Here is a 127,073-nt window from a genome sequence, read left to right as displayed (position 1 = left end):
GTTATACATTGCAATATAAACACAAAAAGGTTCAAATCCAAACATTATAAGATACTGTATATTTGCTTGAAAACAATGTTTTCCTTTTAAAATATACGAACTTGAGAAGAGAGCCATCACTGATACTGTCTGGGTCTACACTGAGGACTGCCAGCATGTACCAGAGCCCAGTGGACCAGCATTGATAGGGATCATGTTCTAGAAGCAAGTGACTGTGCAGTGTTTCACTGGAGTACCTGCTGGTTGGCTGTCATACAGGTTTTGCCTTATTTTATATGTATTTGCAGTTATACTGTTCTTGTACTATATCCTTATGGTTTCTTGTTGTAACAATACTTGATAAAATTGTTCCATACAAAATATGTAGAACCAGTTTGTGCAGTAATGCAAAATAAGGTTTATGGGCTGTTTATATCATGGTTTTGCTATAAATTTGATTTGTCTGAAATACATTGAACTATATTGGTTGACATTCCCATAGACTTTAATTGGTGCATCCTTTTGACTTTGTTTTGCCTTCTTCTTTATACTTTTTCTTGTTTTCTGTCGTTTTTTAACTTAAGAGTCAATAAGAGACTTCAGGCCCTATTCCACGGGCCGACAGTGAGGAGCAAACGAGCGCTATTAGCGCTCATTTTCTCCTCGTTCCCCGCTCGCTGCTGCCGCTATTCCACGCGGCAGCAGCGAGCGGGTGAGAGAGGGAGGGGCCGCGGGGAGCTGTGGGGGGGGGGGGGCTGCCTGGGTGATGACTGATCCTCCAGGCAGCCCATAGAGGATAGTGGTGGTCTTCTGCCACCGCTCCTACTCCAGAGCGATGGCAGCAGATCGCTGCTATTCTGGTCGTTTATCTTGAAAGGCAAACGACGCAATGATTAGCCAACATGAACGATGTTGGCTGATCGTTGCTCTCTATTCCATGGGACGATTATCGGCCGTAACGGCCGATATCGGCCGGATACGGACGATAATCGTTCTGTGTTATAGTGGCTTTAGAGACTGTAAAACCTAACGTTTTTTTTTTCTTCAGTAAAAGGGTTAAAAATGAATTCTGTAACTTTATTCATAAGTTCTGGTTAAACAGGAAAAACATTTTAATGTAAAAAAAGTACAAAAAGTATACAAAAATATACTTATTCATTTAACATCATATATATATATATTTTATATTTATGTTCATAAAGTTGCATACATTTTTTATGTATGTCTTTTATGTATACGCTAAACATACAATAAACATTGTTATAAACACTATTTCTATAATATATACCTATATAATGAATACACTGCAGAACTTCAACTAAAATGTAGGTCTTTTACTTTGCCAGCAGGTGTCTCTGTTTCACACAAAACACCTTTTTCATGACAATTGAGAAAACTCTCATTTATTCGATGGTTTATCTGTGTAAAGCAATGTTCACACAACGTCGGAGAAAGGCATCCGCTTTTTGTTTTTAAAAGACGTCCATCAATTTAAGTGGCTTTAATAAAATGCATTGAAGTCTATGGAATAACGGACGTCTTCTTCCTTTTTTTAACGTTATGTAAACATAGCCTAAGGGGACTATTACATGTTTAGGTTTTGAGATGATGTTTTTAAAGCTAAAGCCAAGAGTAGGCTCACCAAAGAGAAGTAGTATTTGCATTTTATATTAATTCCTTCATTAGGATTCACACCTGGCGTTGGCTTCAAAACAGCATTTGAAATCCTGAACAAAATGTGATCAAAGCCTGAACATGTAAGAGCACTCCAAGTATGTGTTCACACATTCAGGTTTTTAATTCCAGTTACTTGATGTAAATCCAGGAATGGCTATGAAAGGAGGAGAGTTCAATTGAAATACCTAAACCCATGGCTGCAGGTAGACCCGGGTCACGCCCCTGACCAACACTTGATGGACTTCATCTCCCCGATCTCACTGTGGTCCTACTTGGAGGCATCTTCCTGCCCCCGAGTACAGGCCCTACCAGCCCACAAAGTAGGCCGTAAGGTCTGGATAGCAGCTGGGAACAAATTGCAGTTTCGGGGGACCCCCTTGGAGGCTCCACTATGGAATAACCACTCTCTCTCGCATCTATTATCTCTCCCTGAGCAGAACTATTGGGTTCAGGTAGGGGTCCTATATGTGAGCGACATGTATGTAGACCAAGCCATACGTACCTTTGACTCCCTCAGGGACTCTTTTGGCATCCCACGTGCCTCCTTCTTTAGGTACCTCCAACTGCGCCATGCCCTGAACGCGCAGTTCCCAACCCCAACGACTTCATTGTCCTCGCACCCCTTAATAGGTGTAATTAGATCCCAAGGCCCAGGAGGCCTAGTCTCTACTCTCTACTCCTACCTGATCACTGCGGTGGTGGCGTCCAGCCCTCTTCCGGCATTAGACAGGTGGAAAGCATATATTCCTACTATGGATGAGGAGGACTGTGAGGCCCTATTAGAGTCTCACAGATTTGTATCCCCAGCAGCAAATAACAAACTTATCCAATTGTATTTTATTCACCAGGCATATTTAACACCCCAGCGCTTATTTCGCATGGGCCGCATTCCAGCCCCCATATGCCCCAAGTGCCAAACTGGTCAAGCAGACTTCTGGCACATGGTGTGGATATGCCCGTCCATTGCCTCTTTCTGGAGTGCAGTGATCCAGCTATTGTCCTCGGTCCTCTCAATGCCACTTCCACTGTCGCCGTCAGTATGCCTGTTTGGCTTGTTGGAGGAGGAGGTCTGGACGCCCCACCAGCGCACTTTTTTAAGGGAGACGTTGTTTCTCGCTCGTAAATCCATTGCCATCAGATGGATGGACCCTCGCCCCCCTAACCTCCACATGTGGAAAAAACAGGTTAACATAGTAATGATGTATGATAAAATTGTTTATTTGCACCGTAAATGTCCCAAAAAATTTGCTAAAGTATGGGGAGCGTGGAAAGATTCCCACCTGACAATATCTCCCCCTGATAGGACTTAATTATGTTGTTTATGTAATTGAATCACCTCTGTTATGTGAGTTTGTAACAAGTTGTTTTGGGCTGTAATTTGCCTTTACGCAGTGCCTTCTGTTATACTTACCACCTAATGAACATGCTAGAACTGTCCATGTTATTCTTCCATTGGCGATACATGTGCTCTTTCTCTTTTGTACTGCTCTTTTCTACACTTTTAATAAAACTGAGTTTAAAAAAAAAGAAAGGAGGAGAGTTCTCAGTCAATCCCTTATATGTTTCTGCCATAAACTGTTATCATCTGTTTGTATATAGTAATAGCAATTAAACCTGACCATACACAAGTAGGTATCAAAGGGATTGTTCACCCAAAAAATGTTTTCTTTCAAATCAACTGGTGCCAGAAAGTGCCAGAGATTTGTTACTTCCAGTACTTATCAGCTGCTGTATGTCCTGCAGGGAGTGGTGTATTCTCTCAAGTCTGACACAGTGCTCTCCGCTGCCACCTCTGTCCATGTCAGGAACTGTCCAGAACAGTAGAAAATCCCCATAGAAAACCTCTCCTGCTCTCTAGACTGGAAAGAATACCAATTCAGTACTGAAAGATGTGACATTTTTAAATTAATAATAATAAAAATATATTTATTTGTATAGCACCAACAGATTCCACAGCGCTTTTTTCTATGCATATAGTACAGAGGTACATAATACACAGTTAAAAAATAATAAGAATAAATAAAAAAATAACAAAAATACAAAGTATAAACGAGACCCGCACGTTGGAGCTTACAGACTACAACTTGGGTTGACACCAGACATAAGTGCTTTATTTGTCCATGGTCCAGCCATTGTACGTAGTTAGAAATACTGGATGAGCCAGTAACAACGTCAATGTTTGATGCAAGTAAACATATCGGGGGACATGTATTAAGATGCGTACCGGCAGAAAGTGCCGATTTGCGTATTATTTTATTCGCAAATGGCCGATTTGCGAATAAAATATTCGCATATCGGCACTTTCCGCCAGGTACGCGTGCGGGGGGGGGGGCGTGGCGGGGGGCGCAAAAGATACGGCGAAAACCTACTCCACCTTTCAGGTGGCGTAGGTTTTCTGCCGTGCGCACCGACGCGCACGGGATTTATGTAGAGGCAGTCCGCCGCTACATGAATCTCTGTAGCGCCGGAGATGCGGGGACATTTTTAAGTCTGGCGTAAAAAACGTCGGACTTAATAAATGTCCCCCATAGAGTGCAGGAACCGTCAGAGATATAGAGTGAGGGAAATAACAGAATGGGGAAACAAGTTTTAGGGAGTGTTATAAGCGAGCCTGAAGAGATGAGTCTTCAGGGCACGCTTGAAACTGTGAGTGTTGGGTATGAGTCTGAGCTCTTTGGGTAGGGCGTTTCAGAGAACTGGTGCAGCACGAGAGAAGTCTTGGAGGCGGGAATGAGAAGTTCTGATTATGGAAGATGTTAGTGTAAGGTCATTAGCAGAGCGCAGAGCACGGGAAGGATGATAGGTGGAGATGAGGGAGGAGATGTATGGAGGGGCAGAGTTGTGGAGAGCTTTATGGGTGGGGGGGGGAGCTTGAAGTGGATTCTGGATTTAATGGGTAACCAGTGCAGTGACTGGCACAGAGGGGAGACGTCGGTATAGCGGCTGGAGAGGAAGAGGAGCCTGGCTGCTACATTCAGGATAGACTGGAAAGGGAAGAGCTTAGAGAGAGGAAGACCGATTAGTAGGGAGTTACAGTAGTCAACATGAGAATGGATCAGAGCGACAGAAAGTGTCTGAGCTGTGTCAGTGGTGAGAAATGGATGGATTCTGGAGATGTTTTTGAGATTTAGGTGACAGAAGCGTGCAAGAGCTTGGATATAGGGAGTGAAGGATAGATCAGAGTCTAGCATGACCCCCAGACATCAAGCTTGATGCACAGGAGTGATGCTAGTACCACCGACTTAGAGGGAGATGTGTTTAGGTTTGTTAGAGGGAGAGGATACAAGAAGTTCAGTTTTAGAGAGATTAAGTTTGAGAAATGGCAAATCTCTGGCACTTTTTGGCACCAGTTGATTTGAAAGATTTTTTTTTGTCTGGGTTAACTGGGTTAACAGTGGCATGGCTGTATTGGGGTGGGGGGGGGGCACTTATGGGTGCAGCAATCAGAGATGAGACTTTACTTTTGACAATCAACTCATCATCCTCTCATCTTCTAAATTATTGCATGATGCATAATGTAAAAATAAGTATGACAGTTCCCTCTGAAACTTTATCAAAAAATTTCTACCAGATAGCCCCTGTCCAAATGCTAACATAACGTGGCAAGCAAAGAGCTATGTCAGGACCTCTACTTTCCAGCCAATCATGCTGTCACACCACTATATGTATGAGCCCAGATTTATTTTTTCTGTAAGATTTTGCAATTTATTGTAGATCAGTATAAATATTTGTTAAGTAGAAAGTTTAGAATCCCATCTTGTTAGTTGTTGTCTATATTGTGTACCATATGTACCACTGGTTTTTCTAGTCTGACACTTGTCGCAAAAGCCTTGTACTCTAAAGTGGAATGGTGATGAGGTTGTATATGAGTTTCGCCACCAGATGTCACTATGTATAACTTTATGTGTAGCACAGCTGTTGTTACTAAAGGGTTACTGTTCTGTTTTTTGACTCTGTGAACCAATGGGAGATGCTCTTTCTCTTCTACCTATCCCCCATCTTCTGCACACTCTCTTCTCCACCACTCAGAGAGATTCTTACACAGGAAGTAGTCACTTGGGGAGCGGAAGTGTAGCGTCACTTAGTCAGTTTCCCTCTGATTCTCTGAGAAGTAGGACACACACAGATCAGGCATTCCTGCTGAACTTAGCCACTGCATACATTATGCAGTGCTAAGCAACTAAAAGAGGACAAGTCAGAGATCACCCCAGCCCACGTCGAGAACCTCTCTTAACAGAGCAGGGTGGTATCCTAGACAGAGGAACTGGCCCGGACAGAGCAAAGCACCCGCAGGTAACACTGGATAATTTCGGACACTTAGCTACTCTCAGGTAACCAGGACTGGGGCTTGTGTCACCCTCGTAGGACGGGTAACCCAACACTGCAGGGCAGAAGGTGGTTCTAGTGACAGTAAGGTCGAAACACGGGAACAAGTATCTTCTTCTCAAGTATTCTTCAAGTATTTCTTCTCTCAAGTTTCAGCAGAGCACATTACTACTTTGGGCTGGGGCTCTCCCAACAAACTCCTCTCACCTCCTCTAAACTCTTCTACTATTCTCAACGCTAAACCAAACAACACTGCTGCTCTACCTCAGCACTTAAGTATCTCTCAGCACAGATTCAGTGAGCTCAAGTCTGTATTATAGAAGTAACCTATTGAACAGCTATTCTGTATTGCAAGAGACTTTCAGTAAAACCACTTTAGTTATTCTACTGGGATTCAGTGATAATTGCATCAGCACCTACACACACCGATTACACCATCCTTGGGTCATGTTCCCCTTTCTGTGGGTGGCGGTCTTGACAGTCAGGAGGGCCAACTTCCCACTCTTGGCCAGCGATAAGAGCCCAAGGGACCCATCACAACCCAGCAGTTCACTGACCATTGGGGATCAATATCGGCAGCCGCTACAAAAAGCAGGTATACCACCACACCTGTGTGTTGAACTAGGACTGCCGTCACCACAGGACTATCACTGGCTGAGCTATATTCCAACCACTGACATAAGATCATCCTGGCAGTTGGGTACTACAGAACAAACGCAAACCACACATACATCAGGCTAAATGATGTTTGAAAGCTATACTGTCTGGTCCTATCCCAGAATGTAAATAAGATACATATGTTAACTTTTGAATCTTTATTTTATATTTCAATTAGAAGCATAGAAGATTGTCGGCAGAAGGAGACCACTGGGTCCATCTAGTCTGCCCTTTTAGTATTTCCTTTCTTATAATCTTAGGATAGATGTATGTTTATCCCAGGCAGGTTTAAATTCTGTTATAGAAGATTTACCAATCACATCTGCTGGAAGTTTGTTTCAGGTATCTACTACTCTTTCAGTAAAATAATATTTTCTCACGTTGCTTCTGATCTTTCCCCCAGATAACCTCTCACTGTGTCCTGATTTACTTCTTACAAGTAATTCTGTACTGCAGGTTCTCTCTGCTGCCACATGCTCTCTGCTGCCCCCTTTGGCCATGTCAGTTCAGAGAGGCAGCAGAGCTTGCCAGAGCTCACCTATACGTGTAATTCATTACTAGGGGACAGGGGATGAGTTCGGCACACAGAGGCTCTGCTACGCTCTGCCAATACCCCGTGACACGCAGTGACCCCCTGCTCTCTGCTGTGGATCGCTGTGTGTGCGCTAACACAGAGATAGTAATGAACTACACATTTATGTGAGAGCACACACTGAAATGGCCAGAGGGGGCAGCAGAGAGCATGTGTCAGAGCTCTCTGCAGTACAGAGCTTTCTGTAGTAGGCAAAAATATAAAAAACAAATAAAAATAATAAAAAAGTTAATACATACTTAATTTTGTAACCTTTTTGCTAATTGTTTCTCTTTGGAATACATCTTTAATGCAGCAAATGATAGAAACGTATTATAAGTCATCAGTGTATTACAGCTTACTAACTATAGGGCTGCATTGCCCCAGACTGCTCAATGCCCATGCTGACCCTTGTCCACTGCAGATAGAACCTGGGATGGTCATATGGGCATCAGTACTGGAGCAAATAACAGTAAAAGCTGGTGGCCTGGTGTGATGAATCACATTCTCTTTTACATCTTATGGCTGGCTGGGTGTGCATGCATCACTTACTTGGGAAAGTCATGGCACCAGAATGTACTATAGTAAGACGCAAGCAGATAGAGGCAGTGTAATGCACTGGCCAGTGTTCTGCTAGGAAATGCTGGCTCCTTATTTTAATTAATAACATTATTTTTTAACATCAAGGAGAAAAGAAATTCAGAGAATTATGAACAGGTAAATCCTTATTAGTAATTTGCTGCTCTTCCTTGGGCTCCACTGCATTGTGAATAGCTATGATTTGTCAGCAGCACAGACTATTATGAGTCAGTACATTAAAAATATCTAATAAATTAAAGGGATAGTGCGGTGTTAGAAAATTATTCACTAAATAACACACATTACAAAGTTATACAAAGTTATAGTGAATGGCCCCCTTCCCCGTGTCCCCTCCCCCCCGGAAGTGTAGTGCACTATACATACCTGATTCGTGTCGACACCAGCCGCCATCTTGGGGACAATGACGTTGTCTTCGGGAGGCTGGCCGGACCACACCAGCCCTCCTTCATGCCGGCCCCCCTCTGCCGCATCATCAGCTGTTCAGCCGCGATTGGCTGAGCATAACTAAGCTCAGCCAATCGCAGCTGAGCAACTGATGGCGCGTCCCTCATGCCGGCCCCCCTCTGTCGCATCATCAGCTGCTCAGCCGCGATTGGCCAATTGCGGCTGAGCAGCTGATGACGCGGCAGAGGGGGGCCAGCATGAGGGACGGCTGCAGCAGTTCGGCTGGCCTCCTGAAGATTACATCATTCTCACAAGATGGCAGCCGGGGGTCGACGCGAATGAGGTGAGTATAATGCACCACACACCGCCAGGTTTAGCGTGGGGGGGGGGGAACAGGGGGAAGGGGGCCATTCACATACATAACATACATTACAAAGTTGTATTACTTTGTAATGTGTGTTTTTTTGTGAATAATTGCTTAGCGCCGCACTACCCCTTTAAGAAAATGATTACAGTGTACCTTTCTTCACTGTAATCATTTTTTTTGTAATTGGGAGTACGCTAAGTGAGTGGTAAAGCATACATTGCTGTATTTGCAGCTCAGAGAGCCCAAGGAATCCCTGTCCCTAGGGAGAGAAGTCTAAGTACCCTCTAGGTCTTCACTATTCATCACGCTCTAGAATGCAAAAGCTTGACTTCTGCTCCTAAAGGACACAAGGTTGCTCAACAAATGTGGTCTCGGTATGGGTAGCGACTGGTCCTGAGGAGCAGACAGTATTGGAGAAACAGGCAGTACATACGTAGTCAGCAGTCCGATTATCAGCAGGTGAATCAAAATGGTACCAGGGATGAGGTACTGTAGCAGCATAGTCATTTAGGTAGAGGATCAGGTGGCTTCACATTGGTATAGAAGGTGTCAGGCAAGAAAGCCACAGATCAGGATACACAGAATTGCAGACACAAGAACAATACCTTTGCTCAGGAACACAAAGAACAAACAATGCTCAGGCAAGATGGATGGATAGGTCAGCCAGTAGGTTTTAAGTAGAGGAATATGAGGCAGGATAGGTGGAGGAACAATTGGAAAAGACCAGAGAGTTGTCTGAGGCTTTAAATCTAGGGGAGTGTTCTGGATTCAAATAGAGGCTCTAAGCACAGACAGAGAGGAACAAGGATGCTGGTAAGCCCCTGCTGCCATGGACCGCATAGGGACCACTGGAGAAGTGGAATCAGGACCGGACTGCCAGTGGTGAGAAGCAAGATGGAGGACAGAAGCCAGGTCCAAGCCAGCAGTAAGCCAGCCCAGCAACATTACAATAACTATACCAATACTTACTAAAATTATACACATTTGACTTTAACCATCTATATTTTGTCAAATGAATAATTAAAAAAAAATGGAACTACAATAGCTGAATGTAAACCTGCCTGGGATAAACATATATCTACTGTGAGATGATAAGTAAGGGAATACTAAAAGGGCAGCCTAGATGGACCAGGTGGTCTCTTTCTGCCAACAATCTTCTATGTTTCTATAATATTTCCCATAAAATATTCCATTACAAAGTGATGCTGAGAGTAAATCAGCCACACAGAGTAATGGCATTATTTTTATTTCTTCATTATAAAAGTGAAATGAGTTGCTGGAAAGCTGATAGTCATAATATTCCCTGCTCAACTAGAAGAAACTATTTACAAAAAAAAGAAGAAAAAACATATTAAAGAGTAAACATGAGATTCACAGATTTGTCCTACCAACCTTGGGTTAAAGTTACAGTAAATATCAACATATTATAAGGTAATAATGCACTTATCAAGGTGCATATATGGTACGTAACTCCTATGTGCTGTTATTAAATATGACCTATTTATACATGGATTACACCTGCACAGCCTATTGTGTACAGAAGTAAATACTGCCCATATCCTCCAGGTCATTAAGAAGAGGTGGAATTACCTGAAATACAAAGCCATGTCTGACTGCAAATGAGGTCACCAAGTACAGGGGTATTCTATGCACCTGTAAACAAGATGGATTTCCGCACCATAGACAGGCCAGTTCTCACTAACATCCCCTCCCATGAGATGAATACACTCATTTCAGAGTTGAGAGTGAATAAAGAAACTACCCTGGATGAGAGTAGGAGGAATCTGTATGAGATACCCTAACCCTCCCCAAGATGCAGTAAAATGGTACAATGGTACACACACAATGAAATAAGAAATAAAAATCGGATCAAAATAACAAAGGATGGCAGCAGGTATAGGTAAGAACCACCCATTATGATGAAATGCATTTTGTGACTATTACCCTACCTAATAGCTGTATGTCTGACATGCTGATTGCATTATGCAAGGTGTTTTTACTGTTTGTTTTGTTTTATTTACTATTAGGCTATGTTCACACAACTGAACGGCCGGTCTCAGCCCGGATCATCCCCCCCGGTACTTAAGTACCGGCCGGGTGATCTTTCCAGGTGCGCCCGCATCAGAGTTTCCCATAGCCCACAGTGAAGCAAGCAGCCAAAGCCGCTTGCTTCCCTGTGTAAACTGACAGGGCTTCAATGAATTCCAGCCGCAGAAAACTGACATGTCATTTTTTTCCGGCGCCGCATGGGATCCCGATGCGTGCGTGTATGCTCTGGCCGGGATCCCATTGAAAATAAGGCTATGTTCCACCCCTCAAAACTACGGCCGTAGTTCTGCGGCGAGAACTACGGCCGTAGTTTTACGTAGTGTGAACATAGCCTTAGGGTGTACGTTGGTTAGTAAATCCCTATCCAGATGCACAATGCAAAGTCATTTTCAGCTCAGATTTTTTTGTGTGTGGCTTGTGCCAAATATAATGTCAGAAAGTAGACTTTTTCAGCATACCCCCTTTGTGCTGTTCTCCATTGATTGATATAATTGTTTTCCTATGGATTTACAATAAATTGAAACGTGGACACATGACGGCAAGTGTGCTGTGAGTAAATGATTGATGCAGTGCAGCAATTGTGGAATCTATTGCGCTAAAATCCCTTTTTTTAAATATATTCTTCCATTTCCCCCATAACTTTACTGAATATACAGTCATTTTTAATAAGCAGTGTCTCATAAAGTTCTATATTATATTATATATCTCATAAAATGATTATACAAGGGAAACCACAATCTGAATAGATTGGCACTAGGCCCCCCAAGACTGTCCCTGCCTACTTGCCAGCCCTACACCGGGACGGCCAGAGTCCTGGTCCAGAGTGTGATTGGACCGTCCCTCTGACATCCAGACCACACAGAACACAGACTGACAGGTAAATGAGAAGAGTGACAAAGGAACCTGTCCATCACTATCTGCAGCCCAGCACAAGGCTAGGAGAAGAAATCAGATGGGTGTGGTGGAACCTGTCAATCACCACACATGGTATGAAACATGCAATTCTGACACTGAATCATGGCCAAAAGCTCAGTCTCAGCCGTACTTAAGGGCGGAAGAGGTCTGAACAGGCTCAGACATAACAATAAACAATGTCAGTCTGAGTATATCTAATTTACCATACTCATGGATGTAAATGCAGTAGTCACCCCTGCTTCCCTCTAAAGCAATAAACCTTCTTTCCCCTAGTTGTAACAACAGTACCTCCTCCTCCAGTGATTGAAATAAAACCAATAGAGATAAGTGTAACTTGAGCATGCTCGGGTCCATCCAAACCTGAGTGTGCAGCATTTTATTACCGGTGGCTGACAAAGTTGAATGCAGCCCTAAGGCTGTCCTAAAAAACATGGATACAGCCATAGGCAATGTTCACACTACGTATATTTTCGTAAAACTATGATTATTACAAAAATATACGTTACATTGCCATCTATGAAATCCCGGCTGGAGTGTATACACATAGTATACACTCCGGCCGGGATCCATAGCGGCGCCGTAGAAAACTGACATGTCCATTTTCTGCAGCCGCTATTCATTGAATAGTGGCCGCAGAAAACCCTGTCAGTGCATACAGTGGAGCGAGCGGCTCCGGCGACCGACTTGCTCCATAGTGTGCAGTGGGGAGTACTGATGCGGGCGCACGCTGTTGTGCCTGCATCAGAACTCTGTGGCTCTAAAGATCATTCAGCCAGTACTGCAGTACCAGCCGGGATGATCTTTTCAGAGGCCGGTCTCTTACAGTGTATGAACATGACCATAGGCTGCATCCAACTTTGTCAGCCACCAGTAATCAAGTGCTGCAGGCTCGAGTTTGAATGGACCCGAGCATGCTTGAGCTGCACTCATGTCTAAAGACCACAGTTCCAGTGATGTGGCTAGGACCATAAGGGATGGGATCAGAAGCCACAACCCCAGTGCGTATGTATCAAATCCTTCCTTTACACACCACAAAGAGAAATTTTACATGCTAGACTCCCTGTCCCTACATGGATAATACTAGAGCACCTGCTGAAGAATACAGAAATGATCAGACAGAATACACAACTATGGCATTTAGTGACTAACAATTAATATATCCTCCATCTTCTCCATTTGGTCCAAACCAACATGATGCCTCTTTCAGCTGTGATTCCTCTCAGCAGTTGGCTGTCTATACACATCTTCTTTAAAGTAGCCCCCTATTGCTTTAATGACAGCTTTGCATGTTATTGGCATTCTCTCAGTCAGCTTCATGAGTGGATGGTTTCCGCATGAAGTATGGAAGAGAAGTTGTGATAGTGTGGTGATGCTTTGCTGGCGACTCTGTTAGTGATTTATTCAGAATTCAAGGCCAACTTAAGGGGAATGTACCATCAGGCCCAGGCTGAAGAACTGGAGGCGGACCGACCCACCACCAGTGGGAGGAAACCACCGCCCCTCTATTATACAGCTCCCACTGGTGGTGGGTTGGTCCACCTCCAGTGCTTCAGCCTGGGCCTGATGGTACATTCCCTTTAACCAGCATGGCTACCTTAGCATTGTGCAGCAACATGACATCCGGTCTTGTTTGTGCTTTGTTGGACCATCATTTGTTTTTCAACAAGAAGATGACCACAAACACACATCCAAGCTACGTAGGGGCTCTTTCATCAAGACGAACAGTGATGGACTGCTCCGTCAGTTGATATGGCTTTCACAATCACCCGGCCTAAACCCAACTAAGAGGGTTTGGGATGAGTTGGACTACAAAGAGAAGGAAAAGAAGCCAACAAGTGCTCAGCATCTCTGGGAACCCCTTCAAGACCATTCTAAGTGACAGAATAAGAAAAGGGGTAATGAAAAGGTGTATCCAAAGTATTGACTGGTAGTGTACATAAAAGGAACAATTTAGCAAGAATAAGGAGCATAACAAAGGGACAACTTATAATCCTCTATACATCACAGGCCGAGACATTATTATTCAAAGTCATGCACCAGGTGACTGTATATTAATACAAAGGAAAGCCCTATCCTGCACACCAAGCCAGCTCCAAACTTAATACCCAAGTGTAACCCAATCCCCAGCTACACATCAATGAGGACCGGGTCCAATGCAGCCATTGAATTGTGTAATCCTAATACATCCTCTACTGAGCTCTCACCCTGCTACTCTCTGAAAGCTGCCTTATAACTATGTCACCTGACATCAGTGTAGGCAGATTCATGGATATCCTATGATTTGCCTAGGAGCCCAAACCCTGGGTATCAGCTCAGCCAAACAGAGAAAATAGTCAACTTTGGCATCTACCGGCCCATCTGGATATGTACCACACAATATTAACTGAATAATATCCCCCTCAGAAATTCACCCAGCTCTGCAAGTTGCAAAGATCTTCCATCCTGTAGCCTAAGTGGTCTGCAAGACAACATGGTCAGGCACAATGGTGTCATTGCACCTGCCTGGAAGCAGAATGCTCCATACATTGTGTAGTGGTTGTGCTGTGTTACTGCAGCTCAGCTCCCATTCACCTTAACCTATTTAATCGATAACAATTTAAGAACAAAGATAATTTCTTGCTTAAAGTAAAAATAGATACATCTGTGTTCCCCTTAACTAACATGTACCCACTAAAGGTATGACATGTAAGGTAGGGGCAGGAAGCCATTCTAAACTATACCCATAGCTCACCACCACTGCTCACAACTATGCATAGTATAAATCACATTCTCTAAACCAATATAGCAAACTTATTTTGATCGGTATAAAGATGATACAATAAAAAATAATCCTATATGTTACAGAACAAAATAATTATGCTACAGTAGTAAACCAGCAAGATAGGAAACATTATTGCTTAAGCATTGAGAAGCAAAACACTCTGGTGGTTAATGGGCTATATATATATTATATTTCTGAGCATCCACACTCTATCTATCTAGTTCCAAAGATTCCGACAGCACTCCCCATAAGTTTGCATGAAGTGGGATATTATTCGAATAAATATCACACTTCATGCAAGCTTATCAGGAGTGCTGTTGGAATCTTTGTAATTATTTAGCCTGATTGATGTCAAAAATCTATCCAACCACTGCTTTTAGAGCAGAGCTGTGGTCCATAACATAGACAAGGAGCTGTCAACAATTGGGTGGGGGGTAGCACATCAGGAGGCAACTTTGCTAAATGAATATACAGTGGTGCCTTGGATTACGAGCATAATTCGTTCCGGGGCCGTGCTTGTAATCCAAATCCACTCTTAAACCAAAGCAAATTTTCCCATAAGAAATCATAAAATGCGGACATTGGTTCCTCACCCCAAAAACAATCATTTATTATTCTGAATAACATGTAAAACAAATGAAACAAACATTCAGAAACAGCAGAATATGTGATATTATAAGTTACTGTACAGGGAAACACAAGGGCGGACAGAGACTGCAGGGAGCATGAAGGAATGAGCAGGACATATGTGGGCACATGTATGCAGCACTGTCTGTCCGGGGAGAGAGGGGTTACAGCTATGCAGAGATTACCTCCACAGTCCTGTCCCCTGATTCAGGGGCATAGCTAGGATTCAAGGGGCCCCGTAGCAAGAAAAGCTGTAAGGGCCCCCCTCCCCTACGCACAACACGAAGAACAGCATATAGGAGGCTCTTATCAACCGCCTACCCTGTCTCTATCGCAGATCTTCCCAGCAGGTTATCTAAGCACAACAGGCAGCAGGTCATAGATGGAGGATGCGAGCTGCTCCTCTGAGACACCGTCGCAGGGTGGGGTAGGGAAAAGATTATATTGTATATTGTAGTTATTGTAGTTATCCCCCCAATAGTACCCTATATACTATAGCTTTTAATCCTCTCATTAGTGCCCAATATGGTAACTAACTCCTTATAGTAGTTACTCCCCCAATAGTGCCCCATATAGTTGTAAGGCCCCCTATAGTGCCTCATATGGTAGCCAATCCCCGCCATAGCACTCCATACAGTAGCCAATCCCCCCAATAGTGCCCCATACATTATCCAATCCCCCCAATAGGGCCCCAGATAGTATCCAATCCCCCAATAGTGCCCCATATAGTATGCAATCCGCCCATATAGTGCCCAAATAGTATCCAATCCCCCCAATATAGTGCCCTATATAGTATCCAATCCCCCCAATAGTGCCCCATATAGTATCCAATCCCCTCCAATAGTGCCCCATATAGTATGCAATCCGCCCATATAGTGCCCATATAGTATCCAATCCCCCCAATAGTGCCCATATAGTATGCAATCTGCCCATATAGTGCCCATATAGTATCCAATCCCCAAAATAGTGCCCCATATAGTATCCAATCCCCTCCAATAGTGCCCCATATAGTATGCAATCCGCCCATATAGTGCCCATATAGAATGCAATCCGCCCATATAGTGCCCATAAAATATCCAATCCCCTTCAATAGTGCCCCATATAGTATGCAATCCGCCCATATAGTGCCCATATAGTATCCAATCCCCCCAATAGTGCCCATTTATTATGCAATCCGGCCATATAGTACCCATATAGTATCCAATCCCCCATAAATAGTGCCCATATAGTATCCAATCCCCCCAATAGTGCCCATATATTATGCAATCCGGCCATATAGTGCCCATATAGTATGCAATCGGCCCATATAGTGCCCACATAGTATGCAATCCGCCCATATAGTATGCAACCCCCCCAATAGGTCCCCATATAGCATCCAATGCCCCCACCAGTGACACCCGCCCATCTCCCCATCCCCCGCACTTCCCCCAGCAGAAAAAGAAAATAAAAAACAGTAACTCACCTGTCCCCGGTCCCAGCAGCTCCTCTTCTGGCAGAGCGCGCACTCTTGTCATCCTCCGGTGCGGGCATGAATTATAGAGGCTGCAGGGGCACCCAGCACAGTCAGTGTCTCTGTCACCCGCTGCCCGCACCGGAGGATGACAAGAGTGCGCGCTCTGCCGGGAGAGGAGCTGCTGGGACTGGGGACAGGTGATTTGCTATTTTTTATTTTCCCCCAGGCTGGGAGAGAAGAGGAGAATTATTAGCAGACACAGCGCTGCCAGGCGTCGGGGATCGTCGGGGGTCGCCCTGACACAGTACACAGTACAAGGGGGGGGGGGGGATTTGCCGACGGATCGCACTGTGACAGTTCGGGGGTGCTAGCACATCGCACTGTCACACTCAGCACTCGCCATTAGGACACTTGTTTTCCCGAGGGGGCCCGGGCCCCCTGCACCCAAGGGCCCCATAGCGACTGCATACCCTGCCCCCATGGTAGCTACGCCAGTGCCCTGATGCAAGCCCCAGCCTGAAGTGGATCTGCTATGATTTGGAAAGTGAGGGAGACTTCCTGGGTCAGAGTACAGTGCTGTAGACCCCGCTATGCAGACCATGTCCCTCCTTCACTTGCATTCCCACCCAGTACAGGGAGCTCTTAAACCAAAGCAATGCTCTTAAACCAAGTCACAATTTTGAAAAACTGTGAGCTCTTAAACCAAAACGCTCTTAAACCAAGGTACCACTGTATTTGCAAAAATATTTTCCTTGATGGTTTCTACAAGTATACTATATTAGCTGAGATGGAAATACTCATTTAAGGCGTTAAGAGAACATTGAAGAAGAGTATTAGGATAATGTGTAGGTTTATTGCACAAAGCTGAACAAAGTGACACCTAAAAAACTAGATTATACAAATGAATTGGCATTTCCTAGTTAGATTTCTACAGTATTTAGTGTGTTTCTCAATGCTGCTGCTTGTAATGTCAGATGAGTGTCCCCTCCTTATTGTGTGTGATCTCTCCCTCCTCCTCCCCGCCTTCCTCACGCCTCCCCTGGGCTGCTCTCTCCAGTTCCCCTGCAGCTGGCTGTCAGTGCTTGCCATGTCTCGGCCGGGGGAAGAGCTGAGTGGGACCCTGTCTTACCGGACGGAGCCCAGGAAAAGCCCCCGACTCAGCCTCTTCCACCTGAAGCTGACAGACTCTGCTCTCCGCTGCCTGCAGGACTTCCAGAAGGGACAGGTAAGACACTCACAAGGAGCTGCCCTTATGGAGTCTCACTTCTTTACTGATCTACACAATAGTACAGTGGTTTGCGAATCAAGTCTCTCCAGCTGTTGTGCAACTACAACTCCCAGCATGTCACGACAGAAGCCAGGAGTCATGGAATGTTGGGAGTTGTAGTTCCACACCAGTTATATGGCCACTGGTTGCAGACCATTGTAATAACATATACTGTCCCGATGTTATATGACATAAGCGCTTTACTTTGCTACACATCTGCCTTGCCATGCCGCCACATCTCTATCTCTCTATCTGTCCATCGCTGCTTATTCACTATCAATAATCCTGGTAGCTATTACATGTATCTAGCCTGGTGGTTATGTATAGTTTATATGGGCGCAATCATTTTACAGCATAATAAACCACATTTTATATCCTATTTTATCTCATTTACAGGGTTAATTACGGTAATAATGGTTCATATTAGCCCATGGATCATTTATTGTTGCTTTAAGCCGCCTATAACTCTTAGCCCTGTAGCTTCCTTCCTATGTTTTTTTGGTCTGATCCTTCCACTGGTCTCTGTGTTTTCCTTATCACATCTGTTTTATTTCTTTCCATCATGTGCCCTGTGTACTTTACTGCTGACATATGGGTAAAATATAATACCGTCTGCTCTGCCCTAGAGAAAGCCTTTTATGCCCTTGATATGTTATCTTTGATATTTACACTCTACCACCTGTTGGCATATGTTCCATGTTCTCTACCATAGACGCACATTAGGTTAACCTTCCAGCCTTCCAGTGTCCTTTTCTCTATTATTTGCCACCCACCGCCATTGTGGTATCAACAACCTCACTATGCCAGTTACCCTTTTGGATTCTGCCCCATGTGCACAATGCAGTCATCGGCCTGACCGTATTTATAATACATTATATATACATCTATAAAGACGTCCCAAACCTCCTAGTAGGAGTGAAGCGATAGCAGGTGTGGCATGTTAATTTATTCTGAATAGGGTCCAATCAGTATTTAGTTTTGAGGTATTAATCTGGTTTCATGAGCTCCAGTCTATGGTCAGGCTGTGATATATTGCAGAATTTAAATGGAAATATTCTCATCAAATCTGCTTGTTTTGGGAACTGCCATTCTTCCTATTATTGTCACTATCATGATATTGAGTCAGTAATAGGTAAGCCCAGCCCATCTGTTCCATTTAAACTTTATGATCTTTCTTCTTCTTGTATCGGTTCTGTGTAGAAATTCTACTTTGAGCCATAGAGTTCCCTGGCATGTAAATGGTTAATCCCAGATGACATCTGAGCTTTACGAGAGCTGCATTTCCTGACACTCTTAATTTGATCATATGTCCACTATGCCTTCCAGTCACCTGAATGGTGTGTTTCTAGTTTACCAGCAGACAGCACAGCATGTCTTAAAGTGTCAGCTCACATCTTATGAGGCATATCATTGAAGCAGCTTTGGCAAGTTACAATGCATTTAACAATCTTTCTGACACTTCTGTTTCTCTAGGTGAGTGTGGTTAGTACGCTGCTACAATTACCACCTATCAATGCCTTATGTTACTCTGCGTTCACTAGCAGATGTTGTATATATTAATGCATGAATAGATACTGAATGCAGATGCACTATAGGTATCACTTGCAGCATTAAACATGACTTACACTACTGGTACATGAGGCCCATATGTGCTCTCAGTCTATAGGTAGTTTGGCTATTGGGGGACATTATGACTGTCTGTAGTTTTGTACCTGCACCTGTGACCAAGCTGCAGATGTGTGGCGCTTCTGTGCAAAGTCTCAGTTTCTGAAATAAGATTAAAATGGCAACTTTCAGTCTCATAATATGTAATGGGTTTATCTTTGAACCATGTTACCTGTTTAACTTCTTAGTTTAGGCGACAATACCGTAGATCATTTATTGTTGCACAATCAAACTGTATTCTGGAATTATATGTGTGTACCCTATAAAGACAAGGTACAGTAAGAAAACTTCAGATATCAGACTGCATTAAAGCTAGCAGTGTACATAAGTCATGTAATTTAAAAAAGAACTCTCCTATGCCAATGCCAGAAAGCACTGAAGATAGCAGTGTACAGAAGTGTTAGTACCATGTATAGTGTTCCCTTAGTATAGATTACTGATGCTCTGTTCTCCCACACACATAATCACCACTAGGGGGTTCTAACCAGAATTGCTTGTGTATCATACTATTCAGCATTGCAAACAGTAGAAAAGTGACTTTCAGATCACACAGAAAAATGCAGAACAGGACACCAAACCTACAAAAATAGTCCAACTTTTCAGCAGATTTCACTCTTTCTAATGATATGGTTAAAATCACTATGAAAGGGATTTGGAAATCTTCAGAATGTTTCTAAATTTGCATGTCCTTTGTAAAAGTTGGTGATTATGCTCTTAAAGGAGAAGTCTGATGGGGGGTGGGTGTAAAAATCCTTACGGGCAGGGCAGGGCAGGGCCGGCGTCAGCACCCGGCTTACTTGGGCAAGTGCCGGGGCCCACAGCATCTCAAGGGGCCCCCGGCATTTGCTTTCCCTGAGATGCAGGGCCACTGAACACCCCTGGAGTGATACCAGCCGCTGCCTTCCCCACCCCACCAAGCCCCGCCCCCATCGCGACAAGCCCCATCCCCTGCACTGAAGACTTCACTGATCCTCACAGTTATATTTGCCACTTTACATGGATGAGCTGAGTATTTTTTAACCTGCAGTCCATGAATTATATGTAATCAATTTGATCATGAGGTTTATACCCCACTAAGTCCACATTGCAGATTAATTGGCAATAGTATAGTAGGCAGTATGATGGCGGTCACCCAGCTTTCCCAGCATCTTGTATAGTAGTCAGTATAATGAAGGTCACCCAGCTTTCCCAGCATCCTGTAGTCAGTATATAAAAAAGTAATAACCTTCTTTCTGAAGTAGTCCAGTCTTAACAATGATGCCACATGATTTGCTATAGAAAGGGGGCCGCTGAGCCTCTATCGCCCTGGGGCAGGGGGTGGGGGGAAATAAAAAAGTTATAGTGACCTGTGTCAGTATCCATGCAGAACCGCATCCCGCTCCTGGAGACCGCCGGCTGTCTTCTGAGATCCCCTCCGGCTACGTCATAACCCGGCGGATGGATATCCTACACAGCCAGTCAGTGACTGGAACGGGGCACTGCTGCAGTCACCAATTGGCTGAGCAGACTAAATCTGACCTGTCTGTGATGTCAAACCCAGGTCGTGACAAACCTGAAACCTGGGAGAAGATGACGGCCAACGGGGTCTATTTAACACCTCCCCCAACCACCACCGGACTTTTCCTTTAAAGAAGTCCCCATGCTCCTACAGCACAGTGCAACTGTTTCACTGTCTGTGTCCAGGCTCCTGACTCTCTCCCAGTCTCTCTCTCCTGTTTCATCGAACTACCTGCTTAGTCAGTCAGTGACTGCAGAGATGTCTCACTTCAGTCACTGATTGGTTGAGCGGGTATTTCTGAGCAGTGCCGTGAAGTCACAGAATGTGATGGGAGACACATTAAAGCTGTAAATGGGCTGTACAGAACACCATGACATCATATCTGGATAATACATCATCATCATCAGTAGTTACATAGACCACCTGTAGTATTGGGCTTAACAGTATTCCCTAAATGACACTTACTAAATTCTTATTATTAGAGCTATATGTAAAATGTATTACCAGCTGCTCCCATCCAAACAATTAATGTGTAATAAAAGGGCACAGAAAATAATTGCATTTTGAAGTATTAGAGGCATTTAAAATGTAAAGGAATACATATGTTTACATAGCAGCCTCCTCTGTCCCTGCAATATTATTGATAAAGCTGCCCAAAGCCAAAAACTACAAAATTGCATTATTTCTAAGTAACTTAACTGCATGGGGTTAATGCTGACTATACCCCAATGCCAAAAATATTGGGGCAGGGCGCAGCGATGCTGGGCTGAATCTGCCCTGGTGACGTCTGTGATTTTAGAGGGAGAAAGATGCTGTAAAAAGAATATGTACCCACTCCCAAGGTCCCGGCCACCACTTATAGAGTGGACAGCCGGGGGTCAGTAACCTAGGCAACAAGCTGTAAACAATAGGCTAAGAGGATTGTAAATAGTAAAAGTTAAAGGGGTGTTTCACTCAAACACAACTTTTCATATGTTGCTGCCCAATATGACACTAACAATTCATTCCATACTTTCTGCTGCTGCTTTCCCCTGAAGACACGGAAAACTGTGTGTTAGCTTTTCTCTTTGTCTGCCCCTCCTCCCCCTCCCTTCCAAGATAGCTGATGTAAACAAGCAGCAACTGCAACTTTGTAGCTACTTTATAAGGCTGGGAGGATTAATCACAGTGACTTCATCAGCAACTTGACCTCAGATTTACCCTCCCAGCATTACAAAGAAGCTACAAAGTTGCATGTACAGCCTGCCAGGGATTTGTTTACATCAGCTGTCTCAGAAGGGAGGGGGAGACAGAGAGAAAAGCTCACACATAGTGTTTTGTGTCTCCAGCAGAAAGCAGAAGCTCGGAACTGTTGGAAGGAGACTGTAGAGATAATACCAAGTATGGAAGGAATTGTTAGGGCCCTATTCCACCGGACGATTATCGTTCAGATTATCGTTCAAATCTAAACGATAATCGTTCGGTTAAAATGCAGTTTCAACGACTAATGATTGACGACCGAACGAGAAATCGTTGATCGCTTTATAAGACCTGGACCTATTTTTATCGTTGCTCGTTCGCAAAACGTTCACAAATAGTTTGCATTGAATAAGACATCGTTCGGTTGTTCACAATAGATACGAACGCAATAGCGAATAAATAGCAAAGAAAAAACTATCGCAATTACAATCATAGGTAACGATTATCGTTCCATGGAAATGAGTGAACGTTTTCAGGTCTTTTGCAATAGAGATCGTTAATCGTTAATGATTATGCAAACGATAATCGTCCGGTGGAATAGGGCCCTTAGTCTCACCATGGGCAGCAACATATGAAAAGATATGTTTGAGCGGAATACCACTTTGATATTTCACTTGATTTAAGGATAATAATCCATTATTTACCTGGAAATATGGCACCTGGAAAAATGTTTTAAAGGCCTCTGTACATCCTGCCATAATGCTACCAGTAAACATATATATACCAATACTTGTGAAATTGCATTGCAGTGAAAGTTAATAGTGCTATAACACATAAAATTAGAACAGGCTTCATTCTTATAAACCTTGGATCACACTAACAAGTAAAGCATTGCAGTTTGCAGGACAATGGACTGTATTTTTGTCTATCTATGGTCGCTTACCGTTTTGCATGTATTCAAACCCAATATGGCATTTATGCTTGGCCACCTTTAAGAGGAAAGTACAATGATAAGGAACAGATAAGACCAGAGAAGTCGTTGTAAATGTCATATTAAAATGTTTATACTGATAATGAAGTGAATATTATTTGAATAATTATATTTCCAAATTTAAACACTGCAAAACACAAAATGATTAGTCACCATAATTAGCATTCATAGAAACCAATGAAAAGTACTTAAAACATTAGTAAGGAATTGTCACTTTTCTTTTTATGCATAACCCTTGTAATTTACAGTATGTAATAATAGAAAGGATTAACCTTTGTATTGTCATATATTGTCTCAGACTGACTCTGGATCTGTACACATATGTCTGGGGATCCATAACTGTCCCAGATGGGAATATCAGATGCAACAAGCTGGATTTGTTGCACCATAGTGTGGTATGGCATCAGACTTATAGATCCTCCAATATAATTGTCCTCTGGCACTATACTATACTAGCTCTCCCCTGCAAACTGCCTTTATGTGCTTCCCTCCCTATGTACAGCCTGTGTGAAGATGCCCTCCATGTATGCTTTACCAACTCTTCACACTTTGAGCTCCTGAATATAACCTGATCCCCTGCTGCTATTGAGAAAGCAGAAAACTTATTATCTGTCTTTGCATCAAAATAGTAGGATTTTTTAAAACAAAAACGAGTGTTGAGTGGACCTATCAAACTGTTCGAGTTCTGCAATGTTCTCAGAACCCAAACAGTTTGACAGGTCTGCGGAACACTATGAAGACTATTTGTTCTTTCATTTTGAATTCAGGAAATAAATAAATTAATAATATATTTTTTTTAAATCAGTGCAAAGGTGTCCATAGCATTTAAAGAGGACCTGTCAGCTTCTTTTTCATGTCTAAACTAAAGGCAGCGTACAGTAGGGCTTTATATCCTGAATCCAAAGATTTCCCTCTTATTGCAATGCAGAGCTCCAGCGCTAAGATATAAGCCTTAGAAATGATATGCAAATTATGGGATAAAGCCAACAGGGCATTTTCATTGGCCCCTTCACTGTAAACTAATGCCCCCAAGCCTGCCCCTATACAACCCACAGATGATACACTGATAGACAGAAGCCTGCCCAGCCAGGTGCAAGGGGTTGTGGTGACATTGGTACGCCACCATATGCTCGGACCTACGATCCTCCTGGGGACCTCATACTGTTATCTGCACTTTGCTTAGTGCAGGTCATCACTAGAGGCAGCCAGGAAAACTGGCTCTGCACAAGATTCCTCCTTCCTAAGCAAAGTGTGTAAGCACTGATCACAGTTTGAGACCACTGGAAGAAAAGCAAATCAGAGCGCTTGTGCCGCTGGTGACATCACAAGTGTCTAATGTCTGAGGATGTATAGTAGTGGTGCTGTTGTGTGTGTGTTAGAGCAAAGGTCCTGAACTGTGCTGGGCTTTTACAGCCCAGTGAAACGTGGTCTTTATTTCCTAATTTGCACAATATTTTGAATACCTGTATCTCAGCGCTGGAGCTATGGATTGCAATAAGAGTGACATTTATGGATTCAGGAGAAACGGGAAAACCCTGCTATTGAAAGACAATAGATAAAAATGTATATCAGGCTGCTATAAAGATTGATTAATATAAAATGGACGAGGGCTGGTTCTGTTTAAACACAAGTGACTTAAATATCTAATCTCTGTGTTTATCTTTACTGCTGCTTTTGCAAACATGTACATGGACATGTTCCCTTGTGTCGGCCAATATCTTAGTACATTGTGACCTTGGAATAACCAAGATGGCTTGAATGTTAGTAAAATATGACATGAGATTATTGCTGCCAGTAGTTATCCATTCATGCCCATAGTTTTTTAGCCAGTTAAACCCAGTGGCCATAAAAGAGGGCACCCATTCCAGCTGTATGCCAAGAAAGTGGTCATTGATCAACTTGCACTGAATAGTGAGTGTAGGACTGTGCTGGTAGTAGCAGGTGAGTGGGACAATCTTCTGGCTATGTGTCCAAGGATTGGAATACAGAATTGGGAAACGTGACCAAAAGAAGATTGACATGTTTAGTATGCAATGCCATCATTAAAAACACAGATGGGAACCAGAAAGGAAAAATAGGATAACCAAGGCAATGACGCAAGAGCAAAGGCGGAAGTATTAGTAGTGGGATAGTTCCAAGATCCAAGAAACAATGGCAGGCGATGAACTGAAGAGTCAATGCCAGAACACAAGCAACAGTATTCAACTTGGAACTAGAAACAGAACAATAACAGAGTCATGGACAACAACAAGGTGATGGGAAGTTCATAAAAGGACATTGACATCACCAGTCTTCACATTGTAGGGTTTATGATTGGACTGAAAATAGGTAGTTTGTGAAACGAATGAAAGGAGAGCCCGCCACAGCCTACAACACAGCTGCCAGCAAGGGTTCTAAACATGATGAACACTTTTGTGTTGTTTTTACAACATTCTAAAAAAAAAAGATTTACTGGAAGTAATTGTAGCCTGGGTTCAGGTCATCTTTAGTGCCAGGCTAAACATTTTTAGCAATAAAGTGTATTTACAACTATTTGGTGTAGAAAGCATGACTATGCACAGTGTTTATATGGTTAGTGATTAGTCCGTAAGAGTGACCGCAGTCATTTAAGAAACTGGTAGAACTAGAAGTCGGAAAGCACATACTGATATTCTTACAGAATGTACACTTGTCCTATCCTATGTTTTCCAAAGCAACTTTACGCGTGAACAATAATAAAACCAACCAATCATGAGTTCTTCTGTTTCCAGACACATATATATAGAGAGATCTGATAAGATTCTGAAGGTTATTTACCCATGTGAAGAGTCTGGCTCGTAAAGCACTCTTCTCATATTTGTCATGATGCTATCAGTTATTTTACTACATGACAGCCAGAAACTCATTTCTTTCTTGAAATGTATTGGGTTCATCGCTGTGCTGAATACCTAACAGCAATGTTTCAGCTGATAAGAAGAAGTTGGCACTGAATGACAATGGTGATGAGCTACAAGCTGATGGCGTCACTACAACAATGGAATTCATATAGCATATTTCGTGGGCCAACCTCGTCCATTGGCTTCCAAAAATGTTGATTCAAAATCCACTTAGATCCCTAAGTGTTTGACCAATGTAAATATCATTTGTAGCTAAGTGCTCAATTCATGCTTTACTGTATCGTACATATAAGCCATTGATGAAGACTATGGAGAAATAAAAAGTGGATTCTGTAATTAAGCTATTTAAATTCCTTTTATCCAAAATGGAGATAATAACAGTTCTCTGTCTATAAATTTTGTAAGTGAAACACACCCAGTGGATATACAGAAGTAGTTAGAAAGGTCAAGCACATGTATTCAATCAGGACACGTATCTTGGATTACTCTTTGGCTCCATTTAATGAAAGTGTTGAAATGTTTGCAAGGCTTTGTTCACATCCATTTGCCATATCTTTGACCCCTTTTACCCGTCAGTTTAGAAAAGTGCTATATTGTCATTTTCCTGGGTGGTGTCTATCAGTGTTTGCATTTTGCTTCTGAAGGCAGACCTCTTCATCAGATCCGTAACTTGAATCTGAAAGGCCCCAATGCAAAACCAGACTTCAACTATAATGCTTGATTTATAGTACTGGCCTCCTAATAAGCGGAAAGAGAGACTTTATGGGCCACCCCCTAAAGCAGTGACCCTGCCCTGCACTACTCCATATGGCAAGATCCAGCAAAAAAGTATACAATGCAGTGCTCTTCCTTAAAGGGGTACTCCAGTGAAAATGTTTTTCTTCCCAATCAACTGGTGTCAGAAAGTTATATAGATTTTTAATTTACTTCTATATAAAAATCTCAAACCTTCCAGTACTTATCAGATACTGTATGTCCTGCAGAAAGTGGTGTACTCTGTTCAGTCTGACACAGTGCTCTCTGCTGCCACCTCTGTCTGTGACAGGAACTGTCCAGACCAGGAGAGGTTTTCTATGGGGATTTGTTACGGATCTGGACAGTTCCTGTCACGGGCAGAGGTGGCAGCAGAGAGCCCCGTATCAGACTTTAAAGAATAGAACATTTCCTGTAGGACATACACCAGCTGATAAGTACTGGAAGACTTGAGATTTTTAAACAGAAGTAAATTACTATTCTGTATAACTTTCTAAAACCAGTTGATTTGAAAGAAAAAAAAGTCACAGGAGCACCCCTCTAACCATGGGTTTCTTAGTACCACAGATGCCACAAAGCATCTACAGTATATAGCTGTGTGAGGGAAGTATCGTACTCTAACCAGACACCACTTAAACCTGTAGAAATAACAGTCAAAAAGAATAGTAATATTAAAATGGCAGATGACAGATACTAAACCCAACTATAGCTGACATCTTATATCAGACATAGATGCCCACTAGGCAGCAAGGTAGTATTGGCATAAAAAAATCTATAGTTATATACAGTATACACATTAACAGTTTAAATCTTCATATCATTATATTTATTTCACTAACACTTCTTAAACATAAATTTTAAACCAATGAGTCAGATAATATATTCATACTATGGCTTCACTAACAATTACTTAATAACCAGGTTTTATTGGACAGCTCCTACTTCTTGTTATTACTCTTTTTTATATATGGGAGTAGCAGAGAGGAGAACCTGCTGCTAGTACCATACAGTATTGGTACTGTATATATGGGCACTGCTATAATCAGAGAGTCTGCTGCTGCAGCAACCTCTATCTATTCTTTATTATAATCTGACATGTTCCTAGCAGCTGTTTGTATGAATCATCCTTATGACGTAATAAAAGGAAAAAAAAATAGTAACAGAGGCTACTTGATAATAGAAACCACACTGCAGCAAGCCGGGATAATACGATTGCTTGTGAAGTTCTCATTTTGAAATGTCAAGGAGGGCTATTTGTGATATTGTTTTATAGTTTATTTATAAACCTAATGAAAAGAACAGTAGACTTTAATGGCTTTTTATAGGTTTATATATTAATAATTTCATTTGTCAAACCTTGGGTTTACATATATAAACACAAATTATTTTATGACGGTACAGTGAAAAGTACAGATTATAACGGGAAGAGGGGGTGTAGCAAGAAAGTAAAAATACCTTTGAAATCAGGGCATATAAGAAGACAAAATTATATAACGTGAGCTCAGGTGCTTATTTAACTTGGTGCATGGTATATATACAGCTTGACCACCTATTCATACAAGTCTTCCTCATTTGTTATGTGCTGTTTAGGGTGCGTTCACCAGTACAGGATCCAAAGCAGATCTGCAGCAGATTTGAAGTTGCAGATTTGCTTCAAATCTAATCTGAGCCATCAAATCTGCTGTGGATCCTGTACGTGTGAACGCACCCTAAAGAATATTGGGTGTCCACCATATTGTTGAGTCCCAAAAGTGTTAGCTTCACATAGGAGATAAATACTGGTAAGAGACATAACCCCTTTAAATGTATAGAAGAATATCACTCTAAATGGCAACATGGTCCACTGAAACCGCAATGGAGAGGAGGAACACTATAGTGAGGACCAGCCCATGCAGTAAGAGAGTATTTGAAGCTTTAGTCATTCTGTGACTAAATTTTGCTTTGTTCTCCTCAGGGAAAAGCTGTATACTGGACAAGGGATGGGCAATATATACAAAAGACTGAAGCAGCACATGTGGCTGAGTCAGATGGTAGCCATAGTGTTTGTGGTTGCTATGTCTGGTGTCCTTCTGGTCAGAATAAATAAGGTGGCGGCTGGTTTAGCACCAGTCCTCTCTCCACCTACGCAGACCCCATAGCAAAATATAGTACAGTATTATGCTGTTTCTGGGAAGAAGCCATCACTGTGATTCACCTGTGCTCTGTGAGACATACTTATATTTAGATACAATAAAACATGGAAGTTGTAATTAAAAATCCTGCAGAGAAGGAGCTGATAATTACAGAGTGCGGCTGGCACGACTGGATGGCTGGGTCACCTTTGTGTACAAACTGTATCTCTCTACCTTCCAATCAATCAGCCGAAGAGACAGAGCCTAGGATTGCTCAAGAGAGCGCTATATTGCACTTCTATGTGCCATTGTTTAGGGGGTCTCCATACTCAGTAGGTAGATACCTGCCGCTAATGACCGACATAAGTGATCACACTGATGTTAGACATATAACCCTCTAAATGCTGCAGGCAATAGTAATTGTGATATTTAAAAGGGAAAATCCTGTGCTTTTTTAGGTCTCTATACCGGCTGTTAGAATTTAACTGATCAGTGCAATATAATAGCATTTTGTTGATCAAAATAAGTTCCCTAGGTAATCTGAAAAAGTGTATAAAACAATTAAACTTAATATATATATATATATAGATATTGTATGTATGTATGTATATATATATATATATATATATATATATATATACACACACACACACACACACACAGTGGTACCTTGGTTTAAGAGTAACTTGGTTTAAGAGCATTTTGGTTTAAGAGGTCACAGTTTTTCAAAATTGTGACTTGGTTTAAGAGCATTGCTTTGGTTCAACAGCTCCCTGTACTGGGTGGGAGCGCGAGTGGAGGAGGGGCATGGCCTGCATAGCGTGGTCTACAGCACTGTATTCTGACCCAGGAAGTCTCCCTCACCTTCCAAATCATAGCAGATCCACTTCAGGCTGGGGCTCACATCAGGGGACAGGACTGTGGAGGTAATCTCTTCATAGCTGTAACCTCTTTCTCCCCAGACAGAGAGTGCTGCATGTATGTGTCCACATCTGCCCTGCTCATTCCTTCATACTCCCTGCAGTCTCTGTCAGCCCTTGTGCTTCCCATCCTCTCCATTACTGTACAGTAACTTATAATATCACATATTCTATTGTTTCTGAATGTTTGTTTCATTTGCTTTACATGGTATTCAGAATAATAAATCATTATTTTTGGGTGTATTTCTATGATTTCTTATGGGAAAATGTGCTTGGGTTTAAAAATACATATATACATATATATATATATATATATATATATATATATATATATATATATTTCAAATCACCCCCATTTCCATTAAAATATCAGGTTTCACCACTCGTGGAATTATCTGCACTAATAAACTATAATGTTGTACCCATGGCTTATACATGACTTTGTAGTTAGCATTTTTATGTGAATAAATTGTAGTTAGCAGTTGTATGTGAAAAATTTCAACAAAATATTATTTATATAATGCACCGTAAACTATGTAAATGAAAAAAAAGCTAAATAACAAAATGATAGAACAGAAAAAGTTAATAAAAAGCGCTCAAAAAGCATCAGTCTGAGAATCCCAGAACTGGCCTGAACAATTTTTACGGTTAACTCATAGTCTTGGATAGACGAATGACATATAGATCAATTTATTACATTGATAATGTGGCTAAAGACAGATATTAGATATATAGATAGATAATAGACAGATCATATGTGTCTCCATAGTAACAGACTACAAACAAACCCTGTGTGTCGTCTGATCTTGTAATAATGTGTTAACCCATTCGTTCTGTCTTCCTTTCTTGCTGTACTGACTCATCTGGCAGCAGGTTAACAAAAAGAGAAAGCAAATGGGAGAGAGTAATATAATAAAGTAATAATGTAGCACTAGTAACCATGGGGAGTTGGTTTACAAGCTTTAAGGAAGTACACTATAATGTTTTGACTATGTTGGATTTATAAAATTCTGTTCAGAACAGACAATCATTCTAGAGTTGGAGACCTACTCTACTAACCCAATTTGAGTTTATACGGCTCCCTACGTAACAATGCCGCAGTGCCACTTTTATTATGGACGTGATCACCTATACAGTCTTTTATTACTTGTATGCTGACAGCTCGGTTCAGTGACTTATGTCTTCTCTTTTATGAAGGGTTCAGGAGCCTCATTGCCACAGCCTGTAATCACATTCCAGGAAAACCAGGGGGTGAGTAACCTTTCTCATGATACAATGATTAACATGGAGATTCTAAGGACAAGATTTCCGCTGCAGAAAACCATTACTTACAAGAAATACTCCTTAATGATGAAAAAAATTAGAGCTAGAAATGTAAACCCAATGCTCAGAAACATAGTAGCTTTCAAAGTATCATAGTAACAAATTACTGTATTATAATTTTCATTTTTTACAGCAAAAGAGTTGCCACTATTCACTGCTGCTTATAGTTGTATGTTGCACTGAAAAATGTGATGAATTATTCAGCAATATTTGGTGTTTAAAAAAAAAAATTAAAAAAAAAAATGGTGCCAATAAAACCAAGACAAACAAAAAAACAAACAAACAATTGTGGCATGCCCTTTTTGGCTCAGAAACACTGATTTTAGCTGAGAGTCAATGGGGAAATATGAAACACAATACTCCCATGATGTTTTGGAGTATGTTGTTTTTCCAGGGTATTAAGACATTTTCCTGCTCTTTTGCAGTTTTACTAAACCACAGCAAGCTGTGCATTGTAGTGTAATTTTTCAACTAATATGGGGGGTAAAAATGTCAGGAAAACTGCCAAAAAACAGAAAAAAAACCTGCTGTTTTTTTTTTGTTTGTTTGTTTTTTCAGCCCAAAAAAATACATGTAAAGTTTGTGTCTGAGGGAAACCTGAAACCTGTTAGGAGAAGGTGCCCTCATAGTAAAGATCAATGTTTAAGAAAGATGGACCTGTTTTTTGTTCATCCGCACCTAATTCATGAAACTTGTTTGCCAGTGCTTGGCCCTTTTTCTCCAAGGGCCCGTGAAGAAATGCATAGGCCACATCTATGGTATTTATGCCTTTTCAAGTAAAGTTTTCTATATCACTGGGCTATTTGTCAGTAGAGTGTGTTAGGAATCTTTGGGGCGTTGGATTCAGGGGCAAGCAGAAAACTGTAGATTATGCTCCCATAGGACAGGTTGCAAGTTTATAGTACTATACAAATAAAAACATTGCACTCTATTTTATTTTCACTTTAAATATCCTACACTGGTGTAGTCTTCAAACACCAGATGAAGATGAATCATATGTTCCTTGTGTGGATGGAATAAACAGCGCTACCTTGGTTTAAGAGTAACTTGGTTTAAGAGTGTTTTTAAAGAAGAGCTCACAGTTTTTCAGAACTGAGACTTGGTTTAAGAGCATTGCTTTGGTTTAAGAGCTCCCTGTACTGGATGGGAGGGGGAGTGGGGGAGGGGTATGGTCTGCATAGTGTGGTCTACACTACAGCACTGTACTCTGACCCAGGAAGTCTCCCTCACCTTCCAAATCATAGCAGATCCACTTCAGGCTGGGGCTTGCATCAGGGGACAGGACTATGGAGGTAATCTCTTCATTGCTGTAACCCCTCTCTCCCCAGACAGAGAGTGCTGCATTTATGTGCCCACATATGCCCTACTCATTCCTTCATGCTCCCTGCAGTCTCTGTCAGTCCTGATTGGTCTATCCTGAACACACACCCCTTCCTCATTTCTGTCATGTGACCACACAGACCTCTGACCTCAGCCCTGATTCTCTATTCTAGCCTGTTGTACTACGCTACTGCATTATGGGGATCTGCATCTCCATTCTGTATCTACAAACTGCGGCTGTTCTTCAGGTTTATGCAGTTACTATACATTATACTCCACATGCTGATTGCTATACTGTACAGTAACTTATAATATGACATATTCATACATGTTATTCAGAATATAAAATCATTAGGCAGGCAGGCGGGGTAGGTGGTAAAAGTGAACTCTTTTATCATCTGCTGATTGTGTTCTTTAGCTCCGCTTACAACGCCACCGTTGGCCCCACCACTCGATGGTCATGGGAACAGGCCAGCCTAAAGGTTTAGGCCTATGCACCAATGACGTCATGGGGGCAGGGCCATTGGTGGTGTTGCAGGCGGGTCGACCATGAAGCCCCACCCAGATAGCACAATCCGCAGATGATAAAAGATGACTTTTTACTGGAACAAGCACCATAACGTATGATATAAAATAAGTTATGAAAACTGCTAAATTTATCCTTTATACCTGTGTAGAGAGGTCAGAATGCAAAAGTGTCACTTTAACTTTCTCCTACCAGCATTATAGTGCAGTGTGTCAGTTCTGTAACACTTGCACCTGCATAAGCACCAGGCTCTTCTAGGATGTGCATTGACATGTCGGCAGGGAGGGATACTGCCATCCATGCTACACAGAGACTCTACCCGTACTGTATTCTGCCACCCTCTCGTTATTCAGTACCCAAGGTTCTTGTGCAGTGCATTTGTGGTGCAATTGTGCAAACCCCCCACATATGACTTCTGTCACATTCACATTGGGGGAGATTTATCAAACATGGTGTAAAGTAAAATTGTCTTAGTTGCCCCTAGCAACCAATCAGATTCCACCTTTTCATTTTCCAAAGAATCTGTGAGGTGAGAAAAGTGGAATCTGACTGGTTGCCGGGGGCAACTAAGACAATTCTACTTTACACCAGTTTGATAAATCTCCCCCTATGTGTTTTGGACACTTTTTGTACCACTTTGATAGAAAGGAGCATGGATTTGGTAAAAAGGGATTTGGCTTTAGGTGTGCCAAAAATTGCACCAAATGTGGGTGCAGATTGTAGTGCACATTTAAGCCAACTAAGGGTATGTTCACACTGAGTAAATCAGGCAGAATTCCACAGCAGAACTTTCTGCCTTAAAATCCTGCCTGCCTTAGCGTGCCATAGCCTGTCAATGGAAGAGCGCGCGCTCCTCTGTTGCCGCTGCTCTCCACTCTCCACGCACACTCTCCCATAGAGAAGCATTGTCACACTGAAGCAGGCAGGATTCTGCAGCGGAGAGTTCCGCCACAGAATTCCACCTAATTTACCCTGTGTGAACATAGCCTAATAATTGGTCTAAACTAAGGCTGCATTGACATGTTGTACGTTTGCTTCATGAAGCATGGACGACACAAATAGGGAATCTCTGTACTGGAGTGTTTCCCTGCATTGCATAGTTACATAGTTAGTTCGGTTGAAAAAAGAAATGTTCGTCAAGTTCAACCAATCAGGGGATGGATGGAGGGAAGGGGGAGGGATGATAGGTAGATTCATGGGCATGATGTATTAATATCATGGCGGGAGTAGGTAACTGTTTTTGGATATTTTAACACACATTACAAAGTTATATAACTTTGTAATGTTTTTAAATAACCGGTCTGTCCCCCTTCCGCCGCTTTCGGAGACATTGCTCGACGGCGGCAAAATGTGACGAAGACGCGGACGACGGGCGAATCGAGTGTCGATCGTTAACGGTGGGATGGTGAGTATGATGTCTGTTTTTTTTTTTTTTTAGGGTCCCATGGGAGTTGTCCTTTAAACCGCGCTATTGTACTGACACAGCCTAAGGCCACATTCACACAATGTATGACACCGGCCGTTCTGTGACCCGGCCGTGTTACAGTCAGTGAAGTTTGTAAACTTTTTTTCTATTAAATTGGCATGGGGGCGCATCCGTGTGCACCTGCATCACAATTCACCATTGAACACAATGGACAGTGCGGCCGGAGCCTCTCCATTGTGTGCACTGTCAGGGTTGTGCGGCCAGGGATCCTGGACGGAGTGTATACTATGTGTATACACTCCGGCTGCGATTCCATAGACTGCAGCACAATATAAATTTTTTATTAATCATGGCTGTTGTTGCAAATCGTTGTGAATAATAGAAAATTTGCGTTGTGGGAACTTGACCTGAGTCTGATGTAGCAGACTTCCAATTGGCTTCATTGGGAGGTAGATTGCTCAAGGATAACATGTGGGTATGGGCACGGGAGTTAGCAGACAGCAGAAAGCAGATAACAGAGGATTACAGGCACAGAGCTGGGTGACAGCTGTAATCAGAGCTCAGAGAGGTCAGTGGTGACTGTCAGAGGAGATAAAGGGTGAGGTGTTTGTAGATTAACTCTTTGTTGTCCTGTTTTGGTCTTTTATTTAGCTCTCTCCATAGCAGAACAATGAAGACAGGGGGGAGAGCTTTAAACTGCTTTTTCATTATAAAAATGCATTTTTTGGCTAATAAACCCAATTACAAGTTTCTTAAAATCACCTGGACTATTGATTTCTGCAAAACAAATATTCACGACAGTGACACTTTAAGAGTACAACCACAAGCTGTATGTTAAGGTAGTTTCTATATTTTGTGCTGATCTTTAGAACCTGTTACTGTAACAATCTATACTGTGAACCATTCAATGGATTGGTATTTGCATAGACTTTCTCAGCTGACTGAGATGGGGTTAAATTGTATTTCGTTTTAACACTTTCAAATAATAATTTCAATATGTATGCAAACTGCATTCATACACAATGAACGTTAACACTGTAAACTATAAAATGCATAAATTGCACAATTTGAAAAATGCACTAGACTATATAACAAACAAAAAAAGGAAGTGTAGAACGAAGACATCACACGGATCAGTGCTTCCATCTGCTATTATCATGGTGATTTGGTTGTGTGAGCAGGGCAAATTTAGTTAATATATATCAGATTTGACCAACTCTCTCAGTTTCCCAGAAAGTCTAAATGTTATACACTCTATACTGGCCTGGGTCCTGTAGGTTGAAGGCCAGTGTTAACAGGCCACGTCATAGGGTCCACATAATGGCTGCAGTAGTTGTACTGAACCAAACCAAACACTATGGTGATCTACCATTCAGTTGAGCAGAACCACATGGGTTATGCATGACACCATTCTGAAACTGGCCTTTCAGTAATATGTAGAATTGAATCAGTAATCAAAGCAAATTAGTTAAACCCCTTAAAGTGATACTGCCACCCCAGTTTTCCTATGTGGTTTTATCATTGTTGGACAAAGTCACTAAGGTGGGGCTTAGCATCTGTTGAACCTTGTGCCTCATCATAGGTGCAGCATGTATAACAGTTCTGGCCAGGACCAAGGTAGGGTCGGGAGAGGGTTCAAGGGATACTAGGCTTTGCCTTAGTTACACAGTCAGATAATAAAAGCACACAGAAAACTTGGGTGACACTATCACTTTTACACAAAATCATGAACATGTATGTCATCAGTGTAGGCCATTTGCACACAGTGTTGTATTTTCTAATAGCCTGTTGTCACTAATATTAAACCTGGCTGCAGATTTTCATAGATTTTGAGTTATCTAGCGATGATGCTTCAGAGTCATTTACAATGACCAGTGAATGCATTGTTTAGGCATAAGTATACTGTATGTTTGTTGAGTTGATGTTATTTACAGCGGGTTTTATTGTATTAGATCTTGTGTAATGCCGTGACCAACTTCCTTAGAATACCTTGGTTACCTAGCATCTTTATTTACACACCACAACTATTCACTGTTGCACAGTTATTATCTTCTAATGCACAGCAAGTAACACCATACCTCCCAACCATCTTAGATCCAGAGGGATAGTCCTGGATTTTAGGAACCATCTGGTCGTCCTAGTTGGCCTTCAGCATGTCCTGCTGTACCCCCTCTTGCCCTAACACTGTGCTATCATTATTAGCAGAGCGCTTATTGTCAGCTGCCACTTCCACCTACTTTACAAATCAGTGGGGTGTGTTTTACGGGGGGTTACAAGGTAGATTTCCCATGCATTCTAGGAGATAGAACCATTGTGTTAGACACAGTACAAAGGTTTTTTCAGGTTACACCTAATTTCTGGCGCTGCTAAGGAGACAGGAAGCTGGTGGTAGAAGGTGGCAGGGAGAATGGAGATATCTACGCAACCAGTAGTACTCTGTGTGGTAGCATCCATTCCTTTATGATCAACATATTTATTTTCTGTCATTGCTTAATATGTTATAATCTATAAAAGACTGGAAAAACATTTAAGTAAAGCCAATGTACCAACAGGTACATTCGCTTTAAGTTTTGCCCCTGGATAGAACGGTACCAGTGTGGGGAAGCCTGTGCTGGGGTCCCTTTTTGGAACCGCGGCCGGGTCCCACGTATGGTGGGAGTAAACCCCCGCCACTCTGTGATGCGGCTCCATTGATTCTAATGGTACATTCGCTTTATTATTCTGAAGACTTTTTAGGGCAACATTATTCACACAGAGAAACAGCCAAAACACACAGCGGGGCACTAATATAATGTTGTAGGTTCCAATTCTCCCATCCGGAAAACTTAACAGACAGAATATTAAACTACTAAGCTGATGGGGTTGTGCTATATAGTAGGCACAACTCCATTATAGGCAGATATTATCAGAATACCGCAGCCCAGCTTGTGATCACAAGTAACCAAAATCCAGCATGATGGGATCATTCTTCGTTAGTCTCAAATAGAGATGAGCGAACCTGGAGCATGCTCGAGTCGATCCGAACCCGAACTTTCGGCATTTGATTAGCGGTGGCTGCTGAAGTTGGATAAAGCCCTAAGGCTATGGGGAAATCATGGATATAGTCATTGGCTGTATCCATGTTTTCCAGACAACCTTAGAGCTTTATCCAAGTTCAGCAGCCCCAGCTAATCAAATACCGAACGTTCGGGTTCGGATCAACTCGAACCCGAACCCGTTTCGCTTATCTCTAGTCTTAAAGTATTATACGCACAGATAAGACTTTGTATGTAGCTCCCCTTTCAATCCCCGGCTTCTGGGGAAGGGACAATACAACATTCTTTCCTGGAGACTATAGTAATCTATCACATCACTAGACTTCTATTTATTGCAGCTGCCATAAATCATGCAACCTGTTGTGCTGTATACAGGAAGTGCAGGAAAGAAGTGTGTGCATCCAGTATGGTTGCCTCCAGGGATGGTTATTTTAAATAAATTTAAAAAAAGACCAACCACATTATATATTATCTATATAGTTATATCTATCCAATAAAGCTAAATTAAAATGCACAGTATTTTCCCTTTAAGGTTTATTTAAGCTTTCAACTTCTAAAGTGACATGTCAGAAAATGTGATGGGTCCAACTGCTGAGATCCCCACAGATTGCTAGAATGAAGCACCCAGCTGAGTGCTGTGTTCCTTTTCTTCTGCGTGGCTTTCCACAGAAAGCCAAGCACTTGGGGGGACATTTATGAATGCTGCGCCCCTAGCGTATGCCAGGGATAAGGCACAGAAGGCCCCAGATTTTCTCCCTGAAGTATGCCAGCCATATCCCCAGTTCACCCGAAGGGTGTGCGCAGAGCATGGCTAGGTGGGAAAAAGGCGCAGCCTTCTCCCGCAACTGATTTACCATGATTTTTGCCTGCTTGTGTGGTGTCCCACCACAGTTGTTTTTGTCTATCCTATGCACCTGTCCAAAAGCCTTTTCTCTCAGGTTAAAATGGTGATCAGGTATTCTGAAGTTTCACCACTAGGTGTCAGTATTTTCTATGTCCTTACTTATCTGCACATCTGAAGTCAGTATTAAGTTAATGTTTTATACAGATGTAGCCTGCGTTAACTTGATCACAATGACGCATTTAACTCGACACTCTAATTGACTTAACACAGCTCCCTGACACAATTGTTGCGTCAGGGATCATGTTAACCCTGACTACATCTGTATGTGCCATGAGTTTCTTATTGACCAATAGGAAGTACTCTTTACTCTTAACCTATCTCTTTGCTCCTTTCTCCTGCACACACTCATCCCCACCACTCACAGGTGGACAGAGGCCCCTGTAAGAGGAGTTACATGGTGGAGGAAGTGCAGTTTAGTCTTATCCAAATTCTCAGAGAGGGAAGAAGCAAAAACAGCTGTTCCTGCAGTAGTTAAGCCAGGGCCTGGCTAAAGCCAGGATCCCTGTCGGGAACAAGCAGTGCAGTCTAGTTTAGACACCCAAATGTATAGATGCAGCCAGAGACAACCAGTTCTTTCAGTATTTCTTCTACGTTTAGTATGCATTGCTTTAAAGGGAGAGGAGTCAAGGAACACCCTAGCCCACGCCGAGAACACGTCTACAAAGAGCAGGACAGTATCTTGAGCACAAGTTAAACTAGCCTGGATAGGACAAAGTTACCGTAAAGAAGGTCTACATATCCTATCTTGCAGAGCAGGTAACTGGGACACCCCCGGACACTTAGCTACGCCCAGATAACCACGGCTGGGTCTTGTAGTACTCTGACAGGACGGGTAGCTCGACACTGTAGGGCAGAAGGTGGTTGGACCAAAGTCAAAACACAACTACAAGTAAAGTATCTCACTATTAAGTATTTCTTCCAGTTCCGGCAGAGTACACCACTACATTGGGTTAGGGGTCCTCTGACAAACTCCTCTCCTCTACTCTTCAAACACCACTACAACTACCTCTCTTCTATTCCACTATTCAAGCACCTCCTTAAGTACACCAAGTTTAAGCACTAAGGGGGAGATTTATCAAAGGGTGTAAAATTTAGACTGGTAAAAACTGCTCACAGCAACCAATCACAGCTCAGCTTTAGGCAGTGCTGAAAGGAAAGCTGAGCTGTGATTGGTTGCTGTGGGCAGTTTGCACCAGTCTCAATTATACACCCTTTGATAAATCTCCCCCTAAGAGTCTGTGTCAAAGATTTATCTATTCTGCAATAGTGTACTGTATTATTGAAGAACCATACATTAAAGCTGTTCTATTTTTACATCACTGGGACTCTGTCATATTCTGTACGCACCAGCACCCATACACACAAAACGCACACCTTGGGTTATTTTTTCCCCTTTCTGTGGGTAGGGGTACTGATAGTCCGCACAGCCAGCCACACAAACAAGCAGGTAACAGCATCACACCTGTGTGCTGGACAAGCACTGGCGTCACGACAATACCACCTTTTACTGAGCTGACACAACCACAAGTAATAACATGGCCCGGTGGAGCACCACACTTGCAGGCGTAAATCATGGCAGAAATCTACATCTGCACAATCTACACGGCAGGCACAGGTCAGGCCAGGCTCTGACGGCCGCAAGAAAATGCCGAACACTGCTAAGCAACGACCGTTGTTATAATTTGTGTGAACATAGCCCTACAGTAGTGAGTGCTGACAGATATGATAGTATAAGCATGCCAGTTTAGTGCTTGAAAAGTAACAATGGTAATAGTGGAACTTATTAAAATTTGATTTATGAATATAATTTCTCTAGAATTTCTAAGTCAATACCTGCAAAGCTATGTGCTCTGTTAGTCTTGTTCTTGTTTAATCCTGAGTGCACTTCCTGCAGCGTACAAACAATATACTCTTCAGGTGAGCACATCGGCACACACTTCCTGGTAATCTTAGACAAAAGATAAAGATAAAAAATAGACCAAGTAGAATACACTCCGCTCACCATCTAAAAGCACTGCCATCTTTATTTGTGCTTCATAGCACGTAAAAACCTAGGCATTAATACATGGATATCAGCCAGTGGCCGCTTCACATCCTCTGATTCTTACTCAAGGCCTGATGGAGGAATGCGCCAACAACGTTGACATTTCCTGACATGCTGACATGCGGGCGAATTAGCGCAAAAGGCAACAATGCAGGGTCAAAAATCTCAGAACAGCCTTTTATTTTAGAAATGAAAGGGAAAATTACACATCTAAATACCTCAGCAAGCAATGGGTTAGGCGGCCTATCTTTTAGGCTATGTCTGCAACATGGCGGCCATATTGAAAGCTGCGATATTGAACCAAGGCAAGTTTTCCCAGTGGGAAGGTGGTCATCAATGAAAATTATCTCAGAAATCAATCGCTGCCATCAGATATTGCAGTAACTCTTGTGGTTCAAAAGTTATCAACACAGATAGTTGCTTTGTGTTCAGCTTGAACTCTGTGTTCAGCACACTGAACACGTCAAATAGCTGTGTATCACAGGGAATGTTCCTGGTTGTTGTTGCAATCTTCTGTGTTGATAACTTTTAAATCACAAGAGGTATTGCAATATGTTACATAACCACCTTCCCACTTTAAAAAAAACTGTCCTTGATCCAATATGACGGATTTCAAGATGGTGGCCAGGTTCTGTATATAGACTAAAAAATAGTCCCCTTTACCTATTACTCTTGTTTCTGAAATAAAAGTCCTGAGACTTTTGACTGTACAAAAGACATACAAGACAAACATCTATTTACACTACATTATAATAAATTATAAAAAGATGATGTGATTTAACCCTAAAAGTCCCAGTATTCCAAACTGTACAAGCCAAGTTGTCTTACACTGTAATAATTTGGCCCAATAGACTACATAGACTACTCCAGTTTCAGGCAACTTGAAAATACAGCTCTGGTTATTGCTACCCCTAAGTCATCATGGCAACACTTCCTGCCTGGCTTTTGGCCTTGTTCAGTCTTGTAATGGAGACATTGGGGCAGATTTATATTTGTCGCAGCTGTAAAACTGGAGTAAAAGTGATCTGCAAACAAGTCACAGGAGACTCCATATTTATCATACAGCTGAGTCACTTGTGTGTGGGTGTAAGACTTAGTGTTAATCGATGTCGCTCTAAAGGCAGAATTGTTCTTACAAATAAGGTGCAAAGTTAGTTTTTACACCTATAGCAAGTGATGGCAAAGCATAAGAAACCAGCACCCCCACTAAGATCCACGTTAAGGTTCCATCAATATTAGTAGATTGCAAGGGTTCATAGAAGAGGACCTTCATGTACATGTATTATCTAATAAAAACTCCTATATGAATGACAATGATCTTCTGCTTGAGGCATTCGGGACAATCAGGAAATGTATTACTTCTCTGTAAATAATCCCAGGGAGCAAACAGAATAAAAATGACCCAGTGAATTGTCTATATCGGCTGTTAGATATTCCATGTTGTAAATATCATGATACTAAAGTATGAATGGAATGAATGAATGGAGAATGAATGGAGCTGCAGGTGATGCACAGACCTGTGGCTCCATTCAAAACAAAGGAGCTGGAGGACTTATCTAAAGATCCCCGGGTTGGCCCAGAGGTTGGAATGAACCTCCCCCCCCCCCCCCCCCCCCCCCCCCAATTTTATGCTTTCCTTTATCCTTTGGAAAGGGGACAACTAATATTAAATGAAATAACCCTTTTAGTTTATCAAAGCTGGGGGTCTCATCTATCAAAGGGTTGGTTATACTAACGTAATAAAAAAAAACAGCTTGGAACCAAGTGACATTGGTGGTGGTGGTGGAGGTCCAACTATTCTATTGATCAAGAGGGAAAGAAAGGCTGATAAAGTTGCTGATTGGGAAAGTTTAAACCAACACCTTAGCAGTGATGCCATATGCACCTGGTGAAGGCTATAGGGCATTGGACAGTAGCTAGAGGTAGGTTTGCAGGATTATAGCATAGAAGAGTAAGATATGGTTATAAGGAATCTGTCACTAGATTTATACATGCGTTATATATATATATATATATATATATATATATATATATATATATATATATATATATATATGCGTTAAATGGGGGCAGCACAAACTAGTGACAGAAATGCTGAATTGAATTGTGTTGTTTTACTTCCATCTTTCTGTTCAGCCCTTCTCCTGATATGCATTTCCATCTATCTGTTATAAGCCTGTCTTGTGGTCCAATGGGAGATAAGTGGCAAATTAACAGTAACTATATTGGGAAGTGCAAAACCTCCCCATAACACGCCAGCCATCACTCTACCATTTAGCCAGACAACTTTTAGGAAAGAAGTATGGATACAATGTTCCTCTTGTTTTAGCATTGCTCTATTATAGAACATGACTGAATTCTATCGTTGTAGTTTTTTGACCAGACAACTCTCCTATTTGTTAGGGCCCTATTACACCAAAAGGTGTCTGACAGATTATCTAACAGATTTTTTCAGCCAATTTCAGGAACGGACAATAAACAGAGAACAGGTCGTAAAGATAAGATTTTTCCACTGTCCATTGGCTCCCTTACTTGTTCATAGTGAATATAGTCAATTTAAAGGACACCTTTTAAAAGCTTTGACATTGCAAACATAAAGTCAGGCAGATTTAATGCTTGGATAAGATTTATGGCTGCATCAGCTGTTTCCTGTTCTGTCTCAATAACTGTCAGTGCTGAGTATAGTCCAAACTGAGCTGGATGTCCGAACCATGCTGTGTCCTTTGTCGGGGCACCTACCCTACTGCTGCCCTTCATCTGTGTGTACAGAGTGCTGCAGGGGAGACCAGATCCTCAAAGTGGCACTTATTGTGTTACTTTGGCAGCGGCACACTTTAGTACTTTTAATGTATTTACATGAGTGCGAGAGGGAAAGCATTTCAACACTTTTAATAGTGTGTACCTAAGACTAACATTAGATTCCCTGTCACTCTTGGCACTTTAATGTGTTTTCACAGGAAAGTCTAGCTGTGGCAATTGTTTAACCCGTATATCTGGGTGCCAGGTTTAGGCAAAAAAAATAAACCAGGGGTTTCAAGCAAGTGGTCCCTAAACGGACTATTACACAGATGTGCTGTTAGGTCCTGCTGCTATACCACAACCTAGACTATTGTACACCAGTGTGTATGAGCAAAGGGGGGATGCCAGCGGAGTCTTGTCTTATTTACATATCAGGTACAGTCACACAATTATATAGAATAGGTCTTGTAACTTTCCTTTCCAAGAAGGCAGGGGTTTTCTTAGGTCAATCCTCCTTTCCTATGGCAATGTAAAAGTTTCTACTAAATCACAGAGACATTGGCAACAATTTTGTGGAAATAGCCAGAAGGTGAAGCTATGTCTTTTATGAGAAAGTGGGTTGCGATAGCACAAACTATAGGAAGCAATCCTATTTTACAATTTTGTAAATTTTGTGCCCCCCTATGCTCAATGTTACGGGTAGGAAACCTTGGCTCTTCAGCTGTTGCAAAACTACAACTCCCATCATGCTGGGACAGCCAAAGCTAAAGCTTTGGCCGTCCAAGCATGATGGGAGTTGTAGCTTTGCAACAGCTGGAGAGCCAAAGTTCCCTATCCCTGCTCTATGTGGACTATTTAATGTGACCTTGTTCACATTTTCATCCTGATTTCCATTGTTCCCCGCTGTCCTAGAAGAAGAATAACACTTTCAGGTTTCATGCATGGTCTCTAGATGTTACCTAACTAAATTGTGGTGCTTGCAGTAATATTTTGCTTGGGATTTTAAATCAAACAATCTCTATTAAAGATTATTGACCCTGACGGATACTTGTCAAACAGATGGAAATGGAGATTTATTACCATGTTGGAAGATTATTGGAAACCAATGGAAATCAAACCATCAAAAAGGATAAGAAGATATTCAATGCACTCTGATGCGAACGTATGACGATCCTAAATACCTAATAACATGAACCTATAGTATGCATAAAGGCAAATATTCTCTGAAGACTGAATGCTAATAATATATAATAGATGAGCAATACATACAGCTGCAATTTATGTAGTAGGTCCTAACATCAGTTTTAGATCTAGAGATTTACTATGGCTATAAACTGCATTTCCTCCCATATATGTTATCGCTCTATCAAGGTATTTTACACATTCTTAACAGCATGTGTATGTCCGCTTGCAATTTGAGAAGCATAATTTCGGAGAGATTATAACACGGGTTCATCTGAAGCACATAGAGACTATGTTACAGTAAGGCAGAAATGGATTTGCAGATACTTGTCTCCTCCTGTAGTGCTTTAAATCCAATGTTTACCTTCATACATACTAGGTCTACTTCCTGGATACATAAATGATGCAGAGTTGTAGAACTGCTTCATACTCTGTATGGAAAAGAGGACAGAAAGGAGGGGCGCCTCCTAGTGTAGTGTGAACAGTGCTCTGTGAGTGGGGCCCAATTAAAATGCACTCACCTTGTAGGGTTGTCTTAGGCACAACAGTGTGACATGCTATATACATAGATCCATGCAGGCCATGGAGGAACACCAGCAAAAGTTTCTGAGGCATGAAACTGTAGAACAAAGTCGACCCGATTGTCCTTGATATTCCGCCTGTGTAAAAGGGCCAGCGATCATCAGACAATGAATGAGAAATGCTTATTCATTAGCTGATCGCATCTTTTGTGTGACCAATCACATTAGGGTTATGGGGTTTTTCCTGTAGCCGAGTTATGTAGCTGTAGTGTTGCACTTTTCTTCTGCAAAGAGTTTCGTTGCGGAATTCCGCCAGTTTTATCTATGTGAACTGGCCCTTAGTGTGTGCATATAATAACTGTTTACTGGGTTCAGTTGAGTCGGTGGGCTAAAGTAACCATTTTGTGCACATTTGAGCCTTACATTGAGCCTTCCACCAGGAAAAGCTCATATGAATGATTCGAATATGACACCCCGGAGGCCCCTTTACTATGATCCCTTGTACTGGTGACCTAGGCCCCCTGTGATGAAGCATTGCATGTTTTCTTATTTCTTATTTTTAGCCCTACCTGTATTACTTTGTCAGTGAGACAGTAGAACGCATGCTAAGCTATGAGTAGAATCCATAATCCATTTTCTTAAATGAACAATCCACTTCAATGAAATCATTTTACATTATTGTCCATACTCTCATACATACTGCATGACTATAAAAACTATCATATAATGATCCTGGGATCCTGTTGTATCCAGAATGAAGGAAACGCTGTTGTGTTTTGCGTGCTTCATCAGCTTTTGCAGATTACAGGGTATTTTACTTGGGCATGAAGGAAGAACGTGCAACCCTGGTTATTAGAAGATAATGTAGAGATGACAGCTCAATCTGATTAGGAGGGCTTAAGTAAGGCCTACTAAGGAAATGTTTGCTCCTCCAGTAACCCACTATACTGAAAGTTTACCTATACATTAAAGACATGGCAGATGACCATGGGAGATAAGCATGGAAGATTAGTTGTTCATGATATAAAGTGTGCTTAGTAAGGTGAGCAGACATCTTTGGAAAGTGGTAGGTAAAAGGCTCCATAGGGCGTGCGGGCTATGTGTAAGCTGTCAGCGGGCTCTGTCAGATAAGATGAGCAGAGTCAGCCACTTAGAAGAAAAGCCACTTAAGAAGCTGAGTGTATTCTGTGTCAAGCCCAGGTCTGATGGGAGAGAGACAATTACTCAAACACCTGTACTCAGACCTGCATTTCAAGACCAGCCATCTTCTCCTGTCTTCCAGGAGTGCGAGTTGCAGCTTGAATGCTAGCGCTAATGCTTAGGACAGTGTAGGAGCCCCGAGCTGGAGACGTGTAGAGGCCTGAATACAGGGAAGCTGAGATGCATGGCCGCTCTGACATGTCATATGCTCTGGTTTCGGGATTAACCATGTCCTGTCTGCAAGTGTCTGCATCACTACCACTCATTTGTTCTGTGCGTGGATCATGTTTTCAAGGCAAATGGGTTTTAATCCCTCAGAGCATAATACACATCCATGTAAAATAGTCGGACTAAGCAAAGTATATGGAAATAAATTCTAAACCGTAGGATTTAGCGGGAGTTGTTTTTGGGGACACTTTGCTTTTGCACAAGCCTGGGAGAATGGTTTCAGTCATTTGGAATTAAAGCTTCTTGCTAAGGTTTTTTCGTTTCTTGCTTCATGGGGTTTATGGGTATATGCAACTATTTTCCTCCATACAGTAATATGAAATCTGTCTATGTCATTGAATTGCCAAGCAGATCTGGTCTAAAATAGTGACTTTTTAGTGCTGATTTTAAGCACTGTTTTGTGCACTCCCCATTGAAGTCAATGGAAGATGAAAACATAGTATTCTGAGGCGTATTTGTTTGGCTTGTTTGTATTTGTTTGGCTTGTTTGTTTTTTGTTTTTTTTTTGTCTGTGTGAACGCCAGGTTCACACTGTGTTATTTCACTACATCGGAGGGATATATATATATATATATATATATATATATATATATATATACATACAGTAACATACTGCAACCACATACATTCTTTTATTTATCTTTTATTCTTATTTTATTGAGAATCTTATCACAATGAACAATATACACAGGCCCATCCTTTTAAATGGCCCAAACATATTCACCTAGGGACTACATTCACTCCCCCCCACCCCCCACCCCCTACTATACACTAATTCAACAGAATGCAATAACATGTTCTGTTGTGCTATTGTGTCCTGTTAAATTAGCATACAGCGTCAGCAAGCCGTGTTAATGTAACTACTAAATGGGCAATTTAAATCAATGGGGCCTGCTGGAGTGGCCTGCCACAGTATATCTTGGCATCCCTTTTTGCAAATGGATACCTGTGACTACTATAATGCACTGTGAACCTAGCTAACAAATTAACGATAGACTAAATATAGGGGGAGATTTATCAAACATGGTGTAAAGTGAGACTGGCTCAGTTGCCCCTAGCAACCAATCAGATTACACTTTTCATTCCTCACAGACTTTTTGGAAAATAAAAGGTGGAATCTGATTGGTTGCTAGGGGCAACAGAGCCAGTTTCACTTTACACCTTGTTTGATAAATCTCCCCCATAGTGTTTAATTTTTGCATGGATTTCCACCACAGATAGTGAGACCAGGGCATCCTTTTAATCTGGCAAGGCCCCCAAGAAACCTTTGACAATCCTTGGTATATACCAAGAGATTTTATCTATTTATCTGCTATGATCAATGAAAAAGGTTAGCTACAAATCCAGTTAAAGAGAATGTGTAATCAGAAAATGACATATTGTTTAAAGGGGTACTCCGGTGAAAATGTTTTTCTTTCAAATCAACTGGTGTCAAAAAGTTATACAGATTTGTAATGTACTCCTATTTAAAAATGTCATGTTTTTCAGTACTTATCGGCTGCTGTATGTCCTGCAGGAAGTGGTTTATTCTTTCCAGTCTGACACAGTGCTCTCTGTTGCCTCCTCTGTTTGTTACAGGAACTGTCCAAAACAGGAGGGGTTTTCTATTGGGATTTCCTACTGCTCTGGGCAGTTCCTGTCACAGACAGAGGTGGCAGTAGATAGCACTGTGTCAGCACTGTGTCAGACTGGAAAGAAGACACCACTTCCTGCAAGACATACAGCAGCTGATAAGTACTAGAGGACTTTTTAAAACAGAAGTAAATGATAAATCTATATAACTTTCTAACACCATTTCATTTGAAAGAAGAAAAATTTCGCTGGAGTACCCCTTTAAATCAAGTTTTTATGGTAAACGAATTTTTTAAGAATGTCGGCATTGGAAAGCATATATATATACCTACACATTAATCTATATACTATTTAGTTTGCATAGAGATTAACTATATTGATGAGACAGTTCTTTGAAGTTACTATCAGTGGCCTTTAATAATGTTAATAGAGAGGAGCCAAAATTCTATTTCAAGAAAATATTTGTCATAATGTAAAAAAACAACAACAATAGTGTCTAATGAAGACGCTATGAAGCGTCCGCTTGCAGAGACCTTGCACTGTTATGGTCTATCCAATTCCTCCATTCCTGACGCATTGGGCATCTGTCAACTAGGATTAGCTGTCTCATCCATTACAAAATCAGGTAGAACTTTATTGTGTAGAAGTCAGAGGAGGTGAGGATCTGCTCTGTATGTAATGTGTATAACGTCTTCACTGATACCACTGACGTCTAGATGAGCTAGAAGAGAAGCACAAACTCATAAATTGTGCGGTGTCTTAGCGATCTAGATCTCTGTTGAGCCCTGATGGCTTCCTGAACATGAATTTAGTTCCCCCAGGCTGACAGTTCACTGGCCGTGATTCATAGTATGGGAGGGGGGCTTAGACTGTGCCTGGAGCCCACTAGCAGAAAACGGCATCAAGATAGATTTTGTATCTGTATCTTAAGAAGATGGAGCAGTGCTTTAAGAAAAAAAGTACTTTTTTGTTACACAGTGGGCCATAGACTCAGTGATGGATTATCTTTACCATAGGCCCTGGGCTGTTTACCAAGCCTGGGCCCCCCACCCCACTGTAACTATGGCAGAGCTAGCGTGGTGTTCATAGCGCGGGATAGATAATGTCATAATGCCCTGCAAAGTTGTGGTTAAAAAGTTGAGATTTTTTGCAAATCATAGCAGAACTGTAGCCAGGTGACAGTACACCACTTAAAGTTTAAGTTTTTTTGGGTGGTCATGGGCCCCCCAGAAGCTCAGGGTCCCGGGCTACCGCCCGAAAAGGACCTATTGTAATCCGCTACTGCATAGACTTATTTATTTCTCTTCACATTACATAGGGATTATATAATTATGTTTACAATTGTAGACCATGCTTAGAGCTGAAGGGTCAAAGAGGCGGTACATACCTTCTCCCTCCCCCACCCCACTCATTTTAATTGAAGTGCATTGTTCACTGCTGGAACGTGAGCATGTGCAGTTTCCCTTTAAGCAGTTGTAAATCAAGACCATGTTGATAGTTATACATGTAATGTATAGTAAAGCAGGCATAATATTCTTATATTTGGAATAATGCATCCCAATTATAAATTACAAGAATATTAAAAGGTATCAAGGATATTTATATAGGCCAAGAACTCAGAGGTGACTTCTATTCTATATCATTTATAGTAGAGGAAACATTATTCCTTATAATACACTTCAGGTGCCTCACCTCTTTCTAAAGATTATGGAGGAGCTTCCTATCCCCCATTTGTTAATAAGAAGCTTATTCATCATGTTATCCTTTTGCCTGTGGCATCTGAGGTGTGTTCTTATGTTTCAGGCAAGGTACACATTATGATTGTGCCTGATATCTGAGCCACAGATATGTTGGCATCCTGTCAAAATTGAGTGCTAATATATCTGAGCGCAGACTTGGCACAGGCCACTTTTACTTCTATGGCCCATGGCTGACTATGTACGGGTCATAGCAGTAAATGGGGTTAATACCAGGTTGTGCACATATACATCAGCACCAGATTTTGACAGAGTGCCAACCGGGGTGTGAACGGCCCCTTCGATATACTGCAGCCGAAGAATTTTTTTTTTTTTTTATAAAGGAAATCTTCTACGATTCTTGTTGCAAACTGTTGACACTGTTAGATAGCTTTTAGGTCAAGGAGACACCTGATACCTTTCATAAATCTGTCTGTGCTTCTAGAATATAGAAAAATATTTTTATAATATAGTACAAAGAGTTAAAGAGGCTTTCCTAAGCTCCTGAAGTGCAGCAAGCTGTAACACCTCTTTACTCCCCTTCCCAGACCTGGCCCTGCTTGGGACTCAGAAACTCAGAAAAGCATTTTTAACTCTTTGTATGAGAGAATAAAGGCATATTTGTACATTCTGAAAGCACAGACAGATATATGAAAGGTACCATGTGTCTCCTTGACCTAACAGCTGTCTGTCTAACAGTGTCAGCAGTTTAGAATGTGAATTACAGCTGATATATTCCCTTTAGAAAATGAGAGATTACATGTCAGTCAATGACTATGTTCAGACTGGGTAAAAAAGAAAAGGGGCCACTTTTTGTTTTTAAAATTCCGTCAGTTATTACGGAAATGTAATTGATGTTTGTGGAATGCATTGACATCAATGGAATGATGGACGACTAATGCTCATAGTATATTAAATAACGGACGTTGTTTACGTGGATGTTAAAATAATGTTCATGACAATCATTTTTGGACGTTATTTTGCAAACAACGGACCCTATTTTTAGTTGTTCACACACAATTAACCATGATTAAGTGCCAAGGCGCGAAACGCGTTGGTTTTAGAGCACGATTTTAACTGCATGAATTAAAAGTTATGTTTTAGAAACAAATATTTCTACACGCCTTGGAGTGCTGGACCGCACACTTTACTTTTTTGTATTCACTTGAGAACCCACGCTCGGCCACGTCAGAGATCCGTGCACCCACCCACTTCCCTAACCAATCAGGGAACCAGCTGTCCACTACCTCAAGGTGAGCTGATCCAACCCTTTACTCCTCCACAGTATTATCATGTGAACATAGCCAATCAGTTGTTGACGCCAGAGGAAGAACTTGCATTACGCCACTTCTGTATAAGGGGTTGAGTAGAGCTTATAGTATGAAGCCATGTAGCCATACTGCTCTTCTCTGTATAATAAGTAGCGACTTTAGAATGGGATGTTCAGAATGTGATTTACTGACACATTGATGGGAAATGACCAGTATTCCTATATAATATAGTAACATAATGGGAAAAAGTAAAGACACATATGGCAGGGATATGTCTCTCCATTGCTGTATACTTTTCATGCCTGTATACTGGGTCACATAAAATAGCATGTGTCTTCTGCACTATTTATCATCCCCAGTGGTAAGCTTAGTATGGCCTTCCAGCTGGTTTCAGAAACTTGTAAAGTAAGGAAATCAGAACTTTCCAGTAAAACCTAGCATTTACTTATATCTTTGTAAACACTTACATATGGTGGTATACCACTGGTCAAGCCTGGAGACCAAGTGTTTGTGTTGGCTGGCTCTTTTAAATTAGTTGGAAAAGCATCTTTTTGGACATAGAAACATAGAAGATTGTCGGCGAAAAAATACCACTTGATCCATCTAGTCTGCCCTAGTTTTTCCTTTTGTATTATCTTACTATAGATATACATTTATCCTAGGCATGTTTAAATTCAGGATAATTCTTTTAAAGGTCAGGAATCAGCTTAGATCTACGTGGGAGGACCTGGTCAAAGGCCCGAAGAGAGCTTGGGCTAAAATCTCAAAGATTACCGATAGTAACACACTACTCTGTCGTGGATTAAAAATCCTGCAGGGCACACAAGGTCCCCCTGCCCAAACCAACACACGTCCAGACCAGTTTGAAATTCACCAATGACTACCTGGATGATCCAGAGGAGGCATTGGAGAAGGTCATGTGGTCAGCTGAGACCAAAATACAACCTTTTGGTATCAACTACACTCTGAGTTGGAAGAAGGAAAAAGAAGAGTACAACCCCAAAAGCACAGGCCCAACGTGAAGCAGGGGGGTGGAAACATTATACATTAGGGGTTGCTTTTCTGCAAAGGGGAAAGGACGACTGCGCCGTATTAAAGGGAGAAATGGATTGGGGCCATGTATAGCATGATTTTGGCCAACAACCTCCTTCCTTCAGTAAGAGCATTGAAGATGAGTCCTGGCTGGGTCTTCTAGCATGACAATAACCCGAAACACACACCTAGAGCAACTAAAGGGCCTTTTACATGGTCCAATTATTGCTAACAAACCTTATTAGAAAGACTCCTGCAGCCGATAATCGGCACATGATCAGCTGAGGGTGGGAAAAACACCCGATCCTTGGCTGATCAGGTCTTTACAGCAGGCTTTAAAATGTATTATTGTCGGGGGCGCGCATCATCTATGTAAACAGGGTCATGTGAGCCCAGTAACCATAGAAGAAAACTGACAGCACTGATATGTATATATTGGAATCTGGGATCTGTGCTGTCATTTTAATGATCACAAGCAGCAGTCTATCCTTACATCCACTCTGCTAATGATCCGGCTTGTTTCCTCCAGTCCTCCAGCTTTTATTTTACTAGACATTGTTAAGATATAAAATCTTAGCTGTGATTAGTTGCTGACTACACCAGGTTTTGTTTATACAGATTGATAAATCTATTCCATTGTATTCATTTATATCATTTATAGAGTCCGGTGAACTTTATTCTTTAGTATCAGAATCTGAAGAAAAGGAGCTCAAATCCCATAAGTTTGTATCATAAACCATTACACTTAGGGTTGGTTCAAATTACAGAATCATCGTGTAATTTCAAGCAGAGTCAGTACCGTGGACTCCACTTGAAGTTCTGCCTGCCTACCATTCATTTAATAGGATATCTCAGGTGGACTCCACCATCCACTGACATGTTAATTCTTCTGGTGGATGGTGGAGTGTGCGTGAGATATCCTATTAAATCATTGGGACAGATAGAACTTCAAGTGGAGTCCACGGTGTGGACTCTGCTTGAAATTTCATGGGAATTCCATAGTGTGATCGGACCCTACGGATAAGTTTATACACACAGTAAAAAAAAACTAAATACTGCCATATTTCAATGTGAGTTGATTGAAAACTGGCCAGCAGTGTGCATCATTTATGCAAAATGAAATAATGCAGTTAAACTGTTTACACACTGTTTATTTTCTACTCCAAATTACAGCATATTTTGGTATTATTGTACTGAGTGTGAACATAGCCTAAGAGTGAAGTAAATAACACTGACTGTCACAGTTTAGGATATACAAAACCGTTGTTTTAAAATAACAGCACATATTTGCCATTAAATGACGGCCATCCACTTAATTACAACATTATGTGAACAGAGCCTTTCTGTGTTTTCAATCCACTCCTTGTTTTGGTTGCTATACAGCCTCAAATATACGAAGTGTGAACATAGCCTATATATTGTATGAAAGTAGATGACCAATCAGTTGATATGTTGGTAGAGGGAACAATGGACAAGAGTAATCTATTCTTGTGACATTGACAAGTGCCAAATAGTGATGGTTACATGACTGGGTCAGAGCATCTCCAATATGGAAGATCTTGTGGAGTATGTAGTGGTGTGTACCAACCAAACGTGATATAAGGAAGGACAATTGGAGATCCATTAAAAGACCAATGAGTCTCCAGGGTTCATTCCTGTTGCTGAGGGGCAAAGATTAGCCCATTTTGTCAGATCCCACAGAAGAGCTATTGTGGTGCAACTTGCTGAAATACTAATGATGGCTATTATAGAAAGGGGCCAGAACACACAGTGCATTACAGTTTGATGCATATTGGCTACATAGCCATAAACAAATCAAAGTGTTCATGCTCACATTACCGCCATTGCTACTGCTCTGGACAGTTCTTGACATGGACAGGGGTGGCAGTAGAGAGCACTGAGTCACATTGGAGAGAATATACCACTTCCTGCAGCATACACACAACAGCTGATAAGTGCTGGAAGACTTTTTTAAGATTTTTTACTAGAAGTAAATTACAAACCTCTGGTACTTTCTGGCACCAGTTGATTTGAAAGAAAAAAAATTTGGTGATCAATTCCTTTAAGGCATTCACCTGACTTCCAAAATCATCAGCTCAATGTGATGGATTGATGTGGGATGTGCTGAAGCACTACAGCACCTGGCAATTTAGAGGACTTAAAAGATTTTGCTTTTTAAATAAACAAAAAGTAGCCAAATTACTTAAAACATTTCACAACAATGCTGAGTACAGTGACAATGCACTTACATCACGTCACCCACACATTACAACAAAGAGCCAACATCTCTAGGATAGTGAATTGTAGATATGGGGAGACTTCATAAGCAAATCCACTATTCAGGTAAATAGACAAACTGTTAGTAGAGTACAAAATCTAGACTCTAACAATTTGGAAGTAACAAGAAAAGTGTAAAGGAAGTGAAGGAAGATAACGGGAGAGAGATGATTTATGATCTCATGCTAAGGTCTCGCTGTCAGATACCATAGACACCTTGGTGGGTCTTGCAGAGTCCATGCCTCAATGAGATGCTTTAATAGCTCACTTGGGAGCCACACATTTTAATGGTTGTGGCTGATCAGCGTAAATGACCAGGGATGCATTTGTGAACTTATTTTCCCTTGTGTCCACTTAACACATAAGCTCATATATTTACCATCACACACCACATCTTACAATGAACTTGTCTGTTTTCACACTTTATGCACTTTTAGTTGTGTAAATACGCCTCAATAATTTTCTCACATTCTCGGTTTACATAGCTGGAAATATTTGCATTGCACATCATTATTGTTCTGCATCTCCAATAACATATATCAACTATGTGGCTTCACTACCTAAATAACAGCACAAGTGATTTCTACATAACCAAGCAAAATAGAGGCACGCTTAACAACTGTTGCCAAACCGTGGCTAGCAGAAGCCGCTACATATTGAAACGGCAAGTAGATGGAGCACAAAACCTTACATGTGTAGACAAAGGTTGACTTTTCATTGAAAATTTATTTTAGTATTTATATGTTGTCAGTTACAATGGTTTAAAAGATTTGTGTTTGATTTGGGTGTAATTTGACCTTCTCCACCCTCTCATGTAATGTCCCTGTTGTATGTGTACCTCCGGCCTAATGGTTGGGGCTTAAAGGGGCACTCCAGCGGGGGGGGGGGACTTTTTTGCTGGGACCGGGGAGGAGGTGGCTGAGGGAAAAGACGTCCACTCACCTCCCCGGTTCCCGGACACTTCCTGGTGTCTTACGCGGGCCCAAGACGATACGTCTCAGCCAGTCAGTGACAGAGGCGGGATCTGAGCGGACTTGAAACGGATCTCGCCTCCTTCACTGACTGACTGAGCGGACCTGAGACGTCACGTCTCGGGCCTGCGGCAGACACCAGGAAGCGGCCAGGAATCGGGCACCGGAGCGCCGCAATGCGGGACCCGCCGCTGGAACCGGGGAGGTAAGTGGACGTCTTTTCTCTCAGCCACCTCCTCCCCGGTCCCAGCAAAAAAGTCCCGCCCCAACCCCCCCCCCCCCACCGGTGGAGTATCCCTTTAAAGGAGAAGTCCGGCCAAGTCCTTTTTTTTTTGTAAAGGCAGGGGCAGGGTGGCAACATAAAACATCTCAACTCACCTCTCCCCATGCCTCTTAAGCACCAGATCGCTGCTCTGGGACCCCCGCTGGGCTCGGGGATCTCAACCAGAACCGACATCACGACCTGGTTGATTGACTAACCGAGCAGGCGAGATGCTGCTCCAGTCACTGATTGGCTGAGTGGTCAGTCAGTCTTCAGAATTGTGAAGACTGAGTAGTCAATCTTCACAATTCAGAGGAAAATGCCTTCCAACTCTGGCGCTCCATACCAGTCACCAGACGTGACGTATTGCTGTCATTGTAGCTGGGAGTTGTTATAGTAACAAAGATGCTAACTTATTGCTGCAGATCTGCACAGAGGCAACAAGAAAGTAGAGAGATGTAAGTATAGTATAGATAGAACAGCTGACTTTCTATATTGTACTTACATCTCTCTACTCTCTTGCCGCCTTAGTTCTGACACTATCTCCCTACTGCCAGCTTACATCGATAAATTGTCTCTGTTACCATGACAACTTCCGACTCTCGTCGTTGACAGTGACATGCCACTTCGGTGACTGGTCTGCAACGCCGGATTTCCTGCCTGTGCCCCATCATCTATTCATAATTCACTTATGATTTCTCCTAAATGATACCCCTCTTTACCTAGGGGCTTTAAATAGTATAAAATTGTACTTTTATTCATTGAGCTAAAACATGTGCACTGTGAATCATTAAAATACAGTAACTGCCGCAAGTATTAACCCACTGGCCATGAAACATGTTAGGGGAAGGCATGGAATAGATCAGTCATGTCAATCTCTGGCCCGTGGTGCCACTATTTTTGGCCCACCAGGCAATTTAGAGTTTGAATTACATCTGGCCCGCCATGGCTACTATATAAGAGACTATAGGGGAGGACTGGCTATTATATAAGAGACTATGGAGGGCTGGCTACTATATAAGAAATTATTGGGGGGCTGGCTACTATATAAGAAATTATTGGAGGGCTGGCTACTATTTAAGAGACTATGGGGGGCTGGCTACTATATAAGAGACTATGGGGGAAGGCTGGCTACTATATAAGAGACTATGGGGGAGGGCTGGCTCCTATATAAGAGACTATTGGGGAGAGCAGACTACTATATAAGAGACTATTGTGGAGGGCAGGCTACTATATGAGACTACTGGAGAGGGCTGGATACTATATGAGACTATTGGGGAGGGCTGGCTACTATATGAGACTATTGGGGAGGGCTGGCTAGTATATAAGAGACTATGGGGGGCTGACTAATACATAAGAGACTATGGGGAGGGCTGGCTACTATATGAGACTACAGGGGAGGGCTGGCTAATACATAAGAGACTATGGGGAGGGCTGGCTACTATATGAGACTACAGGGGAGGGCTGGCTACTATATGAGACTATGGGGAAGGGCTAGCTACTATATGAGACTACATGGGAGGGCTGACTACTGTATAAGACTATGGGGGAGGGCTGGCTACTATATGAGACTATAGGGGAGAACTGGCTACTATATGAGACTATTGGGGAGGGCTGGCTACTATATGGGAATATGGGGGAGGGCTGACTACTATATGAGACTATAGGGGAGGGCTGGCTACTATAGGAGACTATTTTGGAGGGCTGGCTACTATATGGGACACTTAGGGGGCTGGCTACTACTTGGACACTACTGGGAGGGCTGGATAATATGTTGGTCAATTTTGGTTGGGTTGGCTACTACATATGGGGGGTTGTCTATTACATGGGTTGGGGTTTAATCATATCATAGCAATTTATCATGTCATTTATCATAGTGCACAGTGCCAGGAACAACGCACGCTGCTCTGACATCGCCGCATTCGCGCTTCAATAATCATCAAGATTGGCCCGCGACTTTGTACAATTTTTTAATTTTGGCCCACTGTGTATTTCAGTTTGACACCCCTGGAATAGATAGTAAATTACAGTTACTGCTGTCAGTTGAAGACAGCCTGCAGCGTATTCTAAAGTATACTATAGAAGGCAATAAGGAGATACCTAGCAAAGGAGCATGTCTTTAGCTTCATCGCTCCTCTGCATATAAAGGTCAGTGGATTGCAAGAGGTACCCCATCTGGGGGGACCCCCCTTCCTGATCTTGGTATCTATTTGTGATACAGCTCCAGTGAGTTAATACTATGGGCAGTATCTCTATTTTAATCACATGATTCACAGTGCAAATTTTAGTTAAATTTTATACTATGTAAAGCCACTGGGGAAAGAGGGGTATCATTAAGGAGAAATCCTCATAAGTCAATTATAGTTAAGCAACACCTCCCAGTAGGGCAAGGGTCTAATACCTGAAACTATGATCTATTCAGGCTCTCACATAACCATTGGGCAAGATGTATTAGATGCACTGGGTAAGCTTGTGGATTTCATATTACATGAGTACGTGTTCAGATGTTATTTATAGGCAATGTTCTAAGGATGCCTGCTACCTGTGTAGCCTAATGATTGCTGATGTCCCTGTGGGTTTACTTGTAATTGGTGGCATGCTCTCTGTGCCCACATTTATACTGCCTCACTAACACTGTATATGCGTACTTGAAAAAGACCATTGCTGGTGGAAAGGTTGTATGGCACTTGGCTGAATAAAGCTGGATTTCTTTCACCATGGATGCTGTTGGACTCTAGATTTTCTTGATGTTATGGTTCATCCTTATGGGATTGTGAACCCTTGACGTGCATCCTCCTGATGTAGCTAAATACCTACCCATCTATTGGTGCTGCTGGACACCCCCACCCCCCAATTGCCTAATAGGTAGAAGACGTCATCATTTTACTTACAATGTTTATGTGTCTCTCTCTAATCATATTCGCCAGTCCTAGTGGACCCTTTTGCGTAAAACATCAGTGTTTCCTGCTGATTCCCTAAGCTTTAAAAAAAAATTGAATGAACCATGAAGGATTTGTATTAGTAGAGGAGGTTAAGGTGTATAAAATGATAGGAGATTCACTTGCATATATTATATTAGTCAGTTGGTTGGTGAAATGAATTTTTATGGTAGACTGTAAAATCCAGTAGAACATGACTATTTTGTTTCAACGGCTTCTATTCAAGATTTTATATTACTTCTTCAATAACACACTGGCAAATTCTTGCATCTACAGCGCATGATTTTCTCATTCATGTCACTCACTCCCAAGGCTCTTGTCTTTCCAATTGTGATCTCCCTTGTGCCTATCTGTTTACAGATTGAGGGCCCCAGTGAATTGGTTGCCTAATTGTTGGGTTATCCAAGGTAGCATCTGGAGAAGCCCCCAAAGGAGATTCATAGACGTTTTAAACACCTCACAGCAGGTTCATTTAAGCAAATACTCTTTCCAATCTAATGCTGACTTCCCACCAAAGAGCAAGGACGTGCTCTCCTTATAGAAAAATGTTATTGCCCTTCATGGTTAAAAGTGTTGTCCAGGATCTACATAGCTGCCTTTTTTCAGCCTTCTAATCATAGATAACTCTTGTAACGCAAATGATTATATATATATATGTCCTGGTTAAGGACCTGTCTACATCATGGCTCTCCTGTTGAAACATCCGCTTGTTTTTTTAATTTTTTTTAACAGATCTATTGGTTTTTAATGGGGCTTCCATTATGGTATAAAGTCTCCATTTGTTTTTCAACAGGATAGACAAATCTGTCCTGTCAAAATACACAAGATGGATGGAACAAACATTATACACACAAAACAACAAAAGTCAAGTAAAAGAAAATAAATCATTTTGTAAAATTGAAAGTCTTGCATGATTTGGTTATTAATATTACTTATTCTTATTATTTTCTGTTTACATATATTTCCTTGGATTAATAGCACATCCACCTTTTTACTTTATCTTCACCTAGTTTAGTTAGTATCTGTGAAGGTTGATAAAAAGTGACAAAAAAGTGATACATTTTTTGTCAGCATGATCGTGCAAGGAAATGCCCTTTCTTGTCAATGTTATTCCTTTAACAAACAAATAAGTATGGGTATGTATTTCTCTTTTGTAGTTAGCATACTGTATATAGCATGCCTGAGACTAGCAATATTTTCCACATGACATTGGACATTTCCATATCTCATCCACTTTGCTGGTAATGTAAATGCTGTGCATTTTCTGCATGGAAAATTCTTGGTGGAAAATCCATGGCTTCTGTGTGGCCGTACCCTGAGAATTTCTGAAATAAATATAAGATGCGTTAAGTCTTCTGCAATTTAACAAGATTTTTTTTTTTTTTTATAATCAACAGTACATCAAGATTCCTTCTCCCATCTCTGGTTCAGATGACAGAGTTCGGGTCTTTGCCTTCTACCTCTCTAGAGAGATTAAAGATAAACCTCAGTCAAGTTTCGAGTGCATTAGACAGGGAACCTCATGGTGAGAACAATTGTGTTTTTTTTTTGTAACTTTTTCCTATTTAGTTACAATGCTCTATTTGCTTTCTGGAAAATATTGAGTAGAGTAAACTGCATCGCTTCGGGCTATGGTCTATAGATACATGCCTTGTTCATACACTGCATGATCCTGAAAACTGACCAAGTAAATGTCATATATTTGAAGGGTCAGATGAATTGATTTTGAAAGACTTTATATTTTAAGACGTAAAAATACTATTATTGAAGGAGATGTCTTATAAAGACCACCCTATTGGAGAAATTGAAATCACGTAGAAGTCCCACCCCCTCGGGACCTCACTCTACTAACCAGTGAGGACCAGTGCGTTCCTGACTGACTAATCCCTGCCAGCCTCTTAGGCACCTATATGTTTTAATGAACATTTCACATTTCACATGTCTTATTATTAGTTACAGCTGCATGGGAAATATATGTCATGTTGCAGTTTCCACCTTTGATATTAGTTATTTAAAAGGGATTTAGAAGCCTGACTCACATTGTCAGCTGGTTGCCAGACTTGCTTTATTTAATAAAAGAGTAGTTGCAGACAACTCCTTTAGGCTTTATGAAAAGAACGGCTGTTGTTTTTAGTTTACACATTGGCCGTTCTTTTCAGAATGAAATGATTTGCATTGAAGTCAATGCAAACAACGGCCGTTGTTCACACAACTTACTTTTTAGGAAAAGAATGGACGTTGTTTTAAATTTACACAACGGACGTTCTTTTCATAATGAAATGATTTGCACTGAACAACGGCCGTCAATGTAATGATCATGTCAATTACTTCCGGCCATTGTACATAGACTTCAGTGCAATTTGCATTTAAAACAATGTTTGATACTCAAAACAACGGCCATTGTTTTGAGTGCTAAATAACGTCCGTTGTTTATACAGCGTATGAACATAGCCTTAATATAGTTAGTGCCCTGTTACACGGAGCAATATATAATCTGCAGAATCAGTCCAATTCGGCAAATTTTGGCTCTGTGTAATAAAGACAACGCTCAACCGATAGCAACGATAATCGGCTGATCGTGACCAACAGCTAATGAGAGTAAAGAAAATGATAAAGTCCATACAGTCCTCTCTACGCACCCCAGTGCTTCTGCCCTCTCCCTGGTATCTTTCTGGCTTTTGCCCGCTGTCTGCAGCCGCCGCTGGAACTTCAGAGTCGGTCTTTGACGAGACAGGCCACTCAGCCAATTACTGTCCGTGGCCGGTGATTGGCTGAGCAGCCTATCACTTCAGAGGCTGGCTGAGCCGTACTTGTGATGGCTGTGGGATAGGGCAGAAACCAAGAAGATACCACGGAGAGGGCAGAAGCACTGGAGAGCATGTAGAGGAATGTATGGACTTTATTATTTATGTATGGACTTATTTTACGCTAATGGCAAGGGCTGCACATACATCACTAACTATATATATATATATATATATATATATATATATATACAGCCCTTGCTGCATGATAGCCGAGCCGTGTAATAGGCTCAGTAAATGATCACCAATGTAGATCGAAGTGTGTTTATATTACTGATCAGGCCGTGTAATAGGGCCCTTACCTTCTAATTCTGTTTTTCATATACCTTATTGCTAAATGCCTAAACCAATAATAAAGGTGAGGAGCAGGAGCTAGAACTAGTGACCAAGAAGGTGGGCTGCAAGAGGGAGTTACATGAAATAGTATGGTTGTTGGCAGTGTCCCATAGTTACATAATCCACAAGGCTAAAAAAAGACATAAGTCCATTCTGTTCTGCTTATTACCCTATAATGTTGATTCAGAAAAAAAACCCCCTATGAGGTAGAAGCCAATTTCCCCAATTTTAGGTACGAAAGAAAAACAACACAGAGAGGAAACATCCTGTAGCGCCTTTCCTTTAAACAATCTTATAATTACAAACAGTTGAGCTCTATATTCTAGTTTTGCAATCTATAGCATTAGTACATTGCTTAGACAGCCTAGGCTATACCATATCTGTACTATATTCACAGGGACTTTGAACAAATCAATGCTACTCTGTTGGCTGTGTTTTAGCTGGGCAGGGCTTAGGGGCATAGCTATAGGGGTTGTAGACGTAGCAGACGCCAAGGGCTCTAGTGCCTGAGCAGACCTAAGGCTCCTCTGCCTCATAAGAAGATATCAGTACTAGGACTGGCACATGTTAGGTTGAAGCCCTGTTAAGTTTCCTGGGCCCTGGAGCACCAAGTTACCCTTTTTTTTTTTTGTAGTCCTGGATTTGTTAAAGATGGCCTATGTGGCCTAGAATTTTAGAGTAGTCTGTCATTGTTTGCAACATTGTACAGAATTTTGTATTGTTTTTTCATTAAACAACACCTAAAGTTTCTTGCAAATTTTTTTTTAATTTAGTTTCTCAAAACTCATAACGGTCTACTGAGTTTAATGCTATATACATTATTAAGATACTTAATAGTTCTTCAATGTCTGCTCTAGGAATGGAGAGAAACAGCTGACTTGCATTGGCACTATACAGGATAAGATCACCGTATGTGCTACTGACGAATCCTACCAGTTAACACGTGACCGCATGTCTCAGGTAGAGAAGGAAACATGGAGCAGGACTGCCATTGAGATCAAGCCTGAAGCATCTCATCGAAGTATGTATAGATGGAAATCAGGGCGGTGGGGCTGAGTACATTTCAACTTTTTATTCTCTAATTTAGTTATTTGTAATAGGAACGTATAAGGCAAAAGATTCCCTTCAAGTAGATGTTGTGACCTGTTATGTAGTACTGAAGTTTCTCATACAAGGGCTGTCATGATTTTAAGCGCTTGGCTGGATCAACTACCAAAGTTCAGTTGCTTGGGTTGCAAGTAGCACTAAAACAGCATGGGACAGGACAAGCGATGACTTCTAAGCATGTGTTTGTAGCTCACAGGTTTCCGTGTTTTACCTGGGCCTAAAACTGAATTGGAGGAATTTATCATGTTTGGATGCCATTTTTCTGGCATAATAAAAGACTCAACATTTTTGCACAAACGTTGCAACTTTTGGCCTTTCTGTACCACTTATGCCACTTAGGCCAGAAATAAAAATGTGTGGGGATTAGTGGATGGGAGTGTGGTCTCTCATGGCCCAGTATCATAACATATGCCAAAATGTATGAAATTGGTGTAAATTGGTGTTAGAAATCTGAATCATGGATTTATAAGTTGCAACAAATTTAAGCGGCTTGTGCCACTTAATCTGGTGAATCTGAAACCAGCCTTGATTTACTTAAGAATGATGTCTTAGATGCTGATCTTAATAAATTCCCCCTAATATTAAATTAGATTAAATTAGAAGCGGAGAAAAAAATGGCTTTTTTATGCCTTAAAGGGATCCAGTCAGCCCAATTGGGCTGATTTAGTTTCCTGGAACACTGTACAAAGCTAGCTGTGTAGAAAATGAAGCGGAGAAAATGAAGTATTAATCTGGTAGCACAAGGCAGGCAGAGGCTAGTCACTGCTCTCTGCCTGTCAGAACACTCGAAGGGGATGAGTGACAGGCAGAGGCACCAGTAAAGGGCGGGGAGCCGCCCACACGACTACCTCCCACCCATCCCCCTGCCGCATGCCAGTGGTTTAAACTTAATTTTCTCCGGTATCAAACTTCTGCTGCAGTCGCCGCCGGTACATGCTGCAAGCTGCACAGAAGCTTTATACTGTGCTCCAGGGAACCATATCAGCCCAATGGGGCTGATTGATTTCCTTAAAAGGGGTTCCCTTTGGAAAATCCTGGCTTAGGGAAAATTAGGCATTACATTCCTATTCATATTAAGAATTTTCTGTGTAACACAGTACAGGACAGGTTCTCAAAAGAAAGATGCACACTTTCTAACTGCTCAGTACCCTGGACTTTTCCAAAGCAGAGAACCCTTTAAATAACTTTGAGGCTATGTTCCCACACAGTATTTTTGCTCAGTATTTTAGTCAGTATTTTGCAACCAAAACCAGGAGTGAATTGAAAACACAGAAAGGTTATGTTCACACACTGTTGAAATTGAATGGATTGGCCGTCACTTAATGGCAAATAACGGCTGTTATTTCAAAACAGTGGTCGTTGTTTTAAAATAACAACAATTATTTGCTATTAAATGACGGCCATCCACTCAATTTCAACAGTGTGTGAACATAACCTTTCTGTGTTTTCAATTCACTCCTGGTTTTGGTTGCAAAATACTGACCAAAATCCTGACTGAAATATACTGTGTGTAAACAAAGTCTGATAGCGATCTAATATAGTACGCTAAAAGCAAAAAATGACTTCACACTAAATTGTAATCTTTACAAACAGAGATGCTATTGGGTTTAGGGGCTTGATACTCTTACTAGTAAGCTTTTTGTCTCCGGTGTACTGTATAGCTGGTCAATAGAGTCAAGAAAGCAGCTATGTGTGTATGTCTATTTACAATTCCTAGTATGAAGGCTAATCCTTCCTTGTATTGATCCTTGCTTGTAATCCTTCCTTTTACAAAACAATGCTGGTTCTCATAACTGAGTATTGCACATATGAATACCTTTTATTGTAAGGAGACTTTCACTGCACCCTGCTGATCGACTCCTTAATGAATACTATTCTCTTAAAGGGGTTATTCAGGCTAAGAAAAACATGTCAGTTTTCTTCCAAAAGCAACATGACTCTTGTCTCCAGTTTGGGTGGGGTTTTGCAAGTGGGTGTAGCCTATTTGCAGACTAACATCCCAAACTGGAGAGAAGAGTGGTGCTCTTTTTGGAAGAAAAAAGACATGTTTTTCTAATCTTGGAAACCCCTCTTAACACATCTCTACAATGATAAAGTTTTATTTTCCAGACAGTCTATTCTTTACGAATAGATCGATCACATTGAACAAGCAGTCTGATCAGAATTTGCTGAGAAGTTTGATGTAAAGTTTTGTAATCTATGTATCCTGCAGATTCGGGGTACAAGTGTCCATTGGGTGGTCTTACCCAGTAATTGACAGTTATCTCTGCATACACACCCATACAGGGAAAGCTATCAATCATTGATAAGACCGCCCACTGGACTCCAGAGACCAAAATGAGCAAAGATATTAGATTAATAGATAACAAATCTCGCAAATCTTTATATCAATCTGCTCAGCAACTCCTGCTCTATTACACAATGCTGGCAGATCAGACTGCTTGTTCAATGTGATGGGTTCCCTCCAATGTTTCTTAAACCCTTTTACAAGGGCTGACAGGCTGCAGCAAGTAAGTGGCTGTGCCTTCACAAGACGCAATTAATCGTTTGGCCCATTCAAATTATCACTGTCAGCCATACATCATCGGTTCACACAGGCCAACAACGATGCATGAAATGGGCCACACAAAAGATCCAATAAGCGCTTTCTCATTTATCAGATGATTGCCAAAGATTGTCATCAGTGAGTCTTCCAAGAACGCTCATTTGCTCAATGATCGGACACAATTAAATTTTTTCTGCCGTATACTAATCCACTGTACCACTTTTCATACATGAGCCAACAGGCTGCTGGATATACTACATTAACTTGCGTCTTTAATAGAAAAACTTCTAGAACTAAAAAAAACTTTGTTTAAAAGTATTAAAAATCTTCCTGTCTGTACTAATTTCTTGAGGGAACATTCTTAGAAACTTTAGTACCTCCTGTATAATATTGTACTTATCTATTTTTATCAACTTTATAGGAGGTAAGGCAACCCTTGGCAGTGGTTATTCTTGGTTTTACAGGTAGGACTGTCACACCTGATAAACACAGCAACATATGTTCTTTATATTTAAAGGAGAAGTCTGGCAAAAAATTTTTTATTAAAGTATTGCCCCCAAAAGTTATACAAATCCCCAATATGCACTTATTATGGGAAATCCTCTGCAGCAGCCACAGCCCGCACAGCTCTGGGAGTCGGGTCGTGACATCACCATTTTATCCAGTAACTGACATCACCATGTTATCCAGGAAGTGAAGCCTTGATGCAGTAGTAAGTGCAGGGAAAAAGCACTTTATGTGCATTTCCTGTAATAAGTGTATATTAATGATTTGTATAACTTTTGGGGGGCAATTCAATACTTTAATAAAAAAATTTGCTGTACTTCTCCTTTAAAGCGGTATTTCCTTCTCAACGAATATAGTTATACTTATAGTCATATATTTTTGCAAATACATTAATTTACCAAACTTGTCTCCTTCTCCTGATATGCTGCTCCTTCCCTCCCATTGTCGACAGCTCATTGTCTAAGTCAGCGCTTCTCAAACTGTGAGGCGCTGCTCGCAGTCTGGTGAGGCGCAGGGTCCCGGTCTGTGCCCGACATCGGCACACAGCAGGGACTCCAGGATTTGTGGCCAGCGTTCCTGATGCGCGGCCGCTCAGCTGACAGGGAGGCCCCGCGTTCTTCCTCCAGCCGCCCGCTCAGCCCCTTTAGCAGCTTTTCTTTTTTTTTAAATTTGCTGCACTGAGGCTCCGTACGTACCTGTCAATCACCGCCGGGCTCTCCCCCTGGGTTCCGAGTGCAGTCTGCTGCCGTCCCAGTTTGCTTCCCGGCCTCCTGCTTACTGGTGCAGCAGGCTGTGTGCAGCTGCTGCTGCTGTCCCCGTCTGCTCCCCCGGAATCCCACACACACACACACGGCGCCCCCCCCCCCCCCCCCGACCTCAGTTTAGTGGTCCCCGCCTCACCCAGCAGCACCCGCCCGGCCCCCTCACACGGCAGCACCATCCCCCCCCTACCCTGACCTCTGATTTGCAGCCCCGCCCAGACCCCTCACTCGGCAGCAGCCCGCAGCACCCCTGTATCCTCACCCTCCAGATGAGAAGACCAGGAACCGGCGGGACAGGTGAGATCACTCCTCCCCCCTCCTAGAAGTAAAACTCCCACCATGTCATGTTGGGAGTTGTACTTCTGCAGCATGTGGCCATCCAGGTTGCAGAATTACAACTCCCATCATGACCTGCAACCTGGATGGCCACAGACTGCAGAAGTACAACTCCCATCATGACCTGTCAGCCAGGTATGATGGGAGTTGTAGTTCTGCAAGCTGTGACCATCCAGTTTGCAGAACTACATCTCCCACCATGTAATATTTTTTCTTCTGATCAGGAAATCCTGAAGGTTTTTCCTGATGTTTTCCTGAGGGTAAAAACGGATTACTGTCAGGAAATCCTGATACTTTCCCGATGACATTTGAGGCCTCCTGATCAGGATTTCCTGACAGTAAAAACTGACACGGATGTGTGAATGGGGCCTCATCGTGATAGGAGGATAGGAGCCGGACGGGCGCCTGCGGCTGCAAACAGGGGCAGATCCTGTTGGAACAGGACAGCACAGAACCTGGAGGGAGCGGAGATCAGTTGCTTGCTTGCAGCCGCAGGCGCCCGTCCGGCTCCTATTCTCCTGTCACTGTGACTGTTCTTCACTCTGAACCCAGGGGGAGAGCGCAGCGCCGGCGGTACAGAGCCTCAGTGCACCAGATTTAAAAAAAAAAAAAATAGCTGCGCCATGAGGGGGGCTGAGCGGGCGGCTGGAGGAAGTGCGCTGGGCCTCCCTGTCAACTGAGCGGCCGAAGGTTAGGGGACATGTGTGTGGAAAACGGGGAGGGGGACATATGTATGGAAACCAGGGGGAGTGGGGGACATATGGAAACCAGGGGGAGAGGGGGACATATGGAAACCAGGGGGAGAGGGTCAGGTGGGGATGAGGGCCAGGTGGGGGAGTGTGTGTGTGTGTAGGGGGGTCAGGTGGGGTAGTGTGTGAGTGGTGATGGAGGTCAAGTGGGGTGGTGTGTGTGTGTGTGTGTCGGGGGTCAGGTGGGGGAGTGTGTGTGGGGGGGTCAGGTGGGGTAGTTAGTGTGTAGAGGGGTCAGGTTGATTGCAGGCAGAGAGGGGAACTTAACTGGTGGATACAGCAGGTGCATTATCACTATGTAGGGGGGCACAGCACTGGACATTATTATTATTATATGGGGGCACAGCAGGGGGCATTATTACTATATTTGGGGGCACAGCAGGGGGCATTATTACTATATGGGGCATGGGTCACCAAACTGCTGCCCTCCAGCTGTTGCAAAACTACATTTCCCATCATGCCTGGACAGCCAAATCCAAAGCTGTCCAGGCATGATGGGAGTTGTGGTTTCCCAAAAGCTGGAGGGCCGCAGTTTGGAGACCCATGATATGGGGGCACAGCAGGGGACATTATTACTATATGGGGACACAGCAAGAGACATTATTACTATATGGGGGCACAGCAGGGGACATTATTACTATATGGGGACACAGCGAGAGACATTATTACTATATAGGGGCACAGTAGAGGGCATTATTACTATATGGGGGCACAACAGGGAGCATTATTACTATATGGAGACACAGCAAGAGACATTATTACTATATGGGGGCACAGCAGGGAGCATTATTACTATATGGAGACACAGCAAGAGACATTATTACTAAATGGGGGCACAGCAGCGAGCATTATTACTATATGGGGACACAGCAGGAGACATTATTACTATATGGAGGCACATCAGGAGGCATTAATATTGTATGAGGGTCACAGTCGGGGCATTATTACTATATGGGGAAAAGCAGGGGATCTTACGCACAGGGGGAAACCCACATACCTAATCTGGGGGATTTAACTGTTTGCGGTGCACTACAGGGGATTTAACTATTTGTGGGACACTAATGTGTCACTATTGGGGGAATTAACTATTTGTAGGTCACTAGTGGGGTTATTAACTGTTTGTGGGGCACTAGTGGGGTTATTAACTGTTTGTGGGGCACTATTGAAGGTATTAACTACTATATGGGAGCTATTATGGGAATACCTACTACTTTGACAGTGCCAGGAACACTGCACATCACTCTGACAGTGTCAGTGACACTGCACATCACTCTGACAGTGCCAGGAACACTGCACATTACTCTGACAGTGCCAGGAACACTGCACATCACTCTGACAGTGCCAGGAACAATGCACATCACTCTGACAGTGCCAGGATCAATGCACATCACTCTGACAGTGACAGGAACACTGCACATCACTCTGACAGTGCCAGGAACAATGCACATCACTCTGACAGTGCCAGGATCAATGCACATCACTCTGACAGTGACAGGAATGCCAAATGTACACAAATGGAGTAATGAGGGGAAAGGCAGCTACCACAGGAAGAGGAGGTTAAGAGTAGAATCAATCTAGTGTGTGTGTGTGTGGGGGGGGGGGGGGTGTCGGACTGGGGTATCTGGGGCCCACCAGAGGAAATGATCCTGGGGGCCCACCAATGAAGAACCAGTGAAAAACTACATGTCAGTCAGTGTTTCTGCAGGTTCTAAAGCTGGGGGCCCACCGGAGGATTCTCTGGTCCTCCGGTGGGCCAGTCCGACACTGTGTGTGTGTGTGTGTGTGTGTGTAAGCTGCCAGGTGGGTTATGGAGAAAGAAATGCTGCACTGTGGGACTGGTATACAGGTGGAGCAGTATGTGGTAATGGGTTACTGCAGGTGGAGCAGTATGTATTTTCTGCACTGTTGGTGGTTTACTAAAGGTGAAGCAACATTTATTTCTGCATTTTGGTGTTGTTTTGACGCTGCTCTGGGATATTATGTGCACTACATGGTAGTATCTGGCTTTTTATAGTTGTATAAGTTTGTTGGTGAGGCCCGAGCATCAACATGGATTGCCGGGTGAGGCCCGAGAACAAAAAGTTTGAGAAGCACTGGTCTAAGTTACCGACCACCAATCTGCTCTAAAATCAGAGTTCTGGCTGGTGTATATATAGCTGTTGTGTACATATTTATATATTATACAGTATATATACACACTATATATATCTAAACATCTACATTATAACTATATATACACCAGCCAAACCACTTAGAGCAGAGTGGTGGTCTGTAACCTAGACAACGAGCTACTGATAATGGGAGAAGAAGAGCAGTATATCAAGAGAAGTTTGCTAAATTAATGTATTTCTCAAAATAATTAACTTGACTCCCTACAAGTATAACTGTATTGGTTGAGATGGCAATATCCCTTTGAGACACCATTGTGACATCGCTCTAGAATTCTTGTAGTATCTTTCTGGTAGTCCTTACCAACAATTCCAGCTGTAACATTATCTGTTGATTAGGATACAGTAGACACTTTATTTCACATGAAAGAATATTAAAATCCTATTTTACATTACTAAATGAATACTTGTGCATATCCAGAGAAAGGAGGTGCTACTATTACAGGACAGATGTACTGTGATAAAGTGGTGTTTGCTATAGGGGCAGGGAATTTATAGTCCATATGGTATACGGCTGTTCACCCGTCAGTGCATTCATGCCTTTAACTGATGATTCATTTATGAGTGGGAAATCAAGACATATGTTTTCCGTACAGTTTAGGTGCCAATATTAGCACAGCCTTCACCTTCTATGAAGGATTTACTGTCATTCTGTTAAGCTAAAAATTCATACAGTTAGCTTCAGTGGATTAGGTACAAGCTGTGATGAACATAGACACACATAGGATTTACCAGCTGATATGAAGGATTTCTGAGAACCGTGTTCTACAAGCTTAGATAGAGGCTTTTTACTGAGTGATGGATGCATGTAATGAAGGCTGAGTGACGCATGCCTTGTACATTTCATTTTATTATATAGCCTCTCACCCATCTATCAAGGCCCGACAGACTTGGAAAAGCAAACACCAGCACTGTTATTTTATTTGTACTAAATAGGCAAAGTAGAAGAAAATGTTCTATCTGTAGCACTGGGGTGGCTATAATACTACACTTAGAAGATAAGCAAGAGGTAGCTAAGTATAGGCGACCTATATCCGTTTTGCAGGATAATCTTGCCATGCATTGCTTACTATTTGCAGTCACTATGTGAGGAAATCTCTTCAGGTGCAGACATTTCTTCTGCACAAAATCTGGTGCATGTGAATATACCACAATGCCTTGCAGAAAATCTACCCTTGCACAGGTCTTTAGTATGTAAATGTACTTTAGCCTCAGATGAACACTGAAACATTTGGCAATTCACTCAATGGTTTTTAGATGGTGTTTGCCAGTATATAGTATATATAGTATAGAGAAGCTTGTAGAAAGGTTGTTGAAGCCGGCACTCCAGGACTTAATGGCAACTAAACTTAACTTTTATTTGTGCATTAAAAACTAGAAGAATGCATGACTGTACCTACAAGCTTCTCTCTGCATTCAGTGTTTGGCCAGTGCCCAGGAGCTTATGCACCCTCCGCTTGCTACTTTTTGTTGCTACTTAAGACTCTTCTAATGATGAGCTGTATCTCCTTTATATTTTTCTCTATTTTTGCAATTATATATAGTATATGTGAATATCATTGTACCATGTTGTGCATATGGCAAATGGTTGTTCAAAACAATGGTTACTAGAGATGAACGCAACTCGGAAATGCTTGAGTCGGATTGGTTGGCATTTGAATACTGGTGGCTGAAGAAGTTGGATGCAGCCTTAAGGCTGCCTGGAAAACATGGATACAGCCATAGGCCATGTTCAGACCTCATAAGAGACCCGGCCGGGTCACGGAATGGCCGGTCTCAGAAAAGATCATTCCGGCCGGTACTGCAGTACCGGCCGGATGATCTTTAGCGCCGCAGGGTTCTTATCCGAACTCCCCACTGCACACTATAGAGTGTGTGACCGGAGCCACTCGCTCCATAGTGTGCACTGACAGAGTTTTCTGTGGCCGCTATTCACTGAATAGCGGCTGCAGAAAACTGACATGTCAGTTTCTCATGGCGCTGCTAGGGATCCCGGCCGGAGTGTATACCAGTGTATACACTTCAGCCGAGATTCCATAGACGGCAACGAAATGTATATTTTCGTATTATTCATGGCCGTTGTTGCAATCAGCAACAACGGCCGTAGTTTTACGAAAATATACATAGTGTGAACATAGCCATAGGCTGTATCCATATTTCCCTGGGCTCCCTAGGGCTGCAGCATACTTCTTAAGTCAATGGTAATCAATTGCCGAGACGTCTGGCAGATGTACTTCAGCATGCCAGAGTTATGCTTTAATGGTTACTCAATTGCTATAGATGTGAAAAAAGACTTGTATAGGGTTTATTTAATCTGACCCCTATTGAACATTGCTGTAAGGTTCCTTACATGGAATCAGAGCTTACTTTTACCAGAGCTCGATAACATATGAAAGCTGAGCTGTGATTGGTTACTATGAGCTAATTACACTAGTAAGTGTTACACACAGTTGAATAAATCAGGGCTTTAAAGTTTTCTATCTACAAAAGGTGAAGTGATTTTCTTTGTAATTATTTTCCTTTTTTATATGTGGGAGTTTCTGTGTGAGCAGTGGCTAATTTTTATCCCAATTCAGATGACTGATTTTTCGTTATCTATTAAACGCACCAACAGACAGCATTGCCAGTCACCTATAGTACATGCTCTAAGTTAGGGTTAAGAGTCTCTCCGTCACTGCCATCCTCAGTGGGGCATTTCACCTGGGCGACATTGGGGGTTTAGCCGAGCGCACCTGCTTTCTGAGAATTCGCTAACAAGCCTCTAGCTAGCTCCGTCTGCTCCCACCTCCACTTGTACACTAATTACTCTTTTCAGCGCCCAATTAGTGTGTTTGTCTTTATTGATATTCTTTCCCTGCATGAATAGCCTAGCAACCTGATATGTAAGAATTGAAGAGCTATGAAAGCAGCCACTTCTGCCTTTGAAGTCAACATATACCTGGAAAATTGTCTTGGAGAAAGGTGATCAGTGTTGTTCCCTTTACTTCAATACTTGGACAGATGAAAATGTATCAAATGTAATCTATTCCCTATATGCTGTAATGACGTTTTGCAATATTAAGTCAGTATCTAAATGCTGAGAGTCCCATCCTACAGGCCTCCATACATATTAGAAAAAGTTATCCAAACCCAACAATGTTGGCCAATGGTCTAATGTGCATGGTGGTTTCCCAGCTCTCCTCTGACAGATGATGGTGAGATTTCAATTGGGTTAGATTTGTGATTGGGAAAGGTATGATCTGCGGTATATTACAGTGCTAGAGATGGTAATGAGATTTTATAAAATTAGCACAGAAACTTGGCAGAATCCATGGCATTATGATGCATGTAAATTTAAAGCCATGTAGATGTTAAAAGCCATTTTACAAAGGCCGGTTATTGGTCAAATGAGAGTATGAGATAGCTAGACAGATGTTAAGATTGACAGATAGATAGCAAACCAACCAGACAAATAGATGCATAGATAGGAAAGTCGGAACAACTCTGTAGTTCTCTCATTCTTCATAAAGTACAGTTGATATGAGGGCTCAATGGTTACGTACTACAGAAAGGAGGTACTTGACCATGAGAAACGGGTTCCGCTGGTCTGAATAGTTCCTGTGAAGACAGAATAGAGCAGACTTGAAATAGATCAGGGAAAGCAAGTGCAATCTAGTCTACCTTTTCATACAATTGTGGAACAGTAGCTGTTAAAGTATTGGGAAGTGACCTAGGGCATAGTCACCTGAAATAAAAATAAAAAAGTTAGAAAACAATGGACAATTAAGAGGTAGAAAAAACCCTACATCAGAAAATCTTAATCTATATAAATTCCCAGAGACATATTTGGTTTCACTATATTGTAGAAGATTAACAATGTCGGGTGTATATTGCATATTACTAAAGATTTAATCTTTTTTTTCCCAGGTAAATGTGTCAAGATGCCTAGTAAGAACAATATGGAGTCTGTAACAGAGAGCTGCTCACCTAGCCATCGCCCTCCAGTATTCTTAACACCAGCAGCCAAAAAATGCAACCGAGTTAGCGGAGAGCGAAGACCACTTCAAGAGTGGCTTATTCATCTTCTAGCCTTAAAGCCGTGCCGGAAACATGAACTCATACAGCGCTTAGAAAAATCGAACATGTTTGCCAGAGATCACACAGAGTTACTGTCTGCACTGGATGAGGTATGAACAGAATGCCGTCATCACAATTTGTATCTTTAACAATTAGATAATTAGTTACTAGGAAACAAAAAATGATGTCTGGGTCTATTTCAGGTACTGTACCTATAACAAAGGTCTATTTTAGGGTAAAGCACCTCCTAAATGTATCGCTATTAACCCCTTCACGTCAGTCATACATATATATACACTACCGTTCAAAAGTTTGGGGTCCCTCAAACAATTTTGTGTTTTCCATGAAAAGTCACACTTATTCACCACCATACGTTGTGAAATGAATAGAAAATAGAGTCAAGACATTGACAAGGTTAGAAATAATGATTTGTATTTGAAATAACATTGTTTTGACATCAAACTTTGCTTTTGTCAAAGAATCCACCTTTTGCAGCAATTACAGCATTGCACACCTTTGGCATTCTAGCTATTAATCTGTTGAGGTAAGCTGGAGAAATTGCACCCCACGCTTCTAGAAGCAGCTACCACAAGTTTGTTTGGTTGGATAGGCACTTCTGGCGTACCATACGGTCAAGCTGCTCCCACAACAGCTCAATGGGGTTCAGATCTGGTGACTGCGCTGGCCACTCCATTACCGATAGAATACCAGCTGCCTGCTTCTGCTGTAAATAGTTCTTGCACAACTTGGAGATGTGTTTAGGGTCATTGTCCTGTTGTAGGATGAAATTGGCTCCAATCAAGCGCTGTCCACTGGGTATGGCATGGCGTTGCAAAATTGAGTGATAGCCTTCCTTATTCAGAATCCCTTTTACCCTGTACAAATCTCCCACCTTACCAGCACCAAAGCAACCCCAGACCATCACATTACCTCCACCATGCTTAACAGATGGCGTCACGCATTCTTCCAGCATCTTTTCATTTGTTCTGCGTCTCACAAACGTTCTTCTTTGTGATCCAAACACCTCAAACTTGGATTCATCCGTCCACAACACTTTTTTCCAGTCTTCCTCTGTCCAATATCTGTGTTCTTTTGCCCATCTTAATCTTTTTCTTTTATTGGCCAGTCTCAGATATTGCTTTTTCTTTGCCACTCTGCCCTGAAGCCCAAAATCCCACAGCCGCCTCTTCACTGTAGATGTTGACACTGGTGTTTTGCGGGTACTATTTAATGAAGATGCCAGTTGGGGACCTGTGAGGCGTCTGTTTCTCAAACTAGAGACTCTAATGTGATTATCTTCTTGCTTAGTTGTGCAACACGGCCTCCTACTTCTTTTTCTACTCTGGTTAGAGCCTGTTTGTGCTGTCCTCTGAAGGGAGTAGTACACACAGTTGTAGGAAATCTTCAATTTCTAAGCAATTTCTCGCATGGAATAGCCTTCATTTCTAAGAACAAGAATAGACTGTCGAGTTTCAGATGAAAGTTCTCTTTTTCTGGCCATTTTGAGCGTTTAATTGACCCCACAAATGTGATGCTCCAGAAACACAATCTGCTCAAAGGAAGGTCAGTTTTGTAGCTTCTGTAACGAGCTAGACTGTTTTCAGATGTGTGAACATGATTGCACAAGGGTTTTCTAATCATCAATTAGCCTTCTGAGCCAATGAGCAAACACATTGTACCATTAGAACACTGGAGTGATAGTTGCTGGAAATGGGCCTCTATACACCTATGTAGATATTGCACCAAAAACCAGACATTTGCAGCTAGAATAGTTATTTACCACATTAGCAATGTATAGAGTGTATTTGTTTAAAGTTAGGACTAGTTTAAAGTTATCTTCATTGAAAAGTACAGTGCTTTTCCTTAAAAAAAAAAAAGGACATTTCAATGTGACCCCAAACTTTTGAATGGTAGTGTATATACGTCAACTGATGTTAAGGGTGAATGGCGTGGGCTCAGAAGCTGAGCCCACTTCATAGACACCGAGGTCAGTCGACCCACAGAGTACAAATAACCTGTGACTTTTACTGTAATTTGCACAGTATAAGAACAAAATCCCCCAAATTCTGCTAACGTGCTTTTTGTTTGTTTTTTCAATTTCACCCCACAATATGCACAAAACAAGTCCCATATTGCTCTGTATATAGAAAAATAAAGGCATTATGGATTTTAGAAGGCTAGGAGGAAAAAATAAAACCGGAAAAGTAAAAGTAAAGACAGACACGAAGGGGTTAATAACAATACTGATCACAGTGATAGAGGGGATGACTAATTAGGAAATCTGATAAAACTGCTTAAAATCTATGTTTTCTGGTTCTCAGTTATGGTCCCTGAGCCTTCATAAGGTCCAGTTATACTCCATAGCTATTGCCACAATACAAAAAGTGAGTTAAATGTGGATTTATAGCTATGCTCATTCTTTTAGCTGACTATGGTATTAGTATAGTTATATAGGGATTATGTAATATAGTTTATATGGGAATATATTTTGCTGGGAAAACACCAGTTACAAGCTTGAGCAATCCTGCCAATATGCAAATCTGATTGTGGACAGATACACCCTCCAATTTAAAGATTAACCTGTTTGTGCCTCCTGATGTGTATTGTGAGATGATAGCTGCTGAAATCATTTCATTTTATGGAATGATTTAACTTGAGCCGCTTAATCTGAGCTCAGTGACCTTCTATTCATTTAAGGCCTTGATAAGAACAGCTTGAATGAGGACTGAGGTATAAGGTTTCAGACTTTCCTGACCTGATATAGAAATAACAAGGCTGGGTGTATTATAATCTCTCTTATCAGAGGCTGCCGTTTGAACTTGATTCTTATATCTTTTCCATCCTTTCCATAATTTAAGAGGTTCTTAGCTTTACATCTAAAATCAGTTCATTTTTCTATATCGCAGGTAGGATGCTTAAGTCCAAAGGATGGCAAGTACTGCCTGAGAGAGGAGCTGTACAGCCAGGTACAGAGGGACTGGATGGGCTACACCCCTGAGGAGAGGCAGCACATGTCAAGTCATTTTTCAAGGTATCAGGAGTTATTATGTAACATGTTAACTCTTGTGTTCAACTATTGAGAATCTATGTGGATTTAGCTGGAAAATGTTGAATTCAATTGGATATTTTAGGCAGTGTCTAAATTTTAGTCTGTGAGTTGCCGATTGAGTTCATGAAGGAGCAGCACTAGGAAAGTCTTGTCTTTAACTGTGACAAAGTCTTGTTTCAGTTACCAGCAGGTAGTTGGTAAAGGATGGTTTTTATTAAATACCTATTACTTTAACCCTTTGAGGACCAGGCCCAAAATGACCCAGTGGACCACGCAAATTTGGATCTTTGCACTTTCGTTTTTCCCTCCTCCCCTTCTAAGAGCTCTAGCACTTTCAGTTTTTATTATCTACAAGGCCATGTAATGGCTTGTTTGTTACAGGAATAGTTGTACTTTGTAATGGCGTCTTTCTTTTTACCATAAAATGTATGACGGAATTCCAAATATATTTTTTATGAAGATATAAATGGGTGAAATCCTAAAAAAGAATGCAATATGGTAACGTTTGGGGGGTTCCTGTGTCTACGTAATGCACTATATGGTAAAAGCGACATGATACCATTATTCTATAGGTCAGTCCGAACACAACCACATGCAGGTTACACAGATTCTCTAATGTTATATATATTTTTTTTAATGAAATCCCTTTTTTGGCAATTAAATATTAATAAAATGGGCCTATTGTGGCGCTTATAACAGTTTTATTTTTTCACCTACGGGGCTGTATGGGGTGTCATTTTTTCCGCCATGATCTCTAGTTTTTATTAATACCATATTTGTGAAGATCGGACGTTTTGATCACTTTTAATTAATTTTTTTTATATATAATGTAACATAAAATCGGTAATCCGCACACTTTTTTCCCTCTTTTCGTGTACGCCGTTCACAATGACGCTTGTTATATTTTAATAGATTGGATAATTACGCACGCTATATTATATGTTTATTTATTTATCTTTATATGTTTTATTTATATAGTGGGAAAGGGGGGTGATTTAGACTTTTATTGGGGGAGGGGTTTTGGGGCAGTGTGTTAGTGATTTTTAACTTTTTTTTTTTTTTACACATTTTAAGTCCCTTTGGGGGACTTGTACATACATAACTTTGATTTTTACACTGATCACTGCTATGCCATAGGCATAGCATTGATCAGTGTTATCAGCGCTCTGCTCATTGAGCCTGCCTGTGCAGGCTCAGTGACCAGAGCGCCGATCGGACCGAACGGAGGCAGGTGAGAGACCTCCGGCGGTCCGTTTTAACGATCAGGACCCCCGCAGTGTGACTCCCCCTGTCACTTACACTTAAACGCTGCGGCCGCGTCGCGATCCCGGCGTTTAAGGAGTTAATGGCACACTGCAGAACGACCGCTGCGTGTCATTAACGGTGAGGTGCCCGGCTGCTGATTGCAGCCGGCCCCCACCTGCTATGAAGCGCGCTCCGCTCCGGAGCGCGCTTCATAGATCAGGGCGTACCGATACGTCCAGGGTCGTCTGGGGACAGACTTCCAGGATGTACCGGTACGTCCTAGGTCGCCTAGGGGTTAAAGAAGGAATGTAATGGCATTTGTACATATAATTTCCAATATGATCACTGTGTCATCTATATATTGTTAGGTTAAGAGAAGAAAAATACTTTAAGTGTATGTTCACACATAGTATTTCCATCAGTATTTTTTCAATCAAAATCAGGAGTGGAGCTCACAGGGCAAAATTATAATAGAAAGATTTGCACAGCTTCTGTGTTTTCAGTGTAAGCCATAGAAAATATCTGAAAAGACTTTAAGAGGTTGGCCACTTTATAGTAAAATAGTTCAGTGTACAGTATTAGTAACTGTACTCACTGAATATACTGACAGCAGCTCCCTGTGTACCTCATAGAGCTAAAATCAGACTCCCCTCCTCCAGGCTGTGCTGCCCTGCTCTGTGGTTATTCTGTACATAAGATGGCTGACATAGAGGAGCATGTGTCCATGCCCCGCCCCCTGTGTCCATGCCCCTGGGGATGGTGCATGGACACATGCTCCTCCATGCCAGCCATATTATGGACAAAAACACCACAGAGTATAGCATCACAGGCTGGAGGAGAGAAGTCTGATTTTAGCTCTATGTTATACACAGGGAGCTGCTGTCAGTATACACAGAGGGTACACTTACTAATACTGAAACTGAACTATTTTACTATAAAGTGGGCAACCCCTTTTAGGATTTGAATCTGTATAGTCTGGGGAAAAGAAAGTAAAGGGGGGCCATGGTTGAAACCTTTAAATATGTTAAAGTGTACCTGTCATTATAACTTTCAAAATCTAAATCAACAGTAGATGTGATATAAAGCAAGTTTGCAATTAACATTCATTATTTTTTTAATGTCATGCTGTAAAACCAAGCTGTACCTGCCAGAAATCCAGGTCCAGTCTCCTGAAGGCAAATTTTGTGCTGGTTGAAAAAAAAAAAAAAGAGACTAAACACATTACGTCTGACCTGTACAGAAAGTCACAGCTCAATGTGTATGTCAATGTGTCTGGAAATAAAAAAAGGTCTAAATACAGGAAGTGACAGGTTTTCCCTGACAACTAAAAAAAATGTAAATTGTGAACTTGCTTTATATCACATCTACTGTTGATTTAGATTTTGAAAGTTATAACGACAGGTACACTTTAAAAGACTAAATGGGGTTCAAGAGGGGAGTGCTTTTAATTAAAAAAAAAGTCAAGAGGACACAGTCAAAGGTTAGTTGGGGACAGATCAGAAGCAACATGAGAAAATATTACTTTACAGAAAGAGTAGTAGATGCTTGGAACAAACTTCCAGCAGATGTGGTTGGTAAATCTACAATAACTGAATGTAAACCTGCCTGGGATACACATATATCCATCCTAACATAAGAAGAAGGGAAATACTAAAAGGGCAGACTAGATGGACCAGGCGGTCTTTTTCTGCCGACAATCTTCTATGTTTCTTCTATGCTATAGGCTGTATCCCATTTTTCCAGGCGGTCCTCCCGCTGGATCCGCCCTCTGCACGGAGCGGGCAGACAGCGGGAATCCGATGCCGAGAGTTCGGGTTCTTCCGAACCCGAACCTCAGCGGGTTCGGACCATCCCTATTTCTATTGTGATTTATTTTATGTAGCAGAAGTATAGTAGTTCTGCTTTACAAGTGCTCCTGTTTGCTACAAGGGACTGGTATGTCTTTTCCAGAGAATCAAAGCACTTGCAAAGCAAAACTTCTTTTTCTAGATAAAATACTTGAGATTTGGAATTGGCAACTTCCTATTCAGGAGACATTCTCTCTAAGCTCATTCTGAACTTTGCATGTATGTTATTACTTTCTTATGCTTGGCTTCTAGGAAATTTGCTACTACTATGACACTTTTCTGTTCGGTACCTGAAATATAGAGCTTATTAATACTGTGACAACCTGTCCTTTCTCTTCACCTATGCTCATATATAAGACTTTGGCTGGGGCTGATCTGTAGCTGTGGCTTCCATGCATTCAGTATGGTTAGGAAGGGAAGGTTATCACAGAGACGTTTTGCCTACTTGACTAATAGAGTATTTCATCTGGAAATATGTGTATTGCATCTTGTAGCCTTCTATTTGTCATGCAAGTTGAAGCTCTATTAATCACAGGAAGGTTAGTGTGAAAACAAAATATTGCTCAACCCTTCCTCACATCCTGCTTATTATGTGGCACACATACGCATTAATTGCATTTATCTTTACTGCAATTATTTAATCAGATCCACCCATCTTCTCTTAGCCTTACAGTTGTTTTTTATCCCATCTCACATCATTGTAGGAAACATCCAAACATTTCTTCATCACAGAATTACCAGACAAGTGCTGAGAGAGAAAGAACACACCACGGCCTGTCATCTACACATTCCAGTGCCCGACATAGGCATCCTGAGGCTGTAAGTCATGGTTTCTTTTGCAGAACTCCCTATAGGTTCTAACTTGACATATTAAAAAACAATCATATTTATGAAAATATTTTAATCTATGTCTTCTTGAATCTCCACCTATCATAAGTATTATCTGCTTTCCAAAAATACACACACATGCACATTGCTGTGTCCATTTCTCCCCTTTTTTTTGTGCATGGAAATTTTGTTGCAGATTTTCCTCCATTGACTCCTTGGGATGAAACATTAAGGCCATGAAAATTGACCCAATCTTAAACACATTAGGGGACATCTATTAAGGCTCGTATGCCGGTCTTAAATAAAGCCCCACCCCCATTCAGCCCGCCAGATTTACTGAGGCACATGCCTTTTAGTAAATCTGGCTGGACCTGCACCTGTTGCAGGGTGGGCGCAGAAATGTATACCTGCTCCAGAGCAGGTGTAGATTTCTATCATGATAAATTAGCCGCAGGAGTAGGTCATGCCTCCTCCCCACATTGCTGCGCCCCCCAACAGGTGAGAGAGCCATATGCCATAGAAATTTTGTGCAAATTATGTGGTTTGGTCCAAAATCTTAGCTTTTTCTGTGGCTTACGCCAGATGATAAATTTGCCCCATTGGTCTGTATATTTCATAGGTTCTTTTGTGTTGATTTTTAGAAACGTCAGACAGATGGAGATATCCCAGAGAACAAGCACTATAAAAAAATAAAATCCTCACAACTGGACAGTCATTTGCATCAACGACACTCTACTTCTCTATCCACTTCAGACTCCTCAAACGCTAGACACCATCTAGGTTCACAATCTGGAAAAAGCGCAGAACCAGTGTCTGAAAACCACAGCATTGTTTCTCAGCAAAGTCACAAAAAACAGAAAACACATCGAACATTGCATAAAAGTCATCATAGTGACGCAAACAAAAGGACAAAGCCTTGTGATGAGTCAGGAAATGGGAAAGTTAGATTCAGACAGGAGACAAGCCCTGTATCTCATCTGGATGGTAGTTCTGGCTGGCACAAAAATGAAAAGAGGGATTGTGAATCCAGTGAAGAGGGAGAAGAAGAAGATGACTGGGAAGAAGAAGCTCTCATGTTGGAAAGATGCCTCACATCTCCTGAAGGTAAGCACAGGCTTCAAGTTTTCTCAGCTGGGACCAAAAATGGTGCTGTAGTATTAGTCTGTGACCCCAAATGTCATGATAACATTCTAAAACCATATATATATATATATATATATATATATATATATATATATATATATCCAAATGTATGCCATTATTCTGCAAGCCCAAATGCAAGGGTGGCATTATAAAGATAATAAGATAATATGCCTTATTCATAAAAGACATACCCCAAAATGCCAGTGAACTACTATTTATAGGCCTTAATATACCAGCATTGCCCTGATTGTCACTATGTGCTATCGTTATTAGAACCTAAATGCTAAATAATGGCTGCATACCATTAATCTGAATGCCCTGATGCCTGGGTCCATTATTCTGAATGCCAAGATACTTGGGGTCTATTATTCTGAATGCCCAGATGCCTGGGTCCATTATTCTGAATGCCCAGATGCCTGGGTCCATTATTCTGAATGCCCAGAAGCCTGGATCCATTATTCTGAAAGCCCAGATGCCTGGGTCCATTATTCTGAATGCCCAGATGCCTGGGTCCATTATTCCAAATGCCCAGATGCCTGGGTCCATTATTCTGAATGCCCAGATACCCATAGTGCATTATTCTGAATGCCCAGATGCCTGGGTCCATTATTCTGAATGCTCTGATGCATAGGTTCATTATTCTTAATGCCCAGATACCCGTAGTCCATTATTCTGAATGCCCAGATGCCTGGAGACCATTATTCTGAATGCCCAGATACCCGTAGTCCATTTTTCTGAATGCCCAGATGTCTGGGTCCATTATTCTGAATGCCCAGATACCTATAGTCCATTATTCTGAATGCCCAGATGCCTGGGTCCATTATTCTGAATGCCCAGATAACTATAGTTCATTATTCTGAATTCCCTGATGCATAGGTCCATTATTCTGAATGCCCAGATACCCGTAGTCCATTATTCTGAATGCCCAGATGTCTGGGTCCATTATTTTGAATGCCCAGATCCCCTCAGTCCATTATTCTGAATGCCCAGATGCCTGGGTCCATTATTCTGAATGCCCAGATGCCTGGGTCCATTATTCTGAATGCCCAGATGCCTGGGTCCATTATTCTGAATGCCCAGATGCCTGGGTCCATTATTCTGAATGCCCAGATACCTGGGTCCATTATTCTGAATGCCCAGATGCCTGGGGTCCATTTTTCTGAATGCCCAGATGCCTGTGTCCATTATCCTAATTGCCTAGATATGTCAGTATGCCAGTATTTAGTATTTCCATGTTATGCACAATGTAAAGTGAATAATGAAAGCGTAGAGGGGGAAGTTTATCATGTATACATAGAATTTTTCCTGTATGACACGGTCTGGCTAATCTAGGTCTGCTTGCAGGTGAGTCACTCGGATTGATTGAGTTACGTCTGAGTCATCTCTGGTTAGGCATGAATATCAAACAGAAGGACAATACAAGGAGTCCTTCAGTGAAGTCTTATATAGCTAAATGGCAAAATGATGCACATTGTTACATGTCTGCTACAAAATAGCCACATCACCATGGCATTATGAGTTTGCAGAATTTACATGATTATACTATACATCTCCTGTTTGAGCTATGGATAATAAAGTCAGCAGGAAAAAAAAAAGTGTGTATGTAACAGAACAAACAAACTACCATGCATTCAGGTTCACTAAGACGCCCTTCACACAGACCTTGGTGGTCTTGGTCCCCTGGACAGTACTTTATAGTTGTGAATTAAGCTACATTAACTTGTTTACTGGACAATCTTATAGAAGCAACAGTGCTATCTGGGTGCTGTATGATAATGTTATTTAGGCACACTATAGTTGTATTATTTAGGCAGTTTATGGTAAATGACAATGGGGGACATCAACAAGTATCACTCTAGAGATGAGCGCAACTCTGCAAGTCCAATCATTGGCATTTAAATAGCAGTGAATGAAGTTAGGGAGTCCTGGAAAACATAGATACCATCTATGGCCAATGTTCTCCTTAGGTCTGCAACCAGCTTCTTCAGCCACCAGAATATAAATGACGGACAATCAGACTTGAGCATGCTCAAGTTTCGCTCATCTCTACTCAGCTACAACAACAATATACAAATGGGTGGCCCATCCAATAAGTGTCTGTATCCTCATAAATGTAAACAAAAGTATATCTTTATTAGTACATAAAGCTACAAGTGCAAGACAAACACGAACACCAGTACCACAGTGAACATGGAACATGGTACCAGAACACACCGACAGGTACCAATGTAACACCCCCTCCTAATGGCCCCAATGACAAATATGCAACAAGAATGTATAAGTGTATGTATAAGAGTATCAAGGTACATGATCTGTGTAGAAATGGACACAAAACTGGGAGTACCAGAAAGTAGATAGGATCAGGGTGAAAACCAAAAAAGTAAGAGTAGATATCACCATAGGAGGGAGTCTATGTCGGGGTCCAGGAAAACCCACGCGTTCCGTCTCTACTACAAGACTTTCTCAAGACCCTTGAGAAATAGGTTCAAGACACTTGAGATAGGATCAGGTCAAAACCAAAAAAGCAAGAGTAGATATCACCATAGGAGGGAGTCCATGTCGGGGTCCAGGAAAACCCACGCGTTCCATCTCTAACACGAGACTTCCTCAAGACACTTGAGAAAGTCTCGTGGTAGAGACGGAACGCATGGGCTTTCCTGGACCCCGACATGGACTCCCTCTTAAAGATGGTCCGAACCTGCCGAGGTTCGGGTTCGTATGAACCCGAACGCTCGGCATCAGATTCCCGCTGTCTGGCCGCTTCATGCAGCGGGTGGATACAGCGGGAGGACCGCCTGGAAAACTGGGATACAGCCTATGGCTATATCCCAGTTTTCCAGGCGGTCCCCCCGCTGTATCCACCCTCTCCACGGAGGAGGAAGACAGCGGGAATCATTGCCGAGAGTTCGGGTTCGTACGAACCCGAGCCTCGGAAGGTTCGGACCATTCCTACTCCCTCCTATGGTGATATCTACTCTTACCTTTGGTTTTCACCTGATCCTATCTACTTTCTGGTACTCGCAGTTTTGTGTCCATTTCTACACAGATCATGCAGTCACATGTACCTTGATACTCTTATACATACACTTATACATTCTTGCTGCATATTTGTCATTGGGGCCATTAGGAGGGGGTGTTACATTGGTACCTGTCGGTGTGTTCTGGTGCCGTGTTCATCTGACACGGTCCTTAGTTTGTGTTTATGTTTTTAGATGATTTTATAGTGTTTGTCTTGCACTTGTAGCTTTATGTACTAATAAAGATATACTTTTGTTTACATTTATAAGGATACAGACTCTTATTTTGGATGTGCCACCCATTTGTATATGACATACTTTTTCTTGTCATATTGGGTTGAGCACCCTCCATTAGTAAGGTTATTTATTGCATTTGAGTAGTGCCTTCTCTTTACTTTGTATGAAGTCATCTCTACTCAGGGCACCAATCAACCCAATGTCAGCCATGATCACAGCAATCCCTCAACAACAACTCTTTTATGACCTAGCAGATAGAGTCAGTTCCCAAAACATTGTTCTATTAAAGGGGTTTTCCCATACCTACCCCCAGGTTGTTGTGTGAGTAACACACAGTTCCATTTGCTTCAATGGAACTGGGCTGCACTGCCACACATAAACTGAGGACAAGTATAACACTGTTTGTGGGGGGGGAAGCATCTATTTTTTTCTTCTTTCTAGACAAACCTTTTAATGGCAATTTACTATATTAATTTAGTTCTTCTTCGTACTTTATGCTTCAACCCCAATTAGTCAACCACTCTACAATGGTCTATTATCATAGACCATTGGGCATCCAAATTATAGACAGGGCAGGTCTGGATATCAGAAGTCACATGGCTATGGTAAACTGGCAGTAGGTAATCAGCTCTGTCTCTTATCTCCTCAGACAGTCCCTTGTTCCTTCTGTCTGATGATGATGGATGTTTCAGGTTGGCATGCTGTTTCATCTCTCTTGGTCGTCACCATGCTCCTTTTAATTGTAGTTCTGGCCTATAGAGGTCATGCATGTATCCTCGCTCAGCAATGACTATTAGAGAGTGTTTCACCCAGCATTCTGTGCCTGAGTGTTGCTAGTTTCTAGAGAAAATGTGCTATCCTGATCCTGCTGCTCCATCCACCCATGCCCATCCACTATGCCTTTTCCTGGTTTCCAATGTCTGACCTCTTCTGTACTGTAGTGAATTTTCTGTTGCTGACCTGGATTGGTAATCTGAACCTGTGCTGCCTGCCCTGACCTCCTGTCTGTACTTGACTACATGTGTCTCTCATCCATAGATGTCATTCTTACTCTCCTGTATAAAGAAAAAGCAACAGGATTCCTTCAGCTCATAAAATCTTAAATTTTATTGTAGAAATTTTCATTAAAAGAAACAGCCGACGCTTTTCGAGCCAGCCTGGCTCTTAGTCATGGCATCTGGATTTGGAATATATCTAGGGGAAAAATGCATCCCATCATGGCCCAGGGAAACAGGGCATAGTAGCGCCGCTATGGGGAGCGGGGTCCATAATGTATGACTACGCCTACCTGTTTGACCTACTGGTGCCACGCAATTATACCATCTGGTCCACCAGGCCACCTTCTACCCATGCCGGCACCATGCAAGCTTGGTACCCTCAAGGAGCAGAAGGAACAGGATAAAAACCTAGAGGGTACTTAGACTCCACTCCCAGGTGTGGCCCACAGCTGGTTCAGTAGCACAGAGGGTTACACATACGTATATAGATACATATTTTACATTTCCACGCCTGGCCCTCTCGTAGTTTAGACATCTGTCTTCTGTATACTTTACTTGTGTGCTTAGAGATGTCACAGTGTAAGAGTTGTATGATGGACGGGTGAATACAAACTATTCATCTACCACACTTGCCTTAGGCAAACACACAACAGTGACACTTGCTTCCAGTTCAGCCTGTGTGGTTACATTTTAAAATGGCAAATTGAAGCCTGAAATGATTCTGTAAGAGGCATTGACTGCAGCCAGCTATTGTATCCTGCGGTGAGCTCTGCCATTGTGACTGCATGTACAGTATGGACCTGGCCTACACACCTGTACTGCACTTTGTTCCAAAGCAAATATGAGCTGATGGTTAGATGATAAAAATGTGCAGGTTGCTTCACAGTGTCTAAAAAGCGTCATCGGTGGTAATCCAAGAGCTATTGGAAATTAACCCTTTAGGTGAAGGAGAAGCATTAAGGTGGCATGGAGGTGACATGGAATCATTAAAGACAGATACCCTAACTTACTTTAACCCTTTAAGGACGGAGACAGTTTTCATTTTTTGCGCTTTTGTTTTTTCCTCCTCATGTTTAATATGCTTGCATATTTTCCCCTACAGACCCACATGAGCCCCTTTTTTTTTTTGCGACACCAATTATACTTTGCAAATACAGACTTAATGTTTCTATAAAATATGCAGAAAAACCAGAAATAAATTATATGTGCAGTGAAATTTGATAAAAAGGTGCAATTCCTTTTATTTTGAGAGGTTTTGTATTTACGCCGTTCGCCTAATGGTAAAACTGACATGTTATCTATGTTCCACAAGTCAGTACGATTACAACGATATGTAACTTGTATAACTTTTATATTATTTGATGGCTTTTAAGAAATTTTAACCTTTTAAAGAAAACTAAATGTGTTTAAAATCGCTCTATTCCCATCCTTATAACGCTTTTATTGTTTGGTCTATGGGGCTGTGTGAGGTGTCATTTTTAGGGCTGCGATCTGTTATTTCTTTTGGTACCTTGTTTGCGTATATGCGACTTTTTTTGATCACTTATAATTAAAAAATTTTCTGGATTTAATGTAAACAAAAATACGCAATTTTGCACTTTGGCAGGTTTTTGCGATTACGCCATTTACTGTACGAGATCAGGAATGTAATCATTTAATAGTTCAGGTGATTATGCACGTGGCAATACCAAATATGTTTATTTTTTTATTTTTTTATTTTTATTTATTTATAAAATGGGAAAAGGGGGGTGATTTAAACTTTTATTAGGGGAGGGGATTTTTTTTTATTAATAAAAACACTTTATTTTTTTTCACATACACTAATTAGAAGCCCCCTGGGGGACTTCTATATACACAGCACTGATCTCCCGTTGAGATGCTGTGTATATAATAGAGCAATGATCCATCAGATCGGTGCTCTATTATAATGGTCTGCTGCAGACCATCTACATGGATTGCCGATCCGGGATCAGCGTCATTCCGACGCGGAGCCCCGGACGGCTCATTACAACGGATCTCCCACTAGACACCAGGGACAGGGGGCACATATACTATCCAAACGAAGCTGTCAGCTTTGACAGCTGCATTTGAATAGTTAATTAGCCGTCCGCGGCGATCGGTCCACGCCGGCTAGTACTTGCGGTCCCTGGCTACACATAGCAACCGGGCACCGCAGGCTGCAGAGAGGGCTCACGTCGGGAGCCCTCTCTGATCCCCCTTAAAGGCCGCATGACGGGTATACTTGTCATGCGTCGTTAAGGGGTTAAAGGAGACTTACAATAAAAAGACTCATAGGGGAAGATTTATCAAACATGGTGTAAAGTGAAAATGACTCAGTTGCCCCTAGCAAACAATCAGATTCCACCTTTCATTCCTTACAGATTCTTTGGAAAATGAAAGGTGGAATCTGGTTGCTAGGGGCAACTGAGCCAGTTTCACTTTACACCAGTTTAATAAATCTCCCACAAGTGTACATTAAAAAGCAATATAATTAAAAAAATTATAATATGCAGAATATTTTAAGCCTGGGGCTGTTGTCCTGCAGTAATCTCATGACAACACTTCCTGTCATGATTTCTTTCAACTTCAGTGTTGCTATAGAGTAATTATGAGGATTCAGATCACCATTACCATCAATAACCGCACGTAACTATTCACCTTGGTTAGGATGTAAATCTTGATGTGGATGATCATTTAGAGTCGCACAGTGTTCCTGTCCCTGTTGGGGAAGTCTAAACATGAATCTCAGAAGGATCTGCCTAGAATTCAGCTTCAGGCTGCGTTCACACTACGTATATTTCAGTCAGTATTGTGGTCCTCATATTGCAACCAAAACCAGGAGTGGATTAAAAACACAGAAAGGATCTGTTCACACAATGGTGAAATTGAGTGGATGGCCGCCATATAACAGTAAATAACTGCCATTATTTCAATATAACAGCTGTTGTTCTAAAATAACAGCAAATATTTGCCATTAAATGGCGGCCATCCACTCAATTTAACCATTGTGTGAACAGAGCCTTTCTGTGTTTTTAATATACTCCTGGTTTTGGTTGCAATACTGACTGAAATATACATATACTGACTGACTGGTAGCTTCACATGCACAGATTTCGCAGATTTTATAGAGTTTTGGGGTACAAACACACACACCGTATACGCCGCGTATTTACTGCTGCGATACGCAGCAAATACGCAGCAGATTAGATCAAAATAACTGAACACAGCATCAAATCTGCTGCAGATCTGCTGCGTATCTGCTGCATATACGGTGTGTGTGTTTGTACCCTCAGGGTGCGTTCACACCTACAGGATCTGCAGCAGATTTGATGCTGTGTTCAGTTATTTAAATGAAATCTGCTGCAGAAAATCAGCTGCAGATCCTGTAGGTGTGAACGCACCATTAAGCAGATTTTTTACAACACATCTTCTGCGATATTCATTGCTATTAGAGTCTATAGCTCTGCATTCTCTTAGTGGATCTTAATTCAGCTGTGAGAATGTAGTTTTCGTTAACTACGTCTATGCTGGGCTGGTGAAAAATAATAAGACACCATGCTTTTCCGCTCCTGTTCCTCTGGCGCACTGCTGTCTGCTTCTTCGGCTGCCGGTACACTGACAGTCCGCTCAGCCAATCAGTGCTTGTGGTGAGGCAGCACACTGATTGGCTTAGCAGGCCGCCAGTGACCCAGGAACTGAAGAAGCAGGCAGGAGCGCGGGCAGTTAAAGCAATATCATGTTTAAGACCCAGCAGCTAATTAAGTGGGCAGTGGCTGCATTGTCACAGTGGAATGAAAATCCACTTCAAGAATTCAGTCATAGTTTACAAAGACAGATTTATCTGACAGATTTTTGAAGGCAAAGCCAGAAACAGACCATATGAACAGGCTATAAAGAAAAGACTGAGATTTCTCCTCTTTTAAAATCCATTCCTGGTTTTGGAATAAAAAAATCTGTCAGATAAATCTGTCTGTGTAGATGCACCATAACAGTACCAAGTATTGCAGAGAATTTTGCCGCAAAACTTGCAGCGTGAAATCCGCTGCAAACTCAGTACATGTGAATTTACCCTCAGGAATAGTACCTTGACCAAAGTTTAAAGGAGTTATCCAGCGCTTCAAAAACATGGCCCCTTTCTTCCAGAGACAGCCCCACTCTTGTTTCCAGCTTGGGCAGGTTTTGTTGCTCAGTTCCTTTGAAGTGAATGGAGCTTAATTGCAAACCGCACCTGAACTGGAGACAAGAGTCGTGTTGTCTCTGAAAGAAAGTGGCCATGTTTTTGTAGCACTGGATAACCCCTTTAAAGGGCACGTGTCACCTAGATTTTCTTTAACTGATTAGAGTCAGATTAGAATAAAAGAATTTTTTTTTTCTTTTTACTCTGTTTCTATTTTCTGACTTATATTTTTTTTTTCACTTTTTGTACATTGTCATGGGCATTGCCTGAGCTGTTTTTAACAGCATTTAGTCACATGCTTTACAGCAAGATTCATGGACATAGACAGACTCTGTCCCTTTGGGATGAATGTGAAACATCACTGAGCACCCTGTGTGACCTTTGATGAGGTGATACCACGGGGAGCACCTATTGTCTCCTCTATTTACTGGTGTCACTTGTAGCTGCAATACTGTACAGATTACTTTACAGCAGCCTCTTCTTATTACCACAGACACAACAGGAAGTCTCAGCTTAGTTTTCGCCCCAGTAGTGAGAATGAAAACTGCAAGATTCCCGGATTATTTTATAATATAGATAGAAAATGGAAAATTAGAATGTCACAGAAAAATTCTGATGATACATTCCCTTTAAGTGATGGATAAGGTAATTACCTGGACATACAGTACAGTGTGTACTGCAGCTAAAGCAGCTCTATGAGAAAGCTCCACCAAAAACAGCTTACTGGACCCTTCAAATGCTGGATCTAATGGCTGGATTTGTTGTGGCATTTTTTATTGTCCAAACTGCTGCAGTTCAGTTTAAAAGATGATGCCATTTCAAACAACTTAATGTCATTTGATGTTATTATTTATTACATTTATAAATCACTTCATTCACCAAATGTGACTCTTTTTGACCCAGAAAAACAGCCCTAAAACCTTGGCTACTAGGTCCCTTCCTTGCAATCTGATATCAACTGCCTGTGAGGGTGGGTTCAAACTACGGAAATTCTCACGGATAAACTCAGCGGAATTCCGCTGAGTTTATCCGTGAGAATTCTGTAGTGTGAACCCGCCCTTATTAGGGAATTTCTGTCTTTAGTAACATCCTTTTATTCAGTATGCTGCTGTATCAGTCAGTAACCTTGGCTTTTTTTTTCTAGAAAAAGAAGAATCAATGTCATACTCTGAAGAAGTCGCTGACTATTTCATGTAAGTTATACATGTAAGGCTTTTTGCTGTACAGAAAGCTGAAAAACATAAGAAAACAGATGTACATTTAGGTGCATACATTTCCATATATCAACCAAAAATGTGATCAGCTGACGAACAAGCGTTTTTAGTTTGCCTGCTGATCGCTGGGCATTTTACACAGGCTGTTCTCTTATTCGGCACTGAGGCTTCACGTATTAGTATTGAGTAAGACGGGAATCACTGCCTTTCACATATGTAACCGGCACAATGTATGTTAAAAACAGGAAATACATTTTCAGTGCAGATTCTTTCCAAGTATCCACATGATCCTATAATCCATAAACATACAATACTCCATTAAATAAAAATACAATTTCCAGCACCATATCCATTAAAAAATTGCTAAATAAAATGTTTGTGAGGTTAAAGACTCCATACTGTGTGCACAATGTCCCTCGGTGATTGCGATAACATTGCTTAGAGACCCCCTTGGCTGGTGCAATTTTCAAGGTTAAGCACAGTATCTATATGGAGAAAAGTCTCTTGGCGCAAAAGGTTTAACTCCTTCCACCCTAAGGAACCATGCAGATGGGGCACTGCCATATACCATGGAAATCTATAGGGGCCAGTACTATAAACTAGAACGGTGTTTCTCATCTCCAGTCCTCAAGGACCTCCAACAGGTCATGATTTGAGGGTTTTCTTAGTATTTCACAGATTATATCATTCTAGGCAGTGCATTGGGTATTATCACGGGTGTGCTCTGTGTGGGATCATGACCTGTTGGGGGGATTTGAGGACCAGAGTTGAAGAACCATGCACTAGTTGGTTTGGGCTTCCATTCAGGTAAGGAAGCATGACGTAACACAGTACTAACATTACAGGATGAATAATTGATAGTGAAGCTACAATCTACCCCTTTACTGTCATTTGAGGAATCAATGATTTCTATGTCAATATATCTTAAAGGCGTTAATCGATTATTTAGAATTGAAGGCCTATCCATAGGGTCCATTTACACAGAAAGATTGTCTGACAGATTATCTGCAAAAGATTTGAAACCAAAACCGGAAACAGACTATAAAGAGATCAGGTCACAAAGGAAAGCCTTCTCTTTTTTTAGAAATCCATTCCTGGCTTTGGCTTCAAATCTTTGGCAGATAATCTTTCTGTGTAAATGGACCCTTATGCTACGTTTACACGGAATGATTATCGGGCAAATTTTCGCGATAACGATCGCATTGAGCGATAATTGTTCCGTGTAAACGCAGCGAACGATCAAGCGGTTAGCTAAAAATCGCTCATTTTGATCTTTGAACATGTTAATAAATCGTCATTGATCGTTTGCAAAAAAATTTGCAGATCCGTGTGAACAGTTGTTCACTGATTTTACCTATATGCGAGATAGGCTTAAGCCATCGCAAAACGAATTTTCTGTACGATATATCGTTCCATCTAAACGCTGATTGTTATAAAAAAAAATCGTTACTTAGAAATCGTTAATCGTACGATGGGGCGAATTATCGCTCCGTGTAAACGTAGCATTAGGGTGTGTTTACACAGAAAGATTTATCTGACAGATTTTGGAAGCCAAAGCCAGGAATGGATTTGAAAAGAGGATAGATCCCAGTCTTTCCTTTATGACCTGGTCCCTGTTTATAGTCTGTTCCTGGCTTTGGCTTCAAAGATCTGTCAGATAAATCTGTCTGTGTAAACGCACCATTAGGCTACGCCATCAATATCAGACCAGGATGGGACTGACACAGTCATGGTGGCTCTGCATGATATTACTATGTTGAATTGAAGTGAATTGATAAAAGTGTAATGTTATAGTATTGTACAGTTGCATAGTCTTCTGTGCAGAGTCCTATTAGAGCATACCAGTGGAATGCAGCCGGGAATTTAAAGGACAACCCCAACTAAATTTTTATCTCGTGTCAGAAAATGCCAGAGATTTGGAATTTACTTCTATAAAACAAATTTCAAGCCCTTCAGTACTTATCAGCTGCTGCATGTTCTGCATGCTTATGTCAATGACATACAGCAGCTGATAAATACTGGAAGACTTGAGATTTTTAAAATAAGTTAATTACAAATCTCTGTCACTTGTTGATATGAAAGAGAAACTTGCCCTTTAAATACAGATCTCAAGATATATACTGTATTGGTTTGCAGCAAGTATTTTCATAGGATATCTTCATGGAACGCGTTTAGGATGAAGGTGTGGTGATCTCAGTGCCTATGGCTCTAAACATGCAATCAGGTCACAATAGATGATCTGCCATGAACAACACGCATTGCTTCTAGTATCTCATTATACAGGGACTGGCACTGTCCAGACTTGTGTGAATAGAGGCAGAGCATGCATAGCTCTAACAATAACCATTTGTGTTCTGAATATTGTATTTGTATCCTAGCCTTAAATATGTGTATTTCTTGCATTCTTTTATTAGTTTTGACATGTGTTTTCTCAGTTTATAGTATGCTCAGCCACCCCATTTTTGTGCTATGTGCCAGATCAGCTCAGTTAATAAAACAAATACAGCTGCAGGCCTGAAGTTTCCGAAATTCTTAATTTAGTATTTGTGTAATACTATATAATTGGTTATTGCTTCCCACACACACAGTGCTGATTGACAGGACCTCCCCCAGTGTGTACTGCAGGACCAGCTCCCAAAATTAAGCACAATGTTGCCACCTAGAGGCTTGTTAGGGTAACACATACTAGCAGGGCACCAGTTTTGTATATAAAAAAAAAAATCTTAAAGAATTGTTCATAAAATAGATTAGTGTATTGAATGGAATAATTAATTGACTAAAATTAATTTGGTGAATTTCCTTTCTTTTGCAATGTGCAGTAAGTACACTACAATTATGTCTCAAGATCAACGGAAACGGTATGAAGAAGATTTTGCCTCGGATTACACCGAATACCTGGAGCTGCATGCCAAGATTGGTAAAGTGCTGGAGAGGTTTATGCAGCTTGGCTCCAAAATGAAGAAGTATCAGCAAGGAACAGTAGAGCACAAGGTAGGATTGTACTATGATCCATACAATGGGAAGGTTCTATGACTGGTGGATACCTTCTGTCTCATCTCATGTTTGTTTGATTGATCACAATACAATACAATGGACAGAGCAGATCTTTTATGCAGTTTTTGAAAACCAGACAGCAAATGGAAAGGAACAATATAGGAAAGATTTCATACTTCCTTTTACCAAACCTCAAACGTTAGCATTTATTACAGCCCAGAGCTGTATTCACAATTCTGCAAATAAAGGTAACCTGTCATCACTTTCCTGCTGCATGAACCATGAGTCAGCGGAGAGGTCCCTGGCAGCTTTTCCCACAACCCACTGGCCTTGTTGATAGATCTCTCCTTATAACCAAACAGTGAGAGATCAATAAAGGGTAGGAGGGCCAAGAGATGCTGCTGGGGGACCGCCCATGGTCAGAAAGTCATGACATGTTCCCTTTAGACACTTTTTTTTTGTGGAAAACATCCATTGCAGTTTTGAGCCATAAACAGAAGTAGATCCAGCATGGAGTAGAAGGATAAGTCCTTCCTTTATATTTCCCATTCATTTTGAATCCACCCTAAGGGTGGGTTCACACTGAGGAATCCGCGCAGAGAAATTCAGGCGGATTCCATCACTCGTCCCCGCTTGTATCTCCAGTCTGTGCCATAGACTCAATTCTATGCACAGGCTGATTTGGCCATTCACTAAAAGAATTGACATATCAATGAAGAGAAAGCTTAGGTAGCCTTTACTGCAAACAATAAACCTGTAATCCCAGCTCCTACATGGCAAGTAATGATATAGCGGTATAGCAAGTTAGGGATGCATGAACATAGGGTAGATAGATTCTAGAGCAATATATTTTAAGAAATAAGGGAATCCACAATGAGTGAATGCAATGAAATGTCAGGTCCATCATATGATACATTGCCTTACGTTTGTTAGTTTTGTGTATATCTGTTTGAGAAGTCTGCCCTGTAATGCCATTATTTTCTCTTTTAGATGGTTGAAAATAAGATTCTGTCAGCATATAGGAAGTTCAAGAAAGTGAGTATACTTATTTTGAAAGCTCCATCAATTCCGAAGTGCTGTACATATGGTCAGGGGTTAACATACAGAATGTAACAGAAGTAAACCACAATCTTTCCTGGCCAGTGCATTAGTGTAAGCTAAAATTATTATGTTAATTTGTTTTCCCTAAGACCCATTGGCATCACAACATATGGGGTAAATTCGCCCCTGCGAGCCCCTGGGACGAAGGAATATTTAATGAAAAAATAACAATTAAATTTTAATCCCCTCCTCCATGAGGTATAAATAGGCTCCACCTCCCCCTAGACCTCAGTCTAATTATAAAGAAACATAAAACACAGGGAGGGAGTCTTGTGATGCCAATGGGTCTTAGGGAAAACAAATTAACATAATAATTTTAGCTTCCCTTACGTCCCATTGGCATCACAACATATGGGGAATTAGCAAGCATTATCCCCAATGGGCGGGTTATTTATTACGTCCGCATTAAGAACAGATCTTGCAAAGGTTGTTCTTGACAAGAAAGAAGTATCCAGCCTGAAATATCTCACAAAGGTTGTCAAAGACGACCAGGTAGCTGCCTGGCATATGTCCTCAAGTGGCACAGCGGCACGCTCTGCCCAAGTGGAGGCCACAGCTCTAGTAGAGTGAGCCCTGGTAAATTCTGGTGGATCCAGATCAGCAGAAGAGTAACATAAGGCAATGGAGTCACAGATCCATCTGGATATTAAAGGTTTTGAAGCCTTTCTCCCCTTGTTTTTTCCTGCGAAAGGGATAAAGAAATTCTCGTCTTTACGAAAATCACCTACTCTATGTAGATAGATCTTGATAGCTCTGGATACGTCCAATAAAGAAAGATCCAAGTCTTCTTTAGATGATCCAGTAGGAGAAAATACAGGCAATACTATTGGCTGGTTGATGTTGGCAAATGAAGCCACCATAGGCAGGAATCCTGGAAGGAACCTAAGGATAACTTTGTCTTGGGAAAAAGTCACGTATGGAGGTGCGGAGCCAAGGGCTTGAAGTTCTCCAACTCTCTTAGCAGAGGTAATGGCTAGTAAAAGAGAAACTTTCAATGTTAACTTGAAGTCTACTTCCTCCCAAGGCTTAAAGGGAGGAAGACACAGGCGTCTCAACACAAAGGATAAGTCCCATGGGTCTACCTGCTTTACCAGGTTAGGCCTAGTCTAGCCTTAACAAAATTCTTTACCTCCAAGATCTGAAAGAAACGTGAGTTTAGGTGTGCAGAGAGGGCTGCTATCTGCACCTTGATGGAACTAGGTTTTAATCCTTTATAGAAGCCTTCCTGTAAAAACTCCAATGACTGTGGAGTAGAAGGTTTAAGTCCATCAATACTCCTGCTTACACACCAATCTTGAAAATCTTCCAAATCCGTGCATAAGATTTATTTGTAGTGCAACTACGAGCGTGAGAAAGGGTATACTATACCTTCTCAGAAAAACTAGAGTCCAATACGGTCCTCTCAGTCTCCGAGCTGTCAAGCTGAGGCTGGAAAGATTCCTGCACAGATGTTGACCCTGGAATATTAGATCCGGATGCAGAGGTAATCTCCAAAATTCCCCTCTGCTCATATTCATGGGCAGGGTGAACCATGCCCTCTTCGGCCAGAAGGAAGTTATTATTATCACTGACAACTGATCTTCATCAAACTCTGGGAATCATGGCTATGGGAGGAAAGATATACGCCAGCTGGTATGTCCATGGTATTGTCATTGAGTCCACTACCGTGGGATTGTCTGCCCTGTAAAGGGAACAGAAATTCCTCAGTTTGGCATTGCTTGCTGATGCCATGAGGTCTCTCTGAGGAAGCCCCCACCTCTGGGTTAACTGAATGAACACTCTCCTTGAGAGAGACCATTCCCCCGGTAATGTCAGGCCTCGACTCAGTCAATCCGCCAATATATTGTCGACACCCCTGATATGAATCGCAGAGAGTCTGGTTATTCTGGTTTCTGCCCAACAGAAAAATCTTCTCTACTTCCCTGAGGAGAGAAGGGGATCTGGTACCTCCCTGTTTAGGTACGCCACACAGGTCATGTCGTTCATCCGGATTCTGACTGCTCTCTGTAAAATAGGAGGAGAAAAATGAAGAAGAGCTAGGTAAATCGCTCTAAGCTCCCTCACGTTGGAGGGCAGAGCGGATTCCTGTTGACTCCAAGATCCTGCAGTCGTGATGACTGTCAGATGAGCTCCCCAACCTGTTCCTGAAGCATCCGTCGTGATGGTTATCCAGTGTGGTTCTGAAAATAAACTCCATGTTTGACTTGTCTCCACCACATTAGAGAATGTCTTGTTTGAGTCGATAGAACATGCATCGCATCCAAGTCCTTCAGTCCTCGGTTCCATACTGTTAGTGCTTCTCTCTGAAGAAATCTCATGTGCCATAACGCCCATGGCACCGCGTCCGCAGCTGAGGCAAGGAGCCCTAAAAAGCGCATTAATGTTCTTATGGATACCTGACGAGGAGGAATTAGGAATTAAGTCTGATTTCTCTATGTTGATAAGCCAACCTAATTGTTGAAGTATGTCCTGGACATAGTTCAACTGAACTCTCAGAAGATCCTGAGTCTGAGTCATAATCAACCAATCATCCAGGTAAGGGATAACTTTATCCCCTGTAAACGGAAGCGAACCATCATGGTGACACTACCTTTGTGAAAACAAAGGGTGCGGAGGTATTCCGGGTGGAAGGACTTTGAATTGTAAGTGTCTTACCTTCCCCTGGATTTGGATGGCGAAGGCTCTCCTGTGAGCCTTCAGAATCGGTACATGAAGATATGCATCCGGTAGATCTATGGTGACCATAAAATCTCCCTCCTGGAGGATAGATTTTACCGATCTTATGTTCTCCATGTGGAAAGTCTTCTTTACGATGCATCTGTTGAGATATCGCAAATCTATAATAAGCCTCCAATTTCCGGATGGCTTCAGCACTAGTAACACTGGGGAGTAAAACTCCCTGACCGATCTCAGATAGAGGAACATCCTCTAGAGCCTCAATGGAAAGGAGGCGAAGAATTTCTGTCTCTAGGACTAAGTGTCTTTCTGGCTTAAGATTTCTTGACAGAAGAAATCTTGGAGGAGGAAGAGATGATAAATGAAGGACATAACCATTTTGAATAATATTTAACACCCAGTGATCTTTTCTTAATTCTTCCCAGGCAGGGAGAAACAAACTCAGACGTGTTCCCACTGGACAGCTTCTGCGTCAGAAGTCTGGTTTCTTGTTGGTGTCCTTATTCTGCTGCTTCCCGGAACCTCTTCTGGAATAGTTTCTTCCTCGACCTCTGTACTGGTATCTCCCTTTGCCTCGCTGAGGAGATTTTGCTCTGCGAAAGGAATCACCGCTCTTATAGGACAATGGTAGGGACTTCCCCTCCTTGTCAGACAATTCCTCCATTAATTTATCCAGCTCAGAGCCAAACAGCCTACCTGGCTGGAACTCCATATTACAGAGCTGAATTTTGGAGTTAGCATCTCCAACCCAGGGTTTTAACCATAGCGCCCTTCGGCAGCGGTTGAGAGCGTACTAGTTTTTTTACGCTAACCTGGTTCCCTGAGATGCATCATCGCAGAGGAAGTCAATGGCCATAATGACCTTTTTTAAGGAGCGAAGGACCTTGTCCCTGCTAGCTCTACCTTCCAATTTTCCTGGACCTTGGTCAGCCATCTTCTTAGGCTTCTAGAAACCTCAAAAGAAGAAATGGAGACTGCCCCTTGGGCTGCCGCTGCCGTATATGATCTCTTGAGGGCTACCTCCACCCTTCTATCCATCGGATCCTTAAGATTGGATCCGTCCTCCGCAGGCAGCACAGTACATTTTGACAGTTTGGCTATGGCCGGGTCCACCTTTGGAGGCTCAATCCAGTCCTTACATTGTTCTTCCTTGAGAACATATAAGGTCTTAAACCTCTTGCTCAAACCCGGAGCCTTTTCCGGTTCCTTCCATTCCGCCTGTAACATAGACAATGAAGTCTTACCCACAGAAAAAGCCCTAGGCTTTTTTGAGGAGGACCAATCCTATCCTCTTCTATTTCCTCAGGGTGTATTTCAGCTTGCACAGTTTAGCAGAGCTTGTGAATTCTATCAGCTGTGAAATACCCCCTGAATAATTCTTTCTCATCTTCAGAAGTAGAAGAGGTTTCAGAAGAAGATGATGAGTTAACTTCATCAATCACAGTAAAACTGAAAATGACCATAATCCTACAGCCATAAAGTAATATACTCAAAGGCTGGGAGTAGAGAGAAAAATACTCCATTTGGTCTTTAACTTAGGACACGGGCGGCGATTCTCATTAGCCGCTAAAGTCTTTTGCACATAGTCCTTGACCCATACAACTACATCCTGAACATCAGGCTCCTCATAGGTTTAGGTCTGCATGAAGGACAGCGTACTTAGGCATTATAAATATTTTTAGGCATTCATAAATATTTTTATGAAAGAAAGGATGAATCTTATCTGGAAAAAATGATCCTCCTACGGTATCCATAGCCGTCAGGTAGTGGAGTCTCACACTCGGTACATGAAGTGCTTCCTTAGAAGGTCTTTTGCCAGCAGCAGGACTGGTCTCCATTTCAGACATCTGCAAATAATCAATGTATTACAATACATATAAACCACTAGCCTGGCTAGAGTGATATCGGAAAGAGACACTAGGTGGCAGCAACACTTACTTTTAAGTATATAGAAGAGAGATCACAGCACTTTGCACTCAGATGTTTTCTATTAGATCCAAATGAGCCACAGAAAATCCTTCCAGAGGAAGACAGCCAGACCTAGAGGTAGCAAGAGCTTACCTTCTGCCTTGGACACACAGCTAATCCGGCATGCAGAGAGTGCGCCGCTGCCGGCCCCCTGAAGTGACATGACGCCGACGCCGCAGTGCTGAGACGCACGCAGCGCCGATGCGTTCCACAGTCGAACGCGACTGGAAGAAAAGCCAGCGGCTCGGGTGACACGCAGAGTGCGTTCCAAGAAGCACTAGGTAAGAAAAACTTAAAAGCTAAGACCTGCAGAAGCAAATATCAGGATACTACCTGGACACCGGCTCCAGCGGCATCCCAGCAATCATTACCTGTAGGGAAAACCTGAATGCAACAGGTTAACAAAGCATAAAACCAGAGGAGGGACAAAGTCCCCTAGGGCTAACAGCAACGAAGTAAAAAAAGACTGAGGTCTAGGGGGAGGTGGAGCCTATTTATACCTCATGGAGGAGGGGATTAAAATTTAATTGTTATTTTTTCATTAAATATTCCTTCGTCCCAGGGGCTCGCAGGGGCGAATTTACCCCATATGTTGTGATGCCAATGGGACGTAAGGGAAGCTATGTTCCCACAACATTTTTTTTTTCTTGTCAGTTCATAGTATTTTTGGTTTTCTTTTAAACGACGCCCATCATTTTGAGTCCAAAATAACATACATTATTTTGCAGCTTGGCCGCCAGTCAGTGCAATGATGGCTGCTGGATTATTATTCTAGCTTATGCTGGGTTTACACGGAGCGATAATTCACCCGATCACTGACTTGGAAGTAACTTTTCTTCTATAACGATCAGCATTTAGACGGAACAATATATTGTACGGAAAAATAGTTTTAAGATAGCTTAAGTCTATCTTGCACATAAGTTTACACGGAACGAATGCAAATTTTTTGCGAACGACCGACGATTTGAGAACATGTTTAAAGATCAAAATGAACGATTTCTGGCTCGTCGTTTCATCGTTCACACGTACGATTATCGTTGAATCCGATCAGTATCGTGCAAATTCGCACAATAATCGTTCCGTGTAAACGCACCATTAGATGGACTGATTGCCCCTTAGGTGTGTCTTTAATTAATAAGCCCACTAAATGTAATAGTAAGGACAGCAGAAAAAAACAAAAACATCCACTGCTTGCAAAAGTTGAAAATATTGGTCATGAACATTGGACGTCTGCCTTAAAAGATGTCCGTTCTGCCATAGAATTTAATGCATTTCACTAGTCTATTAAAATGATGCAATAATGGACATTTTAAAACAAAGATTTTTTTTTTTTTTTTTTTTTAAACTTAGCCTTACTGAGGCTGCCAACTGCAAAAATATTCAGGCCTAAAGAAGGAGAACAAGCATTGGTTAATATCTATCTAATCTATCCACAAACTACTAGTTTCCAGCCAAATAAAATAACACTATAAAAAGGCAAAAGTGGGTGTCACCCACTGTCATTTATCACAGTATAGGATGATGAATAAAGGAGAAACAACATCCTCACTGTGATCACTACTGCACTATCCCAGTTACTAGATTACCTGCACTCAGCTGTTCATATCTCCCTATGGGTTTATGAGGGGCAGCACTTTCATGTCATGCTGAAGATAGGTGATAAATGACTGGAAGGAATCCTTAATTTTAGATTTGTTTTGTATTTTTTCCATTGCATTTTACCATGCTGGTCACCACCTTTTCTGAAGGTTATGGTTGTATTCATACAGTAAATGAATGGCCTCTCTATTGGCAGAAGCTGCCTTTTCTTTACTTGAGACATTATACACATGTCCGCAGAGTGCGTCATTAAATGAGAAAGTTTGCTGTGGATCAGTTTTAGTGTAAATTTACATTATAATGGGTCAATCTAGTAATCTGGGTGACTGACATCCTAATCGTAGCTGGCACCAATGACCAGATCTTATTCATAGATTTCCAACCTTATGAAGTCTTCTTGTACAACGTTGCAGTGGCATTCACACATTCCATGCACGCCCATAAATGCAGATATGCTACAGAATGGAATTTGGAGTTCTCAGCATATTCATTATGATTCAGTACAGTAGTGAAGATTTAAACTGTTTCAAAGCTACTGGCAATATGATAATGCAGGGGAACTCTGAATTCTGTAGCACATTGTCCATAGTTACTGGACTTCCATGAATCACGTAAATGTCCCCTGAAGGTATACCAGTTAATAGATTAAAAAAAGTCATCTGGTGGATAGAAATAATGAGGCTACCCTGTCCACATGGGCAATATTTCTGTAGTATTCCTTCAACCCCTAATAAAATCAATGTCACAGTGAACTGCTGCAGTTCTGAAATTTAAAGGATGTCTAATGCTACATGGCTGCCTCTAACAAAGAGCCCATTCATTGTACATAGTTTTATGGGTAGCACACAATCTGCTTTCAACCTGCCCTAAAGTTTATGGGAATAGACCGACTATTGTTTATATTGCCACATGTATGTTAGAGTGTGTAGACCTGAGCTAAATAACCTTCTAATGTGTGTCTCTTCAGACCTACCCTGGCTATGGGGAAGAGAAGAGCCGCTGTGAATACTTGCACCACAAACTCTCACACATTAAACACCTGATTCTGGAGTATGAGAAGAACACGCCAACCTAAACTGAGCTGTCTACGAGACCTTTGATCCATACCAGAACAGGACATCTCAGCACAGCGGGCCTCAATGGAAAGACTTCTGCACAATAAGCAGCTTATGGGGGAAAAGAAAAAAGTGCCATCAAACTACTGTATGATATATACCATAGTAGACATGCCTTGTCGCATCACAACTGCATCAGCTACGGCCTTAAGGGGGACAAAAGGTTAGAAAATGTACAGAGGAGAGGTTTTAGCTTTTCTGGTGAGAAACTGTCTGGCAAAGATTAAGCTTGAGTAATCTACTGGGAAGGATGGAGCAGTATATAAAACACAAGAATTCATTGACTATACTGCCCCTGTGGACATTACTAATGTGGGGTCATGCCATACCTGGAGCACTGAAGGATCACTGCCTTTGCCAAACAAAAACTGCATTTCTTTGACTTTATATATAAAAAAAAAAAAAAAAAAAAAATAACTGGGAAAAGCAAGACTAGCTCTCAATGAAAAAGGAAGGAGTGTCTGACCCCCTAGTAGCATGAAATGGGTTATACGCCAAACCAGAGACTATTTTGCTCTTCAGTTCTCTGAATCTGTGAATAAATCTTTATTTAGTACATGTCACTATTGTAAACTAGTTACATTTTGTGGAATCATTGTGATTTACACTGACCTGGGATCAACTATTAAAGTTGCTTTTGATCTACTATCTCTTGTTAAATTACAGCAGTAAGCCATATTTTATGTTAAGGAGTCTGTATTTAATTCCTTTCACTAAAGGTAATCTGACATTTGGAGGTTATACTAGCTCCTCTGTACAGAAGAGTTATGCTTGAATGAGCTATAAAAAAAAAAATTATTCCAGCACTCCAAAGGTTAAAATTCAAAAATCTATTAAATCTTCATGTTAAAAATAGTGATATGACACATGTCTGCACAGATTGATGCATTTAATAAAGATTTTGGAATTTTAAACTAGAGTGCTGGAATCACCACTTGTTTGTTGCAGTATCTCTCTATACAAGTGAACGGCCAAACATTTGCGTTCTCTGAAGTGGGTTAAGCAGCAGCCACAGTTCTGGTGGTGGCTTATCTCTTTCTGAACAAAGGTAGCAGATGATTGTCTTCTATCATGCCTGACCACCAGCGCGCTTGAAAGGGATGATTGACAGGCAGAGAGGTCCGTTACTGGCCTCTCATCCAGTCAATCATCCCGCCAAGCACACTGACAGGCAGAGCGCGTTGACTATACATGGGTTGAGAGCCGCCCAGATGACTACCTGCCCGCCTCTGCCTGCCACACGCCCGAGGATTATAACTTAAATTTTCTTCCATACAAAGTCGCTTTATACAGTGGTGCAGGGAACCATATCACCCCAAGTGGGCTGATTGGTTCCCTTTAACCAGATGTAGCAGCGGGAATGAACAGCAAAAGTGTAAGGAGACCTTATTTTTCATTTAGGCCTACTGTGGACCGCAAGAGCCTCTTCAATCGTCAACCAACAAGAAAAACGAGTCAGACAAGGTTAAGGTGGGGGTGTTTATTGTCGAGTCAATTTCAAATGTACAAAAGAAATAAAATAAAAAAGTTAACAAAAAACAAATACCATCAAATTTCAGAACCCCCCACCCAACCCTGCCCCTCCCAACCTAGATGGAAAAGTGGTGCCCCCCCAGACAAGCCACAGATATTTAGAGGTCCTTGGATCTTTCCAGCAGTGCATCTAAGAAATAATCTCTATTCACCTGTAATATTCCCTTCAGGAAGGCTTTGCTTCAGTGTCCACAATGTTGTTTTCCCATTAATGTCAGGATGACAACCCCAACCTGCAGAAGTGCTGCTTTGACAAGATCTCATTTACAATTCTTCTTTCTTCTTCTTTTGGGCTTTTCATCATCTTTAACAATTGGAGGGTTTGTAGCCTCCTTCTTCAAGTAGCTGAGGAAGTCACTAACCTCTCTACCACCCTGTAAGTCAGAAACACAAACACTGGTGAGTCAGGAAAAAAAAAAAAAAAAACCCTACCAAAAGGAAAAGAAATCTGACTGAAAACACTGAATTGCCATTATGTGCGGGAAGTTTGCTTGTCTATATTCTACCACTGAAATACATAGATAATCAAAGCAAACATTTGAGTGTAGGATATGGGGGGGGGGGGGGCGATGATGACACACACTTATTAGGCCGACAGCAAGTCAACATGTGCAGACAGCTTTAAACAACTGTGTATGGCACTGCAAGAAAGCAGAAAGGATGCAAAGCTATTCAGTTTCCTGGTTCTGTAATGTTAGAATCCCAACTTACCTCGTATCTCTTTGGGCTTTGCTTACTTCCAGCAGGTGAAAAATAGATGGTGGGAAACCTAGAAAGAACACATTTACGCAGCTTTTATTAAACAGATCAAAGTAAAAAAGAAATTATAAAAATTAAGAACAAGCCACACAACCCACCATATCTCCATAGAGACCATGCTATATTGAAATTCTGTACACTGACATACAAAGTACCTTATTTAACAAGGTCAATGAAAATTGGTTTTATCCTCTGGGACCTGTTCATTATTTACTGGTTAAAGGGAACCTGTCACCCCCCGTGCCGGGGTGACAGGCTCCCGACCCCCCCATTAGAGCCCCATATACTTACCTAATCCCGCCGGGTCCCGCTTCTGGAGGTGGTCGGGTGACGGAGATCTCAGCCGCTGCAGCTCGGCGCGCGCGCTGAGAGATGAGTCCAACACCCATAGAGAATGACAGGAGAGTCCAGCTCTCCGTCATTCTCTATGAGCGTTGGACTCATCTCTCAGCGCGCGCACCGGGCTGCAGCGGCTGAGATCTCCGTCACCCGACCACCTCCAGAAGCTGGACCCGGCGGGATTAGGTAAGTATATGGGGCTCTAACGGGGGGGTTGGGAGCCTGTCACCCCGGCACGGGGGGGGGGGGGGGGGGGGGGGGGGGGGGTGACAGGTTCCCTTTAAGGGCTGTATTGCACAGCATGATTAAGAGGAAGGAAGCGCGGTCCTGTCAGCTCAATGCTTGCCATCTCCTCTTTCCTACTGTCTGTGCTATTACACGCACACAGCAGGAGAAGGGGCGGCTGCAGGAAGCTGAGGGAGGGGCTGCCAAGGCAATCCTTAGCCCACTGAAGAGAGCTGTGATCTGCTTCCGCCGCTCCTATTACACATAGCGACACATAGCGACATGCAGACAGTAGCCATCGTGATTTTTCAACCTATTGAAAGACCAGAATCAGCAGACATTGTGCATGACAGCTGATCATGGTCTTTTAACAGGTGACATTACACCAAGTGATTATTGGCTGGAATGGCTGATACTTGTTTGGTGTGATAGGGCCCCCAAGTATTTACTGGATGACGTTACGTCACACCTTACATGGACAAGTATAAGTTTCAAACACCATGCATGACCTTGTGCCTCAGATACCCAGCAGACCAGTGTTACTCACCCTCTGACTTCATAGTAAGAAGGCACATCATTAGCAGTGGCATCCATCTTGGCAATAACAATGTTTGGATCATTGGCCAGCTATACAAAATACAAAAATAAGACATTACAACATGAAAGTAGAAACCAACAAGCAGTCCGTAAAGAAAACCTGTTTAAAGGGGTTATCCAGCGCTACAAAAACATGGCCACTTTTCAACCCACTCATTCAGTTCAGGTGTGGTTTGCAATTAAGATCCATTTACATAAATGGAGCAGAGTTTCAAACCCCACCAAATCTGTAGACAAGAGTGGAGGAAAAGGAGCCATGTTTTTGTAGCACTGAATAACCCCTTTAAAGGGGTTATCCAGCGCTACAAAAACATGGCCACTTTCCCCCCTATTGTTGTCTTCAGTTTGGGTGGGGTTTTGAAACTCAGTTCCATTGAAGTAAATGGTGCTTAATTGCAAACTGCACCTAAACTGGAGACAACAGTAGGGGGGAAAGTGGCCATGTTTTTGTAGCGCTGGATAACCCCTTTAAGACCCTTTTTATTTATCTGTGTTGCAAGTTTGTTTAGTACTTGTGACCCATAATACTTCAAGTAAAAGATCTGCAGATCCACATGTGGTGTAAAGTCCTTTAAAGGGGTTATCCAGAGCTACAAAGACATGGCGACTTTCTTCCACAGACAGCCCCACTCTTGTCTCCAGCTTGGGCAGGGTTTTGCTGCTCAGTTCCATTGAAGTGTATGGAGCTTAATTGCAAACCGCACCTGAACTGGAGACAAGAGTCATGTTGTCTCTGAAAGAAATTGGCCATGTTTTTGTAGCACTGGATAACCCCTTTAAGCTTATCTGTCACTGCAGAAAACTTGATGTCAAACATCAAAACACAGTAATCACTGAACTCATGAACAGTGAAAAAATTCCAATGAAGTACTCAAGAGTCTCCACTGATGCCCCCAAAAACCTAAATATGCAAAACAGGAGTCCGTGGAGCCTCGGTTGCGAGTCTCAAAACACAGGATAGCCAGATATCTCGTGTTTTGAGACTCACAACCGAGGCTCCACGGACTCCTGTTTTGCATATGTTAGAAGTTTTGATCAGCCTAGGTCTGAGTGTTCAAACCCATACGGATCATCAGAAGGAGCGGGGAGAGGACCGCCCTGCAGCTCTCTGCTCTGTCTCAGCATACCATTCAGGCTCCATAGACGTACATTATGCACCTGACTGATCATGCTTAGTGCAGTCTTCTCCTGATCGGTACAGGTCTGATCACTCAGAACTGAACAGATAAAACTTGACATGTAAAAAGTTTATGGTGACAGTGAACACTTCATAATTTTATTGCTTTTCTATATTAATACACATTTGTACACTTTACAGGAGTCAAACCAACATGTTTTGACCGCTCATGGCAGCTTGGCTATAAGCCATTAGCATCAAAATGTGTTGGTTTGACTCTCTAGAAGTGCACATATGGAAGAGCAATAAAAAAATTTTGAAGGACCGCCACCCACACTCATGGGCCAGGCAGTCTCCTGCTTACCACCACAAGGGATATATGTTGCAGCGTTCAGACCTGCTGCAGGAGAAAGCCACATCAAAATAAACAATGCCAAAGCCATCCAGATTGTGGTGTTTTTATCCAGCATGATTTTTTTAAGATAAGTGAACACTTAGTAATACCTTCTCTCCAAGCTCCTTGTATTTGGGTTCCAGATTTTTACAATGACCACACCATGGAGCATAGAACTCAATGAGAACATCCTTGCTGTCGTCATTCACAATTTCATCAAAGTTTTCAGCTACAACCACCTAAAAAGTAAAGGGTCACATTAAAGATGGGACATCTTAACAGTGCATATTTTAGTGGCTTGTAAGAGTGGATCGTAAAGGTAGAGGTACACAGGAAAGTGTTTACTTTTGAATCAAGTCTCAAGTCCCTTTTACACTAAAATTGTGTAATTATATGGTTTGAATTTAAGCAATAATCTTCGTAAACGCAACAAGGATCAAGTCAACAAACAGGAAGTCGTTCGTATGTCGTTAATCACATTTTTTTCTTAGCTGATCCAAGTAAAATTCTATTGGTTAACTAGGGCCAGAAATACATTACACAGTTTGTGCACACAAGCCAGTTTAATCTCATCTCTAAAATGTTTTTGGACCAAAGAGAACAAAAAACAAAACCTCCAAGTTTCGGCTTGACAAACTGCACAAAAAAAGACAAAAATAGACACCCTGAAGGTGTGTGTAAGGGGTACAGCCTCTTCAGAGTAAAACTCAAAGCTAATTAGCCTAGCAGGCAGCAGAAATGAAAAGTAAAAAAAAAAAAAAAAAAAAAAATACACTTTGCAGTATGTGTGGTTAGGGAATCTACCAAAATGTCTCATGGAAGTTCCTGAAGACGTACCACTAAAGTGACAATGTCAGTAACATATGCTGGCAGCTGGAAAGCCAATATGAACAGTGAACAAGACTATCAGGGACTGCATGTCTGCCTTTACCTTGACTGGGCCATCATTGTTCTGAGGAATAGGCTCAGACTTCAGGTATTTCTTCAATTGGCCATCAAAGTAACTTTGCAGGAATCGCTCCAATGCCTTTCCATCACGACTAGTTAAAAAATGAGAAAACAAGTATTGCTAAATAGGATTCCTTGTAGGTGTTAAGACTAAGGAACTGCTATCCAAACATGTAGTCAATTTATGGTCTTTCAGTAAAAGGTGCCACTGTACTAAACAGATAAAGTAGTGTAATGGGCTGTATACTTACGTGAACTCCTCTTGCATTACATATTTATCTCCCTTGGCAGTCCTAATTCCAACAACAGGGACGTCTCCTGCACTGGCATCCAGATTAAACTCAGTCACTTCATGTGCAAAGGCCTTGCGGTTGGCAACGGCAAAATTGAGCTTGTGATCAGCATCGAGGAACTTCTTGGCCACCATCATGACTCTGAAATAGACATCAAGACATCAAGTTCAATTTACAGGTTTAAATGAGGAGCGTGAGCATTAAAGAAAAAATAAATAAAAAATACAGAAGACAAAAGTGTAGTTTACCTATTTCTCCAGTAGTTGGAACCCTTGGGATTCTTCTCATAGTCAACGTCATAGTAGGCCACAAGCAGATCCTTTCCTTGGATTAATTCTCTGTTGTCTTCAGTCATGTGAGGGCAGATACCAAAGCTAAAGAATGAAAATGCTGTTAGGTTTCTGCATTTTTTGCAAAATCAAGAGCTCTTTTGTTCTATTTCCCTGAGTAGTAGAGTGCTGTAGTTTCTTAGCTATATCTCCAAGCTCAGAGAATGAATGGTGAGGCCTATGCTCAGTCATTCTTTATGGGCATCGGACTCTCCTGTGAGCGCGCGCGCGCACGCGCCGGGCTTCGGGCACTGAAATCTCAAGTCACCCAACCAGCTCAGGAAGCGGGACCCAGCGCGATTAGGTAAGTATAGGGGGATCTAACAGGGGGTCGGGAGACTGTCACCCCAGCAATGGGGGTGGGGGGGGGGGTGGTGGGACACATGGGGTTTTGGTGGTGACAGGTTTCCTTTAAGTAAACTTCACCTATCAGATTGGCACTCCACTGCTACAGCCAGCCTATACTAACAGCAGCCTCAGCAACCACACAGCCCTGGGCTGCCATAACAGATTGACGCTTGATGAACAGACTTATCAAAGGGTATAAAAATTTACAGTGGTGTAAACTGCCCACAGCAACCAATCACAGCTCAGCTTTCAGCTCTGGTAAAATCAAAGAGCTGTGATTGGTTGCTGTGGGCTGTTTACTACAGTGTATATTTTACACCCTTTGATACATCTGGGCCATTGAGTCAATACAAGCTCATATCACTAATTATATCTATTTACTGTTTTTAAATCTGTCACTAGAATTATGCTGCCTTAAGTGAGGGGAGCATAAACTTGTAACAGAAATACTGTTACAGAAATACTCATGAATATCCAGGACTAAGCACACACAATGGAGAAGACTATTGTCCTAGTTATTTGGGAGTATCTCCCTGGATCAGCTGCACAAAAAAAGTCTCATTCTGTTCAGCTTCTGTGTCACTAGCTTATGCTACCCTTAGAAAGGGCAGCATAAACATACTGGCAGCCTCTTTAAATGCTACTGTCAATTTTCAGATATGATTGCAATTATCTAAAGATTTTTTTCATATCTATAATCTCTCTCAAACCCAGGTAAAAACTACACTACTCACATGTTATCTTGGATGAACTTCTTTATTTTGTGGGTGGTGATCTTCTCATCGGCAGGAAACGCGACAGAGCTTTCTTCAAACTTGTTTGCAAGGCGTGGTGGACGGAATAACACGACCCCCCTTTAACCAAACAAAAAGACAGATGTTTTAAGATAGTTCTTCATCGTGTTGCTGTGAGGTGTGGCTGAATCCACACTGACGTTCATTAGGATGGTTTATACTTACTCTCCATTGGAATCATATTTATCCACTAGTTCATTTTCCCCTGTGTGCGCAAATCTGTATTTCTCCCTCAATGAGCTGGCAGCCTTCAGGAATTCAGAATGTGTTGTCCCATAAAGATCACGGAAGAAGCCTGTATGGGCCAAATCGGCACAAGGTTAATAATCTGCCTGATACAGCAAGTCACAAACCACTCAATTCTAGTTAATCCCCCTCCCGACACTCACCAACAACAGAGGCGTCAGCATCATTGATGAACTTCTCAAATTCTTCAACGGATCGCAGATCGACAGATGCAGGGCCCGCTTGTTTCTTCATGGTGCTCACAATGCCATCTGAAAAGAATTAACATTTCTTGACTTTGCAGTCATGGCAAAAAGACCCCAAATAAAGCATGATCATCAAGTCAGCATAATCCTTCCTTCCTGGGATATTTAGCCATATTCAAAGTCATACAAAACTGGAACCTACAGTTATGGTTAGGAACACTAAAGTGCTACTGTCATCTGTAATAACTGGTCAGACACGTCAAAAGTTACTGATCACAAAAGGTCCCACTGTCAAGCCCTAGATTCTAAAAGTAAGGGCCAAACTTGTGGTGTCTATAAGAGTCTCAGCCTTAACTTAGAACCTCATTCTCTTACCAGCAGTCCTAGGGCCATCATACGCTCCAGACTCTTCTCCGTTTCTGAAGATTTTAATGGTTGGGTAGCCACTGACTCCATATTTGTTGCAGGTGTTAGAGTTTGCAGTACAGTCAACCTGATGAAAACATTACATCAATTTTTAAAGAAAAAAACAAAACAAAAATGAACTAAGCCACAAAATCTGGTCCAGAGATCTGTTCACATGACACTGGGATCTGTTAAATTGTCCTTTAACGTATTATCACCATAACAACTTTGAAGTGTCCTTTGATGATAAGTGACATCTTGCAGAGACGCCTCAAAAGTTTTGATCAGTCAGGGTTCAGACATTCAGACCACAACCAACTCTTCATATAGAAAACAGTGTGGATAAAAGACTCTCCCCAGCTGCCTGCAGAAGACTAGCTCCATAGACTTGCATAGGAATTCATCTTGCGCAGCAAGACAGATTGCAGGCAGCCATGAGAGAAGTACTCAGGTGGTTTGAACACTCAGACCTGACTAGAAACTTTTGACAAGCCATACAAAAAAAAAAAAAAAAAAAAAAGGACACAAACCGATCAAAACTTTGGTTATGGCTTTCAGACATCTCAAGACTTTTGTAATGACAGGTACTCTAATAAAGCAATTGAGCTCTGAAAATAGATCTTGGACAAAGCCGAGGATGTGGCAGTACATGCAGTTGCTGTAAAAAGCTGAAGTTATAACGTTGTCTAATCCGGGGAGCCTATTCTAGCCACTATACCAATTACAGCCACATTACCTGGACCTAGACTAAGGGGAAACTTCTCAGCTTTATCGCTCTTTATTCGTTTCGTAGATTGTCAAAGTGTTGCAAGCAACTTTCTGAATAATCAGCAATAGAGACACTCTTACCTTAGCCAGAGCCACAGTTCCTTTCAGCTTTGTAGCTGCTGCCTCATATTCTGGTGCTAGCTTCTTACAGTGTCCACACCTGAAAGGGGGAAGAACTAGAAGTGAGCCATCAGATTATAACAAGGTAATGTGCAAGTAAGCACAGGTCTATGGAATACTGATCACCACAATCTGCCATCGCTTGCATCATCCACCCAATAACTGAAAATATATCCTATTATCCCCAAGACTCCATGATGAATATATCAGTTATAGAGGCACTGGACATGTATGGTGTACCCTCTCCATACACAGCCGCTGCTGCTCATTTGAACACCTAGATGTCACCATTACCTGCATTGGTGGCATCTACAAACCACTTCTCAGTATCTTATTGGGTCTGATCACCACCAAGATGCTGATCAGTTATGGCAAACTGGATCCTTTTTAAAGCCTCTGTGGCTGCCATGATGGGAATCCTATTACAGCCCGACTATGGCAGACTAATAGGAGGCGAGTAGATTAAGAGATCTACATTTACTGAACATATATTTTAAGCACTTAGGAAGGAGATGGTGGAGACTCCTGTCAGTGTGTTAACGTCCCATGGAAGGATAGGGCAAGCTGAAATCCTACATGCCTGATCTGTCTCCAGCATCATGTTTCAGGGGAGTCGGGAAATCCCCACACAGTGGACAGTCAGCTGGTCATAGCATAGACACTTGTACTGGCTAGAATAAGCATGTGAAGTCTCCACGTAGTAATAGATCTGCAGTAAATCCACATGCAGTCATTTGTGGACTTCCCCTCCAAGGAAACAAAGGAATTAAGTCTGCAGTGAAAATCCAGGGAATTTCCACACAAGAGTGACTGAGGTGCAGAGCTCATCCTTGTTACCCATGGATAACCTCATCCCCCATACAGCATATTGTGCCATATAATGCAGCAGATATATATACACTGTGTACTGGAAATAAGGACAACTGGTGGGGGCCCCCAAAATCACTAGTACAGAGGTCCCAAGCCAAACCTCACAAAAACAGATTGTTGGGTAAATATAACCTCCTGGTCTACCTAGTCCATCTTTAAAGTCTTAGGACAGATATAGGTTTATCCCAATTAAGTGACTGTAGATGTACCAACCACCTTTGCGGGAAGTTTGTTCCAAGTATCTACTAACTCATGCGGACAAATGGACCACTGCTACATTTAAAAGTCCTCCTCAATGTGATTATACCATAAGAAGGAAAAACAGGTTCTGGGGTCCTGTTCTAGTGACTGATGGACCCCAAGAGATCATATATTTATAACCTATGCCCCCATTGTGGATTTAGCTTTTAATACAGCTACATAACAGTATATGAATGCAATTATAGTCATTTATTCCCACTATTTTGTGGTTTACATAAACACAAATGCATTAAAACACTAGACTAGATGCAAGAACAGTGCTGCAGGTGAGGAGGTGCCATGGGGCAGATCATGTGCTGGTGTACGACAATACTCGGGCTGCAGGTGAGGAGGTGCCATGGGGCAGATCATGTGCTGGTGTACGACAATACTCGGGCTGCAGGTGAGGAGGTGCCATGGGGCAGATCATGTGCTGGTGTACGACAATACTCGGGCTGCAGGTGAGGAGGTGCCATGGGGCAGATCATGTGCTGGTGTACAACAATACTCGGGCTGCAGGTGAGGAGGTGCCATGGGGCAGTGCATGTGCTGGTGAACGACAATACTCAGGCTGCAGGTGAGGAGGTGCCATGGGGCAGATCATGTGCTGGTGTACGACAATACTCGGGCTGCAGGTGAGGAGGTGCCATGGGGCAGATCATGTGCTGGTGTACGACAATACTCGGGCTGCAGGTGAGGAGGTGCCATGGGGCAGATCATGTGCTGGTGTACGACAATACTCGGGCTGCAGGTGAGGAGGTGCCATGGGGCAGTGCATGTGCTGGTGAACGACAATACTCAGGCTGCAGGTGAGGAGGTGCCATGGGGCAGATCATGTGCTGGTGTATGACAATACTCGGGCTGCAGGTGAGGAGGTGCCATGGGGCAGATCATGTGCTGGTGTAGGACAATACTCGGGCTGCAGGTGAGGAGGTGCCATGGGGCAGTGCATGTGCTGGTGAGCGACAATACTCAGGCTGCAGGTGAGGAGGTGCCATGGGGCAGTGCATGTGCTGGTGTACGACAATACTCGGGCTGCAGGCCATGGCTTCAGTATTACAGGATGAGAAGGAGGAAGTCCTGAAGGCATGGCTTACACCACCAGCCACTCCGTACTCTCAGCCAGTCCAGAGCAGCCACCAAGTTCCTGACAGCCAATCAGAAGCAGACACCACAGCAAGGGCACGCCCATCCCTATCAGCAGAGCAAAGGAGGATGGGAATGGTAGTTTGTGAAGTGACATCACTGGCTGCACAGGAAGGAGAGCGGAGCACATGAGGACTACAAGTCCCTGCAGCAGCCGAGAGAAACTGACAAAGCAAGCAGGGACTAAAAGTGAAAGAAGCCAGCGTAAAAGAGAAAGTGGCCCCCACACTCCAGAACCACCTCCATCTTATGAGAAATAGAAACCAATAGTGCAAAGTAATGTAATGTGTCCGAGTATAGAGGGGGTAATAGAATCCATATCACATCATACACAGAAGCAGTCACTATAGTCTGCATGGCCTCATCCAGGGGGACATCCCAGCTAGTAACAGGGGAAGAAGACGTCTGACACCCGGCAGTATACAGCAGCCTGACACCTGGCAGTATACAGCAGCCTGACACCTGGCAGTATACAGCAGCCTGACAGGACGTCATGATCCAACATATACCTGTGCGGAGTACAGCGGGATCTACACACTGACCCTATAGCACAGAATATCAGGATGGAACCACACATAGGCCAAGGAGGAGGCTTTAGCTAAGCATCCTAAACCAAGCTATTCTCTGTTATCAGCCAAGTTCAAGTTCCTCAATGAGATTACAAACAGGAAGCGAAGAAACTATCTGCCCCGTGAGAGTGGTGAATATGGAGCTATATACTCCCTAGGAGCAGTCCTTATACAGTGACTGGCATATGCAGCTATATACTCCCTGGGGCAGTGCAGTGACTGGTATATAAGGCTATATACCCTCTGAGAGCAGTGCTCATACAGGGATTGGTGTAAAGGTCTATTTGCCCCCCTGACATCAGTCCTCATACAGTGACTGGTATATGGGGCTATATACCTTCAGTGATATTAGCCTGTATACAGTGACTGGTACATGGGGGTATATGTACCCTCAGTGATATTACTCTGTATACAGTGACTGGTACATGGGGGTATATATATCCCCTCAGTGATATTAGTTTTTATACAGTGACTGGTACATGGGGTATATATATCCCCTCAGTGATATCAGTCTGTATACAGTGACTGGTATATGGGGTATATATATCCCCTCAGTGATATCAGTCTGTATACAGTGACTGGTATATGGGGTATATATCCCCTCAGTGATATCAGTCTGTATACAGTGACTGGTATATGGGGTATATATCCCCTCAGTGATATCAGTCTGTATACAGTGACTGGTATATGGGGTATATATCCCCTCAGTGATATTAGTCTGTATACAGTGACTATTAGATGGGGTATATATATCCCCTCAGTGATATCAGTCTGTATACAGTGACTATTAGATGGGGCTATATCCCCTCAGTGATATTACTCTGTATACAGTGCCTGGTATATGGGGTATATATCCCCTCAGTGATATCAGTCTGTATACAGTGACTGGTATATGGGGTATATATATCACCTCAGTGATATCAGTCTGTATACAGTGACTGGTATATGGGGTATATATCCCCTCAGTGATATCAGTCTGTATACAGTGACTGGTATATGGGGGTATATCCCCCTCAGTGATATCAGTCTGTATACAGTGCCTGGTATATGGGGGTATATCCCCCTCAGTGATATCAGTCTGTATACAGTGCCTGGTATATGGGGGTATATCCCCCTCAGTGATATCAGTCTGTATACAGTGCCTGGTATATGGGGGTATATCCCCCTCAGTGATATCAGTCTGTATACAGTGACTGGTATATGGGGTATATATCCCCTCAGTGATATTAGCCTGTATACAGTGACTGGTATATGGGGGTATATCCCCCTCAGTGATATCAGTCTGTATACAGTGCCTGGTATATGGGGGTATATCCCCCTCAGTGATATCAGTCTGTATACAGTGACTGGTATATGGGGTATATATATCCCCTCAGTGATATCAGTCTGTATACAGTGACTGGTATATGGGGGTATATCCCCCTCAGTGATATCAGTCTGTATACAGTGACTGGTATATGGGGTATATATCCCCTCAGTGATATTACTCTGTATACAGTGCCTGGTATATGGGGTATATACCCCTCAGTGATATCAGTCTGTATACAGTGCCTGGTATATGGGGTATATCCCCCTCAGTGATATCAGTCTGTATACAGTGCCTGGTACTCGGGCCCCTGTATTACCTACACACTGAGGGGCCCCTTGGTAATAGGTCTCTGACCTGGCTGAGCAGATATGGCTGATAGGGCACTGATCACACACATACCAGTGTAACACCCCGTGCACATAACGCACCATGTGACCATCCCCTACAGCCAGGCGCAGTGCTACAGGACCGCTGCGGTACCGCCCATGCATGCGCTGGGAATGTGGCGGCAGTGGTGCAGCTCATGGCACGGAGCCCAGGACCCCACTCACCATGGAGCAAAGAACTCCACCAGGACAACCGGGTACTGGGCGACGTTGGTTTCGAAGTCGTCGTCTGTGAAGTCCAGGACATCGGAGGCCCAGGCGGTGCCGGCGCCGAGAACGAAGAGGACGCTGAGGAGGAGGAGGGGGCTGCGCGTCATGTCGGTGTGCGGTGCGGAGCTCTCAGCTGCACTGCCTGACCTGGACTACCGGGGAAGCCGGGGACAGAGAGGGAGAAAACCTGCCGGAAGTACCCACGGCTGGACCTGAAGCCGGAGTGTGGCAGGCGCTTATTGGCTGCAGTGCGGTGACGTCATCGGGAGGAGGCGGGGACCTGGGCTCTCAGCGCTGCTGGGCGTAACCACTGGGCGCTCACAAGCTGGAAGGCGTGGACGTGCAGGGGCGGGAAAGCGTGTCAGCTAGTGGGGTGTGACGCTGACAGGTCACGTGCTGCAGGCCTGTCAGGGGCCGGGGCTGTGCCGCTGAGGGGAGAGCTAGGCCAAAATCACGGGGAAGTCAGTGTAGGAAATCCGGGATAAGGGTACAAACACACACACCGTATATGCAGCAGATACGCAGCAGATCTGCAGCAGATTTGATGGTGAAGACTTGATGCTGTGTTCAGTTATTCAGATCTAATCTGCTGCGTATCTGCTGCGTATTTGCTGCGTATCGCAGCAGTAAATACGCAGCGTATATGCCGTGTGTGTTTGTACCCTAACTGTGTGTACATAAGCCTACAGGGCAAAGCTAATGAGTAGTGCCTTCTCCTGTGTCACACAGCCATCACATATACCAGTGCCCTCCAATCACTGCCTGCATGACAGGAGCCCCTTTGTCACCATGATTTATGAAGAGAGGTCAGCTCACCATGTAGACTTGTGCAGAGCAGGCAAATTATCCCAATGGAAGCAGGTGGATATGAAGCGGGCCGCACCCGGCAAGTAGACAATAGTAAATGTAGAAGGTCCACAGCTTCCAAAAAACGTAGATTCTTTATTTCAGCATATAAAAAGTACAAGGAATAAAAATGCAGGCCTACATGTTTAGGGGAGGATACCCCTTGATCACGGCATCAACATACACAGTGGTTTAGTGAGTATATATGCTCATATCTAAACACGTCACTTGGGGAACGCCCCTCAAGAGGGAGGGATTACAAGAGGAGAAACACCTGAAAGTACAAAAAACATAAATATATATATATGGAGCAGTACAGCAAACTGAGTCAGTATAGGTATGTTAGATCAGTTTTAAAATTTAGACCTTTAGGTGTTCTAGTCTCCAGGCGGAGTATCCAGAAAGCCTCACGCTTGCGGAGGAGGCGGACCCAATCTCCCCCCCTCTGTGGTTTGGATACTCTCTCAATGGGGATAACACGTAAGGAGCGACACACCCCCTGGTGGGAGTCAAAAAAGTGTCTAGTTAGACCTGACATAGCTCTGCGGGGGTTAAATCTGGCTGCAGCAGCTGCGTCAGAGATATGCTCCGCAATTCTCTGTTTTAACTTTCTTTTTGTGCTACCAATATACTGTAAATTACATTCGGCGCACCAAGCAAGATATACTACAAACGTAGTGTTGCAATTGATAAAAGATAGTATATTAAACTTTTGGCCTGTGCTTACCGATGTGAATGTGGAGCTCTTTTGGATGTGACCGCATAAACCGCATCTGGGCATCGCACATTTATGGGAGCCTTTAGTAGAAAGCCAGTTTTCTCTCACCGGCATCTGGTTATGGACAGTCGTGGGGGATAAAATATTCCCAAGGGTTTTGCCCCGTCTGGCAACACAGCGTATTCCTGAGGATAAGATAGTGTCGCATTTATTATCCTGGAATAGAATAGGGATATATTTCCTTATTATATTCTCTATCTCCTTGTATTGTAGGCTGTAGGGAGTAGAGAACGTCAGTGGGACAGAGGATGTAGTAGAAGGGGAAACTTCAGTACGGTTTCTATCCCTAAGATGATAATCCCTATCCCTGCTCTCAGCTATTCTTCTAGCTCTATTAGTAGTGTGCCTACGATAACCTCGTGACAGAAGGCGTGTGGTCAGGTTGTCACACGCATCCTCATAGGCAAAATCATTAGAACAAGTCCTGCGGACTCTGATAAACTCACCAATTGGGAGATTACGTGTCACATGGGACGGATGATGGCTATGTGCATGCAGTAGTCCATTTCCAGCAGATGGTTTTCTAAAAAGGACAGTCTGAATACGGCCCTCCTGAAAACGTAGAGAAATGTCTAGAAAAGAAATTTGTAATGGTTCATACTGGTATGTAAATTTCAAATTTAAATTATTAGAATTAACATACTCCACAAATTTACTGACGAGAGGGGGGCCCCCCGTCCATATCAGGAGGAGATCGTCAATGTACCTCCCGTACCACTGGATGTACTCGTGGAAGGGATTGTGTGGATTGTACATGACGACCTCCTCCCAATAGGCCATATATAGATTGGCTAGGGACGGGGAAAATTTAGCACCCATAGGGCAGCCAACCAACTGTAAATAGAAGGTATCACAAAACTTAAAAAAATTATGGGAAAGTAAGAATTCAGTAATAATAATAATGTAATCTTTTAAAGACTCACCATAATTACTAAATTTTGCAAGATGGTATCTCAGAGCGGTAATCGCTTTATCGTGCGGGATGCCGGAGAAAAGTGCGGTCACATCCAAAGACAGCCAGGAGCTGGAGGAATTACAAGGTAAATTATCTATTTCTGCAAGCAAACTCTTACTATCACGTATATAGCCAGATGTTCTTGTGACTAGAGGTTGTAACAGGTTATCTAACCAAGCACAGGTCCGCTCAACCAAAGAACCCACACCCGATACAATCGTCCGGAATGGAGGAGGGAAAATACCCTTGTGGGTCTTAGGGAGCGCATGAAACATAGGTATCAAGGGGTGTTCAACCAGAAGATACTCTTTTTGTTTGGTATCAAGAAGGCCCATGTTAACCCCTAGGTCAAAGATGTCCTGAAGTTTTTTTCGGAACACCTCGGACGGGTCACTAGGAATAATTTTGTAAGTTACTGGGTCATCTAACATCTTTTGAACCTCTGTAGTGTAAAGGGATTTGTCCAATACTACCACAGACACCCCTTTATCGGAGGGGCGTATAATAATATTAGGATTATCATTCAGATCTTTGAGGGCTTTTTTTTGGGAAAGTGTTAGATTGTGTTTAGAATTTACCTGCTTGGTAGATAGTGATCTCAAATCTTCTTCAACTTTGTGTTGAAAAATATCCATGGCTGGGACACGTGAATTTATCGGATAAAAATAAGGATTAGGTGTACGTGTCCTGTTGATGGTAGTATCCACAGTATCAGCAAAAAAAGGATCCCTAGTTTGTAGATCCTGTAGTGTATGTACTGCTATCTGTTCTTGGAAAGACATACTAAGGGGAGTATATCCCAAACCTATTGGATTCAAATCAGGTGGTGATTCATTACATACATCAGCGTTATCAGTAGTAGTAAAAAAATGTCTCTTAATAGTAAGGAGTCTAACGAACTTATTAACGTCCTGTAAAGTCTGGTACAAATCAAAATTACATGTAGGGACAAAAGAAAGTCTGTAGCCCAAAACCTCCATCTGGGTGGGAGAAAGTACACAAGCAGATAGATTGTAAACGTCATAGACACTGTTCAGACTCTGCGTCTGTTGTATGTGTACAGCTAATGAGTAGTGCCTTCCCCTGTGTCACACAGCCATCACATATACCAGTGCCCTCCAATCACTGCCTGCATGACAAAAGCCCCTTTGTCACCATGCAGAGATTGCTGTCCTGGTAGTGTGACACTGCATAGGGCCAGACCTGTAGCTCTGTGTTAGCTAACAGACCAAGAGACCTGGTGGGTGACAGTGATGGGCTGATTCACCCTAGTTACGTACAGTAGCTGTATGTCAGCATAGGTAGCTAATATAGTAGAAGACGGCACTTCTGTAGGTCCGGTGGTGCTCTGGTAGGACTCGTCCCAGAACAGTAATGAAATAGATCCCGGCACACACCAAAATGGAACATTGCTTACTTTATTGGTGCAAAATCAACAGGAGGACGCGCTTCGGCTAGCCGAAACGCGTCCTGTTGATTTTGCACCAATGAGGTAAGCAATATTCCATTTTGGTGTGTGCCGGGATCTATTTCACTAGGCAGCTAATAGACCTGTGAGGTGAAAGTGATGGGCTGATTCACCATAGCTATATACTGTAGCCGCAGCCACACAAGCATTCGGTTAGCACTTAAATGGCTACGTCCACCAAAGCCTCATGCTCATGGCCAGCTCCATTATCAATACATTATTCTTTATGGGGTTATCAGGGTCCAAGTAGGGGAACACTTCTGTCCTTTTCCATCCCCATTATTCAGATTACTATAATTTCATGTAAAGGTTGCACGTCCCTGCTATGGCGTACCTGTAATAACTGCTGTGAGTGTAATAGAGGCCACAATAGATGAAAAATAATGGCAGCTGATTATGTCCGTATCTATTCCTTTCTAGCTGATGTGAAGGCGAGGAAAGTTTGGGTAGGGAACGCAGGTGGCATCCTGTGTGGCACTGCAGAGGTCAGCAAACTTGCTTAAAGAAACTGGTGGTATAAAAGTAGACGTATGTGTTCTCCACCAGTTAACTTTATGCTGTACAGGTCTGGAAGGAAGAAAAGTTATAAAAAAGATTTTTGGCATTCATACTGCCGCTCCATTTATTTCTTTATAGGACTTACAATCATTGCAGAGATGGTGGAAGTCCTGTAGACAGTGAAGGGAGCCGTTCTATTCACTTGAGGGGCAATAGACATCTGTTCTTGTGATTGGTGGGGCTCCCTCCAGTTGACTTGCCTTATTTTGGCATAACCTCAATAAAGGAGTATTCCTATCTGGGACATTTATGATATATAGGATATGCTATAAGTGCCCCTAGATCCAGGTATTACACTCTTCTTGAGATCAAAATCCTATCCATATATCATTACCATAGATGAGTGCAACTCCAGCATGATCAAATCAAAATGTTAGGCATTTGTATAGCGGTGGCTGAAGAAGTTGGATGCAGCCCTAGGGAGTCCGTCGTGAAAACATACATACAGACTATGGCCCTATTCATGTTTTCCCAAGCTCCCTAAGGGTATGTGCACACTGAGGAAAAGGTGAGGAATTTCAGCTTGAAATTCCTCCCGTAAAATATGTACAGAGCAAAGTCCCATTGTGTTCAATGGGTTTTCTGCTCTGTTGTTCACACTGCAGAATTTCCGAGCAGAATTCTCTGCTGTAGATCTGCTAGAGGAATCCTATAGAAGTCAATGGGGGGCTTAAAGGGCGGGTTCACTCTACGGAATTCTCGCGGACAATGTCCGCGGAATTCCGTCAGCTGTCCGCCCGCATGGGCACACGCTTTTCCGCCGGCTCCATAGACACCATTCTATGGGCCGGCGTATTCCGCGATCCGCTAAAAGAAGTGACATGACACAGAATAGTGTCTATGGGGCCGTCGGAAAGGCTCCCAGATGTGCGGGCGGACAGCTGACGGAATTCCGCGGACATTGTCCGCGAGAATTCCGTAGTGTGAACCCGCCCTAACAATCAGACCTGAGCATGCTGGAGTTGTGCTCATCTCTAGTCATTACACCTACAGGAATATCATGTTTAAAGATACTTTTACTTTCTTTCACATTTTGTGGCTTTTTGCTAAAAGTAAAAAAACAAAATCAAGGTGTCCCCAATGAGTCTTCACTCAGTGCCCCACAATGACAAAGTGCAACCAGCCCTGACTTGTATCCAATCATACACCTCTGCAGAGAACTGAAAATGGCTCCACTGACGCTCACCACCCAACCTGACAGAGCTTGAGTGGATCCTACAGAGTTAACCCCTTCAGGACCGGACAATTTTTTTTTTTTTTTTTTTGCGCTTTTGTTTTTTCCTCCTTGTGTTTAAAAGACCATAGCGCTTATATTTTTACCTACAGACCCACATGAGCCCTTATTTTTTGCACCACTAATTGTACTTTGCAATAGCAGGCTTAATTTTTGCATTTTTGCAAAACCAGAAAAAAATTAAATGTGTGATGAAATTAAAAAAAAAATGCTTTTTTAAATTTGGGGAGTATTTGTATTCACGCCGTTTGCCCTAGGGTAAAACTGACTTGTTATGCATGTTCCTCAGGTCAGTACGATTATAACAATATGTAACTTGCAAAGCTTTTATTTTATTTGATCGCTTTCAAAAAATTAAGACCTTTTTAAAAAATTTCATATTCCTTTAAAATTACCATGCTCATAGCGCTTTTATTCTTTGGTCTATGCGTCTGTGTGAGGTGTATTTTTTTTGCACCATGATCTGTACTTTTTATCGGTACCTTGAGATAGGCACTCTATTGCGTGCCAAGCCGGGATCAGCGCCATTACGGTGCAGACCTCCACAGCCGTACCTGGAACTTCAGTGACAAGGCTCCTCAGCGAATAACTGACCGAGACAGACAGTGTCGCTTCCTTATTGGCTGAGTGGCCTGTCACTCGGCATAGAAGCTTCAGCAGCAAATGGGCAAGTGCAAGAAGGATACTGCGGAGCGTACACAGGTATGTATAAAGTTTTTTTTTTTCTTTGTACACAGTCATCCACCGCTGGCTGCACATCTCTATTACATTTTGCGATGCACAGTTGATGGCCAAAGATTTTTTTTAGGAAGGACCAAAAGACACAATCCGATCTGTCGAATTGGCCTGATTTGTCAGATTATCACTCCGTATAATAGATCCCTAAGTTTCTAACATTCTTAATTCCCTTTGTCATTATAGGGCACTGTGTGCAGAATAATTTTATTTTTATTTTAGCACAACGGCACAACATAAAATGTGAGTGAAAGGGAATATTTTCTAAAAAAGCACTAACAGATGGAGTAAGTAAATAGAATGGATCTTATAAATTCATTCAGAGACTGTTTTTTTAAAAGGTTATCACAATCTCTTGTGCACAGTTTCACAGAATACGTTGAATATAGTGTAATATAATGTAAGGGAACACAAGCCCTGAATGGAATAAAGGGACAGACACACGCTAGCGACAACTGGGCAAAAGTTCCTGTGCTGGGTAAGTGAAGCGCAGGATGAGACAAGACATACAAACACAATAAAGAGTAGGTAGATACAGGTCAAATGGTATAGCAGAACAGTCTAAAAAAACTATCATAAGCAATGTCCAAGAGCGCAAGTGGACTTCTTATGAGATGCCAGAGTGCCAGTTGCAGAGCGCATGCTCGGCCACCAGTCTATGGGACTTAGAAGCACTGTAGAGCACTGGATTAATATTAATGATTAGAGGTGGGTTGCTAGGGCTTTAGTTTCACTCCAAAATCTCCAAACTGTTCAATTTACATATTAAAGTAAAGATTTAACAAAAAAAGGGTGATGAAGATGAAGGTAAGAAGATTACCTTTATTCTCAGTATCCCCTGCCTTAGGGGAACATAACAGCTGTTACTTTCCCTTCAGCCTACCCATTATTATTTATGTAAAAGTAATGCTCTTGTAGACATGAGGATTAGTGTTAAGAAATAATATATAATAGGTAAATATACCAATATAATGATCCTACAACATTCTATCACTATATACAAATAGCTGCCTTAATCTACATATGACTTCTACCGGGAAAAAAGGTCAGTTCCACAACAAAAATTATAAAAATCGCAGTTTATTATAGTATAAAAATAAAAATGTATTTAACCACAAAAAAATTCAAGGACAAATTTCATAAATAAATAAACCACGGTATCCACAAGTATCTAATATCATTAGAAATTTATAGGTAAACACTCAGGTATTGGTAGCAGCAGTACAAAGTGCTGAATGACCACAAACAATCCTCTTCTTAATGTGCCAACCCCCCCACAGTCTAATCAGACTGCCTACCAAGGTGCCAATCAGTAGCGGACCATAATAAATCCTTTTCGGGCGGTAGCCCAGGGCCCTGAGCTCCTGGGGGGCCCATGGCCACCCAAACAGATTTATACTTTCAGTGGTGTTCTGTCTCCTGACTACAGTTCTGTCATTATTTGCAAAAAAATCACAGTTTTTTTACCGTAGTTTTGCACGAATCAAAGCATCCTGACATTATCTATCCTGTATTATGCACACCACGCTAGTGCTGTCATAGTTACAGAGGGTTTGGGGGGCCCAGGCTTAGTGAACAGCACAGGGCCTATAGTAAAGTTAATCCGCCCCTGGTGCCAATCCCTAATACAGTCCCTGACAGAAGTTCTGTCGCTTCTCCATGTTGTGGAAACCAAAGCTTATACCCTGACTTAAAATTCATGCATTGGTTGTGGAAATTACTTATATGAAAGCTGAAACCCTCCCAAATGAGTTTTTTTTTAAAGAAAATAAATTTGTGTCACTGCTAAAATATTGGTCAATTAATGAACACAGAAAGGTCAGAGTTTGGCAAGACAAAAGTTTTGTCGCCCACAGAAAGTAATGTGAAAATCAAACAAATAATTTACTTCAAATATAAAGCTATGTTTCCTAACATTGGTGAATAAAGTTGTGCTGCTATTAGAGCCATATTTAATATTGTGTGTGACTTCTATGAGCTTGAAGGATGGCATCCATGCATTTCCACAATGATTCATACAATTTATTGATGAAGTCATCAGGAATAGCACAGAATGCTGTCTTACATGCCTCCAGAGTTCATCAAGATCCTTTGGTTTTGTCTTCCAAGCTTCCTCTTTCATCCTACCCCAAACCAGCTCAATGATGTGCATGACTGGTGACTGGGCTGGCCATTCCTGGAGCCCCTTGATCTTCTTTGCCTTGAGGATCTTTGATGTAGCGATGGATGTATGAGATGGAGCACCATCCTGCTGCTAAATTTTACCCCTTTAATGATTGGGAATGTAAGAGGTAGCTAATACTTATATATTTTAGGCTATTGTTATTACCTTCCACCTTGCAAATGTTTCGCACACCCCATACTGAATGTAACCCCAGACCTTGATCTTTCCACCACCAAACGTAACTGTTTTCTGGGTGTATCTTGGATTCATACGGGCTCCAGTAGGTCTCCTGCAGTATTTGCGGCAGCTGTGGTGTAATTCAACTGAAGATTCATCTGAGAAATCCACCTTCTGCCACTTTTCCTGCGTCCATCCATTTAGCAGGCTGTGGGCCTTGGCCAATGCCACATGTTTTTTTACTTGCCTTTTGTTTAGTGCTGGCTTCTGGGCACTGATTCCACCATGGAGGCCATTTCCAGACAGGTGACCTGTCTGGAATGGCAGAGGGACACTGAGGGACGCAGGGCACTGGAGGGACACTGAGCATCCCTCTGCCATCATCCTCTTCAGCAGCCACAGCCTGCACAGCTCTGGGAGTCGGGTCGTGACATCACCATGTTATCCAGGAAGTGAAGCCTTAAAGCAGTAGTAAGTGAAGGGAAAAAAGCACTTTATGTGCATTTACCGAAATAAGTGTATACTGGTGATTTGTATAACTTTTGGGGGTCAATACAATACTTTAATTTAAAAAATTCGCCTGACTTCTCCTTTAACGGTATGTTCTAATTGAGTGCACAGGAGGAGAGTAATACTGTTGTAGCTATCCCCTTAACCCTACCAGGTAATCCACTGATGTAAGGAGTCACCATTAGTCCCTGAACTATTAGTTACTTATTCCACTGGTAAGTCAGACAAGGCCCCAGTATCGGTCAGGGATTGGCTGAGTTGGCTTTTTCTACATGTTGGCAATGTCAGAGGAGGTGGTGAGTAGCAAGGACCAAGCAGTTAGAAAGGAGGTGGCCAGAGATCAGGAAGATGAGTATGATTAATGGCAATAATTTCTGTCTGAATAAATGAACCTGAGTATCATAGATACATAGTACAGTATATTGATGATGTAACAGCTTGAGCACATGTGGCACTAGGTCCAGTATATCTCATTTGGTGATATGCCAACCACTTATTTCCTGCAATGCAGTCGTCATGCTCCAGAAAGCACAAACAATGAACTGCAACCTCGTTACTTGTTATAAAAACCTTAACCTTTATTCAAACTCCATTTTTTCAAAAGATTTAGAAATGCAAAGATTGTCATTGAATTCTGTACCATAGATCTTTAAAGGAGATGTCGACGAAAATAATTATTTGCAAACAGACAAACCTTCCCTACCAAACCTTCTCCTATGTCACTAACAAACATAAAAAAAAAAAATAGGACCAAGAACAGACCCTTGTGGCACACCACTTGTAACCAGTCTCTGCTCAGCGTATACA

At 42.1% G+C, this 127,073-nt stretch overlaps 2 protein-coding genes across 3 annotated transcripts; one reads left to right on the top strand and one right to left on the bottom strand.

Annotated features, from left to right (window-relative positions):
• The first annotated feature begins 17,411 nt into the window (after positions 1–17,411).
• ELL3 (elongation factor for RNA polymerase II 3) lies at positions 17,412–102,671 on the top strand. 2 transcript variants are annotated; one of them, XM_069956641.1, is made up of 12 exons: positions 17,412–17,591; positions 30,824–30,877; positions 59,532–59,659; positions 62,132–62,295; positions 73,354–73,613; positions 76,410–76,534; positions 80,349–80,463; positions 81,114–81,576; positions 91,189–91,237; positions 94,078–94,249; positions 95,243–95,287; positions 102,564–102,671. In XM_069956641.1, the coding sequence occupies exons 1-12, from the start codon at positions 17,454–17,456 to the stop codon at positions 102,669–102,671; spliced, it is 1,821 nt and encodes a 606-aa protein (XP_069812742.1). In that variant the 5' UTR covers positions 17,412–17,453. The 2 variants fall into 2 exon arrangements, with proteins under 2 accessions (XP_069812742.1, XP_069812749.1); XM_069956648.1 differs by lacking the exons at positions 17,412–17,591; positions 30,824–30,877 and adding an exon at positions 47,324–47,404.
• A 1,500-nt stretch (positions 102,672–104,171) lies between these two features.
• Positions 104,172–117,074, bottom strand: PDIA3 (protein disulfide isomerase family A member 3). Its single transcript, XM_069984054.1, has 13 exons — positions 116,797–117,074; positions 112,073–112,151; positions 111,194–111,311; positions 110,777–110,884; positions 110,553–110,682; positions 110,328–110,447; positions 109,165–109,290; positions 108,875–109,057; positions 108,607–108,715; positions 107,786–107,914; positions 106,115–106,194; positions 104,956–105,013; positions 104,172–104,618 (listed from the first exon to the last, which is right to left on the bottom strand). The coding sequence occupies exons 1-13, from the start codon at positions 116,946–116,948 to the stop codon at positions 104,505–104,507; spliced, it is 1,506 nt and encodes a 501-aa protein (XP_069840155.1). The 5' UTR covers positions 116,949–117,074; the 3' UTR covers positions 104,172–104,504.
• Positions 117,075–127,073: the final 9,999 nt, after the last annotated feature.

This window comes from Dendropsophus ebraccatus, chromosome 1, assembly GCF_027789765.1.
Source record: "Dendropsophus ebraccatus isolate aDenEbr1 chromosome 1, aDenEbr1.pat, whole genome shotgun sequence".
In the NCBI taxonomy this organism is placed as follows: Eukaryota; Metazoa; Chordata; class Amphibia; order Anura; family Hylidae; genus Dendropsophus; species Dendropsophus ebraccatus.
This window is presented reverse-complemented; position numbering and strand designations above follow the sequence as displayed.

Coding starts and splice junctions, on each gene's coding strand:
- ELL3 (XM_069956641.1), top strand. CDS start 17,454: ATGTCTCGGCCGGGGGAAGAGCTGAGTGGGACCCTGTCTTACCGGACG. Junction 17,592..30,823: donor AGGACTTCCAGAAGGGACAG/GTAAGACACTCA, acceptor TCTTTTATGAAG/GGTTCAGGAGCCTCATTGCC. Junction 62,296..73,353: donor GCCTGAAGCATCTCATCGAA/GTATGTATAGAT, acceptor TTTTTTTCCCAG/GTAAATGTGTCAAGATGCCT.
- PDIA3 (XM_069984054.1), bottom strand. CDS start 116,948: ATGACGCGCAGCCCCCTCCTCCTCCTCAGCGTCCTCTTCGTTCTCGGC. Junction 111,312..112,072: donor GAACTGTGGCTCTGGCTAAG/GTAAGAGTGTCT, acceptor TGTTTTCATCAG/GTTGACTGTACTGCAAACTC. Junction 109,291..110,327: donor AAGTTCATCCAAGATAACAT/GTGAGTAGTGTA, acceptor TTCATTCTTTAG/CTTTGGTATCTGCCCTCACA.